Source organism: Primulina tabacum, chromosome 9, assembly GCF_025594145.1.
Source record: "Primulina tabacum isolate GXHZ01 chromosome 9, ASM2559414v2, whole genome shotgun sequence".
Lineage (NCBI taxonomy): Eukaryota > Viridiplantae > Streptophyta > Magnoliopsida > Lamiales > Gesneriaceae > Primulina > Primulina tabacum.
In genome coordinates, this window is record NC_134558.1 from 11935163 (window position 1) to 12079341 (window position 144179).

At 41.1% G+C, this 144179-nt stretch overlaps 2 protein-coding genes across 2 annotated transcripts; one reads left to right on the forward strand and one right to left on the reverse strand.

Moving 5' to 3' along the window:
* The first annotated feature begins 18004 nt into the window (after positions 1 to 18004).
* Positions 18005 to 22659, forward strand: LOC142556926 (uncharacterized). The gene is given in 7 exon segments (XM_075668413.1): positions 18005 to 19577; positions 19580 to 19710; positions 20137 to 20387; positions 20712 to 21353; positions 21486 to 22258; positions 22406 to 22537; positions 22595 to 22659. Coding segments are annotated over 7 exon segments (3408 nt in total). The 5' UTR covers positions 18005 to 18163.
* Positions 22660 to 43824: 21165 nt separating this feature from the next.
* On the reverse strand, positions 43825 to 98196 carry LOC142556927 (uncharacterized). The gene is given in 9 exon segments (XM_075668414.1): positions 43825 to 43883; positions 62900 to 63371; positions 63743 to 64240; positions 64413 to 66048; positions 86699 to 87174; positions 87547 to 88044; positions 88217 to 89521; positions 89523 to 89853; positions 98129 to 98196. Coding segments are annotated over 9 exon segments (5343 nt in total).
* Between the last annotated feature and the right edge of the window lie 45983 nt (positions 98197 to 144179).

Here is a 144179-nt window from a genome sequence, read left to right on the forward strand (position 1 = left end):
GCTGAAATGAAAGAATTGAAAGATCAAATTCAAGAATTGCTAGACAAAGGTTTTATTCGCCCTAGTTACTCTCCCTGGGGCGCACCGGTTTTGTTTGTGAAAAAGAACGATGGTAGTATGCGTCTTTGCATCGATTATCGAGAGCTCAATAGGGTCACTATAAAAAATAAGTATCCACTGCCAAGAATTGAGGATTTATTTGACCAGTTGCAAGGAGCTTCGATATTTTCTAAAATTGATCTGCGATCTGGATACCATCAGTTGAAAGTCAAGGAGTCTGACGTGCACAAGACAGCATTTCGCACAAGATATGGGCACTATGAGTTTATGGTCATGCCATTCGGGTTGACCAATGCGCCAGCGATCTTCATGGATCTCATGAATCGCGTATTTCAGCCGTATCTGGATCAATTTATTATTGTCTTCATTGATGACATATTGATCTATTCCAAGAGCTGAGAGGAGCATAGTCGCCATTTGAGGACAGCACTGCAAGTTTTACAAGACAGAAAGCTTTATGCAAAATTCAGCAAGTGCGAGTTTTGGCTTGATAGAGTGGCGTTCTTAGGCCACATCATTTCTAGGGATGGCGTGGAAGTTGATCCGAGTAAAGTTGAGGCAGTAAAAGAGTGGCCAGTACCGAAGAGTGTCACCGAGATTCGCAGTTTCTTGGGACTAGCTGGCTATTATCGCAAATTCATCAAGGGGTTCTCATCTATTGCAGTGCCTTTGACATCTTTGACGAAGAAAAATGCTAAGTTTATTTGGGGATCCGAGTGTCAAGACAGTTTTGACAAGTTGAAGCAAGCTTTGATATCAGCACCAGTGTTATCCATGCCATCAGGGCAAGGGGAGTATGTTCTTTATACCGACGCTTCTAAGCTAGGTTTAGGTGCAGTTCTGATGCAAAACGACCGAGTTATCGCCTATGCATCAAGACAGTTGAAAATTCATGAAAAGAACTACCATACTCATGATCTTGAGCTTGCAGCAGTAGTCTTTGCATTAAAGATTTGGAGACACTACCTTTATGGGGAGAAGTGCAAAATATTCACTGATCATAAAAGCTTGAAATACTTCTTCACCCAAAAGGAGTTGAATATGAGACAGCGCAGATGGCTTGAATTGGTAAAGGACTATGATTGTGACATTAGCTACCATCCGGGGAAAGCTAATGTAGTGGCAGACGCATTGAGTAGAAAGGCAGCGGTTATCACTCAATTATCACTCCAAAGACCGTTGCAGTCCGAGATACAGCGGTTTGATCTTGCCGTGTATGCTAGGGGCGAGGCCCCTAATCTTGCCACATTATCAGTGCAGTCGACTTTGAGAGACAGAATTCGGGATGCACAGCCTACTGATGAGCAGTTGCAAAAGTGGAGAGCAAGAGATGAAGCCAAGGGCCGGAATTTATATTCAGTAGTGGATGGCTTAGTCCGTTATCGAGACCGTCTATGGGTTCCTAGTGACGATTCTTTGAGAGATCTTATTATGAAGGAAGCCCACGACACACCATATTCCATTCATCCGGGCAGTACAAAGATGTATAGAGATTTGCAGCTGTTATATTGGTGGCCAGGCATGAAGAGAGACATCTTGAGATATGTATCCGAGTGTTTGACTTGTCAGGAAGTCAAAGCAGAGCATCAGAGACCAGCGGGAAAATTGAAGCCACTCCCTATTCCCGAGTGAAAATGGGAAAATATCACCATGGACTTTGTTGTGGGATTGCCAAAGACAGTTAAAGGATTTAATGCCATTTGGGTGATAGTGGATCGTCTTACGAAATCAGCGCATTTTCTACCTATTAAGACGACATTCACCATGATTCAGTATGCCGACTTGTATATTCGGGAGATAGTTCGGCTGCATGGGATTCCTGTATCCATCGTTTCTGACCGGGATCCGAGGTTCACGTCGTCTTTTTGGAAAAGTCTGCATGCAGCGATGGGGACCAAGTTATTGTTCAGTACAGCGTTCCACCCTCAAACCGATGGTCAGTCAGAAAGGGTTATTCAGATTTTGGAAGATCTACTGCGAGCATGCGTCATTGATTTCCAAGGCAGTTGGGAACAAAAATTACCTCTAGTGGAGTTCACTTACAATAACAGCTATCAATCATCAATAGGAATGGCTCCTTTTGAGGCACTCTATGGAAGAAAATGTAGATCTCCTATTCATTGGGACGAGGTTGGGGAAAGAAGAGACATTGGTCCAGATGTGATTGAAGAAACAGCTGAGCTTGTAGTCAAGATTCGTGATAGAATGAAGACTGCACAAAGCCGACAAAAGAGTTATGCGGACAAAAGACGAAGGGACTTGGAGTTTGCAGTAGGCGACCACGTGTTTGTGAAGATAGCACCCATGAAGGGTGTTATGCGTTTTGGCAAGAAGGGCAAGCTTGGTCCTAGATTTATTGGCTCATTCGAGATTTTGGAGAGGATTGGGACACTAGCTTATAGAGTGGCATTGCCACCCGCACTTTCTGGAGTTCACAATGTGTTCCATATTTCGATGCTGTGGAAGTACATGTCTAATCCGTCGCATGTGCTTAATTATGAACCTCTTCAACTAACTCCAAATTTGTCGTATGAAGATAGACCTGTCCAGATTCTGGCTAGACAAGAAAGACGATTGCGTAACAAAGTAATTCCAATGGTCAAGGTCAAGTGGCTGAATCACTCGGAAGAGGAAGCTACTTGGGAAACTGAGAGGGACTTGAAGAGTCGCTATCCGGATCAATTCGGTAAGTTCTAATTTCGAGGACGAAATTTTATTTAAGGGGGGAGGAATTGTAAGGTCCAAAATTAAGACGACGTAATCCAACTGCATGCGAATCTAGGAAATTATGAAAAATTGAGTAATTAATTGATTTTAGCTGCTAATTAATTATGTGACGTACTTGTTTATATGCTAAATGAGATTTATTTGTCATCATGCATAAAAAAAAATGTATTTTTAGGAATATTCAAGTGACGATCGAGGAACGGGGACCGAGGGCTGAAGAAAACGTAAAATATTTATATTAAATAATTATTTTTAATTATTTAAAATATGGTCGATGCTTTTTAGTATTTTTATGAAATTAAGGGTTTTGAGGTGATTTTATACGCCGGGGCGTAAATTTTATCGGTGTTGGTTTTTCAACTAAAATACGAGCTTTTTGGCAACCCGGCTAATAAATTCACAAATTTATTTAAACAAAAACCTTGTTAATATTTTATTTAATTCTAATTAAAGGCTAATGGGCTTAATTGTTGGCTTAATGGGCCTAAAGCCATGTTAGCAAATAATTAGTATATAATACATGATTTAGTCTCCCCAAAACCCTACACTTTTTGCATCAAGGGATCGGCCACACACTTTTTAAAATCTGAAAACACTCCCATACACACACGGCACTCACCACACCAAGCTAGAAGAGGTTTTCGAAGGCATCAAGCCAAGAGCAAGCCATCGTCGCGTCCCGTTCTTCGTCGTCAACGGTTTTTCGTGCGTATAAAACGCAAAGGCACACCTTAATCTCCCTTTTCTCATCCATTACATCATATTATTGTTTAAAGTATGTGTGCATGAAAAGCTTGAAGTCATACATGTATATATTCAGAATTTTCGAAAAAAAAGGAGACCATCTTGTACATGCATTGGATTTGTGATTATATGCAATTTGTTTGATGCCATGAATCACGTTTTTTTTATACTAAGGGGCTGCCATGATGTCTAGGCATGGATAGGTAAGTATTACACGGGTTTTGGAGTCCCACACACCACACATGAATCGACTAAAACCAAGAAAGAGAGACGAAACCAGAACTCGTGCAGGAACCGGTTGTTGCTGTCAAGTTTGGGGTTCGGTTTTGTTGTGCAGGGACGGAGGGCTTGGTTGGCTCGTTCCAGGGGCTAGCCAGGGTCATGAGAGAGTCAGGAAGGGAGTCCTAGCCACGCTAGGACTCGCGCACTAAGGCAGGGAAGGAGTCCTAGCAAGCTAGGACTCCCACCCGAGAATCAAGGGGATCGCGTGCAGGGTTCTGTGCTTCGCACAAGCTTGGGCGCGCGGTTCACGGGGTCTGGGCTGGGTCAGGTCTAGTCCTTAGGGTCCTTAGGGGGTGAAAATCAGGTTGGTTTGGTGGCTGGGTTCGTGGTTAGGGGCTAGGCAGTGCGTGCAAGAGACCTTGTCCAACAAGGTTTCTCGGCCAGCTTTTGTTCAGGAATTAGAGGGCTCGTTTTTGGCATTAGAAGGGTTTCCTTGATAAAGATAGGGTACAGTAAGTTAATTTATTATGTTGGGCACCTTTTGGCTCGACATAGTTTGGGGGTAACTCGTGAAAATCGAGAGTTGGCTCGGGAGTGAAATTTAGGTGTCAAATAGGGTTTTAAGTAAAGAAAAATTGGAAAACGGCTCACGGGGGTCGAGTCGGGGTCCATAAGGGCTAAAATAATATAAAAAGACTAAATTTAGAATTTAAGAATTTTATATTAAAGTTTGGTATTTTTCGGGATTAAAACACTGTTAAAACAATTAAGAAAAGATAATTGAAAAAGTCTAACATTTAAGCCAAATAAAGTTATGGAAAAAAATTCACGTAAGCTTAAATAATTATTTGGGACATGTTAGAGTCGTGAAATCAAGGAAAAAGTCGAAAACGTAAAATGTTGAGTCCAGGGGTAAAACGGTCTTTTTACACCTAGAAATTAGTTAAGGTCATGGCAGTGCCCTAAATGCTATTTTATGAAAATATAATTATTTTTAAATGTTTATGAATTGTTCATGATTGAATGATGATTTTTAAATGTCTATTTGATTTTTATGATTGAGGGAAGACATTTAAAATACATGTTGCATGTTTGGTTTCAAAAATGAAAAACGTAATGATATTCATGATTTTTCTAAAGTGATGTGAATGAAAAATGTTGAAGGATGTGAAATAATTGTGACTAATTCGTTAATGTTGGCGACGTCGTGAGGGTTATGGTCCCAGTGGGAGCCCGACGATCGTGTTTCCATCATTGCGAATATGTGGTAACGGATATGTGGTAACGGATATGTGGTAACGGTTTTGTGGTAACGGAAGAATGGGAATATCGTGAGGGGAAAAGGCCCCAGAGGGAGCCCATTTATGGGAAAAGGCCCCAGAGGGAGCCCCGACGAGCGTATTTCTATTCGAATCATGATAGGCCAGGGCCCAGTTGACCGGTGAGAGTGTTGCTGGTGTCCCCCGCCGCCCAGTACTCTGGTTTTATGTAGATGGATCCATCGACCCTCATGAGCATGATCAGGAAAGTCACAATTAACGATCTGAATTCAACAAAAGGAAAAGGAAAAATGTTTATGATAATGAAAAATGTTTTATGTCATGTCATGTTGAGGAAAAAGGGAAAAGGTTAAGGTTTATGGTTGCATGTCATGAAAAAGTATTTTATGAAAATTTTTATGTTTAAAGTTTATGCATCATGAAAATATTTATGAAAATGTTTATGTTTATGCATCTTCATGAAAACGATATTTTAAGTACACATATTTTTCACCGTTATATGTTGACTGTATTACGTATTACTCGTTATCAAGATTATGGTGTGTTGAGTCTTTAGACTCACTAGGTGTGATGGATGCAGGTGGTATTGAGGGAGGACTTGATGAGTGATTTGACTGGACTGAAGGCGCACACAACCCGAGGACCAGCGCTTCTACTTTTTCCGCATTATGACTTTTGACTCATGCTTTATGATTAAAGATTTTTAAGATTACTTATGTATGCTTTTGAGAGATTTTTGAGAGGTTTAGTATGGGCTTTACTTTTCAAATTATTGCTTTTTAGGTTTAGTAAAATGTTTGACGATTTTATGCTTTAAAATATTTTTCTTTGGATTTTTAAATAGCAGTTGGATGTTTATTTTTAAAATGATGTCAAAAATATTTTATGGTTCGGCCGATGCTAAGTGAGGAAAAAAAAAAATTTCTAGTACTTTTAAAGCAATAAAAAGAGCAGGACGTCTCACCTACAATCTACACTCATACGCCATGAGTCATCTTTCTTAGGAACTAATAGAACAGGTACAGCACAAGGATACATGGACTCACGCACAAAACCCCTATCTAACAACTCACTTACCTGCCGTTGAAGCTCCTTGGTCTCCTCCGGATTGCTCCTATAAGCTGGACGATTTGGCAATGCACTTTCGGGTACCAAATCAATTTGGTGCTCAATCCCCCTCAATGGTGGTAGCCCTTGAGGTAGTTCCTCCGGAAATACATCTTCAAATTCCTGCAAGAGTGAAACAACAATGCTCGGAAGGGACCAAGCTATATCACTTGTGTTAAGGAGGATCTCCTTGTAAAGAATCAACACAAGTGGTTCATGTGTGTGCATCAATTGCTTCAACTCACCTTTTTGGGCCATATAGGATTTCTTTTTGGCCTCTTTTCTCTCATTTTCTTTCCTCTCAATTTCTTTCCTCTCATTTTTCTTTTGTATGGCTATCTCACTCTTTTGATCACTCTTTGTTTCAGCCATTTCATTTTTATTTTCTAAGGCCGTCTCACTTTTTAATTCACTCTTTTTTTCGGCCTCATCTCTCTTCTTTTTTTCAATTGGTCCTCCAACACTTGCTTTGGGGACAAAGGAAGTAATACAATGGTTTCCTTCTTCAATACAAAGGACTACTTATTCTTGTATCCATCATGTGCCACCCTCCTATCATATTGCCAAGGTCTACCCAACAAGATATGACATGCATGCATGGGTACCACATCACACAAAACCTCATCCACATACTTCCCTATAGAAAAAGGCACTAGCACTTGTTTTGTTACCTTCACTTTCGCACAATCATTCAACCATTGAAGCCTATATGGTCGAGGGTGTTTTAGTGTAGACAAACCCAATTTCTCCACCATTTCAACACTAGCCACATTTAGTACAACTCCCCCCCCCCCCCCCCCCCCCCCCCCATCTATGATTAAGTTGTAAACCCTTTGATTCACAAAACACCTAGTATGGAACAAGTTCTCTGTTTGGTTAGTCTCCTCCTCCTTGACTTGGGCACTCATGATACGCCTAGTCACTAGTGCTTCGCCTACAACTGCCTCATACCCCTCATCAGGATCCTCTAACGCAGGCATCTCATCATCGTCACACTCACTTTGAGACTCATATTCACCATAGTCATTTAAAATAATCACCCTTTTATTAGGACATTCACTAGAAATATGCCCTAACCCTTGACACCTAAAACATTTAACATCTCTAGATCGATTAGAAGGAGTTTCGGATTTACCTTGTACTCCTTGCTTAGGCACCTCTTGTTTGGTCTCAAATTTGGGCTTGGTCACCACCTTATTCTCCTCACGCTTCACCGCATTTGATCTCCAAGAAGATGATGAACCCCCAGTTTGATTGGTGCGGCCAACTCCACGCCTTTTGAGTTGTTGCTCCACTTTTTTGGCCATTTGCACCATCTCGTCTAGATCCAAGTAGTGCCTAAGCTCCACTTGATCTTGAATTTCCCTGTTTAATCCACAAAGAAAACGTGCCATGGTCGCCTCACTATCCTCCTCAATGTTTGCCCTAATCATGACTACTTCCATCTCCTTATAGTAGTCCTCAACACTCTTCACCCCTTGCCTTAAAGTTTGTAACCTCTTAAACATCTCCCTATAGTAGTGATTGGGCACAAACCTTTTTCTCATCACTCTTTTCATCTCATCCCAAGACTCAATAGGTCTCTCATTATACCTCCTTCTAGTGGTCACTAATTGATCCCACCAAATAAGAGCATAGTCTAAGAATTCCACCACTGCCAACCTCACCTTCTTTTGTTCGGAGTAGTGGTGACATTCAAACACAAACTCTACCCTCTTTTCCCACTCTAAATACGCCTCCGGGTCAGATTTCCCATGGAACGATGGAATTTTCATCTTAATGCTACCCATGCTACCATCTTCCCTATCCCCATCATATCTACCCCTTACGGCTTCTCTTTTTCCTCTACCGTATCCTCTACCTCTTCCATTCCTACCCCAATTTTCATTTTGACTCTCCTCGTCTCCTCCCAACTCGTACTCCTGATCCTCTCTACTCAAATCCTTAGGTTTAGACTTACTCCCACTAGCACCAACCTCAAGCTTATCCAACCTTTCATGTAACGACTCCATTTGGGTCGACATCATCCTACTAAAATGCCCAAACAACGCCTCCATTTGAACCTTAGACAACCCCGGGTTCGAACTATCTCCTACCTCCCTCTCCATCTAATTTTCAAATTTGTACCTGCAAGAAAACGTTAGTAGAAACAAAATAATCCTCACCCAAATGCTCACGGTCACTCAAAAAAAAAAATTCACTCGTCTTTTCTCTCAATTTTTTTTTTTTTTGCTCACAACAAATACTCACTAGCCACTCCAAAGAAATAACACCTACACTAAAATGTTTCCACTCGAATTTGATGCTTCTCTCGAAGGTGTGCTCAAGCTTTGTATTTGAGTATATCAAACAATCAAGTTCCAACTTGTGAACAAATGCGACCGACTCACTTGGACTGTGTAGACAAGAAATTCGAATATATGAAATATATATATATGTATATATATATATATATATATATATATTTTGTGACTGTGAGAGGCAATTGAATACGAATCTCTAAAGAAAATAGAACAAGATATCAAAAAGAAATAATGGTGAATTTCGGAATTTTTTTTTTTTTTTTTTGGCCGAGTACTACTCGAAAATCCCTAAAAAAAAAAGACACCAACAAATTTCGAGAATCACATATTCACGAAAAATACGAAGAACGATAGAACAAGCAGATCTGAAAGCAGAATTAAAGGATAATTAGATCTGCTAATAGAATGAATGATAAACTTACTTGAATTCAATTAACCTAAGCTCTGATACCAAATGATGTGAATCTTTGTACGACGAATAGCAAACACGATTAAAATCAAATCGCGCCCTCAATTCAATAACGAACAAAGAATCGTTGTTGTCCCGATCTTTTGAATCAAGTGTGTGTGTTGTGATTTTCACCTCTAAACTATGAAAAGTCTAGCAACAAATAATCACGAGATAAACAACCGAGATTATAACGAACCTTCGAAGAACAAGTCGACGACAATCCGCACAAGCACGATCGACAAACGCCCCAAAGTTAAAAACTTTGATAAGTTTGATTTTTGTTTGACAAAGCAAAAGCTTTAATTGTTTGAGAGAAAACTCAAGAACAATGATAAAATATCAATGATAATCTGAATTGTGTGTAAAATTTCGTCCAAAACATATTTATATGTCAAAAAGATATCAAAAATCTAGTCTCCAAAATAATTAAAACTCTAGAAAGGAAAATATTATCGCGCAGCCGTCTCAGACACGGGTCCCGTGTAGATCTCCGTGTACGGGTCCGTGTACTCTCGGAAAAATCATCTTCAGCTGGAAACAAGGGGCACGGACCCCGTGTCCTCCTCCGTGTAAGGATCCGTGTACACTCGGTCTTCGCAAATGTCATAGGACACGGACCCCGTGTGCTGGTCCGTGCTCGGGTCCGTGTAGGCACTGGAATTCTTCATCCTCGGCTGTAAAGGACACGGACCCCGTGTGCAGGTCCGTGTGCACATCCGTGTAGACTCGGCCGGCTCCAACAATGCTTGAATCACATTCCACTGGCCTCCAAACGTGCTCCCATGCATCACGACCCCTTCATGCTTGCTCATGACTCCTTGTAGTGCCTCCTTGAACTTCTTTAGGCATCCCCTCGTGATTGGTCCCTCCGGCAACTGTAAAGGATCCCATGCCTTCCTTGGCGCTTGACCACCCGTGTTCGCATCAATATTCAAGCAAGTGGTGGAGTTCAACAAATAATATATATACCGAAGAACCTATAACGAGGAGATGTAGCAAGAAGTTTAAAGAAGCACTTCAAGGACTCATGATGAGCTACAAAGAAAGTTCTACAAATGGGGGGTGTCTAATTTAAAGGAGTTTGGGAAACATGGACACAACAATGAAAGTCTTTGGAATGTTATTCAAGTGCAATTGCCGAAGGTCCAGCGCACCCGCGCTAAAGCAGGGACCGCACCCACGGTCCATGATAATCAAATTTAAGAAAATTTCACGAAGCTGCACCGCACCCGCGGTCAAATCATTAGCGCACCCGCGGTTTGTTGCCGAAGCTACACCGCACCCGCGGTCAAACAAGCACCGCACCCGCGGTCTTTTGGCGCACTTCCGTGTCAAAGTTGCTAGTTATCTTATTTAAGCCTTTTCACACAACTTTTCTTATTTTTATTGTTTATATAATGTATTGTAAGGTGGATGAACGAAAATCATTTGAAGAAGTTTAAACATTATTGGAGATTTTCTCTCAATATTCAAGGCTATTTTAGCTTTGGTTCATAACAAAATCAAACTTATCAAAGATTGCATCTTTGTGGCGTTTGTCGATTATTTTTCGCTCGGATTGTCAAAACAAGTTCTTTGAAGGTTCGTTTGAAATTCAATTGTTTTATCGTTGATATTTGTTGCTAAGTTATAATCGCTTAGAGGTGAATATCACAAAATCGTTACTTGTTTCAAAAGATCGGGACAACATAATCGTTCCTTGTTTGTTATTGAATTGAGGGTGCGATTTCTATATTCGTGCTTGCCTTTCATTCGTACGAGGATTCGCATCAGTCCGTGTCCTTCATATTTTGGGAAAATTATGGTATGCTTTGAGGTTTGAGGTCAAGGTTTAGTACAATGATTTACAAAGTCGAGTCATGAGAATTTTAGAACGTCCTAAGGAATTGATTGAACTTGTAAGTAAGTATGATTGATACGTCTAAACTATGCAAGTTAAGTATGCAGTTTCATGTTAGTATGTGCAGCAGCAACGGCCCCAATCGATTAGCGCAGCGGAAGCGTGGAATATTGGGATTCTAGAATTAAGAGTCTAAACTTTTTGTTTATCGAGGATAGGCGAATTTCGGGGACGAAATTCAATTTAAGGGGGAAAGGCTGTAGCGTCCCGAAAAAGCGGAAAGTCCACGTGAACCACATGCATGCAAATTATTAAATTTCTTTGGTATTTTATTAAATTGTTTTAAAGCATTAAATGTATTTTTATTTCATAAATTATGTGTTTAATTATTTTTATGCATTTTATACATAATTCATGCATGATAGAATTTATTTTACGAAATATTTTTCGGGTATATGTTTGGATTTAATGGGCTTACTTTTAAGCTTATTGTGCTTAAATATTTTTTAAGCTTCTAATTAAACAATTAGAGTCCATTATCTACTAATTAATCATTTAATTATTGTACTAGAGCTACCCTACATATATTATATACAACAACCGACACTTTCCTCTCCCACCACCTTTCATTCTCGGCTTCATCATTTCCAGCTGCATTCTCTCTTCGGTTTGATAGCTAGAAATTCAAGAAGGCTTCGGCCACTTCTTTTCATGCAAGGGAAAATTCTTCCGGGTCTTCATCGCATTGTTCTTTCTCTTTAATCATCAAGGCACGCATGTACCATTATTTCTGCATCATACATGCTAGTTATTTTCGGATTTGGATGTTTGTTTGCATAGAAGTATCGATCCAGCTATGCACAGGAAAGCTTTTCAATTTTACTTACATTCTTGCATCTTTTAATCATTACTCACGTTTTCCTTGTGTGATGTGCCAAGGGCTGCTACATTCAAGTGTTAAAGGGGCTGTGCGAAAGGGGTTTAAGTGCTGTCATGGTTGCTGAGGCCGCGATCTATCCTTGTTGATGAGAAGGGTCGGCGGCTTTGAGGTTTAGGTGGTGTCCTTGGTGGCCGAGAGTGAGGGGTGGGGTTGGTTCGAAGGCTGTCGAGCAAGGGCTGCGGCAGTGCATGGGCTCGAACCTAGCCATGTCTCAGCCTTTGTTATGTCTGGTAGGATGCTAAGAGTGTACCTTAGGCGCTTGGACGAGGAACAAAATCGGATCTTGGAGATGGAGCTCGATAGAAGAGAGGTGCGATAGCTTGCTCGGTTCTCTTCTTCCTTGTGCATGATTCGCACAACAGCTTCGTTTCGCCTAGTTTAAGTGATTCCTTACGGCTTTAAGAATGGGAATTAAAGATAGGACAAGTGGTTATGGAGGAGTGGACAGAGATGTTGGAGAGGAGTTGTAGTGGTGCAGGACATGTGTTTGGTTTTGAAATTAATGGGGGAGGCCGGGAGTTGATGTAGTGGGGTAGGTGTTGGCCGATAATTTGAGAGCTTAAATTAGGTACCAAATGGCCTAGGATGAGTGGTTTAAATTATGGTGCGAGTTGGAGCAAAATCGAGTGTGTTTCGGGTTGATTCGGGTTAAAACCGGGACTCCGGTCTAAGTTTTAAAACGAATAGATCACGTCTTGTTTTGGGCTCGAGTTTATGTCTAGGGATGTTTTTAAATATATTTTGGGATATTTTTAGGAGTTTGGTAAGCTTCGGATCAAAATAATGAGTTTTGGAATTATCCGGGATTTAGTCACCGCACGAAACGTTAATTAAAGGATTAATTGAAACGCCTAGATTTAAGCTTAATAAATGATGGGAAATTATATTTAAGCTCAAATAATTATTAGAAGTCTAAGTTTTTAAATTGGGAATTTTATGCTAAGGTTTGGTTTAATTCGGGATTAAAACGCATTAATAGGTTATATTTAAAGATTAATTTAAAAGTCATAGATTTAAGCCAAATAAAAATTTGAGAAAGTTCATATAGGCTTAAATAATTATTTGGGACATGTTAGAGTCAATGGAATTAAGAAAATGTCAAAAACGTGAAATTTTACGTCTAGGGGCAAAACGGTCATTTTGTGTTTTTCACGGGCAAAATGGTCATTTTGCACCCCGGGTGAGATTTTGGTCCTGGCAGCGCCTTGAGCACAAATTCATGATATTTTAAATGTTCATGCATCATGTTTACGATTTTTACGCAATTATGATAAATACGGTGCATGCTTGGTTTAAATGAAAAATTATGTATATGCATGATTTTATTAAGTGATGATGAATATGATGACACGTTTTGAAGGAAGTGATTTAGTTGTGACTAACACGATGATATGATTGGAGATATCGTGAGGGAAAAGGCCCCAAAGGGAGCCCGTTTACGGGAGAAGGCCCCAGAGGGAGCCCGACGATCGTATTTCCATTGACATGATATGATAGGCCCGGGCTCAGTGGGCGGGTAATGCCGTCGCTGATGACCCTCGCCGCCGGGTACCGAGGTTACACGTAGATGGATCCATCGACTGACATGATGACATGATGATACGAAAGTCACAGCTAATGAACGAAATTCAAATTAAGATTTTAACACGTATATGCTGATACGATGATATATGCTATTACCATGTTTTGACATGTCACAGTTACGCATACGATATGATAACATGATGATACATTTTTTGACACGTTACGATTTGACACGACATGATTTTACACGAGATGTTTACGTTATGCTTTTAAAGTTCATGAAAGATATGTTGAGTATGATATTTTTCACTGCTGTGTGCTAGGTATATGTACTTGTTATTAACGGTGCAGGTGTGTTGAGTCTTTAGACTCACTAGGCGTGTGTGATGCAGGTGAGCTTAATGGTGAGGAGACTGGAGGTGCCGAACTCTGAGTAGGCAGACCTGGTGCGGTGACACGACCCGAGGACCACATGTTTTTCGCATTACGATTTATGAGATTGAGAGGAGATGAATATTTTAATACGTTGATGATTTTAAGATTTTTATACGTTTAAGTTTACGTATGAAAAAAAAAAAATATTTCTGCACTTTTAAAATTAGTAGACGTTTCAGTTGGTATCAGAGCAAGGGTCCTGTATAGGGTTGTGCCACCGCCAGCTTCTGCCGCTCAGTCTTCAAAGCCTCGAGTTCGTAAGCTTTTATGATTTAAATGTTTTAAATTTTTTTTATGCTATCATCTGCATGTTTACATGATGTATGCTCACAATACATGTTTATCCGTCGCTATGTTTTGAGATTTAATGTTTTAAAATTTTTATGCATGTTACGACATGAAATGAGAAATTATATAATTTTCATGCATACTAGTTTGTGGTGGAATTGGACTTGATAAGAATTTTGCTATTGGGCATTAGGAAATGTTGGAAATTATTTGACTATATTAATTTTTGAGTTAGTAGTACTATTGTCTACTTATGGGTCATAAGTTAATATTAAAGATTATGAATGCTTTTGAGACTTGTAGATTTTCTAAGAAATTATTGATGGTTCTTGACTAGTTGTTGAATTAAATTTTTAGGATTTAATGTAAGGAATGATGATTCGAAGACTACGACGATCTTTGGAATTAAAAAAAAACGTAAGATTTATTTAGGATGCATGCTCTACCTAGTGGAATCTAAGGATTTAATTGTATGGATTGAGAATTTTAAGGACCTAACTGTATTAACCAATAATTTGAAGACCTAAGTGCAACAATAAAATTCTAAGGGACTATTTTTGAATTTACCAAACTTTGGGATTAAATTTTGAGTTTCGAGGATTTTAAGGTTTAATAAGGGTAAGTCGAAAATTTTATGGGGACAAAAATGCAAATTTCGAAGAGTTGTAAGGCCATAAATGTGATTTTCGAGAACTTTAAGGGCCAAATTGTAAATTTCGAAAATTTTGAGGATTTAATTCGAACTTTGAGGAACACTTGGGTTAAATCAGTAATTTTCGAAGTTATGAGAATTGATTTTGGGTCTAATAAGCTTAAAATTATTGAACCTTATGTTACGAGGAACCTATAAAATGGAATTAGGAACGTCAAGAAATTATGGGTACTTGAGGAATTTTCGAAATTAAGGACATATTGAATAAATTTCGAGGAAATTAAGAATTTATTTTGTAATTTTTAAGAAGTTTGGGGACATGTTTAGCAGTAAGTGAGAATTGAATGGTTTAAATGACCAGAATTTTTGACGATTTAGATTTAAAGGGATATTTGGAACCTTGAGATATCTGGATTATAATGTTATAAGAAATGGTAATCAAGGACATTGTAGGATGAATCAATCTTGGGCTTGAAAATTTTAGTGTTAATGAAATAATATTGTGGTATATTAAGAATTAAAAGTGATAACAGTTTAAGGTAAAGCTGATTGATTAGTTAAGTTATAAGAGTAGACAGGGAGCTAACAAAATTTAGGGAAATTAAGTTTTATGTATCATAATTTTTAATCATGATCTTAAGAGTTAAATTTATACCTTTGTTGAAATTTAAATTTTCTAGAAAATTAGGTATGATTGATGGTTAGGTTACTCGATAGACGCATGTAAGAAATTGAGGTAGACACTTTGTCTTGAGAAAATTTTTGTAAGTCATTAAGAAACTTGAGAATAAGTAAATATATATGTTGGAATTATATTATCTAATACTATTTGAGTTGCATAAGTTTGAATTTTAATTTTATGAAATAGGTGTTCGTACGGAAAATTTTGGGTGAAAAAAAATAATAAAATAAAAATAAATAAATAAATAAATAAAAGAGAATTAGTGGTGTTCAACAAAGGTTACCAGTGAACGAATATTAAGATTTTTTTTTACCGAGTAAGAAATCTAAAATCTTGATATGGGAGTTTTAGAATTCTATGGGTTATAAGTGAAGTTGATTTATTAAAGTTAGTATAATGCTACCATGGGATAACTTATTAAGTTTTATATGCTAATATTAATTAAGCATTAAGGATACGTAAAAATGCGACATTTGTTCCAATGATGAAATTTCAGAGTCTTAGGCCTCAACTATATTGTAATTGGGAATAGAATAGTTTAAGCATGTAGTTGATATTAGAAAGGGTTTTATTATTAAGTAGAAGATCGATATTGTATATTTTGGGATTTATGAGTTAACGTTACTCGAGGATTAAGATTTGCAACAATTTTATAATTGGGATGTACTTGTAAATAGTAAGTTACGTAAGTTTGGTACCGTAAGATAAAGACTCGATTCAAGGATAGGATTTTAGGCTAATATTATTATGGAGTTGAGATAAGGTTTAACTTTTAAGTGTATTACCAATGATAGAAGTTGATCAGTAAATTTTGATACTAAGATTTCTTAAGTCGAAGAGCATAAAAGACAATGTAATAGGTTGATGAACATTACAGGTATATTATAAGAAAGTAAGATGCAATAAAAATCGGACTGCCATTTCTAATATTGGGAAGTTTAAGAAAAGTTGAAATTCAAGGTTATAGAAAAATGAAACTAAGTCACCATGATTCGTTATAAGTTGAGTTTCGCAAATGAAGATTTAGAAGGTAGAGTTTATTAGGATTGAAAAGACATAAGGACATTTTAAGATTTATTATTTTATCAGAGTAGCGCAGCGGAAGCATGGAATATTGGGATTCTAGAATTAAGAGGCTAAACTTTTTGTTTATCGAGGATAAGCGAATTTCGGGGACGAAATTCAATTTAAGGGGGAAACACTGTAACGTCCTGAAAAGCGGAAAGTCCACGTGAACCACATGCATGCAAATTATTAAATTTCTTTGGTATTTTATTAAATTGTTTTAAAGCATTAAATGTATTTTTATTTCATAAATTATGTGTTTAATTATTTTTATGCATTTTATACATAATTCATGCATGATAGAATTTATTTTACGAAATATTTTTTAGGAATATGTTTGGATTTAATGGGCTTATTTTTAAGCTTATTGTGCTTAAATATTTTTTTAAGCTTCTAATTAAACAATTAGGGTCCATTATCTACTAATTAATCATTTAATTATTGTACTAGAGCTACCCTACATATATTATATACAACAACCGACACTTTCCTCTCCCACCACCTTTCATTCTCGGCTTCATCATTTCCAGCTGCATTCTCTCTTCGGTTTGATAGCAGGAAATTCAAGAAGGCTTCGGTGATGCGAACACGGAAGGACAAGTCCCAAGGAAAGCGTGGGATCCTTTAGAGTTGCCGGAGGGACCAGTCACGAGGGGACGACTAAAGAAGTTCAAGGAGGCACTACAAGGAGTCATGAGCAAGCATGAAGGGGTCGTGATGCATGGGAGTACGTGGGGAGGCCAAAGGAATATCATTCAAGCATTGTTGGAGACGGCCGAGACTACACGAACGTGTACACGGACCTGCGCACGGGGTCCGTGTCCTTTACAGCCGAGGATGAGGAATTCCAGAGTCTACACGGACCCGAGCACGGACCAGTACACGGGGTCCGTGTCCTATGACATTTGCGAAGACCGAGTGTACACGGACCCTTACACGGAGGTGGACACGGGGTCCGTGCCCCTTGTTTCCAGCTGAAGGTGATTTCCCGAGAGTACACGGACCCGTACACGGATGTCTACACGGGGTCCGTGTCTGAGACGGCTGAGCGATAATATTTTTCTTTCTAGAGTTTTAATTATTTTGGAGTCTAGATTTGTGATATCTTTTTTTATTATTAAAACATGTTTGGACGAAAATTTGATAACACAATACACATTATTATTGAGTTTTATACAAAATTTTGAGATTTTCTCTAAAGCTTTCAAAGCTTTTTGCTTTGTCATCAAAAATCAAACTTATCAAGGTTTTTAACTTTGTGGCGTTTGTCGATCGTTTTTGTGCGGATTGTCAAGGGCTTCTTCTTTGAAGGTTCGTTATAATTTCGGTTGTTTATTCTCGTGAATATTTATTGCTAAGTTTTTTGTTGGGATTTTCGAGTTTTTACTCAGCCTTAGAGTAAAAAAAAAAAAATAATACCAAAAATCCGAAAATTCACCATTATTTCTTTTTGTCATTTTGTTCTATTCCTTCTTGTGGGTCATATACAAGTGTCTCACACAATCAAAAAAAAAAATAAAAAATAAAAAAATATATTTATCTTCAAATTGCTTGTCTACGCAGTCCAAGTGAGTCGATCACGTTTGTTCACAAGTTGAACTTGATTGTTTGATATACGAATACAAAGCTTGAGCACACTTTCGAGAGAAACATCAAATTCGAGTGGAAACATTTGAGTGTGAGTGTTATTTTTTTTGGAGTGACTAGTGAGTATTTGTTGTGAGGAAACAAAATAAGAGGGAAAAGACGAGTGAATTTCTTTGGAGTGACCGTGAGCTTTTGGGTGAGGAATATATCTTGTTTTCTACTAACGTTTTCTTGCAGGTACTAAACTGAAATTTAAATGGAGAGGGAGGTAGGAGATAGTTCAAACCCGGGGTTGTCTAAGGTTCAAATGGAGGCGTTGTTTGGGCATTTTAGTAGGATGATGAGAAATGAATTAGAGCCCTTACATGAGAGGTTGGATAAACTTGATGTTAGTACTAGCGGGAGTAAATCTAAACCTAAGGATGTGGGTAGAGGAGAAGAAGAGGAAGAATATGATTTGGGAGGAGATGAGGAAAGTCAAAATGAGAATTGTGGTAGGAATGGAAGAGGTAGAGGATTTGGGAGAGGAAAAAGAGAAGCCGTACGGGGTAGATATGATGGGAATAGGGAAGATGGAAACATGAGTAGCATTAAGATGAAAATTCCTTCATTCCATGGGAAATCCGACCTGGAGGCATACTTAGAGTGGGAAAAGAGGGTAGAGTTCGTATTTGAGTGCCACCACTACTCCGAACAAAAAAAGGTTAGGTTGGCGGTGGTTGAATTCCTAGACTATGCTCTCATTTTGTGGGATCAATTAGTGACCACTAGGAGAAGGTATAATGAGAGACCCATTGAGTCTTGGGATGAGATGAAGAGGGTCATGAGGAAGAGGTTTGTGCCTAATCACTATTATAGGGAGATGTTCAAGAGGTTACAAACTTTGAGGGAAGGGTTAAAGAGTGTTGAGGACTACTATAAGGAGATGGAAGTAGTCATGATTAGGGCTAATATTGAGGAAGATAATGAGGCGACCATGGCACGATTTCTTTGTGGTTTGAACAGGGAAATCCAAGATCAAGTGGAGCTATGGCACTACTTGGATCTAGATGAGATGGTGCAAATGGCCATAAAAGTGGAGCAACAACTCAAAAGGCGTGGAGTTGGCCGCACCAATCAAACTGGGGGTTCATCATCTTCTTGGAGATCAAGTACGGTGAAGCGTGAGGAGAACAAAGTTGTGACCAAGCCCAAATTTGAGGCCAAACAAGAGGCGCCTAAACAAGGAGTGCAAGGTAAATTTGAAACTCCTTCTAATCGATCTAGGGATGTTAAATGTTTTAGGTGCCAAGGGTTGGGCCATATTTCTAGTGAGTGTCCTAATAAGAGGGTAATGATCTTAAATGACCATGTTGAGTATGAGTCTCATAGTGAGGGTGATGATGATAATGAGATGCCTGCGTTAGAGGACCATGATGAGGGATATGAGGCGGTTGTAGGTGAAACACTAGTGACTAGGCGAATCATGAGTGCCCAAGTCAAGGAGGAAGAGACTAACCAACGAGAGAACTTGTTCCATACTAGGTGTTTTGTAAATCAAAAAGTTTGCAATCTAATCATAGACGGGGGAAGTTGTACTAATGTGGCTAGCGTTGAGATGGTGGAGAAATTGGGTTTACCTACATTGAAGCATCCTCAACCATATAGGCTTCAATGGTTGAATGATTGTGCGGACTGAAGGTGATAAAACAAGTGCTAGTGCCTTTTTCTATTGGGAAGTATGTGGATGAGGTTTTGTGTGATGTAGTACCCATGCATGCATGTCATATATTGTTGGGTAGGCCTTGGCAATACGATAGGAAGGTGACCTATGATGGTTTCAAGAATAGGTACTCATTTGTGTTGAAAAAGGAGTCCATTGTTTTACTTCCTTTGTCCCCAAAGCAAGTGTTGGAGGACCAATTGAAAAAAAAAGAAGAGAGATGAGGCCGAAAAAAGAGTGAATTAAAGAGTGAGGTGGCCTTTAAAAGTAAAACTGAAATGGCTGAAAAAAAGAGTGATCAAAAGAGTGAGATAGCCATGCAAAAGAAAAAAGAGAGAAAGGAAAATGAGAGGAAAGAAAATGAGGGGAAAGAGGCCAAAAAGAAAACATATATGGCCCAAAAAGGTGAGTTGAAACAATTGATGCACACACATGAACCACTTGTGTTAATTCTTTACAAGGAGATTCTCCTTAACACAAGTGATATAGCCGGGTCCCTTCCGAGCATTGTTGTTTCACTTTTGCAGGAATTTGAAGACGTGTTTCCGGAGGAGTTACCTCAAGGCTTACCACCATTGAGGGGAATCGAGCACCAAATCGATTTAGTGCCGGGGAGTGCATTGCCAAATCGTCCAGCCTATAGGAGCAATCCGGAGGAGACTAAGGAGCTTCAACGGCAGGTAAGTGAGTTGTTATATAGAGGGTTTGTACGTGAGTCTATGTCACCTTGTGCTGTACATGTTCTATTAGTTCCTAAGAAAGATGGCTCATGGCGTATGTGTGTAGATTGTAGGGCAATCAATAACATAACCATTAAGTATAGGCATCCCATACCTAGACTAGATGATATGTTAGATGAATTGCATGGTGCATGTGTCTTTATTAAAATTGACTTGAAAAGTGGATATTACCAAATTAGGATGAGGGAAGGTGATAAGTGGAAAACTGCTTTTAAAACCAAGTATGGGTTATATGAGTGGATGGTCATGCCTTTTGGCTTAACTAACGCTCCTAGCACCTTTATGAGGTTAATGAATCATGTCTTGCGTGCACACATAGGAAAATTTGTTGTGGTTTACTTTGATGACATCCTTGTGTATAGTAAGAATGGTTTTGTGGTAAGTTCACAGGGTATACAAGTGGATGAAGACAAGGTAAGTGCTATTCGAGATTGGCCAACGCCTACTACTGTTGGTCAAGTCCGAAGCTTTCATGGACTTGCAAGCTTCTATAGGAGGTTTGTAAAGGATTTTAGCACATTGGCAGCACCGATGACGGCGGAAATCAAGAAGAACGTTTCATTCCATTGGGGCGAGGAGCAAGAGGAGTCTTTTAATCTTATTAAGCAAAAATTAATTAATGCTCCTTTACTTGTTTTACCTGATTTTGCTAATACTTTTGAAATTGAATGTGATGCATCAGGTGTAGGTATTGGTGGAGTGTTGATGCAAGGAGGGCGGCCGGTGGCATACTTTAGTGAGAAGCTCAATGGAGCAGCGCTTAACTATCCCACGTATGATAAGGAGTTCTACGCACTTGTGAGGACCCTAGGAACGTGGCAGCACTACTTGAGGCCTAAGGAGTTTGTGATTCATACGGATCACGAGTCTCTAAAGCACCTTAAGGTGCAACAGGATTTGAACAAGCGGCATGCCAAATGGGTGGCATTCATTGAAACATTCCCCTACGTCATCAAATACAGACAAGGTAAGGAAAATATCGTAGCCGACACACTATCACGGAGGTACGTACTAATCTCTACCTTGGAATCTAAAATTTTGGGGTTTGAGCATGTGAAATAATTGTATGTGCTAGATGAGGACTTTAAGAGTTTGTTTGAAACTTGTATGCATGGTCCACATGATAAATTTTATTTGCATCATGGTTTCTTGTTTAGAGAGGATAGGTTGTGCATCCCTAAATCATCAATTCGTGAGTTACTTGTTAGGGAGGCACATGGGGGTGGTTTGATGGGACACTTTGGTGTGGCGAAGACTTTGAATGCTTTGCATGAACATTTTTATTGGCCACATATGAAGCGTGATGTTGAACGTGTTTGTGATAAGTGCACAACTTGTAAGCAAGCTAAATCTAGAACACAACCACATGGTTTGTATACACCACTTCCTGTCCCTAGTGAACCTTGGATTGACATATCTATGGACTTTGTTTTGGAGTTGCCTAAGAGTAAGAAGGGGAGGGATTCAATATTTGTTGTTGTTGATAGATTTTCAAAGATGGCGCATTTTATTGCTTGTCACAAGACTGATGATGCATCTAACATTGCGGATTTGTTCTTTAGAGAGGTCGTTAGGTTGCATGGCATGCCTAGGACTATTGTTTCTGATCGTGATGTTAAATTCTTAAGTTACTTTTGGAAGACGTTATGGGCTAAACTTGGCACAAAATTGTTGTTTTCTACTACTTGTCATCCTCAAACGGATGGACAAACTGAAGTCATTAATAGAACTTTAGGAACATTGTTGCATGCCATTCTTAAAAAGAACTTAAAGAATTGGGAGAACTATTTGCCATTTGTTGAATTTGCTTATAATCGTTGCGTGCATCGTACTACAAATTATTCGCCATTTGAAATTGTTTATGGTTTTAATCCTTTGACTCCGTTGGATTTGATGTCTTTACCTGTGAGTGAAAGGTTGAACATGGACGGCAAAAAGAAGGCTGAATTTGTTAGGGCGTTGCATGAAAAGGTCAAGGCCAACATTGAGAAGAAAAATGAGCAGTATGCCAAGCAAGCCAACAAAGGGAATGAGAAGGTGATATTTGAGAAGGGAGATTGGGTGTGGCTAACCTTGAGGAAGGAAAGGTTCCCGGAGAAGCGACGTTCAAAGCTACTACCTAGGGGCGATGGACCGTTTAAAGTCCTTGAAAGGATCAATGACAATGCCTACAAACTCGACTTACCAGGTGAGTATAACGTGAGTTCTACTTTTAACGTTAGTGACTTGTCGTTGTTTGATTTAGGTGACGAACTAGATTTGAGGACAAATCATTTTCAAGAAGGGGAGGATGATGCGAACACGGAATGACAAGTCCCAAGGAAAGCGTGGGATCCTTTAGAGTTGCCGGAGGGACCAGTCACGAGGGGACGACTAAAGAAGTTCAAGGAGGCACTACAAGGAGTCATGAGCAAGCATGAAGGGGTCGTGATGCATGGGAGTACGTGGGGAGGCCAAAGGAATATCATTCAAGCATTGTTGGAGACGGCCGAGACTACACGAACGTGTACACGGACCTGCACACGGGGTCCGTGTCCTTTACAGCCGAGGATGAGGAATTCCAGAGTCTACACGAACCGGAGCACGGACCAGTACACGGGGTCAGTGTCCTATGACAATTGCGAAGACCTAGTGTACACGGACCCTTACACGGAGGTGGACACGGGGTCCGTGCCCCTTGTTTCCAGCTGAAGGTGATTTCCCGAGAGTACACGGACCCGTACACGGATGTCTACACGGGGTCCGTGTCTGAGACGGCTGAGCGAGAATATTTTCCTTTCTAGAGTTTTAATTATTTTGGAGTCTAGATTTGTGATATTTTTTTTATTATTAAAACATGTTTGGACGAAAATTTGAGAACACAATACACATTATTATTGAGTTTTATACAAAATTTTGAGATTTTCTCTCAAGCTTTCAAAGCTTTTTGCTTTGTCATCAAAAATCAAACTTATCAAAGTTTTTAACTTTGTGGCGTTTGTCGATCGTTCTTGTGCGGATTGTCAAGGGCTTGTTCTTTGAAGGTTCGTTATAATTTCGGTTGTTTATTCTCGTGAATATTTATTGCTAAGTTTTTATAATTTAAAGGTGAATATCACACATTCAAACTTGATTCAAAAGATCGGGACAACAACGATTCTTTGTTCGACATTAAATTGAGGGCGCGATTCGATTTTAATCGTGTTTGCTTTTATTCGTACAAAGATTCACATCATTCGGCCACTTCTTTTCATGCAAGGGAAAATTCTTCCGGGTCTTCATTGCATCGTTCTTGCTCTTTAATCATCATGGCACGCATGTACCATTATTTCTGCATCATACATGCTAGTTATTTTCGGATTTGGGTGTTTGTTTGCATAGAAGTATCGATCCAGCTATGCACAGGAAAGCTTTTCAATTTTACTTACATTCTTGCATCTTTTAATCATTACTCACGTTTTCCTTGTGTGACGTGCCAAGGGCTGCTACATTCAAGTGTTAAAGGGGCTGTGCGAAAGGGGTTTAAGTGCTGTCATGGTTGCTGAGGCCGCGATCTATCCTTGTTGATGAGAAGGGTCGGCGGCTTTGAGGTTTAGGTGGTGTCCTTGGTGGCCGAGAGTGAGGGGTGGGGTTGGTTCGAAGGCTGTCGAGCAAGGGCTGCGGCAGTGCATGGGCTCGAACCTAGCCATGTCTCAGCCTTTGTTATGTCTGGTAGGATGCTAAGAGTGTACCTTAGGCGCTTGGACGAGGAACAAAATCGGATCTTGGAGATGGAGCTCGATAGAAGAGAGGTGCGATAGCTTGCTCGGTTCTCTTCTTCCTTGTGCATGATTCGCACAACAGCTTCGTTTCGCCTAGTTTAAGTGATTCCTTACGGCTTTAAGAATGGGAATTAAAGATAGGACAAGTGGTTATGGAGGAGTGGACCGAGATGTTGGAGAGGAGTTGTAGTGGTGCAGGACATGTGTTTGGTTTTGAAATTAATGGGGGAGGCCGGGAGTTGATGTAGTGGGGTAGGTATTGGCCGATAATTTGAGGGCTTAAATTAGGTACCAAATGGCCTAGGATGAGTGGTTTAAATTATGGTGCAAGTTTGAGCAAAATCGAGTGTGTTTCGGGTCGATTCGGGTTAAAACCGGGACCTCGGTCTAAGTTTTAAAACGAATAGATCACGTCTTGTTTTGGGCTCGAGTTTATGTATAGGGATGTTTTTAAATATGTTTTGGGATATTTTTAGGAGTTTGGTAAGCTTCGGATCAAAATAAAGAGTTTTGGAATTATCCGGGATTTAGTCACCGCACGAAACGTTAATTAAAGGATTAATTGAAACGCCTAGATTTAAGCTTAATAAATGATGGGAAATTATATTTAAGCTCAAATAATTATTAGAAGTCTAAGTTTTTAAATTGAGAATTTTATGCTAAGGTTTGGTTTAATTCGGGATTAAAACGCATTAATATGTTATATTTAAATATTAATTTAAAAGTCATAGATTTAAGCCAAATAAAAATATGAGAAAGTTCATATATGCTTAAATAATTATTTGGGACATGTTAGAGTCAATGGAATTAAGAAAATGTCAAAAACGTGAAATTTTACGTCTAGGGGCAAAACGGTCATTTTGGGTTTTCAGGGGCAAAATGGTCATTTTGCACCCCGGGTGAGATTTTGGTCCTGGCAGCGCCCTGAGCACAAATTCATGATATTTTAAATGTTCATGCAACATGTTTACGATTTTTACGCAATTATGATAAATACGGTGCATGCTTGGTTTAAATGAAAAATTATGTATATGCATGCTTTTATTAAGTGATGATGAATATGATGACACGTTTTGAAGGAAGTGATTTAGTTGTGACTAACACGATGATATGATTGGAGATATCGTGAGGGAAAAGGCCGCAGAGGGAGCCCGTTTACGGGAGAAGGCCCCAGAGGGAGCCCACAATCGTATTTCCATTGACATGATATGATAGGCCCGGGCTCAGTGGGCGGGTAATGCCGTCGCTGATGACCCTCGCCGCCGGATACCGCGGTTACACGTAGATGGATCCATCGACTGACATGATGATACGAAAGTCACAGCTAATGAACGGAATTCAAATTAAGATTTTAACACGTATATGCTGATACGATGATATATGCTATTACCATGTTTTGACAGGTCACAGTTACGCATACGATATGATAACATGATGAGGCATGTTTTGACATGTTACGATTTGACACGACATGATTTTACACGAGATGTTTACGTTATGCTTTTAAAGTTCATGAAAGATATGTTGAGTATGATATTTTTCACTGCTGTGTGCTAGGTATATGTACTTGTTATTAACGGTGCAGGTGTGTTGAGTCTTTAGACTCACTAGGCGTGTGTGATGCAGGTGAGCTTAATGGTGAGGAGACTGGAGGTGCCGAACTCTGAGTAGGCAGACCTGGTGCGGTGACACGACCGGAGGACCACATGTTTTTCGCATTACGATTTATGAGATTGAGAGGAGATGAATATTTTAATACGTTGATGATTTTAAGATTTTTATACGTTTATGTTTACGTATGAAAAAAATATATATATATTTCTGCACTTTTAAAATTAGTAGACGTTTCAGGATACGTCCCTGTCAGCCCAGTACTGTGGTTTGTCTGATCAGGCGTTTATTATGTATGAGTCACTTGCTTTGAAACATCCTCTACGCAAAATGAAGTCATGTATGTTTAAGCATGATCAAGTATGTAAGCATGTTTATGAAAGCTTTTAAGTTATGGCACGTCTATGTATGTATGCAAGTTCAAGCTCATTTCAAATCCAAGCTTCAAGTATGTACGTTCTATTTTAAAGTTGCATGCGATTTGATCGATGCAGGTGAGGATGATCATGATGAGACGAGGGGTGGGGACCAAGGAGCCGGCTTGGACTGAGTAGAAGGCTAGACCCGAGGACCGCCCACGCTATATTTAAGATTTTAAGCATGAAAATATTGATACTCTGATTTTATGTTTTGATGCGAGATGTTCTGACAAGCTTTTCCTTAAACAAGATTTTTATATTGGTGAATGGATGATGTAGTGACGACCGTATTGATTATATTTTCGTATTCAAGAAATTTTTTAATTATTCCGCAAATTTTAAGTAATAAAGATTACGGTACGTTACATAAACGGCATAAAATCATCAGAATATCTCTGAATACAGGATTCATCAACCCATAATCAGAACTTAAGTATTTTACAGAGAAACACACAATCAGATGTAACTTTCGGTCAGTAAATCTTCTAACTGATATTTCAATTCTTTCAAATCAATCAGTATCATTCTGTACGGACTTCTAAAATAAAACCAGTACTTGGTATCAAATTAAGGCGGAAATCACTCTCTGATGCGAATCCTCGTACGAATGAAAGGCAAGCACGAATATAGAAATCGCACCCTCAATTCAATAACAAACAAGGAACGATTATGTTGTCCCAATCTTTCAGGATGCGTCCCTGTCAGCTCAGTACTGTGGTTTGTCTGATCAGGCGTTTATTATGTATGGGTCACTTGCTTTGAAACATCCTCTACGCAAAATGAAGTCATGTATGTTTAAGTATGATCAAGTAGTACGTTCTATTTTAAAGTTGCATGCGATTTTATTATGTAATAATTGCTATTCTCAGTTTATACGTGTTGAGCCTTTAGGCTCACTAGACTTGATCGATGCAGGTGAGGATGATCATGATGAGACGAGGGGTGGGGACCAAGGAGCCGGCTTGGACTGAGCAGAAGGCTAGACCCGAGGACCGCCCACGCAATATTTAAGATTTTAAGCATGAAAATATTGATACTCTGATTTTATGTTTTGATGCGAGATGTTCTGAGCAAGCTTTTCCTTAAACAAGATTTTTATATTGGTGAATGGATGATGTAGTGACGACCGTATTGATTTTATTTTCGTATTCAAGAAATTTTTTAATTATTCCGCAAATTTTAAGTAGTAAAGAGTACGGTACGTTACATAAACGGCATAAAATCATCAGAATATCTCTGAATACAGGATTCATCAACCCATAATCAGAACTTAAGTATTTTACAGAGAAACACACAATCAGATGTAACTTTCGGTCAGTAAATCTTCTAACTGATATTTTAATTCTTTCAAATCAATCAGTATCATTCTGTACGGACTTCTAAAATAAAACCAGTACTTGGTATCAAATTAAGGCGGAAATCACTCTCTGATGCGAATCCTCGTACGAATGAAAGGCAAGCACGAATATAGAAATCGCACCCTCAATTCAATAACAAACAAGGAACGATTATGTTGTCCCAATCTTTTGAAACAAGTAACGATTTTGTGATATTCACCTCTAAGCGATTATAACTTAGCAACAAATATCAACGATAAAACAATTGAATTTCAAACGAACCTTCAAAGAACTTGTTTTGACAATCCGTGCGAAAAACAATCGACAAACGTCACAAAGATGCAATCTTTGATAAGTTTGATTTTTATAAACACAAAGCACAAGCCTTGCAAATTGAGAGAAATCTCCAATAATTTGATATCAATCTTCAATGATTTCGTTCATCCCCCTTACAATACATTATATAAACAATAAAAATAAGAAAAATTGTGTGAAAAGGCTTAAATAAGATAACTAGCAACTTTGACACGGAAGTGCGCCAAAAGACCGCGGGTGCGGTGCTTGTTTGACCGCGGGTGCGGTGTAGCTTCGGCAAAAGACCGCGGGTGCGCTAATGATTTGACCGCGGGATGCGGTGCAGCTTCGAGAAATTTTCTTAAATTTGATTATCATGGACCGCGGGTGCGGTCCCTGCTTTAGCGCGGGTGCGCTGAACCTTCGGCAATTGCACTTGAATTACATTCCAAACACTTCCATCGTTGTAACCATGTTCCTCAAGCTCCTCTAATTTATACACCCCATTTATTGAACTTCCTGGTAGTTCACCATGAATCCTTGAAGTGCTTCTTTAAACCTCTTGCTACGTCCCCTCTTTATAGGTCCTTCGTTATATTCTTTGTTGAACTCCATCACTTGCTTGAATATGCTTGATTCATCATCTTTAATCATAATCAAGCTAGAAATTCCAAAACAACAACTACACTTAAATCTTCCCCCAAACATTTGCACACAGTGCCTAGCCAGATTCATATCATACTCCCCTTCTTCAAAAAGATTTGTCCTCAAATCTTGTCTACCTACGCAAAAACGAAGCAAGTTAGTAACAACAAAATTTATATGACCAACATGCTTACCTTCAGGTTCAAGTTTGTAGATGCTATTATTTGCTCGCTCTTTTTGCACTGGAAATCCCAACATCCCCGTTGCCTTTCCTATAAACTCATCAACTTTACCACATACCAAATAATAAATGACACCAAATGATAAAATACCATTAAGTATCACAAAAATAAGGTTTCTCCCATTCTTAGACCTAGTTAACACACAAATGAAATCCATACACGTGTACGACCATAGCTCACTAGGAATAAGACATAGTTCATGCACGATATAAGAATCAATCTTAGATGCCCTTTCCCCATATCCAATGCACCCTTCACTACACCTCTTAACATACCTCTTCTGATATGAATCTGGCTAGGCACTGTGTGCAAATGTTTGGGGGAAGATTTAAGTGGCATTGTTGTTTTGGACTTTCAAGCTTGATTGTGATAAAAGATGTTGAATCAAGCATATTCAAGCAAGTGGTGGAGTTCAACAAAGAATATACCGAAGGACCTATAACGAGGGGACGTATCAAGAAGTTTAACGAAGTACTTCAAGAATTCATGGTGAATTATCAAGGAAGTTCAACAAATGGGGTGTCTAAATTAGAGGAGTTTGGGGAAAATGGACACAACAATGGAAGTGTTTGGAATGTTATTCAAGTGTTAAAAGCCCATGAGGACAGCAGCAAGCGTGCACCCGCGCCAGAAGCGGTGCAGCCGCGCGCACGAACCAGGAACAGGCGCGCCACCGCGCGTACCCATGAGCGCGCCACCGCGCGGAAACCCGCGCCACCGCGCGCATTGGCCGAACTTCGCGCGCCCCCGCGCGTGATCTCGTGCTATCGCGCGACCTTCCGTGTATAATTTGTTTACAACTTCCTTTATGACTTTTTACACTACTTTTTGCATATGTTATTGGTTATATAATGATTGTAATAGACATGAACGAAATAATTGAGATTGATAAAAATATTTTGAGGAGTTTCTCTCAAATTTTCAAGGCTTTTAGCTTTGTTCTTCACAAGAAGAAAACCAAATCAAACTTATCAAAGATTTTCATCTTTGTGGCGTTTGTCGATTGTTTATCTCTCGGATTGTCAAAACAAGATCTTTGAGGGTTCGTTTGAAATTCAATTGTTTTATCGTTGATATTTGTTGCTAAGTTTTAATAATTTAGAGGTGAATATCACAAACCGTTACTTGTTTCAAAAGATCGGGACAACAAATCGATCCTAGTTTGTTATTGAGTCGAGGGTGCGATTTCGATAATCGTGTTTGCTTCTCATTCGTACGAGGATTCGCATCATTTGGTATCAGAGCTTTGGCTCATTGAATTCAAGTAAGTTATTGTTGTTGTTATTTTTAGATCTGTCTAAAAATAAAAAAAAATATCCGTTCTGTTATCAGATCTTTGTTATCCTTTTGTTTCTATTTTCAGATCTGTTTAAAATCCGTTCTGTTCTTAGATCTTTGTTATCCTTTCGTTTCTATTGTCAAATCTTTCTATATAAGAAAAGAAAAACATAAATTTCGTTCTGTTATCAGATCTGTGTTATTCCTTCGTTTCTGTTATCAGATCTTTGTTATCCTTTGTTCTGTTTTCAAATCTGTGTTATTCTATCGTTCTTTGTTTTGTGCAGTCCAAGTGAGACAGTTGCGAGTGTCACGAGTTGAGTCTGATTGGTTTGATATACAAGTATAAAGCTTGAGTACATATTAGAGAGAACTATCAAATTCGAGTGAAAACACTTGAGTGCGAGCGTTATTTCTTTGGACTGACCGGTGAGTATTTTTTAGTAAAAAAAAAAGAGAGACGAGTGAATTTCCATTGGAGTGATTAGTGAGGATTCGTGGTGAGGAAACTTATCTTTTATTGTTTTATACTAACCTTTTCTTGCAGGTATAATGGTTGACAATCGTCAATTTCAAACAATGTTAGAAGGGTTGGATAAAATATGAGAGAAGGAGTTTAAGCCTCTACGTGAGAGGTATAGGCGGAGTGAAGAAGAGGAAATACATGATAGGCAATATGATGAGGATAGGCGACGTAGAAGATTTGGAGGGAATAGATCATTGTATTTGGATCGGGATGATGATAAGCAACATGATGAGGATAGGCGACGTGGAAGATTTGGAGGGAATAGATCATTGTATTTGGATCGGGATGATGATAGGCAACATGATGAGGATAGGCGACGTAGAAGATTTGGAGGGAATAGATCATTGTATTTGCATCGAGATGATGATAGGGGATGTGAGGAGAGTAGTGGGTATAGCAACCGGGGAGAGAAAATCAGTGCTAGGCCAAAGAAGTAGTCGAGATGTGAAGCTAGCAAATATGAATATCAAGGTACATTTAAAAACTCAAATTCTAGTACTTGTGATATTATATGTTGTTGGTGTTTAGCCGTTGGGCATGATATTAGCCAATGTCCACGTGAGGAGGTGACCGTAGTAAAATCACCAGTTGAGCTTAAATCTCAAATGGAGGTTGGCGTTGAAGTTGCGGTTGTAGAAGAACATGAATTTGAGGTGGTGATTAATAGAGTTGAAGATGATGTTATGCCACTAGTTAGTGAGATGAATGTTGTTGAACAATATACAGTGAGGACTGAATCATTAGGTGGGGAAAAAGAAATGTGTGATTTGTCTATTAAGGAGGAGGAGAGAAGGCAAGAAGAAAATTTGTTGCTCAAAACATTTGAAGAAAAAAATATTTCATGTGTTCAATTGAATCCAAATGTTGTTCTTGAGAATCAATTTAAATTCCTTGAAATGAGTGAAAAAAAATGTGATATGGTCAAAAGAATGAGTGAACAAATGAGTGAGATGACCATAGAAAGAAAAAAAAAAGAGAATGATGAAATAAAAGAAAAAAAAAAAGAAAAAGAGGCCAAAGAAAAAGAAAAAAAAATGAATTAAAGGCCCAAAAGAATCAAAAGAGTGAGGTTGAGAGTTGCTTGTTCTTGCATAAACCATTTCATGTACCTATGTACAAGTTGGTTTATTCTCATTGTGATGATATAGCCGGTTCAATCCCGAGCATTATTATTTCTCCTTTGCAGGATTTCGATGAAGACATGATGAGAAGACGAGCAAATGAGGAAGGTGTAAAAATGCAATGGGATGATCCATTTGATGTTGAGAACACTCACCGTGAGGTAAGGATAGTTGCCAACGCAACAACCATGAGGTATGACTTTCGTCCTTATCTTACTTCGTTGTTGTGTTGTATTCAAGCGTTTGGTGAGAGAGTTGAGAGTGAGATGTCCAAAGGGTCTAACTGTGAATTAACCTTTGTGCCTAGAAGTCATAGATTTGAGAATGATGACATATTGAATAGATCAAATTTAAATGTTAGTGATTGTGATTTTTCAAGAGTTGTCAAATTGATGAATTTTAGTCATGACAATGAATTGTATGCAATATGTTCAAATCTTTGTGAAGAAATAAATGTTTACATGGATAGTAAATTTAGCATGTTCTATTGGCAAGATTATTATTTGTTTGGTGATATTAGGGAAAAGAGTATGAATGAATGTAACAATTTCTATGTTCATGATGAATGTATTTTTAAGGAGAATAAAATGTTCATGTTATATTCATTGAATGAATTATATAATGGTGAAGAATATTGTAGTGGTTTGATAAATAACATATTGCATGAGTTGTTACTTGATAATAAGGCACATAACATTTGTTTGATTGGTAGCTATGACGTAACTAGAACAATAGATATAATGCATGATTATATGTATTGGTTGCATACGAAGCTATATGTTGAGGGTGCTTGGGATACATACATTGCATGCAAGAAAAAGACATGTCGAGTGTATTCATATGTCGTGAATAAGTTACATCATATTCTTAGTGAGATATGGTCTAACACGTGTATGAAATTCGTTATGTTGCTAACTAGGTCTAAGAAGGGGAGGAATCTGATATTTGTGATCCTTAGTGATATTTTATCATTTGGTGTGATTTGTTATTTGATGTTTGGTGAGGTTGATGAATACATAGGGAAGGCGACCGTGAAATTGGGGTTTCGAGTGCTAATGGAGCAAATAAATGATAGCGTCTACAATCTTGAGCTTAAAGGTAAGCATGTTGATAATATACTTCTTGTTATTACTAACTTGCTTCGTTTTTGTGTAGGTAGACAAGATTTGAGGACAAATCTTTTTGAAGAAGGGAAGTATGATATGAATCTGGCTAGGCACCGTGTGCAAATGTTTGGGGGAAGATTTAAGTGGCATTGTTGTTTTGGACTTTCAAGCTTGATTGTGATAAAAGATGATGAATCAAGCATATTCAAGCAAGTGGTGGAGTTCAAAAAAGAATATACCGAAAGACCTATAACGAGGGGACGTATCAAGAAGTTTAACGAAGCACTTCAAGGATTCATGGTGAATTATCAAGGAAGTTCAACAAATGGGGTGTCTAAATTAGAGTATTTTGGGGAACATGGACACAACAATGGAAGTGTTTGGAATGTTATTCAAGTGTTAAAAGACCATGAGGACAGCAGCAAGCGCGCACCCGCGCCAGAAGCGGCGCAGCCGCGCGCACAAACCAGGAACAGGCGCGCCACCGCGCCACAAGTGGCGCCACCGCGCGTACCCATGAGCGCACCGCCGCGCGGAAACCCGCGCCACCGCGAGCATTGGCCGAACTTCACGCGCCCCCGTGCGTGATCTCGTGCTATCGCGCGACCTTCCGTGTATAATTTGTTTACAACTTCCTTTATGACTTTTTATACTACTTTTTGCATATTTTATTGGTTATATAATGATTGTAATAGACATGAACGAAATAATTGAGATTGATAAAAATATTTTGAGGAGTTTCTCTCAAATTTTCAAGGCTTTTAGCTTTGTTCTTCACAAGAAGAAAACCAAATCAAACTTATCAAAGATTTTCATCTTTGTGGCGTTTGTCGATTGTTTATCTCTCGGATTGTCAAAACAAGATTTTTGAAGGTTCGTTTGAAATTCAATTGTTTTATCGTTGATATTTGTTGCTAAGTTTTAATAACTTAGAGGTGAATATCACAAACCATTACTTGTTTCCAAAGATCGGGACAACAAGTCGATCCTAGTTTGTTATTGAGTCGAGGGTGCGATTTCGATAATCGTGTTTGCTTCTCATTCGTACGAGGATTCGCATCATCTTCATATGCAACAAACACATATAATTATGCATTTTATCAAAGATAAAGACAGCACTATATGCATCACCAGCGCGTAACTCATGCAATGAATTTAGAATAAACAATTTATCCTCCTTAAAATTGTATTCATTATGATCATAAAAACTCTTACGTGCAATGCATGTTTCACAATTCCACTCAATATACCTCCTCATATGCAACCATAGTAAAAATTCATGCATCATATCTATGGCTCTAGTTACTTCATGGCTATCAATTAAACACATGTCATGTGCCTCATTATCAAGCAACAACTCATGCAATGGATGTAGGATGAAAATTTTATTTTCTTTAAATATGCATTCATCATGAACAAAGAAATAATCATGTTCATCCTTACACCTCTCAAAACCTTCATCAAACCAACATAAATCATGCAAATAGAATACACTAAATGTATTATCCATGTAATCTTCACAACCATCACCAATCAAATATAAATCACGGAAATATGACACACTATATGTACTATCCATGCAATCATTTAATTCATCACAAGAATTTAGGTCTAATGCAAGTGAACTCTTGTAGCAAACAAATCCTACTAACTTAGTAACTCGTGGAAAATCAAAGTTCATAAAAAGTACATGCATTTATCAATAGTCTCACATCCATAACAACCAAGGAATAAAGACAAACTGAAACCCGGTCCTCTAACCACCAAACTTGCAACCCGTTCTACAAATTCTTGAAAACAAAGCAATACAACTTTAAAGTAAGGAAGAAAGTCATACCTCATAGTTGTTGTGTTGGCAACTAAACTTACCTCATCGCGATGGTACTTGTATCAAAATGATATTTTGTATTTTGATGCAACACTTATTTGATCATGTATATACTTTTGATTGTATATATTGAAAATGTGTTTATGTCAAGAAAATTTTAAATCCTTCCTCCTTTCAAATAAATTTTAGAAAAAAATTCCGCTGTTATTTTATGAAATCGGTCAGAGGTGTTACATTTAGTGGTATCAAAGCTACGTTCTTCGGACCAATGCATATGACTTCGTCTACTTTCAACAATCCGGGTATGTCTTCTTCTACATCTATTTATTGTTAGTGGTTGATATGTATTATGTGAGCACATTGTAGGATTTAATGCTTCCTAAGAGAAAGGCTTCAGAGGGTGAGGATAGCTCCTCATCGAGAGTTGTCGACGAGTTCGGAAAATTACTGAAAGAGCAAGCCAAGGTTCACAGTGAACATGATGCGATCATGGTAGCATTGCAGGGACTTATGATCAATCAAGGAGGGCTCACGGGCAAGGAGCAAAGTGCCGAAAGGTTCGTGATGCATGGGAGTGAGTTCGGAAGCCAAAGGATTATCATTCAAGCATTGTTAGAGACGGCCGAGACTACACAGACGTGTACACGGACCTGCACACGGGGTCTGTGCCCTTTTCAGCCGAAGACGGAGAATTTGCGTGACTACACGGACGCAAGCATGGAGGTGGACACGGGGTCCGTGCCCCTTGTTTCAAGCTGAAGGTGATTTCCCGAGAGTACACGGACCCGTACACGGATGTCTACACGGGGTCCGTGTCTGAGACGGCTGAGCGAGAATATTTTCCTTTCTAGAGTTTTAATTATTTTGGAGTCTAGATTTGTGATATCTTTTTATTATTAAAACATGTTTGGACGAAAATTTGAGAACACAATACACATTATTATTGAGTTTTATACAAACTTTTGAGATTTTCTCTCAAGCTTTCAAAGCTTTTTGCTTTGTCATCAAAAATCAAACTTATCAAAGTTTTTAACTTTGTGCCGTTTGTCGATCGTTCTTGTGCGGATTGTCAAGGGCTTGTTCTTTGAAGGTTCGTTATAATTTCGGTTGTTTATTCTCGTGAATATTTATTGCCAAGTTTTTATAATTTAGAGGTGAATATCACACATTCAAACTTGATTCAAAAGATCGGGACAACAACGATTCTTTGTTCGACATTAAATTGAGGGCGCGATTCGATTTTAATCGTGTTTGCTTTTATTCGTACAAAGATTCACATCATTTGGTATCAGAGATTAGGTTCATTGAATTTAAGTAAGTTTATCTTGTTCTTAAATCTTCAGATCTGTGTTAAGTTTTCGTCCTTTTTCGGATCTGTTTTTGTTCTACCATTCTTCATCAGTTTCTGAAATTTTGGTGATATTTTTTGTTGGGATTTTCGAGTTTTTACTCGGCCTTAGAGTAAAAAAAAAAGAATACCAAAAATCCGAAAATTCACCATTATTTCTTTTTGACATTTTTTTCTATTCCTTCTTGTGAGTCATATACAAGTTTCTCACACAGTCAAAAAAAAAAATATTTATCTTCAAATTGCTTGTCTACGCAGTCCAAGTGAGTCGATCACGTTTCTTCACAAGTTGAACTTGATTGTTTGATATACGAATACAAAGCTTGAGCACACTTTCGAGAGAAACATCAAATTCGAGTGGAAACATTTGAGTGTGAGTGTTATTTTTTTTTTTGAGTGACTAGTGAGTATTTGTTGTGAGCAAACAAAATAAGAGGGAAAAGACGAGTGAATTTCTTTGGAGTGACCGTGAGCTTTTGGGTGAGGAATATATCTTGTTTTCTACTAACATTTTCTTGCAGGTACTAAACTGAAATTTAAATGGAGAGGGAGGTAGGAGATAGTTCAAACCCGGGGTTGTCTAAAGTCCAAATGGAGGCGTTGTTTGGACATTTTAGTAAGATGATGAGGAATGAATTAGAGACCCTACATGAGAGGTTGGATAAAATTGAGGTTAGTACTAGTGGGAGTAAATCTAAGCATAAAGACTTGCGTAGAGGAGAAGAAGAGGACGAGTATTATTTGGGAGGAGACGAGGAGAGTCAAAATGAGAATTGGGGTAGGAATGGAAGAGGTAGAGGATTCGGGAGAGGAAAAAGAGAAGCCGTGCGGGGTAGATATGATGGGAATAGGGAAGATGGAAACATGGGTAGCATTAAGATAAAAATTCCTTCATTCCATGGGAAATCCGACCCGGAGGCGTACTTAGAGTGGGAAAAGAGGGTAGAGTTCGTATTTGAGTGCCACCACTACTCCGAACAAAAAAAGGTTAGGTTGGCTGATGCAAACGTGGTTGATCAAGCACCAAAGAACGCATGGGAGTCGTTGGAGTTGCCTGAAGGTCCTATAACGAGGGGACGAAGTAAGAAATTTAAAGATGCACTTCAAGGACTCATGATGAGCTATCAAGGAAGTCCTACAAGTTGGATGTCTAAATTAGAGGAGGTTGGGAATCATGAGAATAATATTGGAGGTTTTTGGAATGTTATTCAAGTGCAATTGCCGAAGGTGGAGCGCACCCGCGCCAGTTCACGGACTGCACTCGCGGTCCATGATAATCAAATTTAAGAGAATATTGCCGAAGCTATACCGCACCCGCGGTCAAGCAAGGATCGCACCCGCGGACGGCAAGCGCACCCGCGCTCCTACAATGACCGCACCCGCGGTCCTTTTATTCGAACTTAGCCGAAGCTACACCGCACCCGCGGTCCAGTATGCAGCGCACCCACGGTCTATTCTCAACTTCCGTGTCAAAGTTGCTAGTTATCTTCTTTAATGCTTTCTACACTACTTTTTATGGGTTTTATTAATTATATAATGCATTGTAATGACCAAAAACGAGAATTATTGAAGATTGATATCAAATACATTGAGTTCTCTCAATTTTCAAAGCTTTTAGCTTTGTTCTTCACAAGAAGAAAACCAAATCAAACTTATCAAAGATTTTCATCTTTGTGGCGTTTGTCGATTGTTCTTCACACGGATTGTCAAAACAAGTTCTTTGAAGGTTCGTTTGAAATTCAATTGTTTTATCGTTGATATTTGTTGCTAAGTTATAATCGCTTAGAGGTGAATATCACAAAATCGTTACTTGTTTCAAAAGATCGGGACAAAATAATCGTTCCTTGTTTGTTATTGAATTGAGGGTGCGATTTATATATTCGTGCTTGCCTTTCATTCGTACGAGGATTCGTATCATTTGGTATCAGAGCTTTGGCTCATTGAATTCAAGTAAGTATCGTTGTTGTTATTTTTCAGATCTGTCTCAAATTTCATTCTGTTTTCAGATATGTGGTATCCTTTTGTTTCTATTGTCATATCTACCAAAAAAAAAAATTTGTTCTGTTTCAAGTTTTGTGTTATCCTTTGTTCTATTTTAAGATCTGTGTTATTTCTATCATCTTTTGATAATCCAGAATTCCCGAAAAATTTGTTCTGTGTTATTCTGTCGTTCTTGTTTTTGTGCAATCCATGTGAAACAGATGCAACTTGTTCACAAGTTGAATCTTGTTAGTTTGATAAAAAAAAAATAATATATATATAAAGATTGAGCACACCTTTGAGAGAGCTATCAAATTCTAGTGAAAAAAAATTATTTGAGTGCGAGTGTTATTTCTTTGGAGTGATCGTGAGAATTTGGGTGAGGAAAATCTTTTATTTCTACTAACATTTTATTGCAGGTACAAAATCTGAAATTAAAATGGTGAGGGAGATGATGGAGAGGATGAAGATGAGATGCCTGCATTAGAGGATCCTGATGAGGGATATGAAGCAGTTGTGGGTGAGGCATTAATGACTAGGCGTATCATGAGTGCCCAAGTCAAAGAAGAGGAGACGAATCAGCGGGAAAACTTGTTCCATACTAGATGTTTTGTCAGTGGCGAAGTTTGCAACGTTATTATAGATGGAGGAAGTTGTAGTACCAATGTTGCTAGTCTTGAGATGGTTGAAAAATTGAGCTTGCCTACTTTGAAAGATCCTCAACCATATAGACTACAATTGTTGAACGACTGTGCTGAAGTGAAGGTGAACAAACAAGTTTTGGTTGCATTTTCGATTGAGAAGTATGTTGATGAGGTATTGTGTGATGTGGTACCAATGCATGCTTGTCATATTTTGTTAGGAAGACCATGACAATATGATAGGCAAGTGACACATGATGGGTTTAGAAAAAAATATTCTTTTGTACTCAAGAAAGAACCCATTGTTTTACTTCCTTTTGTCCCCCAAAACAAGTGTTGGATGACCAATTGAAGAAAAAGAAGAGAGATGAGGCCGAAAGAAAGAGTGAATTAAAAAGTGAGATGACCTTTGAAAAGAAAAATGAAATGGCTAAAAATAAAAGTGATAAAAAAATTGAGATAGCCATACAAAAGAAAAATGAGGAAAATGAAAATGAGAGGAAAGAGACCAAAAAAAAAATATATATGGTCCAAAAGAGTCACATGAAACAATTGCTGCACACACATGATACACTTGTGTTGATTCTTTACAAAGAGATTCTCTTTAACACAAGTGATATAGCCGGAAATCTTCCGAGCATTGTTGTTTCCCTTTTGCAGGAGTTTGATGATATATTTACGGAGGAGCTACCTCAAGGAATACCACCATTGAGGGGAATTGAGCACCAAATTGATTTTGTGCCCGGAAGTGCATTACCAAATCGTCCAGCGTATAGAAGCAATCCGGAGGAGACCAAAGAGCTTCAACGGCAGGTAAGTGAATTATTAGATAGGGGTTTCGTGCGTGAGTCCATGTCTCCTTGTGCTGTACCTGTTCTATTAGTTCCTAAGAAAGATGGATCATGGCGTATGTGTGTAGATTGTAGGGCAATCAATAATATAACCATCAAATATAGGCATCCCATACCTAGACTAGATGATATGTTAGATGAATTGCATGGTGCTTGTATTTTTAGCAAGATTGACTTGAAAAGTGGTTATCACCAAATTAGAATGAGGGAAGGTGATGAGTGAAAAACGGCTTTTAAAACCAAGTACGGGTTATATGAGTGAATGGTCATGCCTTTTGGCTTAACTAACGCTCCTAGCACTTTTATGAGGTTAATGAACCATGTCTTGCGTGCATACATAGGAAAATTTGTTGTTGTTTACTTTGATGATATCCTAGTTTATAGCAAAGACTTGGATGAGCATGTTAATCACTTGAGACTTGTGCTAATCACACTAAGGGCTGAAAATTTATATGCTAATTTAAAGAAATGTTATTTTTGTACAAGCAAACTTGTCTTCCTTGGTTTTGTGGTAAGTTCGCAGGAGACACAAGTGGATGAGGACAAGGTAAGTGCTATTCGAGATTGGCCAACGCCTGCTTCTGTTGGTCTAGTTCGAAGCTTTCATGGTCTTGCAAGCTTCTATAGGAGGTTTGTAAAAGATTTTAGCACCCTGGCGGCACCGATGACGGCGGTGATTAAGAAGAACGTTCCATTCCATTGGGGCGAAGAGCAAGAGAAGTCTTTTAATATTATTAAACAAAAGTTAATTAATGCGCCTTTACTTGTTTTGCCTGATTTTTCTAATACTTTTGAAATTGAATGTGATGCTTCAGGTGTAGGTATTGGTGGTGTTTTGATGCAAGGAGGACGACCAGTGGCGTATTTTAGTGAGAAACTCAATGGAGCAGCTCTGAACTATCCAACGTATGACAAGGAGTTGTACGCGCTTGTGAGGACTTTGGAAGTGTGGCAACACTACTTGAGGACTAAAGAGTTTGCGATTCACACGGATCATGAGTCTCTTAAGCACCTTAAGGGGCAGCAGAAGTTGAACAAGCGGCATGCCAAGTGGGTTGCATTCATAGGTACATTTCCCTACATCATCAAATACAAACAAGGTAAGGAAAATGTAGTGGCTGACGCATTATCACGGAGGTATGTACTAATCTCTACTTTGGAGTCTAAAGTTTTGGGGTTTGAGCATGTGAAGGAATTATATGTGTTAGATGAGGATTTTAAGAATGTATTTGAAACATGTATGCATGGTCCACATGACAAATTTTATTTGCATCATGGTTTCTTGTTTAAAGAAGATAGGTTGTGCGTCCCTAAATCATCCATTCGTGAATTACTTGTTAGGGAGGCACATGGGGGTGGCTTAAAGGGGCATTTTGGTGTGGCTAAAACTTTAAGTGCATTGCATGAACATTTCTATTGGCCACACATGAAACGTGACGTTGAGCGTGTTTGTGATGAGTGCATTACTTGTAGACAAGCTAAATCTAAAACACAACCACATGGCTTGTATACACTACTTCCCGTCCCTAGTGAACCTTGGGTTGATATTTCTATGGACTTTGTTTTGGGGTTGCCTAGGACAAAGAAGGGGAGAGATTCTATATTTGTTGTTGTGGATAGATTTTCTAAGATGGCACATTTTATTGCCTTGTCACAAAACTGATGATGCATATCACATTGCGGATCTATTCTTTAGAGAAGTCGTTAGGTTGCATGGCATGCCTAGGACTATTGTTTCGGACCGTGATGTTAAATTCTTGAGTTATTTTTGGAAAACGTTATGGACTAAACTTGGCACAAAATTGTTGTTTTCTACTACATGTCATCTTTAAATGGATGGACAAACTGAAGTTGTTAATAGAACTCTAGGAACGCTTTTGCGTGCTATACTCAAGAAGAACTTAAAGAATTGGGAGGATTGTTTACCCTTTGTTGAGTTTGCTTATAATCGTTGCGTGCATTCTACTACAAATTATTCGCCATTTGAAATTGTATATGGTTTTAATCCTTTGACTCCGTTGGATTTGATGTCTTTACCTGTGAGTGAAAGGTTGAACATGGATGGAAAGAAAAAAGCTGAATTCGTTAGAAGTTTGCATGAGAAGGTCAAGGATAACATCGAGAAGAAGAATTTACAATACACGAAGCAAGCCAACAAGGGAAGGAAAAAGATGGTTTTTGAAAAGGGAGATTGGGTGTGGTTGCACTTAAGGAAGGAAAGATTTCCAGAAAAGCGACGTTCAAAACTCTTACCTAGGGGTGATGGACCATTTCAAGTGCTTGAAAAGATAACCGACAATGCCTATAAATTAGACCTACCAGGTGAGTATAATGTCAGTTCTACTTTTAATGTTAGTGATCTTTCGTTGTTTGATGTAGGAGATGATCAAGATTTGAGGACAAATCCTTTTCAAGAAGGGGAGAATGATGCAAACGTGGTTGATCAAGCACCAAAGAAAGCATGGGAGTCGTTGGAATTGCCCGAAGGACCTATAACGAGGGGACGAAGTAAGAAGTTTAAAGATGCACTTCAAGGACTCATGATGAGCTATCAAGGAAGTCCTACAAGTTGGATGTCTAAATTAGAGAAGGTTGGGAATCATGGGAATAATATTGGAGGTTTTTTGAATGTTATTCAAGTGCAATTGCCGAAGGTGGAGCGCACTCGCGCCAGTTCAGGGACTGCACTCGCGGTCCATGATAATCAAATTTAAGAGAATATTGCCGAAGCTATACCGCACCCGTGGACGGCAAGCGCACCCGCGCTCGTACAATGACCGCACCCGCGGTCCTTTTATTCGAACTTAGCCGAAGCTACACCGCACCCGCGGTCCAGTATGCAGCGCACCCGCGGTCTATTGTCAACTTCCGTGTCAAAGTTGCTAGTTATCTTCTTTAATGCTTTCTACACTACTTTTTATGGGTTTTATTAATTATATAATGCATTGTAATGACCAAAAACGAGAATTATTGAAGATTGATATCAAATACATTGAGTTCTCTCAATTTTCAAAGCTTTTAGCTTTGTTCTTCACAAGAAGAAAACCAAATCAAACTTATCAAAGATTTTCATCTTTGTGGCGTTTGTCGATTGTTCTTCGCACGGATTGTCAAAACAAGTTTTCTGAAGGTTCGTTTGAAATTCAATTGTTTTATCGTTGATATTTGTTGCTAAGTTATAATCGCTTAGAGGTGAATATCACAAAATCGTTACTTGTTTCAAAAGATCGGGACAAAATAATCGTTCCTTGTTTGTTATTGAATTGAGGGTGCGATTTATATATTCGTGCTTGCCTTTCATTCGTACGAGGATTCGTATCATTGGGTGGTTGAATTCTTAGACTATGCTCTCATTTGGTGGGGTCAACTAGTGACCACTAGGAGGAGGTACAATGAGAGACCCATATAAACTTGGGATGAGATGAAGAGAGTGATGAGAAAGAGGTTTGTGCCCAATCACTATTATAGGGAGATGTTTAAGAGGCTACAAACTTTGAGGCAAGGGTTGAAGAGTGTTGAGGACTACTATAAGGAGATGGAAGTAGTCATGATTAGGGCTAATATTGAGGAAGATAATGAGGCGTCCATGGCACGATTTCTTTGTGGTTTGAACAGGGAAATCCAAGATCAAGTGGAGCTACGGCACTACTTGGATCTAGTTGAGATGGTGCAAATGGACATAAAAGTGGAGCAACAACTCAAAAGGCGTGGAGTTGGCCGCACCAATCAAACTGGGGGTTCATCATCTTCTTGGAGATCAAATGCGGTGAAGCGTGAGGAGAACAAAGTGGTGACCAAGCCCAAATTTGAGGCCAAACAAGAGGCGCCTAAACAAGGAGTGCAAGGTAAATCTGAAACTCCTTCTAATCGATCTAGGGATGTTAAATGTTTTAGGTGCCAAGGGTTGGGTCATATTTCTAGTGAGTGTCCTAATAAGAGGGTGATGATTTTGAATGACAATGGTGAATATGAGTCTCAAAGTGAGGATGATGATGAGATGCCTGCATTGGAGGATCCTGTTGAGGGATATGAGGCGGTTGTAGGTGAGGCTTTGTTGACTAGGCGTATAATGAGTGCCCCAAGTCAAGGAGGAGGAGAACAATCAGAGGGGGAGCTTGTTTCATACTAGATGCTTTGTAAACGAAAAGGTTTGCAATGTCATTATAGATGGAGGGAGTTGTACCAATGTAGTAAGTTGCGAGATGGTGGAGAAGCTGAAGTTGCCCACTTTAAAACATCCTCAACCATATAGACTTCAATGGTTGAATGATTGTGCGGAGGTGAAAGTGAACAAGCAAGTTTTGGTGCCTTTTTCTATTGGTAAATATGTTGATGAGGTATTGTGTGATGTGGTGCCAATGCATGCTTGTCATATCTTGTTGGATAGACCTTGGCAGTATGATAGGAAAGTGACACATGACGGTTTCAAGAATAGATACTCTTTTGTCCTAAACAAAGAACCGATTGTATTACTTCCCTTATCCCCAAAACAAATATTTGAGGATCAATTAAAGAAAAGAAAAAGAGATGAGGCCAAAAAAATGAGTGTTCAAAAAAGTGAAATGGCCTTAGAAAAAGAAATAGATATGGTCAAAAAAAAGAATGAACAAAATGGTGAGATGACCAAAGAAAAGAAAAATGTGGAATGCCTGAAAATCCTTGCTTTGAAAATTTGCGGAAAATTAAAAATTTTCTTTTTAAAAGAACTTAAATGGTCTCATTCATAAAATCACTGGTGAATTAAGTTCAATATGTCAAAATATTGCAGCGGAAGAAAATAAAATTTGCCAAAAATCACAATTTAAAAATATCCAACGACTGATAAAATGTTTGCGGAATAAAATAACAACTGCTGCTCTGAGGTCCTCGGGGGCCACTACTGCCGACCCAAGCTGGCTCACTGGTCCCCGCCCTCGGCCCTGGCCTCATCAGTACCTACAACAATCAAGTCTAGTGAGCCTAAAGACTCAGCATGCATATATCGCAGGTAACGAGTAAAAATCTGAATTAAAATATGCATGAGATAACATATTCTGTCCTAAAGCATGCTGAAAATAATCTGTACTGAGCAATTATAATACGTGCATAACTGAACTGATAATCACAGTAAAAAAAAATGTTTGCTCCTTGGAGCCTGTACTGAAATAACTGGTAAAATTTTCTGTGGAGATTATGTTTTACGCCTGTGGCCACTGCACTAAGCTGAACTGATCGGTAACTGGCTACCGGGGAGTCTGAAACTGAACTGAGCTGGCCGGTCACTGGCGATCGGGTGGTAGCAAACTGAACTGAGCGGTCACTGGCGACCATACAAAATAATACTCCCACATAGTGAATGAACCACAAGCCATATCGCATAAATCTAAAAAATAATCATTTTCTATTTAATGCACGTAAAATAATTAACTGGCATAATGAAAATGTCCCGTAATTTTACCAACTGGATTGGATTGGATCGTCCCCAGGCTCGCTGCAACCTAACTGTGCCATGAAAAATATGCAATAGCTTAAACTTGACCAACTATGCAATTTAGTTCAAAAGATGCGACTATGACGCCTAATGACTGCGCATTTAATCATGACTCCGAGCCAACCTGAACCGACACCGAATCGACGTATAGTCATGATTAAAATACGTTGAAAAATCATAAAATAATGCTCCTAAAATGATAGGGTCGAAATCTAGGTGGAATGGAGGCCAAAACACGAAACGCTCTTTCGAGAGTCAATTTGGCACATCGCACCGTAAATTCTCGTACGACCTCAAAAATGATCCGAATCACGAACGGTAAAAAACATGACCTTCCCAACTCAAAGGGGCACTGTCTAGTCCAAGGCCATAGGCTAAAAGCCAACCGAGAACTCGAACGAGCCACCGAACCGACACTGCAACTTGCTGTAAAATTCCAGCAACTGTACCATTGCGTAACTTGTGTTGTTTTCGAGACTACCGGCCATGGGAGGTGTGAACCACCGATCAGAGACTCTTACCAACATCCCAAGGAGTGATTTGAACCATGGCTAAGGGCCCTAGGCCAGCCACAATCCACGTCACACCATAACTCAACTGAAACTCCAACCGAGAACCAATGTGCATGCGTGTGTAGTGTTTTGCTTTGATCGATGTCTTGCGTCGTTCCAGTGGCCATTTGATTGACCATGGCACGATCTAGACATCTAAGAGCATGGTATGAACCGTGGCTATGGGCCATAGGCCAACCAAGATCCATACCAAGCAACCCAAAACCGAAATGCATATGCTGAAATTTGAAGGGGCCGAAGGGACATGGGGCTGTTGTGATGTTTTTATTAAAACCGATGAGCCATGGACCAAGCCACCAAAAGGGCGACTTAGTCACGTCTTAGACATGCTAGGGGAGTGATCTAACCATGGCTATAGGCCCTTGGGGCAGCCAAGATCAGATCCTTCCTCCTTGCCATCAAAACTGAATTTCGAAACTCATAATGGACCAAATGAGAGGTTGCTGTCCATTTCTGAATTTCCAGCAACCAGGGGCTTGAACGAACGGACAAATCTGATCCTAATGCATCCTATTACGTGTATAGATGTCGCCTTGGGAGCGTGGAATCGAACCAATCACCTGAAACAACAAAACTCAGAAAAACGTGAAGCTAGTCAAAGGGCCGAAATCTGCATGCATTATTTTCTGAAAATTCTATGATGTATTTCGGTTTTTGCATGATAAAACATGATCATGTACTGAAAAATAATTGATAATATGACTTGATTGAGGTTTGAAAGAAATCTAGACATGCCTGGTTATCGTTTGAAATAGAAACGAGCGAAACCACAAGGACGCGGCACGGAGGAGGTGGAGCGCTACTCTTGTTCTTTCTAGTTCTCGATTTTTCTCCCTTTCTCCCTAGCTATTACTCACGTTTTTTCAACTGAAAAGGGGTCTGATTTCGGTGGTGAGGGAGTGTGATGGAGTGGTTATGAGGGGTGAGGAGGATGGTGCAAGATATTAAGACCAAGTCTTCATGCATTTGAATTTTGAATTTGAATTGCTATCAAATGATCTCTTGGGTGATTCTAGAGTATAGTGGCCGATTTCTCTCTTGTTTCTAGACTAGGATATGTCCACTAATTAATTACATGGTGCTCCCAAAAATCCTAGATTTATCCTACTAATTACATGCAAAGAAATGGTCAAAGTTGATGAGTTGGCAATTGAATCCTCTAGTAACCAAGGGGTGGCCGAAATCTACTAATAAAATGAATGTGGAGTGTTGTTTATTTACTAGATTAATAACTCTAAAAAGCCTCACTAATCCCTTAATTAATTTATTGAATAAATCCTTAATTAAGTAACTCAAATGAGCTTATTTTCTACTCACCTCAAGTTGCATAAATAAATCCCCAAATCTCCTTATTAACTTAAATTAACTTACTTGCTAGCTAAATTAACTTCTGGAAATATTTCTCAAATCCTAAATTCTATCTCAAAACTCCAAATCCAGTCCGGCCTCACTGAATTAACTGAAATGATAAAAATCAAACTACTGCATAAAATAATCAACTTAAGGAAAAGCATTTAAATATTCATGAAATAAAATCATTTTAATTTAAAATACTAGAATTATGCATGGCTTATACGTAGACTGATTTACAGGTTCTACAATCCTCCCCCCTTAAAAGGAATTTCGTCCTCGAAATTAGAACTCACCGAATAATTTTGGGTACCGACTCCTCATTTCTGGTTCAAACTCCCATGTAGCTTCCTCCTCAGAATGGTTGAGCCATTTGATTTTGACTCGCTTAACCAACTTGTTCCGAAGCTTCTTCTCCTGTCTGTCTAGGATCTGCACCGGTCTCTTCTCATAAGACAAGTTCGGAGTAAGCTGCAACGGCTCGAAATTCAGCACATGAGAAGGATTTGCCATATATTTCCTCAGCATGGAGACGTGGAACACATTGTGTACTCCGGCCAGATTCGGCGGAAGAGCCACACGATAAGCTAGCGTCCCAACTCTGTCGAGGATCTCAAATGGTCCAATGAATCTCGGACTGAGCTTCCCTTTCTTGCCAAATCTCATGACACCCTTCATAGGTGCCACTTTCACAAATACATGATCGCCCACTGCAAACTCTAAATCTCTCCTCCGCTGATCGGCATAACTCTTCTGTCGGCTCTGAGCAGTCCTCATCCTATCACGGATCTTGACTATTACATCTGCTGCCTGCTGAACAATCTCTGGACCCAACTCTGCTCTCTCTCCTACTTCATCCCAATGGACAGGAGATCTGCACTTGCGGCCATACAGTGATTCATACGGAGGCATACCAATAGAAGACTGGAAGCTGTTGTTATAGGTGAACTCAACCAATGGCAAGTTCGACTCCCAACTCCCTGAGAAATCAATGACGCAAGCGCGAAGAAGATCCTCCAAAATCTGAATAACTCGCTCCGACTGCCCATCTGTCTGCGGATGGAAAGCTGTGTTAAACAGCAACTTTGTACCCATATTCGAATGCAAACTCTTCCAAAACGAGGAAGTAAATCTGGGATCTCTGTCAGATACGATAGAAACTGGAATACCATGGAGTCGGACTATCTCTCGGATATACAGCTCTGCATACTGAACCATGGTGAAAGTCGTCTTAATAGGCAAGAAGTGCGCTGATTTGGTAAGACGATCTACAATCACCCAGATAACATTCGATCCTCTGGCTGACCTCGGCAATCCGGTCACAAAGTCCATGGTAACATTCTCCCACTTCCACTCGGGAATAGGTAGAGGCTTGAGCAAACCTGCTGGTCTCTGATGCTCGGCCTTCACTAACTGGCAGGTCAGACACTCGGACACAAATCGTCTGATGTCCTTCTTCATACCAGGCCACCAATACAATAGCTGCAGATCTTTGTACATCTTCGTACTCCCAGGGTGAATGGAGTACGGGGACATATGGGCCTCTGACAAGATGTCTGCTCGGATAGAATCACTTCTAGGAACCCATATCCTGTCTTGGTATCTCACAATACCATCACTGACTGAATACAAGACACTGCCCTTGGCTTCATCTCTCTTCTTCCACTGTGCCAATTGCTCATCTGCTGACTGACCACTGCGAATACGGGTCCATAAGGGAAGACTGAATGGTCAAGGTAGATAGACGAGGAACTCTATCTCGAGGATAAGTCTCGAGATCAAACCTCTGTATCTCAAACTGAAGAGGTTTCTGAATCGTCAAATGAGCGACTTTTCTGCTCAATGCATCTGCAACTACATTAGCTTTACCCGGGTGGTAGCTAATGTCACAATCGTAGTCTTTCACAAGCTCCAACCAGCGCCTCTGACGCATGTTCAGCTCCCTCTGCGTAAAGAAATACTTGAGGCTCTTGTGGTCGGTAAAGATCTGGCATTTCTCTCCATACAGATAGTGCCTCCAAATCTTCAAGGCAAAAACTACGGCCGCCAATTCTAGATCATGGGTAGGGTAGTTCTTCTCGTGGATTTTCAGCTGTCGAGAAGCATACGCTATCACTCTCCCATGCTGCATCAAAACTGCACCTAAACCAAGCTTCGAAGCATCCGTATAAAGGACAAACTCGCCGGGCCCTGATAGCATGGCTAAAACTGGTGCTGAGATGAGAGCTTGCTTCAAAGTATCGAAGCTCTTCTGACACTCATCGCTCCACACGAATTTAGCATTTTTCTTGGTCAGTGATGTGAGTGGAACGGCAATAGAGGAGAATCCCTGAATGAACTTCCGGTAATATCCTGCTAGCCCAAGAAAACTGCGGATCTCTGATGCATTCTGAGGCACAACCCAATCTCTGACTGCTGCAACTTTTGCTGGGTCTACCTCAATACCATTGCTAGAAACGATGTGGCCTAAGAAAGCCACCTTCTCTAACCAGAATTCGCATTTACTGGACTTTGCAAATAATTTGTGCTTCTGCAATGTCTGCAACACTGTGGCCAGATGTCTGCTGTGATCCTCCTGATAATTGGAGTAGACGAGAATGTCTTCTATGAATACTATCACGAACTGGTCAAGATAAGGCTGAAATACGCGATTCATGAGATCCATGAAGATCACTGGCGCATTCGTCAGACCGAACGGCATCACTAGGAACTCGTAGTGACCATAACGAGTCCGGAAAGCTGTCTTCGAGACATCAGCATCTCTCACCCTCAACTGGTGATAACCGGAACGCAGATCTATCTTGGAGAAAATCGAAGCTCCCTGCAACTGGTCAAACAGATCCTCAATCCTCGGCAGTGGGTATTTATTCTTCACTGTAACCCTGTTCAACTCCCGGTAGTCAATGCAAAGCCTCATCGAGCCATCCTTCTTTTTCACAAATAAGACCGGCGCGCCCCATGGAGAAAAGCTCGGGCCAATGAACTCCTTGTCGAGAAGTTCCTGAATCTGCTTCTTAAGCTCTGCCATCTCTGTCGGTGCTAGTCGGTACGGCGCTTTGGATATCGGAGCCGTACCTGGCATAAGCTTAATGGAAAACTCCACCTCTCTCTCGGGTGGCATACCAGAGACGTCTTCGGGAAAAACGTCTAAGAAATCTCTGACAATCGAAACATCTGAGGCTGACTGGCTGGGTTCCTCGGGGACAGATAAAAAGGTCGCTAGAAATGCCCGACACCCTCTATGCACGAGTTTCCTAGCCTGAACATAAGGAATAATGCGCGGTAAAGGAAAGTACATGTCCGGCTCAAATAAGAACTGCTCCATTCCAGGCGGTCGGACAAGAACAGATCTCCGCTGGAAGTCTATCAACACTCTGTTCCTCAATAGCCAGTCCATCCCTAGGATGATGTCAAATTCTGGCATCGGTAGCACAATCAGATCCGCGTAAACAAGTTTACCGTGCAACTCAAGGTCTATATCTCGGATAACGTTGGTAGCTGCCATCTCCTCGCCTGACGGCAACACTACTGAAAAGGCTGTATCTAGCCCAATGGTCTGGATCTTGAGAAAGTTTGCAAAGGACCTACGAAATAAACGAGTGAGTGGCCCCTGAATCTATCAAGGCCTTGGTAGCGGAACCAGATATAAAAATTCTCCGTGAAAGAGCGGAGCTCTAAGTTGAATCCAGTAGTTACAAGAACTAAACTTATAGACAAGCAATGGTCAAAGTTCTTCTAACTTAAATCTCCAAAATACTACTAAGTAGAGCATGCAATCCTATCACAGTTCTAAGTTCAATCTTAATCCTTATTCCCAAAGCACGGAAATTAAAATAATAACTTAAAGTTTAAAGGTACCTGTTAACAACATAGTCTCAGGGTTGGTTTCCGCGGCATGGAGAGCAAAAACCCTGCCATGAGTAGGCATATTCCTCTGAGGGCACTGCAGCAACATGTGATCTGGACTGCCGCACTTAAAACACTTTCCTGAGCCTGCCATGCATGCTAAAGGATGGCGACGTGAGCACCTGGGGCAGACGGGGTGCCCCTGAGTCCTCGGGGCTGGGCGTCCCCGCTGCTGCTGCTGCTGCTGCTGGCCTCGGTTCCTGGGCGGTCCATGAAAAGGCCTCTTATTCTGCTGCTGATGCTGATGAGGAGGAGGGCGGTGCGGTGCCTGGACTGGGCGCTTGCCCTGGCGATCCCTCTCGATATCCCACAGATCCTGCTCTGCGGCTAAGGCCTTGGAGACGACAATCTCATAAGTAGCAGGGTCAGATACCCTAACATCCCGGCGCAAGATTGGCCGTAAACCCACCAGGAAGTGCATCAGCTTGGCTCTAGCATCATTCGCGATCAGGGGCACAAAGTGACAGCCCCTCTCGAACTTACGGATGAACTCCGTAACCGTCATATTTCCCTGCCTCAGACTCATGAACTCGGTGGTCAGCCTGGTGCGAACCTCCTCAGCAAAATACTTGGAGTAGAAAACTTCCGTAAAGCGGGTCCATGAAAGTGTAGCCAAATTCAAGGCTACCGAAGCTCCTTCCCACCATAAGCGGGCATCTCCAGTGAACAGGTAGGTGGCACATCGGACTCGGTCTGCGTCTCCCAGCTCCATAAACTCGAAGATAACCTCGAGGGATTTGATCCATCCCTCGGCAACCATGGGGTCAGATGTCCCAGAGAATTCCTTCGGGCGCATCTTCATGAATCGCTCATAAACAGCCTCGGGCCCTGTCGGCCTAGTCACCACCGCATTGTTCCCCGCAAACTGTGCGAAGAACTGTGTCATCCCAGCTAGCATCTGGGCACTCATGTCAGGTGGGGGCGGTGGTGGAGGTGGAGGAGGAGGAGGTGTCTGCCTCTCTTGTCTCTGATCGTCATCGTCCTCGCGACGGTGCTCGCCACTACCTCTCGGGCGTCTTACTTGACGTCTAGGGGGCATACTGTTCCAACATAACCCATACGTAACTAACATGCATAATTCCATAATTTATTTTAAATGAACACTGAAATGCTGAAAATCTGGTCGAAATTATTTCATGGAAGCATGCTGCCAAATAATTCATGCTATAAATAAAATTCTGAACTGTAAAACTTACAGACCGAAGGCGTGGCTTCGCGAGCTTCTCGTGGTCAGTAGTAGTGTAACCCTATACAGAACCACCGCTCTGATACCAACTGTGGAAGGCCCGACAATCCTTGCTTTGAAAATTTGCGGAAAATTAAAAATTTTCTTTTTAAAAGAACTTAAATGGCCTCATTCATAAAATCACTGGTGAATCAAGTTCAATATGTCAAAATATTGCAGCGGAAGAAAATAAAGTTTGCCAAAAATTACAATTTAAAAATATCCAACGACTGATAAAATGTTTGCGGAATAAAATAACAACTGCTGCTCTGAGGTCCTCGGGTGCCACTACTGCCGACCCAAGCTGGCTCACTGGTCCCCGCCCTCGGCCCTGGCCTCATCAGTACCTACAACAATCAAGTCTAGTGAGCCTAAAGACTCAGCATGCATATATCGCAGGTAACGAGTAAAAATCTGAATTAAAATATGCATGAGATAACGTATCCTGTCCTGAGGCATGCTGAAAATAATCTGTACTGAGCAATTATAATACGTGCATAACTGAACTGATAATCACAGTAAAAAAAAATGTTTGCTCCTTGGAGCCTGTACTGAAATAACTGGTAAAATTTTCTGTGGAGATTATGTTTTACGCCTGTGGCCACTGCACTAAGCTGAACTGATCGGTAACTGGCTAGCGGGGAGTCTGAAACTGAACTGAGCTGGCCGGTCACTGGCGATCGGGTGGTAGCAAACTGAACTGAGCGGTCACTGGCGACCATACAAAATAATACTCCCACATAGTGAATGAACCACAAGCCATATCGCATAAATCTAAAAAATAATCATTTACTATTTAATGCACGTAAAATAATTAACTGGCATAATTAAAATGTCCCGTAATTTTACCAACTGGATTGGATTGGATCGTCCCCAGGCTCGCTGCAACCTAACTGTGCAATGAAAAATATGCAATAGCTTAAACTTGACCAACTATGCAATTTAGTTCAAAAGATGCGACTATGACGCCTAATGACTTCGCATTTAATCATGACTCCGAGCCAACCTGAACCGACACCAAACCGACGTATAGTCATGATTAAAATACGCTGAAAAATCATAAAATAATGCTCCTAAAATGATAGGGTCGAAATCTAGGTGGAATGGAGGCCAAAACACGAAACGCTCTTTCGAGAGTCAATTTGGCACATCGCACCGTAAATTCTCGTACGACCTCAAAAATGATCCGAATCACGAACGGTCAAAAACATGACCTTCCCAACTCAAAGGGGCACTATCCAGTCCAAGGCCATAGGCTAAAAGCCAACCGAGAACTCGAACAAGCCACCGAACCGACACAGCAACTTGCTGCAAAATTCCAGCAATTGTACCATTGCGTAACTTGTGTTGTTTTCGAGACTACCGGCCATGGGAGGTTTGAACCACCGATCAGAGACTCTTACCAACATCTCAAGGAGTGATTTGAACCATGGCTAAGGGCCCTAGGCCAGCCACAATCCACGTCACACCTTAACTCAACTGAAACTCCAACCGAGAACCAATGTGCATGCGTGTGTAGTGTTTTGCTTTGATCGATGTCTTGCGTCGTTCCAGTGGCCATTTGATTGACCATGGCACGATCTAGACATCTAAGAGCATGGTATGAACCGTGGCTATGGGTCATAGGCCAACCAAGATCCATACCAAGCAACCCAAAACCGAAATGCATATGCTGAAATTTGAAGGGGCCGAAGGGACATGGGGCTGTTGTGATGTTTTTATTAAAACCGATGAGCCATGGACCAAGCCACCAAAAGGGCGACTTAGTCACGTCTTAGACATGCTAGGGGAGTGATCTAACCATGGCTATAGGCCCTTGGGGCAGCCAAGATCAGATCCTTCCTCCTTGCCATCAAAACTGAATTTCGAAACTCATAATGGACCAAATGAGAGGTTGCTGTCCATTTCTGAATTTCCAGCAACCAGGGGCTTGAACGAACGGACAAATCTGATCCTAATGCATCCTATTACGTGTATAGATGTCGCCTTGGGAGCGTGGAATCGAACCAATCACCTGAAACAACAAAACTCAGAAAAACGTGAAGCTAGTCAAAGGGCCGAAATCTGCATGCATTATTTTCTGAAAATTCTATGATGTATTTCGGTTTTTGCATGATAAAACATGATCATGTACTGAAAAATAATTGATAATATGACTTGATTGAGGTTTGAAAGAAATCTAGACATGCCTGGTTATCGTTTGAAATAGAAACGAGCGAAACCACAAGGACGCGGCACGGAGGAGGTGGAGCGCTACTCTTGTTCTTTCTAGTTCTCGATTTTTCTCCCTTTCTCCCTAGCTATTACTCACGTTTTTTCAACTGAAAAGGGGTCTGATTTCGGTGGTGAGGGAGTGTGATGGAGTGGTTATGAGGGGTGAGGAGGATGGTGCAAGATATTAAGACCAAGTCTTCATGCATTTGAATTTTGAATTTGAATTGCTATCAAATGATCTCTTGGGTGATTCTAGAGTATAGTGGCCGATTTCTCTCTTGTTTCTAGACTAGGATATGTCCACTAATTAATTACATGGTGCTCCCAAAAATCCTAGATTTATCCTACTAATTACATGCAAAGAAATGGTCAAAGTTGATGAGTTGGCAATTGAATCCTCTAGTAACCAAGGGGTGGCCGAAATCTACTAATAAAATGAATGTGGAGTGTTGTTTATTTACTAGATTAATAACTCTAAAAAGCCTCACTAATCCCTTAATTAATTTATTGAATAAATCCTTAATTAAGTAACTCAAATGAGCTTATTTTCTACTCACCTCAAGTTGCATAAATAAATCCCCAAATCTCCTTATTAACTTAAATTAACTTACTTGCTAGCTAAATTAACTTCTGGAAATATTTCTCAAATCCTAAATTCTATCTCAAAACTCCAAATCCAGTCCGGCCTCACTGAATTAACTGAAATGATAAAAATCAAACTACTGCATAAAATAATCAACTTAAGGAAAAGCATTTAAATATTCATGAAATAAAATCATTTTAATTTAAAATACTAGAATTATGCATGGCTTATACGTAGACTGATTTACAGGTTCTACAATCCTCCCCCCTTAAAAGGAATTTCGTCCTCGAAATTAGAACTCACCGAATAATTTTGGGTACCGACTCCTCATTTCTGGTTCAAACTCCCATGTAGCTTCCTCCTCAGAATGGTTGAGCCATTTGATTTTGACTCGCTTAACCAACTTGTTCCGAAGCTTCTTCTCCTGTCTGTCTAGGATCTGCACCGGTCTCTTCTCATAAGACAAGTTCGGAGTAAGCTGCAACGGCTCGAAATTCAGCACATGAGAAGGATTTGCCATATATTTCCTCAGCATGGAGACGTGGAACACATTGTGTACTCCGGCCAGATTCGGCGGAAGAGCCACACGATAAGCTAGCGTCCCAACTCTGTCGAGGATCTCAAATGGTCCAATGAATCTCGGACTGAGCTTCCCTTTCTTGCCAAATCTCATGACACCCTTCATAGGTGCCACTTTCACAAATACATGATCGCCCACTGCAAACTCTAAATCTCTCCTCCGCTGATCGGCATAACTCTTCTGTCGGCTCTGAGCAGTCCTCATCCTATCACGGATCTTGACTATTACATCTGCTGCCTGCTGAACAATCTCTGGACCCAACTCTGCTCTCTCTCCTACTTCATCCCAATGGACAGGAGATCTGCACTTGCGGCCATACTAGTGATTCATACGGAGGCATACCAATAGAAGACTGGAAGCTGTTGTTATAGGTGAACTCAACCAATGGCAAGTTCGACTCCCAACTCCCTGAGAAATCAATGACGCAAGCGCGAAGAAGATCCTCCAAAATCTGAATAACTCGCTCCGACTGCCCATCTGTCTGCGGATGGAAAGCTGTGTTAAACAGCAACTTTGTACCCATATTCGAATGCAAACTCTTCCAAAACGAGGAAGTAAATCTGGGATCTCTGTCAGATACGATAGAAACTGGAATACCATGGAGTCGGACTATCTCTCGGATATACAGCTCTGCATACTGAACCATGGTGAAAGTCGTCTTAATAGGCAAGAAGTGCGCTGATTTGGTAAGACGATCTACAATCACCCAGATAACATTCGATCCTCTGGCTGACCTCGGCAATCCGGTCACAAAGTCCATGGTAACATTCTCCCACTTCCACTCGGGAATAGGTAGAGGCTTGAGCAAACCTGCTGGTCTCTGATGCTCGGCCTTCACTAACTGGCAGGTCAGACACTCGGACACAAATCGTCTGATGTCCTTCTTCATACCAGGCCACCAATACAATAGCTGCAGATCTTTGTACATCTTCGTACTCCCAGGGTGAATGGAGTACGGGGACATATGGGCCTCTGACAAGATGTCTGCTCGGATAGAATCACTTCTAGGAACCCATATCCTGTCTTGGTATCTCACAATACCATCACTGACTGAATACAAGACACTGCCCTTGGCTTCATCTCTCTTCTTCCACTGTGCCAATTGCTCATCTGCTGACTGACCACTGCGAATACGGGTCCATAAGGGAAGACTGAATGGTCAAGGTAGATAGACGAGGAACTCTATCTCGAGGATAAGTCTCGAGATCAAACCTCTGTATCTCAAACTGAAGAGGTTTCTGAATCGTCAAATGAGCGACTTTTCTGCTCAATGCATCTGCAACTACATTAGCTTTACCCGGGTGGTAGCTAATGTCACAATCGTAGTCTTTCACAAGCTCCAACCAGCGCCTCTGACGCATGTTCAGCTCCCTCTGCGTAAAGAAATACTTGAGGCTCTTGTGGTCGGTAAAGATCTGGCATTTCTCTCCATACAGATAGTGCCTCCAAATCTTCAAGGCAAAAACTACGGCCGCCAATTCTAGATCATGGGTAGGGTAGTTCTTCTCGTGGATTTTCAGCTGTCGAGAAGCATACGCTATCACTCTCCCATGCTGCATCAAAACTGCACCTAAACCAAGCTTCGAAGCATCCGTATAAAGGACAAACTCGCCGGGCCCTGATAGCATGGCTAAAACTGGTGCTGAGATGAGAGCTTGCTTCAAAGTATCGAAGCTCTTCTGACACTCATCGCTCCACACGAATTTAGCATTTTTCTTGGTCAGTGATGTGAGTGGAACGGCAATAGAGGAGAATCCCTGAATGAACTTCCGGTAATATCCTGCTAGCCCAAGAAAACTGCGGATCTCTGATGCATTCTGAGGCACAACCCAATCTCTGACTGCTGCAACTTTTGCTGGGTCTACCTCAATACCATTGCTAGAAACGATGTGGCCTAAGAAAGCCACCTTCTCTAACCAGAATTCGCATTTACTGGACTTTGCAAATAATTTGTGCTTCTGCAATGTCTGCAACACTGTGGCCAGATGTCTGCTGTGATCCTCCTGATAATTGGAGTAGACGAGAATGTCTTCTATGAATACTATCACGAACTGGTCAAGATAAGGCTGAAATACGCGATTCATGAGATCCATGAAGATCACTGGCGCATTCGTCAGACCGAACGGCATCACTAGGAACTCGTAGTGACCATAACGAGTCCGGAAAGCTGTCTTCGAGACATCAGCATCTCTCACCCTCAACTGGTGATAACCGGAACGCAGATCTATCTTGGAGAAAATCGAAGCTCCCTGCAACTGGTCAAACAGATCCTCAATCCTCGGCAGTGGGTATTTATTCTTCACTGTAACCCTGTTCAACTCCCGGTAGTCAATGCAAAGCCTCATCGAGCCATCCTTCTTTTTCACAAATAAGACCGGCGCGCCCCATGGAGAAAAGCTCGGGCCAATGAACTCCTTGTCGAGAAGTTCCTGAATCTGCTTCTTAAGCTCTGCCATCTCTGTCGGTGCTAGTCGGTACGGCGCTTTGGATATCGGAGCCGTACCTGGCATAAGCTCAATGGAAAACTCCACCTCTCTCTCGGGTGGCATACCAGAGACGTCTTCGGGAAAAACGTCTAAGAAATCTCTGACAATCGGAACATCTGAGGCTGACTGGCTGGGTTCCTCGGGGACAGATAAAAAGGTCGCTAGAAATGCCCGACACCCTCTATGCACGAGTTTCCTAGCCTGAACATAAGGAATAATGCGCGGTAAAGGAAAGTACATGTCCGGCTCAAATAAGAACTGCTCCATTCCAGGCGGTCGGACAAGAACAGATCTCCGCTGGAAGTCTATCAACACTCTGTTCCTCAATAGCCAGTCCATCCCTAGGATGATGTCAAATTCTGGCATCGGTAGCACAATCAGATCCGCGTAAACAAGTTTACCGTGCAACTCAAGGTCTATATCTCGGATAACGTTGGTAGCTGCCATCTCCTCGCCTGACGGCAACACTACTGAAAAGGCTGTATCTAGCCCAATGGTCTGGATCTTGAGAAAGTTTGCAAAGACCTACGAAATAAACGAGTGAGTGGCCCCTGAATCTATCAAGGCCTTGGTAGCGGAACCAGATATAAAAATTCTCCGTGAAAGAGCGGAGCTCTAAGTTGAATCCAGTAGTTACAAGAACTAAACTTATAGACAAGCAATGGTCAAAGTTCTTCTAACTTAAATCTCCAAAATACTACTAAGTAGAGCATGCAATCCTATCACAGTTCTAAGTTCAATCTTAATCCTTATTCCCAAAGCACGGAAATTAAAATAATAACTTAAAGTTTAAAGGTACCTGTTAACAACATAGTCTCAGGGTTGGTTTCCGCGGCATGGAGAGCAAAAACCCTGCCCTGAGTAGGCATATTCCTCTGAGGGCACTGCAGCAACATGTGATCTGGACTGCCGCACTTAAAACACTTTCCTGAGCCTGCCATGCATGCTTCAGGATGGCGACGTGAGCACCTGGGGCAGACGGGGTGCCCCTGAGTCCTCGGGGCTGGGCGTCCCCGCTGCTGCTGCTGCTGCTGCTGGCCTCGGTTCCTGGGCGGTCCATGAAAAGGCCTCTTATTCTGCTGCTGATGCTGATGAGGAGGAGGGCGGTGCGGTGCCTGGACTGGGCGCTTGCCCTGGCGATCCCTCTCGATATCCCACAGATCCTGCTCTGCGGCTAAGGCCTTGGAGACGACAATCTCATAAGTAGCAGGGTCAGATACCCTAACATCCCGGCGCAAGATTGGCCGTAAACCCACCAGGAAGTGCATCAGCTTGGCTCTAGCATCATTCGCGATCAGGGGCACAAAGTGACAGCCCCTCTCGAACTTACGGATGAACTCCGTAACCGTCATATTTCCCTGCCTCAGACTCATGAACTCGGTGGTCAGCCTGGTGCGAACCTCCTCAGCAAAATACTTGGAGTAGAAAACTTCCGTAAAGCGGGTCCATGAAAGTGTAGCCAAATTCAAGGCTACCGAAGCTCCTTCCCAACCATAAGCGGGCATCTCCAGTGAACAGGTAGGTGCACATCGGACTCGGTCTGCGTCTCCCAGCTCCATAAACTCGAAGATAACCTCGAGGGATTTGATCCATCCCTCGGCAACCATGGGGTCAGATGTCCCAGAGAATTCCTTCGGGCGCATCTTCATGAATCGCTCATAAACAGCCTCGGGCCCTGTCGGCCTAGTCACCACCGCATTGTTCCCCGCAAACTGTGCGAAGAACTGTGTCATCCCAGCTAGCATCTGGGCACTCATGTCAGGTGGGGGCGGTGTGTGGAGGTGGAGGAGGAGGAGGTGTCTGCCTCTCTTGTCTCTGATCGTCATCGTCCTCGCGACGGTGCTCGCCACTACCTCTCGGGCGTCTTACTTGACGTCTAGGGGGCATACTGTTCCAACATAACCCATACGTAACTAACATGCATAATTCCATAATTTATTTTAAATGAACACTGAAATGCTGAAAATCTGGTCGAAATTATTTCATGGAAGCATGCTGCCAAATAATTCATGCTATAAATAAAATTCTGAACTGTAAAACTTACAGACCGAAGGCGTGGCTTCGCGAGCTTCTCGTGGTCAGTAGTAGTGTAACCCTATACAGAACCACCGCTCTGATACAAACTGTGGAAGGCCCGACAATCCTTGCTTTGAAAATTTGCGGAAAATTAAAAATTTTCTTTTTAAAAGAACTTAAATGGCCTCATTCATAAAATCACTGGTGAATCAAGTTCAATATGTCAAAATATTGCAGCGGAAGAAAATAAAGTTTGCCAAAAATCACAATTTAAAAATATCCAACGACTGATAAAATGTTTGCGGAATAAAATAACAACTGCTGCTCTGAGGTCCTCGGGTGCCACTACTACTGCCGACCCAAGCTGGCTCACTGGTCCCCGCCCTCGGCCCTGGCCTCATCAGTACCTACAACAATCAAGTCTAGTGAGCCTAAAGACTCAGCATGCATATATCGCAGGTAACGAGTAAAAATCTGAATTAAAATATGCATGAGATAACATATCCTGTCCTGAGGCATGCTGAAAATAATCTGTACTGAGCAATTATAATACGTGCATAACTGAACTGATAATCACAGTAAAAAAAAATGTTTGCTCCTTGGAGCCTGTACTGAAATAACTGGTAAAATTTTCTGTGGAGATTATGTTTTACGCCTGTGGCCACTGCACTAAGCTGAACTGATCGGTAACTGGCTAGCGGGGAGTCTGAAACTGAACTGAGCTGGCCGGTCACTGGCGATCGGGTGGTAGCAAACTGAACTGAGCGGTCACTGGCGACCATACAAAATAATACTCCCACATAGTGAATGAACCACAAGCCATATCGCATAAATCTAAAAAATAATCATTTACTATTTAATGCACGTAAAATAATTAACTGGCATAATTAAAATGTCCCGTAATTTTACCAACTGGATTGGATTGGATCGTCCCCAGGCTCGCTGCAACCTAACTGTGCAATGAAAAATATGCAATAGCTTAAACTTGACCAACTATGCAATTTAGTTCAAAAGATGCGACTATGACGCCTAATGACTTCGCATTTAATCATGACTCCGAGCCAACCTGAACCGACACCAACCGACGTATAGTCATGATTAAAATACGCTGAAAATCATAAAATAATGCTCCTAAAATGATAGGGTCGAAATCTAGGTGGAATGGAGGCCAAAACACGAAACGCTCTTTCGAGAGTCAATTTGGCACATCGCACCGTAAATTCTCGTACGACCTCAAAAATGATCCGAATCACGAACGGTCAAAAACATGACCTTCCCAACTCAAAGGGGCACTAGTCCTAGTCCAAGGCCATAGGCTAAAAGCCAACCGAGAACTCGAACGAGCCACCGAACCGACACTGCAACTTGCTGCAAAATTCCAGCAATTGTACCATTGCGTAACTTGTGTTGTTTTCGAGACTACCGGCCATGGGAGGTGTGAACCACCGATCAGAGACTCTTACCAACATCCCAAGGAGTGATTTGAACCATGGCTAAGGGCCCTAGGCCAGCCACAATCCACGTCACACCATTAACTCAACTGAAACTCCAACCGAGAACCAATGTGCATGCGTGTGTAGTGTTTTGCTTTGATCGATGTCTTGCGTCGTTCCAGTGGCCATTTGATTGACCATGGCACGATCTAGACATCTAAGAGCATGGTATGAACCGTGGCTATGGGTCATAGGCCAACCAAGATCCATACCAAGCAACCCAAAACCGAAATGCATATGCTGAAATTTGAAGGGGCCGAAGGGACATGGGGCTGTTGTGATGTTTTTATTAAAACCGATGAGCCATGGACCAAGCCACCAAAAGGGCGACTTAGTCACGTCTTAGACATGCTAGGGGAGTGATCTAACCATGGCTATAGGCCCTTGGGGCAGCCAAGATCAGATCCTTCCTCCTTGCCATCAAAACTGAATTTCGAAACTCATAATGGACCAAATGAGAGGTTGCTGTCCATTTCTGAATTTCCAGCAACCAGGGGCTTGAACGAACGGACAAATCTGATCCTAATGCATCCTATTACGTGTATAGATGTCGCCTTGGGAGCGTGGAATCGAACCAATCACCTGAAACAACAAAACTCAGAAAAACGTGAAGCTAGTCAAAGGGCCGAAATCTGCATGCATTATTTTCTGAAAATTCTATGATGTATTTCGGTTTTTGCATGATAAAACATGATCATGTACTGAAAAATAATTGATAATATGACTTGATTGAGGTTTGAAAGAAATCTAGACATGCCTGGTTATCGTTTGAAATAGAAACGAGCGAAACCACAAGGACGCGGCACGGAGGAGGTGGAGCGCTACTCTTGTTCTTTCTAGTTCTCGATTTTTCTCCCTTTCTCCCTAGCTATTACTCACGTTTTTTCAACTGAAAAGGGGTCTGATTTCGGTGGTGAGGGAGTGTGATGGAGTGGTTATGAGGGGTGAGGAGGATGGTGCAAGATATTAAGACCAAGTCTTCATGCATTTGAATTTTGAATTTGAATTGCTATCAAATGATCTCTTGGGTGATTCTAGAGTATAGTGGCCGATTTCTCTCTTGTTTCTAGACTAGGATATGTCCACTAATTAATTACATGGTGCTCCCAAAAATCCTAGATTTATCCTACTAATTACATGCAAAGAAATGGTCAAAGTTGATGAGTTGGCAATTGAATCCTCTAGTAACCAAGGGGTGGCCGAAATCTACTAATAAAATGAATGTGGAGTGTTGTTTATTTACTAGATTAATAACTCTAAAAAGCCTCACTAATCCCTTAATTAATTTATTGAATAAATCCTTAATTAAGTAACTCAAATGAGCTTATTTTCTACTCACCTCAAGTTGCATAAATAAATCCCCAAATCTCCTTATTAACTTAAATTAACTTACTTGCTAGCTAAATTAACTTCTGGAAATATTTCTCAAATCCTAAATTCTATCTCAAAACTCCAAATCCAGTCCGGCCTCACTGAATTAACTGAAATGATAAAAATCAAACTACTGCATAAAATAATCAACTTAAGGAAAAGCATTTAAATATTCATGAAATAAAATCATTTTAATTTAAAATACTAGAATTATGCATGGCTTATACGTAGACTGATTTACAGGTTCTACAATCCTCCCCCCTTAAAAGGAATTCGTCCTCGAAATTAGAACTCACCGAATAATTTTGGGTACCGACTCCTCATTTCTGGTTCAAACTCCCATGTAGCTTCCTCCTCAGAATGGTTGAGCCATTTGATTTTGACTCGCTTAACCAACTTGTTCCGAAGCTTCTTCTCCTGTCTGTCTAGGATCTGCACCGGTCTCTTCTCATAAGACAAGTTCGGAGTAAGCTGCAACGGCTCGAAATTCAGCACATGAGAAGGATTTGCCATATATTTCCTCAGCATGGAGACGTGGAACACATTGTGTACTCCGGCCAGATTCGGCGGAAGAGCCACACGATAAGCTAGCGTCCCAACTCTGTCGAGGATCTCAAATGGTCCAATGAATCTCGGACTGAGCTTCCCTTTCTTGCCAAATCTCATGACACCCTTCATAGGTGCCACTTTCACAAATACATGATCGCCCACTGCAAACTCTAAATCTCTCCTCCGCTGATCGGCATAACTCTTCTGTCGGCTCTGAGCAGTCCTCATCCTATCACGGATCTTGACTATTACATCTGCTGCCTGCTGAACAATCTCTGGACCCAACTCTGCTCTCTCTCCTACTTCATCCCAATGGACAGGAGATCTGCACTTGCGGCCATACAGTGATTCATACGGAGGCATACCAATAGAAGACTGGAAGCTGTTGTTATAGGTGAACTCAACCAATGGCAAGTTCGACTCCAACTCCCTGAGAAATCAATGACGCAAGCGCGAAGAAGATCCTCCAAAATCTGAATAACTCGCTCCGACTGCCCATCTGTCTGCGGATGGAAAGCTGTGTTAAACAGCAACTTTGTACCCATATTCGAATGCAAACTCTTCCAAAACGAGGAAGTAAATCTGGGATCTCTGTCAGATACGATAGAAACTGGAATACCATGGAGTCGGACTATCTCTCGGATATACAGCTCTGCATACTGAACCATGGTGAAAGTCGTCTTAATAGGCAAGAAGTGCGCTGATTTGGTAAGACGATCTACAATCACCCAGATAACATTCGATCCTCTGGCTGACCTCGGCAATCCGGTCACAAAGTCCATGGTAACATTCTCCCACTTCCACTCGGGAATAGGTAGAGGCTTGAGCAAACCTGCTGGTCTCTGATGCTCGGCCTTCACTAACTGGCAGGTCAGACACTCGGACACAAATCGTCTGATGTCCTTCTTCATACCAGGCCACCAATACAATAGCTGCAGATCTTTGTACATCTTCGTACTCCCAGGGTGAATGGAGTACGGGGACATATGGGCCTCTGACAAGATGTCTGCTCGGATAGAATCACTTCTAGGAACCCATATCCTGTCTTGGTATCTCACAATACCATCACTGACTGAATACAAGACACTGCCCTTGGCTTCATCTCTCTTCTTCCACTGTGCCAATTGCTCATCTGCTGACTGACCACTGCGAATACGGGTCCATAAGGGAAGACTGAATGGTCAAGGTAGATAGACGAGGAACTCTATCTCGAGGATAAGTCTCGAGATCAAACCTCTGTATCTCAAACTGAAGAGGTTTCTGAATCGTCAAATGAGCGACTTTTCTGCTCAATGCATCTGCAACTACATTAGCTTTACCCGGGTGGTAGCTAATGTCACAATCGTAGTCTTTCACAAGCTCCAACCAGCGCCTCTGACGCATGTTCAGCTCCCTCTGCGTAAAGAAATACTTGAGGCTCTTGTGGTCGGTAAAGATCTGGCATTTCTCTCCATACAGATAGTGCCTCCAAATCTTCAAGGCAAAAACTACGGCCGCCAATTCTAGATCATGGGTAGGGTAGTTCTTCTCGTGGATTTTCAGCTGTCGAGAAGCATACGCTATCACTCTCCCATGCTGCATCAAAACTGCACCTAAACCAAGCTTCGAAGCATCCGTATAAAGGACAAACTCGCCGGGCCCTGATAGCATGGCTAAAACTGGTGCTGAGATGAGAGCTTGCTTCAAAGTATCGAAGCTCTTCTGACACTCATCGCTCCACACGAATTTAGCATTTTTCTTGGTCAGTGATGTGAGTGGAACGGCAATAGAGGAGAATCCCTGAATGAACTTCCGGTAATATCCTGCTAGCCCAAGAAAACTGCGGATCTCTGATGCATTCTGAGGCACAACCCAATCTCTGACTGCTGCAACTTTTGCTGGGTCTACCTCAATACCATTGCTAGAAACGATGTGGCCTAAGAAAGCCACCTTCTCTAACCAGAATTCGCATTTACTGGACTTTGCAAATAATTTGTGCTTCTGCAATGTCTGCAACACTGTGGCCAGATGTCTGCTGTGATCCTCCTGATAATTGGAGTAGACGAGAATGTCTTCTATGAATACTATCACGAACTGGTCAAGATAAGGCTGAAATACGCGATTCATGAGATCCATGAAGATCACTGGCGCATTCGTCAGACCGAACGGCATCACTAGGAACTCGTAGTGACCATAACGAGTCCGGAAAGCTGTCTTCGAGACATCAGCATCTCTCACCCTCAACTGGTGATAACCGGAACGCAGATCTATCTTGGAGAAAATCGAAGCTCCCTGCAACTGGTCAAACAGATCCTCAATCCTCGGCAGTGGGTATTTATTCTTCACTGTAACCCTGTTCAACTCCCGGTAGTCAATGCAAAGCCTCATCGAGCCATCCTTCTTTTTCACAAATAAGACCGGCGCGCCCCATGGAGAAAAGCTCGGGCCAATGAACTCCTTGTCGAGAAGTTCCTGAATCTGCTTCTTAAGCTCTGCCATCTCTGTCGGTGCTAGTCGGTACGGCGCTTTGGATATCGGAGCCGTACCTGGCATAAGCTCAATGGAAAACTCCACCTCTCTCTCGGGTGGCATACCAGAGACGTCTTCGGGAAAAACGTCTAAGAAATCTCTGACAATCGGAACATCTGAGGCTGACTGGCTGGGTTCCTCGGGGACAGATAAAAAGGTCGCTAGAAATGCCCGACACCCTCTATGCACGAGTTTCCTAGCCTGAACATAAGGAATAATGCGCGGTAAAGGAAAGTACATGTCCGGCTCAAATAAGAACTGCTCCATTCCAGGCGGTCGGACAAGAACAGATCTCCGCTGGAAGTCTATCAACACTCTGTTCCTCAATAGCCAGTCCATCCCTAGGATGATGTCAAATTCTGGCATCGGTAGCACAATCAGATCCGCGGTAAACAAGTTTACCGTGCAACTCAAGGTCTATATCTCGGATAACGTTGGTAGCTGCCATCTCCTCGCCTGACGGCAACACTACTGAAAAGGCTGTATCTAGCCCAATGGTCTGGATCTTGAGAAAGTTTGCAAAGACCTACGAAATAAACGAGTGAGTGGCCCCTGAATCTATCAAGGCCTTGGTAGCGGAACCAGATATAAAAATTCTCCGTGAAAGAGCGGAGCTCTAAGTTGAATCCAGTAGTTACAAGAACTAAACTTATAGACAAGCAATGGTCAAAGTTCTTCTAACTTAAATCTCCAAAATACTACTAAGTAGAGCATGCAATCCTATCACAGTTCTAAGTTCAATCTTAATCCTTATTCCCAAAGCACGGAAATTAAAATAATAACTTAAAGTTTAAAGGTACCTGTTAACAACATAGTCTCAGGGTTGGTTTCCGCGGCATGGAGAGCAAAAACCCTGCCCTGAGTAGGCATATTCCTCTGAGGGCACTGCAGCAACATGTGATCTGGACTGCCGCACTTAAAACACTTTCCTGAGCCTGCCATGCATGCTTCAGGATGGCGACGTGAGCACCTGGGGCAGACGGGGTGCCCCTGAGTCCTCGGGGCTGGGCGTCCCCGCTGCTGCTGCTGCTGCTGCTGGCCTCGGTTCCTGGGCGGTCCATGAAAAGGCCTCTTATTCTGCTGCTGATGCTGATGAGGAGGAGGGCGGTGCGGTGCCTGGACTGGGCGCTTGCCCTGGCGATCCCTCTCGATATCCCACAGATCCTGCTCTGCGGCTAAGGCCTTGGAGACGACAATCTCATAAGTAGCAGGGTCAGATACCCTAACATCCCGGCGCAAGATTGGCCGTAAACCCACCAGGAAGTGCATCAGCTTGGCTCTAGCATCATTCGCGATCAGGGGCACAAAGTGACAGCCCCTCTCGAACTTACGGATGAACTCCGTAACCGTCATATTTCCCTGCCTCAGACTCATGAACTCGGTGGTCAGCCTGGTGCGAACCTCCTCAGCAAAATACTTGGAGTAGAAAACTTCCGTAAAGCGGGTCCATGAAAGTGTAGCCAAATTCAAGGCTACCGAAGCTCCTTCCCACCATAAGCGGGCATCTCCAGTGAACAGGTAGGTGGCACATCGGACTCGGTCTGCGTCTCCCAGCTCCATAAACTCGAAGATAACCTCGAGGGATTTGATCCATCCCTCGGCAACCATGGGGTCAGATGTCCCAGAGAATTCCTTCGGGCGCATCTTCATGAATCGCTCATAAACAGCCTCGGGCCCTGTCGGCCTAGTCACCACCGCATTGTTCCCCGCAAACTGTGCGAAGAACTGTGTCATCCCAGCTAGCATCTGGGCACTCATGTCAGGTGGGGGCGGTGGTGGAGGTGGAGGAGGAGGAGGTGTCTGCCTCTCTTGTCTCTGATCGTCATCGTCCTCGCGACGGTGCTCGCCACTACCTCTCGGGCGTCTTACTTGACGTCTAGGGGGCATACTGTTCCAACATAACCCATACGTAACTAACATGCATAATTCCATAATTTATTTTAAATGAACACTGAAATGCTGAAAATCTGGTCGAAATTATTTCATGGAAGCATGCTGCCAAATAATTCATGCTATAAATAAAATTCTGAACTGTAAAACTTACAGACCGAAGGCGTGGCTTCGCGAGCTTCTCGTGGTCAGTAGTAGTGTAACCCTATACAGAACCACCGCTCTGATACCAACTGTGGAAGGCCCGACAATCCTTGCTTTGAAAATTTGCGGAAAATTAAAAATTTTCTTTTTAAAAGAACTTAAATGGCCTCATTCATAAAATCACTGGTGAATCAAGTTCATATGTCAAAATATTGCAGCGGAAGAAAATAAAGTTTGCCAAAAATCACAATTTAAAAATATCCAACGACTGATAAAATGTTTGCGGAATAAAATAACAACTGCTGCTCTGAGGTCCTCGGGTGCCACTACTGCCGACCCAAGCTGGCTCACTGGTCCCCGCCCTCGGCCCTGGCCTCATCAGTACCTACAACAATCAAGTCTAGTGAGCCTAAAGACTCAGCATGCATATATCGCAGGTAACGAGTAAAATCTGAATTAAAATATGCATGAGATAACATATCCTGTCCTGAGGCATGCTGAAAATAATCTGTACTGAGCAATTATAATACGTGCATAACTGAACTGATAATCACAGTAAAAAAAAATGTTTGCTCCTTGGAGCCTGTACTGAAATAACTGGTAAAATTTTCTGTGGAGATTATGTTTTACGCCTGTGGCCACTGCACTAAGCTGAACTGATCGGTAACTGGCTAGCGGGGAGTCTGAAACTGAACTGAGCTGGCCGGTCACTGGCGATCGGGTGGTAGCAAACTGAACTGAGCGGTCACTGGCGACCATACAAAATAATACTCCCACATAGTGAATGAACCACAAGCCATATCGCATAAATCTAAAAAATAATCATTTACTATTTAATGCACGTAAAATAATTAACTGGCATAATTAAAATGTCCCGTAATTTTACCAACTGGATTGGATTGGATCGTCCCCAGGCTCGCTGCAACCTAACTGTGCAATGAAAAATATGCAATAGCTTAAACTTGACCAACTATGCAATTTAGTTCAAAAGATGCGACTATGACGCCTAATGACTTCGCATTTAATCATGACTCCGAGCCAACCTGAACCGACACCAAACCGACGTATAGTCATGATTAAAATACACTGAAAAATCATAAAATAATGCTCCTAAAATGATAGGGTCGAAATCTAGGTGGAATGGAGGCCAAAACACGAAACGCTCTTTCGAGAGTCAATTTGGCACATCGCACCGTAAATTCTCGTACGACCTCAAAATGATCCGAATCACGAACGGTAAAAAACATGACCTTCCCAACTCAAAGGGGCACTATCCTAGTCCAAGGCCATAGGCTAAAAGCCAACCGAGAACTCGAACAAGCCACCGAACCGACACAGCAACTTGCTGCAAAATTCCAGCAATTGTACCATTGCGTAACTTGTGTTGTTTTCGAGACTACCGGCCATGGGAGGTTTGAACCACCGATCAGAGACTCTTACCAACATCTCAAGGAGTGATTTGAACCATGGCTAAGGGCCCTAGGCCAGCCACAATCCACGTCACACCTTAACTCAACTGAAACTCCAACCGAGAACCAATGTGCATGCGTGTGTAGTGTTTTGCTTTGATCGATGTCTTGCGTCGTTCCAGTGGCCATTTGATTGACCATGGCACGATCTAGACATCTAAGAGCATGGTATGAACCGTGGCTATGGGTCATAGGCCAACCAAGATCCATACCAAGCAACCCAAAACCGAAATGCATATGCTGAAATTTGAAGGGGCCGAAGGGACATGGGGCTGTTGTGATGTTTTTATTAAAACCGATGAGCCATGGACCAAGCCACCAAAAGGGCGACTTAGTCACGTCTTAGACATGCTAGGGGAGTGATCTAACCATGGCTATAGGCCCTTGGGGCAGCCAAGATCAGATCCTTCCTCCTTGCCATCAAAACTGAATTTCGAAACTCATAATGGACCAAATGAGAGGTTGCTGTCCATTTCTGAATTTCCAGCAACCAGGGGCTTGAACGAACGGACAAATCTGATCCTAATGCATCCTATTACGTGTATAGATGTCGCCTTGGGAGCGTGGAATCGAACCAATCACCTGAAACAACAAAACTCAGAAAAACGTGAAGCTAGTCAAAGGGCCGAAATCTGCATGCATTATTTTCTGAAAATTCTATGATGTATTTCGGTTTTTGCATGATAAAACATGATCATGTACTGAAAAATAATTGATAATATGACTTGATTGAGGTTTGAAAGAAATCTAGACATGCCTGGTTATCGTTTGAAATAGAAACGAGCGAAACCACAAGGACGCGGCACGGAGGAGGTGGAGCGCTACTCTTGTTCTTTCTAGTTCTCGATTTTTCTCCCTTTCTCCCTAGCTATTACTCACGTTTTTTCAACTGAAAAGGGGTCTGATTTCGGTGGTGAGGGAGTGTGATGGAGTGGTTATGAGGGGTGAGGAGGATGGTGCAAGATATTAAGACCAAGTCTTCATGCATTTGAATTTTGAATTTGAATTGCTATCAAATGATCTCTTGGGTGATTCTAGAGTATAGTGGCCGATTTCTCTCTTGTTTCTAGACTAGGATATGTCCACTAATTAATTACATGGTGCTCCCAAAAATCCTAGATTTATCCTACTAATTACATGCAAAGAAATGGTCAAAGTTGATGAGTTGGCAATTGAATCCTCTAGTAACCAAGGGGTGGCCGAAATCTACTAATAAAATGAATGTGGAGTGTTGTTTATTTACTAGATTAATAACTCTAAAAAGCCTCACTAATCCCTTAATTAATTTATTGAATAAATCCTTAATTAAGTAACTCAAATGAGCTTATTTTCTACTCACCTCAAGTTGCATAAATAAATCCCCAAATCTCCTTATTAACTTAAATTAACTTACTTGCTAGCTAAATTAACTTCTGGAAATATTTCTCAAATCCTAAATTCTATCTCAAAACTCCAAATCCAGTCCGGCCTCACTGAATTAACTGAAATGATAAAAATCAAACTACTGCATAAAATAATCAACTTAAGGAAAAGCATTTAAATATTCATGAAATAAAATCATTTTAATTTAAAATACTAGAATTATGCATGGCTTATACGTAGACTGATTTACAGGTTCTACAATCCTCCCCCCTTAAAAGGAATTTCGTCCTCGAAATTAGAACTCACCGAATAATTTTGGGTACCGACTCCTCATTTCTGGTTCAAACTCCCATGTAGCTTCCTCCTCAGAATGGTTGAGCCATTTGATTTTGACTCGCTTAACCAACTTGTTCCGAAGCTTCTTCTCCTGTCTGTCTAGGATCTGCACCGGTCTCTTCTCATAAGACAAGTTCGGAGTAAGCTGCAACGGCTCGAAATTCAGCACATGAGAAGGATTTGCCATATATTTCCTCAGCATGGAGACGTGGAACACATTGTGTACTCCGGCCAGATTCGGCGGAAGAGCCACACGATAAGCTAGCGTCCCAACTCTGTCGAGGATCTCAAATGGTCCAATGAATCTCGGACTGAGCTTCCCTTTCTTGCCAAATCTCATGACACCCTTCATAGGTGCCACTTTCACAAATACATGATCGCCCACTGCAAACTCTAAATCTCTCCTCCGCTGATCGGCATAACTCTTCTGTCGGCTCTGAGCAGTCCTCATCCTATCACGGATCTTGACTATTACATCTGCTGCCTGCTGAACAATCTCTGGACCCAACTCTGCTCTCTCTCCTACTTCATCCCAATGGACAGGAGATCTGCACTTGCGGCCATACAGTGATTCATACGGAGGCATACCAATAGAAGACTGGAAGCTGTTGTTATAGGTGAACTCAACCAATGGCAAGTTCGACTCCCAACTCCCTGAGAAATCAATGACGCAAGCGCGAAGAAGATCCTCCAAAATCTGAATAACTCGCTCCGACTGCCCATCTGTCTGCGGATGGAAAGCTGTGTTAAACAGCAACTTTGTACCCATATTCGAATGCAAACTCTTCCAAAACGAGGAAGTAAATCTGGGATCTCTGTCAGATACGATAGAAACTGGAATACCATGGAGTCGGACTATCTCTCGGATATACAGCTCTGCATACTGAACCATGGTGAAAGTCGTCTTAATAGGCAAGAAGTGCGCTGATTTGGTAAGACGATCTACAATCACCCAGATAACATTCGATCCTCTGGCTGACCTCGGCAATCCGGTCACAAAGTCCATGGTAACATTCTCCCACTTCCACTCGGGAATAGGTAGAGGCTTGAGCAAACCTGCTGGTCTCTGATGCTCGGCCTTCACTAACTGGCAGGTCAGACACTCGGACACAAATCGTCTGATGTCCTTCTTCATACCAGGCCACCAATACAATAGCTGCAGATCTTTGTACATCTTCGTACTCCCAGGGTGAATGGAGTACGGGGACATATGGGCCTCTGACAAGATGTCTGCTCGGATAGAATCACTTCTAGGAACCCATATCCTGTCTTGGTATCTCACAATACCATCACTGACTGAATACAAGACACTGCCCTTGGCTTCATCTCTCTTCTTCCACTGTGCCAATTGCTCATCTGCTGACTGACCACTGCGAATACGGGTCCATAAGGGAAGACTGAATGGTCAAGGTAGATAGACGAGGAACTCTATCTCGAGGATAAGTCTCGAGATCAAACCTCTGTATCTCAAACTGAAGAGGTTTCTGAATCGTCAAATGAGCGACTTTTCTGCTCAATGCATCTGCAACTACATTAGCTTTACCCGGGTGGTAGCTAATGTCACAATCGTAGTCTTTCACAAGCTCCAACCAGCGCCTCTGACGCATGTTCAGCTCCCTCTGCGTAAAGAAATACTTGAGGCTCTTGTGGTCGGTAAAGATCTGGCATTTCTCTCCATACAGATAGTGCCTCCAAATCTTCAAGGCAAAAACTACGGCCGCCAATTCTAGATCATGGGTAGGGTAGTTCTTCTCGTGGATTTTCAGCTGTCGAGAAGCATACGCTATCACTCTCCCATGCTGCATCAAAACTGCACCTAAACCAAGCTTCGAAGCATCCGTATAAAGGACAAACTCGCCGGGCCCTGATAGCATGGCTAAAACTGGTGCTGAGATGAGAGCTTGCTTCAAAGTATCGAAGCTCTTCTGACACTCATCGCTCCACACGAATTTAGCATTTTTCTTGGTCAGTGATGTGAGTGGAACGGCAATAGAGGAGAATCCCTGAATGAACTTCCGGTAATATCCTGCTAGCCCAAGAAAACTGCGGATCTCTGATGCATTCTGAGGCACAACCCAATCTCTGACTGCTGCAACTTTTGCTGGGTCTACCTCAATACCATTGCTAGAAACGATGTGGCCTAAGAAAGCCACCTTCTCTAACCAGAATTCGCATTTACTGGACTTTGCAAATAATTTGTGCTTCTGCAATGTCTGCAACACTGTGGCCAGATGTCTGCTGTGATCCTCCTGATAATTGGAGTAGACGAGAATGTCTTCTATGAATACTATCACGAACTGGTCAAGATAAGGCTGAAATACGCGATTCATGAGATCCATGAAGATCACTGGCGCATTCGTCAGACCGAACGGCATCACTAGGAACTCGTAGTGACCATAACGAGTCCGGAAAGCTGTCTTCGAGACATCAGCATCTCTCACCCTCAACTGGTGATAACCGGAACGCAGATCTATCTTGGAGAAAATCGAAGCTCCCTGCAACTGGTCAAACAGATCCTCAATCCTCGGCAGTGGGTATTTATTCTTCACTGTAACCCTGTTCAACTCCCGGTAGTCAATGCAAAGCCTCATCGAGCCATCCTTCTTTTTCACAAATAAGACCGGCGCGCCCCATGGAGAAAAGCTCGGGCCAATGAACTCCTTGTCGAGAAGTTCCTGAATCTGCTTCTTAAGCTCTGCCATCTCTGTCGGTGCTAGTCGGTACGGCGCTTTGGATATCGGAGCCGTACCTGGCATAAGCTCAATGGAAAACTCCACCTCTCTCTCGGGTGGCATACCAGAGACGTCTTCGGGAAAAACGTCTAAGAAATCTCTGACAATCGGAACATCTGAGGCTGACTGGCTGGGTTCCTCGGGGACAGATAAAAAGGTCGCTAGAAATGCCCGACACCCTCTATGCACGAGTTTCCTAGCCTGAACATAAGGAATAATGCGCGGTAAAGGAAAGTACATGTCCGGCTCAAATAAGAACTGCTCCATTCCAGGCGGTCGGACAAGAACAGATCTCCGCTGGAAGTCTATCAACACTCTGTTCCTCAATAGCCAGTCCATCCCTAGGATGATGTCAAATTCTGGCATCGGTAGCACAATCAGATCCGCGTAAACAAGTTTACCGTGCAACTCAAGGTCTATATCTCGGATAACGTTGGTAGCTGCCATCTCCTCGCCTGACGGCAACACTACTGAAAAGGCTGTATCTAGCCCAATGGTCTGGATCTTGAGAAAGTTTGCAAAGACCTACGAAATAAACGAGTGAGTGGCCCCTGAATCTATCAAGGCCTTGGTAGCGGAACCAGATATAAAAATTCTCCGTGAAAGAGCGGAGCTCTAAGTTGAATCCAGTAGTTACAAGAACTAAACTTATAGACAAGCAATGGTCAAAGTTCTTCTAACTTAAATCTCCAAAATACTACTAAGTAGAGCATGCAATCCTATCACAGTTCTAAGTTCAATCTTAATCCTTATTCCCAAAGCACGGAAATTAAAATAATAACTTAAAGTTTAAAGGTACCTGTTAACAACATAGTCTCAGGGTTGGTTTCCGCGGCATGGAGAGCAAAAACCCTGCCCTGAGTAGGCATATTCCTCTGAGGGCACTGCAGCAACATGTGATCTGGACTGCCGCACTTAAAACACTTTCCTGAGCCTGCCATGCATGCTTCAGGATGGCGACGTGAGCACCTGGGGCAGACGGGGTGCCCCTGAGTCCTCGGGGCTGGGCGTCCCCGCTGCTGCTGCTGCTGCTGCTGGCCTCGGTTCCTGGGCGGTCCATGAAAAGGCCTCTTATTCTGCTGCTGATGCTGATGAGGAGGAGGGCGGTGCGGTGCCTGGACTGGGCGCTTGCCCTGGCGATCCCTCTCGATATCCCACAGATCCTGCTCTGCGGCTAAGGCCTTGGAGACGACAATCTCATAAGTAGCAGGGTCAGATACCCTAACATCCCGGCGCAAGATTGGCCGTAAACCCACCAGGAAGTGCATCAGCTTGGCTCTAGCATCATTCGCGATCAGGGGCACAAAGTGACAGCCCCTCTCGAACTTACGGATGAACTCCGTAACCGTCATATTTCCCTGCCTCAGACTCATGAACTCGGTGGTCAGCCTGGTGCGAACCTCCTCAGCAAAATACTTGGAGTAGAAAACTTCCGTAAAGCGGGTCCATGAAAGTGTAGCCAAATTCAAGGCTACCGAAGCTCCTTCCCACCATAAGCGGGCATCTCCAGTGAACAGGTAGGTGGCACATCGGACTCGGTCTGCGTCTCCCAGCTCCATAAACTCGAAGATAACCTCGAGGGATTTGATCCATCCCTCGGCAACCATGGGGTCAGATGTCCCAGAGAATTCCTTCGGGCGCATCTTCATGAATCGCTCATAAACAGCCTCGGGCCCTGTCGGCCTAGTCACCACCGCATTGTTCCCCGCAAACTGTGCGAAGAACTGTGTCATCCCAGCTAGCATCTGGGCACTCATGTCAGGTGGGGGCGGTGGTGGAGGTGGAGGAGGAGGAGGTGTCTGCCTCTCTTGTCTCTGATCGTCATCGTCCTCGCGACGGTGCTCGCCACTACCTCTCGGGCGTCTTACTTGACGTCTAGGGGGCATACTGTTCCAACATAACCCATACGTAACTAACATGCATAATTCCATAATTTATTTTAAATGAACACTGAAATGCTGAAAATCTGGTCGAAATTATTTCATGGAAGCATGCTGCCAAATAATTCATGCTATAAATAAAATTCTGAACTGTAAAACTTACAGACCGAAGGCGTGGCTTCGCGAGCTTCTCGTGGTCAGTAGTAGTGTAACCCTATACAGAACCACCGCTCTGATACCAACTGTGGAAGGCCCGACAATCCTTGCTTTGAAAATTTGCGGAAAATTAAAAATTTTCTTTTTAAAAGAACTTAAATGGCCTCATTCATAAAATCACTGGTGAATCAAGTTCAATATGTCAAAATATTGCAGCGGAAGAAAATAAAGTTTGCCAAAAATCACAATTTAAAAATATCCAACGACTGATAAAATGTTTGCGGAATAAAATAACAACTGCTGCTCTGAGGTCCTCGGGTGCCACTACTGCCGACCCAAGCTGGCTCACTGGTCCCCGCCCTCGGCCCTGGCCTCATCAGTACCTACAACAATCAAGTCTAGTGAGCCTAAAGACTCAGCATGCATATATCGCAGGTAACGAGTAAAAATCTGAATTAAAATATGCATGAGATAACATATCCTGTCCTGAGGCATGCTGAAAATAATCTGTACTGAGCAATTATAATACGTGCATAACTGAACTGATAATCACAGTAAAAAAAAATGTTTGCTCCTTGGAGCCTGTACTGAAATAACTGGTAAAATTTTCTGTGGAGATTATGTTTTACGCCTGTGGCCACTGCACTAAGCTGAACTGATCGGTAACTGGCTAGCGGGGAGTCTGAAACTGAACTGAGCTGGCCGGTCACTGGCGATCGGGTGGTAGCAAACTGAACTGAGCGGTCACTGGCGACCATACAAAATAATACTCCCACATAGTGAATGAACCACAAGCCATATCGCATAAATCTAAAAAATAATCATTTACTATTTAATGCACGTAAAATAATTAACTGGCATAATTAAAATGTCCCGTAATTTTACCAACTGGATTGGATTGGATCGTCCCCAGGCTCGCTGCAACCTAACTGTGCAATGAAAAATATGCAATAGCTTAAACTTGACCAACTATGCAATTTAGTTCAAAAGATGCGACTATGACGCCTAATGACTTCGCATTTAATCATGACTCCGAGCCAACCTGAACCGACACCAAACCGACGTATAGTCATGATTAAAATACGCTGAAAAATCATAAAATAATGCTCCTAAAATGATAGGGTCGAAATCTAGGTGGAATGGAGGCCAAAACACGAAACGCTCTTTCGAGAGTCAATTTGGCACATCGCACCGTAAATTCTCGTACGACCTCAAAAATGATCCGAATCACGAACGGTCAAAAACATGACCTTCCCAACTCAAAGGGGCACTATCCAGTCCAAGGCCATAGGCTAAAAGCCAACCGAGAACTCGAACAAGCCACCGAACCGACACAGCAACTTGCTGCAAAATTCCAGCAATTGTACCATTGCGTAACTTGTGTTGTTTTCGAGACTACCGGCCATGGGAGGTTTGAACCACCGATCAGAGACTCTTACCAACATCTCAAGGAGTGATTTGAACCATGGCTAAGGGCCCTAGGCCAGCCACAATCCACGTCACACCTTAACTCAACTGAAACTCCAACCGAGAACCAATGTGCATGCGTGTGTAGTGTTTTGCTTTGATCGATGTCTTGCGTCGTTCCAGTGGCCATTTGATTGACCATGGCACGATCTAGACATCTAAGAGCATGGTATGAACCGTGGCTATGGGTCATAGGCCAACCAAGATCCATACCAAGCAACCCAAAACCGAAATGCATATGCTGAAATTTGAAGGGGCCGAAGGGACATGGGGCTGTTGTGATGTTTTTATTAAAACCGATGAGCCATGGACCAAGCCACCAAAAGGGCGACTTAGTCACGTCTTAGACATGCTAGGGGAGTGATCTAACCATGGCTATAGGCCCTTGGGGCAGCCAAGATCAGATCCTTCCTCCTTGCCATCAAAACTGAATTTCGAAACTCATAATGGACCAAATGAGAGGTTGCTGTCCATTTCTGAATTTCCAGCAACCAGGGGCTTGAACGAACGGACAAATCTGATCCTAATGCATCCTATTACGTGTATAGATGTCGCCTTGGGAGCGTGGAATCGAACCAATCACCTGAAACAACAAAACTCAGAAAAACGTGAAGCTAGTCAAAGGGCCGAAATCTGCATGCATTATTTTCTGAAAATTCTATGATGTATTTCGGTTTTTGCATGATAAAACATGATCATGTACTGAAAAATAATTGATAATATGACTTGATTGAGGTTTGAAAGAAATCTAGACATGCCTGGTTATCGTTTGAAATAGAAACGAGCGAAACCACAAGGACGCGGCACGGAGGAGGTGGAGCGCTACTCTTGTTCTTTCTAGTTCTCGATTTTTCTCCCTTTCTCCCTAGCTATTACTCACGTTTTTTCAACTGAAAAGGGGTCTGATTTCGGTGGTGAGGGAGTGTGATGGAGTGGTTATGAGGGGTGAGGAGGATGGTGCAAGATATTAAGACCAAGTCTTCATGCATTTGAATTTTGAATTTGAATTGCTATCAAATGATCTCTTGGGTGATTCTAGAGTATAGTGGCCGATTTCTCTCTTGTTTCTAGACTAGGATATGTCCACTAATTAATTACATGGTGCTCCCAAAAATCCTAGATTTATCCTACTAATTACATGCAAAGAAATGGTCAAAGTTGATGAGTTGGCAATTGAATCCTCTAGTAACCAAGGGGTGGCCGAAATCTACTAATAAAATGAATGTGGAGTGTTGTTTATTTACTAGATTAATAACTCTAAAAAGCCTCACTAATCCCTTAATTAATTTATTGAATAAATCCTTAATTAAGTAACTCAAATGAGCTTATTTTCTACTCACCTCAAGTTGCATAAATAAATCCCCAAATCTCCTTATTAACTTAAATTAACTTACTTGCTAGCTAAATTAACTTCTGGAAATATTTCTCAAATCCTAAATTCTATCTCAAAACTCCAAATCCAGTCCGGCCTCACTGAATTAACTGAAATGATAAAAATCAAACTACTGCATAAAATAATCAACTTAAGGAAAAGCATTTAAATATTCATGAAATAAAATCATTTTAATTTAAAATACTAGAATTATGCATGGCTTATACGTAGACTGATTTACAGGTTCTACAATCCTCCCCCCTTAAAAGGAATTTCGTCCTCGAAATTAGAACTCACCGAATAATTTTGGGTACCGACTCCTCATTTCTGGTTCAAACTCCCATGTAGCTTCCTCCTCAGAATGGTTGAGCCATTTGATTTTGACTCGCTTAACCAACTTGTTCCGAAGCTTCTTCTCCTGTCTGTCTAGGATCTGCACCGGTCTCTTCTCATAAGACAAGTTCGGAGTAAGCTGCAACGGCTCGAAATTCAGCACATGAGAAGGATTTGCCATATATTTCCTCAGCATGGAGACGTGGAACACATTGTGTACTCCGGCCAGATTCGGCGGAAGAGCCACACGATAAGCTAGCGTCCCAACTCTGTCGAGGATCTCAAATGGTCCAATGAATCTCGGACTGAGCTTCCCTTTCTTGCCAAATCTCATGACACCCTTCATAGGTGCCACTTTCACAAATACATGATCGCCCACTGCAAACTCTAAATCTCTCCTCCGCTGATCGGCATAACTCTTCTGTCGGCTCTGAGCAGTCCTCATCCTATCACGGATCTTGACTATTACATCTGCTGCCTGCTGAACAATCTCTGGACCCAACTCTGCTCTCTCTCCTACTTCATCCCAATGGACAGGAGATCTGCACTTGCGGCCATACAGTGATTCATACGGAGGCATACCAATAGAAGACTGGAAGCTGTTGTTATAGGTGAACTCAACCAATGGCAAGTTCGACTCCCAACTCCCTGAGAAATCAATGACGCAAGCGCGAAGAAGATCCTCCAAAATCTGAATAACTCGCTCCGACTGCCCATCTGTCTGCGGATGGAAAGCTGTGTTAAACAGCAACTTTGTACCCATATTCGAATGCAAACTCTTCCAAAACGAGGAAGTAAATCTGGGATCTCTGTCAGATACGATAGAAACTGGAATACCATGGAGTCGGACTATCTCTCGGATATACAGCTCTGCATACTGAACCATGGTGAAAGTCGTCTTAATAGGCAAGAAGTGCGCTGATTTGGTAAGACGATCTACAATCACCCAGATAACATTCGATCCTCTGGCTGACCTCGGCAATCCGGTCACAAAGTCCATGGTAACATTCTCCCACTTCCACTCGGGAATAGGTAGAGGCTTGAGCAAACCTGCTGGTCTCTGATGCTCGGCCTTCACTAACTGGCAGGTCAGACACTCGGACACAAATCGTCTGATGTCCTTCTTCATACCAGGCCACCAATACAATAGCTGCAGATCTTTGTACATCTTCGTACTCCCAGGGTGAATGGAGTACGGGGACATATGGGCCTCTGACAAGATGTCTGCTCGGATAGAATCACTTCTAGGAACCCATATCCTGTCTTGGTATCTCACAATACCATCACTGACTGAATACAAGACACTGCCCTTGGCTTCATCTCTCTTCTTCCACTGTGCCAATTGCTCATCTGCTGACTGACCACTGCGAATACGGGTCCATAAGGGAAGACTGAATGGTCAAGGTAGATAGACGAGGAACTCTATCTCGAGGATAAGTCTCGAGATCAAACCTCTGTATCTCAAACTGAAGAGGTTTCTGAATCGTCAAATGAGCGACTTTTCTGCTCAATGCATCTGCAACTACATTAGCTTTACCCGGGTGGTAGCTAATGTCACAATCGTAGTCTTTCACAAGCTCCAACCAGCGCCTCTGACGCATGTTCAGCTCCCTCTGCGTAAAGAAATACTTGAGGCTCTTGTGGTCGGTAAAGATCTGGCATTTCTCTCCATACAGATAGTGCCTCCAAATCTTCAAGGCAAAAACTACGGCCGCCAATTCTAGATCATGGGTAGGGTAGTTCTTCTCGTGGATTTTCAGCTGTCGAGAAGCATACGCTATCACTCTCCCATGCTGCATCAAAACTGCACCTAAACCAAGCTTCGAAGCATCCGTATAAAGGACAAACTCGCCGGGCCCTGATAGCATGGCTAAAACTGGTGCTGAGATGAGAGCTTGCTTCAAAGTATCGAAGCTCTTCTGACACTCATCGCTCCACACGAATTTAGCATTTTTCTTGGTCAGTGATGTGAGTGGAACGGCAATAGAGGAGAATCCCTGAATGAACTTCCGGTAATATCCTGCTAGCCCAAGAAAACTGCGGATCTCTGATGCATTCTGAGGCACAACCCAATCTCTGACTGCTGCAACTTTTGCTGGGTCTACCTCAATACCATTGCTAGAAACGATGTGGCCTAAGAAAGCCACCTTCTCTAACCAGAATTCGCATTTACTGGACTTTGCAAATAATTTGTGCTTCTGCAATGTCTGCAACACTGTGGCCAGATGTCTGCTGTGATCCTCCTGATAATTGGAGTAGACGAGAATGTCTTCTATGAATACTATCACGAACTGGTCAAGATAAGGCTGAAATACGCGATTCATGAGATCCATGAAGATCACTGGCGCATTCGTCAGACCGAACGGCATCACTAGGAACTCGTAGTGACCATAACGAGTCCGGAAAGCTGTCTTCGAGACATCAGCATCTCTCACCCTCAACTGGTGATAACCGGAACGCAGATCTATCTTGGAGAAAATCGAAGCTCCCTGCAACTGGTCAAACAGATCCTCAATCCTCGGCAGTGGGTATTTATTCTTCACTGTAACCCTGTTCAACTCCCGGTAGTCAATGCAAAGCCTCATCGAGCCATCCTTCTTTTTCACAAATAAGACCGGCGCGCCCCATGGAGAAAAGCTCGGGCCAATGAACTCCTTGTCGAGAAGTTCCTGAATCTGCTTCTTAAGCTCTGCCATCTCTGTCGGTGCTAGTCGGTACGGCGCTTTGGATATCGGAGCCGTACCTGGCATAAGCTCAATGGAAAACTCCACCTCTCTCTCGGGTGGCATACCAGAGACGTCTTCGGGAAAAACGTCTAAGAAATCTCTGACAATCGGAACATCTGAGGCTGACTGGCTGGGTTCCTCGGGGACAGATAAAAAGGTCGCTAGAAATGCCCGACACCCTCTATGCACGAGTTTCCTAGCCTGAACATAAGGAATAATGCGCGGTAAAGGAAAGTACATGTCCGGCTCAAATAAGAACTGCTCCATTCCAGGCGGTCGGACAAGAACAGATCTCCGCTGGAAGTCTATCAACACTCTGTTCCTCAATAGCCAGTCCATCCCTAGGATGATGTCAAATTCTGGCATCGGTAGCACAATCAGATCCGCGTAAACAAGTTTACCGTGCAACTCAAGGTCTATATCTCGGATAACGTTGGTAGCTGCCATCTCCTCGCCTGACGGCAACACTACTGAAAAGGCTGTATCTAGCCCAATGGTCTGGATCTTGAGAAAGTTTGCAAAGACCTACGAAATAAACGAGTGAGTGGCCCCTGAATCTATCAAGGCCTTGGTAGCGGAACCAGATATAAAAATTCTCCGTGAAAGAGCGGAGCTCTAAGTTGAATCCAGTAGTTACAAGAACTAAACTTATAGACAAGCAATGGTCAAAGTTCTTCTAACTTAAATCTCCAAAATACTACTAAGTAGAGCATGCAATCCTATCACAGTTCTAAGTTCAATCTTAATCCTTATTCCCAAAGCACGGAAATTAAAATAATAACTTAAAGTTTAAAGGTACCTGTTAACAACATAGTCTCAGGGTTGGTTTCCGCGGCATGGAGAGCAAAAACCCTGCCCTGAGTAGGCATATTCCTCTGAGGGCACTGCAGCAACATGTGATCTGGACTGCCGCACTTAAAACACTTTCCTGAGCCTGCCATGCATGCTTCAGGATGGCGACGTGAGCACCTAGGGCAGACGGGGTGCCCCTGAGTCCTCGGGGCTGGGCGTCCCCGCTGCTGCTGCTGCTGCTGCTGGCCTCGGTTCCTGGGCGGTCCATGAAAAGGCCTCTTATTCTGCTGCTGATGCTGATGAGGAGGAGGGCGGTGCGGTGCCTGGACTGGGCGCTTGCCCTGGCGATCCCTCTCGATATCCCACAGATCCTGCTCTGCGGCTAAGGCCTTGGAGACGACAATCTCATAAGTAGCAGGGTCAGATACCCTAACATCCCGGCGCAAGATTGGCCGTAAACCCACCAGGAAGTGCATCAGCTTGGCTCTAGCATCATTCGCGATCAGGGGCACAAAGTGACAGCCCCTCTCGAACTTACGGATGAACTCCGTAACCGTCATATTTCCCTGCCTCAGACTCATGAACTCGGTGGTCAGCCTGGTGCGAACCTCCTCAGCAAAATACTTGGAGTAGAAAACTTCCGTAAAGCGGGTCCATGAAAGTGTAGCCAAATTCAAGGCTACCGAAGCTCCTTCCCACCATAAGCGGGCATCTCCAGTGAACAGGTAGGTGGCACATCGGACTCGGTCTGCGTCTCCCAGCTCCATAAACTCGAAGATAACCTCGAGGGATTTGATCCATCCCTCGGCAACCATGGGGTCAGATGTCCCAGAGAATTCCTTCGGGCGCATCTTCATGAATCGCTCATAAACAGCCTCGGGCCCTGTCGGCCTAGTCACCACCGCATTGTTCCCCGCAAACTGTGCGAAGAACTGTGTCATCCCAGCTAGCATCTGGGCACTCATGTCAGGTGGGGGCGGTGGTGGAGGTGGAGGAGGAGGAGGTGTCTGCCTCTCTTGTCTCTGATCGTCATCGTCCTCGCGACGGTGCTCGCCACTACCTCTCGGGCGTCTTACTTGACGTCTAGGGGGCATACTGTTCCAACATAACCCATACGTAACTAACATGCATAATTCCATAATTTATTTTAAATGAACACTGAAATGCTGAAAATCTGGTCGAAATTATTTCATGGAAGCATGCTGCCAAATAATTCATGCTATAAATAAAATTCTGAACTGTAAAACTTACAGACCGAAGGCGTGGCTTCGCGAGCTTCTCGTGGTCAGTAGTAGTGTAACCCTATACAGAACCACCGCTCTGATACCAACTGTGGAAGGCCCGACAATCCTTGCTTTGAAAATTTGCGGAAAATTAAAAATTTTCTTTTTAAAAGAACTTAAATGGCCTCATTCATAAAATCACTGGTGAATCAAGTTCAATATGTCAAAATATTGCAGCGGAAGAAAATAAAGTTTGCCAAAAATCACAATTTAAAAATATCCAACGACTGATAAAATGTTTGCGGAATAAAATAACAACTGCTGCTCTGAGGTCCTCGGGTGCCACTACTGCCGACCCAAGCTGGCTCACTGGTCCCCGCCCTCGGCCCTGGCCTCATCAGTACCTACAACAATCAAGTCTAGTGAGCCTAAAGACTCAGCATGCATATATCGCAGGTAACGAGTAAAAATCTGAATTAAAATATGCATGAGATAACATATCCTGTCCTGAGGCATGCTGAAAATAATCTGTACTGAGCAATTATAATACGTGCATAACTGAACTGATAATCACAGTAAAAAAAAATGTTTGCTCCTTGGAGCCTGTACTGAAATAACTGGTAAAATTTTCTGTGGAGATTATGTTTTACGCCTGTGGCCACTGCACTAAGCTGAACTGATCGGTAACTGGCTAGCGGGGAGTCTGAAACTGAACTGAGCTGGCCGGTCACTGGCGATCGGGTGGTAGCAAACTGAACTGAGCGGTCACTGGCGACCATACAAAATAATACTCCCACATAGTGAATGAACCACAAGCCATATCGCATAAATCTAAAAAATAATCATTTACTATTTAATGCACGTAAAATAATTAACTGGCATAATTAAAATGTCCCGTAATTTTACCAACTGGATTGGATTGGATCGTCCCCAGGCTCGCTGCAACCTAACTGTGCAATGAAAAATATGCAATAGCTTAAACTTGACCAACTATGCAATTTAGTTCAAAAGATGCGACTATGACGCCTAATGACTTCGCATTTAATCATGACTCCGAGCCAACCTGAACCGACACCAAACCGACGTATAGTCATGATTAAAATACGCTGAAAAATCATAAAATAATGCTCCTAAAATGATAGGGTCGAAATCTAGGTGGAATGGAGGCCAAAACACGAAACGCTCTTTCGAGAGTCAATTTGGCACATCGCACCGTAAATTCTCGTACGACCTCAAAAATGATCCGAATCACGAACGGTCAAAAACATGACCTTCCCAACTCAAAGGGGCACTATCCAGTCCAAGGCCATAGGCTAAAAGCCAACCGAGAACTCGAACAAGCCACCGAACCGACACAGCAACTTGCTGCAAAATTCCAGCAATTGTACCATTGCGTAACTTGTGTTGTTTTCGAGACTACCGGCCATGGGAGGTTTGAACCACCGATCAGAGACTCTTACCAACATCTCAAGGAGTGATTTGAACCATGGCTAAGGGCCCTAGGCCAGCCACAATCCACGTCACACCTTAACTCAACTGAAACTCCAACCGAGAACCAATGTGCATGCGTGTGTAGTGTTTTGCTTTGATCGATGTCTTGCGTCGTTCCAGTGGCCATTTGATTGACCATGGCACGATCTAGACATCTAAGAGCATGGTATGAACCGTGGCTATGGGTCATAGGCCAACCAAGATCCATACCAAGCAACCCAAAACCGAAATGCATATGCTGAAATTTGAAGGGGCCGAAGGGACATGGGGCTGTTGTGATGTTTTTATTAAAACCGATGAGCCATGGACCAAGCCACCAAAAGGGCGACTTAGTCACGTCTTAGACATGCTAGGGGAGTGATCTAACCATGGCTATAGGCCCTTGGGGCAGCCAAGATCAGATCCTTCCTCCTTGCCATCAAAACTGAATTTCGAAACTCATAATGGACCAAATGAGAGGTTGCTGTCCATTTCTGAATTTCCAGCAAACAAGGGCTTGAACGAACGGACAAATCTGATCCTAATGCATCCTATTACGTGTATAGATGTCGCCTTGGGAGCCTGGAATCGAACCAATCACCTGAAACAACAAAACTCAGAAAAACGTGAAGCTTGTCATGAAAGGGTCGAAATCTGCATGCATTATTTTCTGAAAATTCTATGATGTATTTCGGTTTTTGCATGATAAAACATGATCATGTACTGAAAAATAATTGATAATATGACTTGATTGAGGTTTGAAAGAAATCTAGACATGCCTGGTTATCGTTTGAAATAGAAACGAGCGAAACCACAACTACGCGGCACGGAGGAGGTGGAGCGCTACTCTTGTTCTTTCTAGTTCTCGATCTTTCTCCCTTTCTCCCTAGCTATTACTCACGTTTTTTCTACTGAAAAGGGGTCTGATTTCGGTGGGGAGGGAGTGTGATGGAGTGGTTATGAGGGGTGAGGAGGATGGTGCAAGATATCAAGACCAAGTCTTCATGCATTTGAATTTTGAATTTGAATTGCTATCAAATGATCTCTTGGGTGATTCTAGAGTATAGTGGCCGATTTCTCTCTTGTTTCTAGACTAGGATATGTCCACTAATTAATTACATGGTGCTCCCAAAAATCCTAGATTTATCCTACTAATTACATGCAAAGAAATGGTCAAAGTTGATGAGTTGGCAATTGAATCCTCTAGTAACCAAGGGGTGGCCGAAATCTACTAATAAAATGAATGTGGAGTGTTGTTTATTTACTAGATTAATAACTCTAAAAAGCCTCACTAATCCCTTAATTAATTTATTGAATAAATCCTTAATTAAGTAACTCAAATGAGCTTATTTTCTACTCACCTCAAGTTGCATAAATAAATCCCCAAATCTCCTTATTAACTTAAATTAACTTACTTGCTAGCTAAATTAACTTCTGGAAATATTTCTCAAATCCTAAATTCTATCTCAAAACTCCAAATCCAGTCCGGCCTCACTGAATTAACTGAAATGATAAAAATCAAACTACTGCATAAAATAATCAACTTAAGGAAAAGCATTTAAATATTCATGAAATAAAATCATTTTAATTTAAAATACTAGAATTATGCATGGCTTATACGTAGACTGATTTACAGGTTCTACAATCCTCCCCCCTTAAAAGGAATTTCGTCCTCGAAATTAGAACTCACCGAATAATTTTGGGTACCGACTCCTCATTTCTGGTTCAAACTCCCATGTAGCTTCCTCCTCAGAATGGTTGAGCCATTTGATTTTGACTCGCTTAACCAACTTGTTCCGAAGCTTCTTCTCCTGTCTGTCTAGGATCTGCACCGGTCTCTTCTCATAAGACAAGTTCGGAGTAAGCTGCAACGGCTCGAAATTCAGCACATGAGAAGGATTTGCCATATATTTCCTCAGCATGGAGACGTGGAACACATTGTGTACTCCGGCCAGATTCGGCGGAAGAGCCACACGATAAGCTAGCGTCCCAACTCTGTCGAGGATCTCAAATGGTCCAATGAATCTCGGACTGAGCTTCCCTTTCTTGCCAAATCTCATGACACCCTTCATAGGTGCCACTTTCACAAATACATGATCGCCCACTGCAAACTCTAAATCTCTCCTCCGCTGATCGGCATAACTCTTCTGTCGGCTCTGAGCAGTCCTCATCCTATCACGGATCTTGACTATTACATCTGCTGCCTGCTGAACAATCTCTGGACCCAACTCTGCTCTCTCTCCTACTTCATCCCAATGGACAGGAGATCTGTACTTGCGGCCATATAGTGATTCATACGGAGGCATACCAATAGAAGACTGGAAGCTGTTGTTATAGGTGAACTCAACCAATGGCAAGTTCGACTCCCAACTCCCTGAGAAATCAATGACGCAAGCGCGAAGAAGATCCTCCAAAATCTGAATAACTCGCTCCGACTGCCCATCTGTCTGCGGATGGAAAGCTGTGTTAAACAGCAACTTTGTACCCATATTCGAATGCAAACTCTTCCAAAACGAGGAAGTAAATCTGGGATCTCTGTCAGATACGATAGAAACTGGAATACCATGGAGTCGGACTATCTCTCGGATATACAGCTCTGCATACTGAACCATGGTGAAAGTCGTCTTAATAGGCAAGAAGTGCGCTGATTTGGTAAGACGATCTACAATCACCCAGATAACATTCGATCCTCTGGCTGACCTCGGCAATCCGGTCACAAAGTCCATGGTAACATTCTCCCACTTCCACTCGGGAATAGGTAGAGGCTTGAGCAAACCTGCTGGTCTCTGATGCTCGGCCTTCACTAACTGGCAGGTCAGACACTCGGACACAAATCGTCTGATGTCCTTCTTCATACCAGGCCACCAATACAATAGCTGCAGATCTTTGTACATCTTCGTACTCCCAGGGTGAATGGAGTACGGGGACATATGGGCCTCTGACAAGATGTCTGCTCGGATAGAATCACTTCTAGGAACCCATATCCTGTCTTGGTATCTCACAATACCATCACTGACTGAATACAAGACACTGCCCTTGGCTTCATCTCTCTTCTTCCACTGTGCCAATTGCTCATCTGCTGACTGACCACTGCGAATACGGGTCCATAAGGGAAGACTGAATGGTCAAGGTAGATAGACGAGGAACTCTATCTCGAGGATAAGTCTCGAGATCAAACCTCTGTATCTCAAACTGAAGAGGTTTCTGAATCGTCAAATGAGCGACTTTTCTGCTCAATGCATCTGCAACTACATTAGCTTTACCCGGGTGGTAGCTAATGTCACAATCGTAGTCTTTCACAAGCTCCAACCAGCGCCTCTGACGTATGTTCAGCTCCCTCTGCGTAAAGAAATACTTGAGGCTCTTGTGGTCGGTAAAGATCTGGCATTTCTCTCCATACAGATAGTGCCTCCAAATCTTCAAGGCAAAAACTACGGCCGCCAATTCTAGATCATGGGTAGGGTAGTTCTTCTCGTGGATTTTCAGCTGTCGAGAAGCATACGCTATCACTCTCCCATGCTGCATCAAAACTGCACCTAAACCAAGCTTCGAAGCATCCGTATAAAGGACAAACTCGCCGGGCCCTGATAGCATGGCTAAAACTGGTGCTGAGATGAGAGCTTGCTTCAAAGTATCGAAGCTCTTCTGACACTCATCGCTCCACACGAATTTAGCATTTTTCTTGGTCAGTGATGTGAGTGGAACGGCAATAGAGGAGAATCCCTGAATGAACTTCCGGTAATATCCTGCTAGCCCAAGAAAACTGCGGATCTCTGATGCATTCTGAGGCACAACCCAATCTCTGACTGCTGCAACTTTTGCTGGGTCTACCTCAATACCATTGCTAGAAACGATGTGGCCTAAGAAAGCCACCTTCTCTAACCAGAATTCGCATTTACTGGACTTTGCAAATAATTTGTGCTTCTGCAATGTCTGCAACACTGTGGCCAGATGTCTGCTGTGATCCTCCTGATAATTGGAGTAGACGAGAATGTCTTCTATGAATACTATCACGAACTGGTCAAGATAAGGCTGAAATACGCGATTCATGAGATCCATGAAGATCACTGGCGCATTCGTCAGACCGAACGGCATCACTAGGAACTCGTAGTGACCATAACGAGTCCGGAAAGCTGTCTTCGAGACATCAGCATCTCTCACCCTCAACTGGTGATAACCGGAACGCAGATCTATCTTGGAGAAAATCGAAGCTCCCTGCAACTGGTCAAACAGATCCTCAATCCTCGGCAGTGGGTATTTATTCTTCACTGTAACCCTGTTCAACTCCCGGTAGTCAATGCAAAGCCTCATCGAGCCATCCTTCTTTTTCACAAATAAGACCGGCGCGCCCCATGGAGAAAAGCTCGGGCCAATGAACTCCTTGTCGAGAAGTTCCTGAATCTGCTTCTTAAGCTCTGCCATCTCTGTCGGTGCTAGTCGGTACGGCGCTTTGGATATCGGAGCCGTACCTGGCATAAGCTCAATGGAAAACTCCACCTCTCTCTCGGGTGGCATACCAGAGACGTCTTCGGGAAAAAACGTCTAAGAAATCTCTGACAATCGGAACATCTGAGGCTGACTGGCTGGGTTCCTCGGGGACAGATAAAAAGGTCGCTAGAAATGCCCGACACCCTCTATGCACGAGTTTCCTAGCCTGAACATAAGGAATAATGCGCGGTAAAGGAAAGTACATGTCCGGCTCAAATAAGAACTGCTCCATTCCAGGCGGTCGGACAAGAACAGATCTCCGCTGGAAGTCTATCAACACTCTGTTCCTCAATAGCCAGTCCATCCCTAGGATGATGTCAAATTCTGGCATCGGTAGCACAATCAGATCCGCGGTAAACAAGTTTACCGTGCAACTCAAGGTCTATATCTCGGATAACGTTGGTAGCTGCCATCTCCTCGCCTGACGGCAACACTACTGAAAAGGCTGTATCTAGCCCAATGGTCTGGATCTTGAGAAAGTTTGCAAAGACCTACGAAATAAACGAGTGAGTGGCCCCTGAATCTATCAAGGCCTTGGTAGCGGAACCAGATATAAAAATTCTCCGTGAAAGAGCGGAGCTCTAAGTTGAATCCAGTAGTTACAAGAACTAAACTTATAGACAAGCAATGGTCAAAGTTCTTCTAACTTAAATCTCCAAAATACTACTAAGTAGAGCATGCAATCCTATCACAGTTCTAAGTTCAATCTTAATCCTTATTCCCAAAGCACGGAAATTAAAATAATAACTTAAAGTTTAAAGGTACCTGTTAACAACATAGTCTCAGGGTTGGTTTCCGCGGCATGGAGAGCAAAAACCCTGCCCTGAGTAGGCATATTCCTCTGAGGGCACTGCAGCAACATGTGATCTGGACTGCCGCACTTAAAACACTTTCCTGAGCCTGCCATGCATGCTTCAGGATGGCGACGTGAGCACCTAGGGCAGACGGGGTGCCCCTGAGTCCTCGGGGCTGGGCGTTCCCGCTGCTGCTGCTGCTGCTGCTGGCCTCGGTTCCTGGGCGGTCCATGAAAAGGCCTCTTATTCTGCTGCTGATGCTGATGAGGAGGAGGGCGGTGCGGTGCCTGGACTGGGCGCTTGCCCTGGCGATCCCTCTCGATATCCCACAGATCCTGCTCTGCGGCTAAGGCCTTGGAGACGACAATCTCATAAGTAGCAGGGTCAGATACCCTAACATCCCGGCGCAAGATTGGCCGTAAACCCACCAGGAAGTGCATCAGCTTGGCTATAGCATCATTCGCGATCAGGGGCACAAAGTGACAGCCCCTCTCGAACTTACGGATGAACTCCGTAACCGTCATATTTCCCTGCCTCAGACTCATGAACTCGGTGGTCAGCCTGGTGCGAACCTCCTCAGCAAAATACTTGGAGTAGAAAACTTCCGTAAAGCGGGTCCATGAAAGTGTAGCCAAATTCAAGGCTACCGAAGCTCCTTCCCACCATAAGCGGGCATCTCCAGTGAACAGGTAGGTGGCACATCGGACTCGGTCTGCGTCTCCCAGCTCCATAAACTCGAAGATAACCTCGAGGGATTTGATCCATCCCTCGGCAACCATGGGGTCAGATGTCCCAGAGAATTCCTTCGGGCGCATCTTCATGAATCGCTCATAAACAGCCTCGGGCCCTGTCGGCCTAGTCACCACCGCATTGTTCCCCGCAAACTGTGCGAAGAACTGTGTCATCCCAGCTAGCATCTGGGCACTCATGTCAGGTGGGGGCGGTGGTGGAGGTGGAGGAGGAGGAGGTGTCTGCCTCTCTTGTCTCTGATCGTCATCGTCCTCGCGACGGTGCTCGCCACTACCTCTCGGGCGTCTTACTTGACGTCTAGGGGGCATACTGTTCCAACATAACCCATACGTAACTAACATGCATAATTCCATAATTTATTTTAAATGAACACTGAAATGCTGAAAATCTGGTCGAAATTATTTCATGGAAGCATGCTGCCAAATAATTCATGCTATAAATAAAATTCTGAACTGTAAAACTTACAGACCGAAGGCGTGGCTTCGCGAGCTTCTCGTGGTCAGTAGTAGTGTAACCCTATACAGAACCACCGCTCTGATACCAACTGTGGAAGGCCCGACAATCCTTGCTTTGAAAATTTGCGGAAAATTAAAAATTTTCTTTTTAAAAGAACTTAAATGGCCTCATTCATAAAATCACTGGTGAATCAAGTTCAATATGTCAAAATATTGCAGCGGAAGAAAATAAAGTTTGCCAAAAATCACAATTTAAAAATATCCAACGACTGATAAAATGTTTGCGGAATAAAATAACAACTGCTGCTCTGAGGTCCTCGGGTGCCACTACTGCCGACCCAAGCTGGCTCACTGGTCCCCGCCCTCGGCCCTGGCCTCATCAGTACCTACAACAATCAAGTCTAGTGAGCCTAAAGACTCAGCATGCATATATCGCAGGTAACGAGTAAAAATCTGAATTAAAATATGCATGAGATAACATATCCTGTCCTGAGGCATGCTGAAAATAATCTGTACTGAGCAATTATAATACGTGCATAACTGAACTGATAATCACAGTAAAAAAAAATGTTTGCTCCTTGGAGCCTGTACTGAAATAACTGGTAAAATTTTCTGTGGAGATTATGTTTTACGCCTGTGGCCACTGCACTAAGCTGAACTGATCGGTAACTGGCTAGCGGGGAGTCTGAAACTGAACTGAGCTGGCCGGTCACTGGCGATCGGGTGGTAGCAAACTGAACTGAGCGGTCACTGGCGACCATACAAAATAATACTCCCACATAGTGAATGAACCACAAGCCATATCGCATAAATCTAAAAAATAATCATTTACTATTTAATGCACGTAAAATAATTAACTGGCATAATTAAAATGTCCCGTAATTTTACCAACTGGATTGGATTGGATCGTCCCCAGGCTCGCTGCAACCTAACTGTGCAATGAAAAATATGCAATAGCTTAAACTTGACCAACTATGCAATTTAGTTCAAAAGATGCGACTATGACGCCTAATGACTTCGCATTTAATCATGACTCCGAGCCAACCTGAACCGACACCAAACCGACGTATAGTCATGATTAAAATACACTGAAAAATCATAAAATAATGCTCCTAAAATGATAGGGTCGAAATCTAGGTGGAATGGAGGCCAAAACACGAAACGCTCTTTCGAGAGTCAATTTGGCACATCGCACCGTAAATTCTCGTACGACCTCAAAAATGATCCGAATCACGAACGGTCAAAAACATGACCTTCCCAACTCAAAGGGGCACTATCCAGTCCAAGGCCATAGGCTAAAAGCCAACCGAGAACTCGAACAAGCCACCGAACCGACACAGCAACTTGCTGCAAAATTCCAGCAATTGTACCATTGCGTAACTTGTGTTGTTTTCGAGACTACCGGCCATGGGAGGTTTGAACCACCGATCAGAGACTCTTACCAACATCTCAAGGAGTGATTTGAACCATGGCTAAGGGCCCTAGGCCAGCCACAATCCACGTCACACCTTAACTCAACTGAAACTCCAACCGAGAACCAATGTGCATGCGTGTGTAGTGTTTTGCTTTGATCGATGTCTTGCGTCGTTCCAGTGGCCATTTGATTGACCATGGCACGATCTAGACATCTAAGAGCATGGTATGAACCGTGGCTATGGGTCATAGGCCAACCAAGATCCATACCAAGCAACCCAAAACCGAAATGCATATGCTGAAATTTGAAGGGGCCGAAGGGACATGGGGCTGTTGTGATGTTTTTATTAAAACCGATGAGCCATGGACCAAGCCACCAAAAGGGCGACTTAGTCACGTCTTAGACATGCTAGGGGAGTGATCTAACCATGGCTATAGGCCCTTGGGGCAGCCAAGATCAGATCCTTCCTCCTTGCCATCAAAACTGAATTTCGAAACTCATAATGGACCAAATGAGAGGTTGCTGTCCATTTCTGAATTTCCAGCAAACAAGGGCTTGAACGAACGGACAAATCTGATCCTAATGCATCCTATTACGTGTATAGATGTCGCCTTGGGAGCCTGGAATCGAACCAATCACCTGAAACAACAAAACTCAGAAAAACGTGAAGCTTGTCATGAAAGGGTCGAAATCTGCATGCATTATTTTCTGAAAATTCTATGATGTATTTCGGTTTTTGCATGATAAAACATGATCATGTACTGAAAAATAATTGATAATATGACTTGATTGAGGTTTGAAAGAAATCTAGACATGCCTGGTTATCGTTTGAAATAGAAACGAGCGAAACCACAACTACGCGGCACGGAGGAGGTGGAGCGCTACTCTTGTTCTTTCTAGTTCTCGATCTTTCTCCCTTTCTCCCTAGCTATTACTCACGTTTTTTCTACTGAAAAGGGGTCTGATTTCGGTGGGGAGGGAGTGTGATGGAGTGGTTATGAGGGGTGAGGAGGATGGTGCAAGATATCAAGACCAAGTCTTCATGCATTTGAATTTTGAATTTGAATTGCTATCAAATGATCTCTTGGGTGATTCTAGAGTATAGTGGCCGATTTCTCTCTTGTTTCTAGACTAGGATATGTCCACTAATTAATTACATGGTGCTCCCAAAAATCCTAGATTTATCCTACTAATTACATGCAAAGAAATGGTCAAAGTTGATGAGTTGGCAATTGAATCCTCTAGTAACCAAGGGGTGGCCGAAATCTACTAATAAAATGAATGTGGAGTGTTGTTTATTTACTAGATTAATAACTCTAAAAAGCCTCACTAATCCCTTAATTAATTTATTGAATAAATCCTTAATTAAGTAACTCAAATGAGCTTATTTTCTACTCACCTCAAGTTGCATAAATAAATCCCCAAATCTCCTTATTAACTTAAATTAACTTACTTGCTAGCTAAATTAACTTCTGGAAATATTTCTCAAATCCTAAATTCTATCTCAAAACTCCAAATCTAGTCCGGCCTCACTGAATTAACTGAAATGATAAAAATCAAACTACTGCATAAAATAATCAACTTAAGGAAAAGCATTTAAATATTCATGAAATAAAATCATTTTAATTTAAAATACTAGAATTATGCATGGGTTATACGTAGACTGATTTACGGGTTCTACAAAAAAAGAGAGAGGAAAAGAGGCCAAAGAAAAATAAAAAGAAAAGAAAAACAATTTGAAGGCCCAAAAGAGTGAAAAGAGTGAGGTTGAGAGTTGTTTATTCTTGCATAACCCATTTCATGTACCTTTGTACAAGGTGGTTTATTCTTATTGTGATGAAATAGCCGGTTCAATCCCGAGCATTGCTATTTCTTATTTGCAGGATTTTGGAGTTGTCATGCCAAGAAGACGAGTTAGTCTTGTAGAAGGGAGAACCCAAAGGTCTGAGTCTCGAGGATACAAGTACCATCGCGATGAGGTAAGGTTAGTTGGCCACACGACAACTATGAGGTATGACTTTCTTCCTTACCTTAAAGTTGTGTTGCTTTGTTTTCAAGAATTTGTAGAATGGGGTGCAAGTTTGGTGGTTAGGGAACCGGGTGTCATTTTGTCTTTATTCCTTGGTTGTTATGGGTGTGAGACTGTTGATGAAATGCATGTACTTGTTATGAATTTTGATTTTCCACGAGTTACTAAGTTAGTAGGATTTGGCTGCTACAAGAGTTCACTTGCATTAGGCTTAAGTTCTTGTGATGAATTAAATGATTGCATGGATAGTACATGTAGTGTGTCCTATTTGCATGAGTTATGGTTTGGTTGGTGAGTTTGAAAGAAGCATGATAGAATATGATAATTCCTCCATTCATGATGGATATATGTTTAAAGAGAGTAAATTCTTTATTCTATATTCATTGCATGAGGTACATTTTATTCCTAGTGAACTGTGGACGTACACTTGTATTGATTTTATTGTTGTGTTAACTAGGTCGAAGAAGGGGAGGAATCTGATATTTTTGATAGTTAATGATATTTTATCATTTGATGTCATTTGTTATTTGATGTATGTTGAGGTTGAGGAAGTGATAGTGAAGGCCACCACGGATTTAGGATTCAAAGCACGTGGACGATAGCACCTACAAACTTGAGTTTAAAGGTAAGCATATTAGTCATACAATTCTTGTTATTACTAACTTGCTTCGTTTTTGTGTAGTTATCAAAGATTTGAGGACAAATCCTTTTCAAGAAGGGGAGGATGATGCGATCATGGTAGCATTGCAGGGACTTATGATCAATCAAGGAGGGCTCACGGGCAAGAAGCAAAGTGCCGAAAGGTTCGTGATGCATGGGAGTGAGTTCGGAAGCCAAAGGATTATCATTCAAGCATTGTTAGAGACGGCCGAGACTACACTGACATGTACACGGACCTGCACACGGGGTCCGTTCCCTTTTCAGCCGAAGACGGAGAATTTGCGTGACTACACGGACCCAAGCATGGAGGTGGACACGAGGTCCGTGCCCCTTGTTTCCAGCTGAAGGTGATTTCCCGAGAGTACACGGACCCGTACACGGATGTCTACAAGGGGTCCGTGTCTGAGACGGCTGAGCGAGAATATTTTCCTTTCTAGAGTTTTAATTATTTTGGAGTCTAGATTTGTGATATCTTTTTATTATTAAAACATGTTTGGACGAAAATTTGAGAACACAATACACATTATTATTGAGTTTTATACAAACTTTTGAGATTTTCTTCTCAAGCTTTCAAAGTTTTTTGCTTTGTCATCAAAAATCAAACTTATCAAAGTTTTTAACTTTGTGGCGTTTGTCGATCGTTCTTATGCGGATTGTCAAGGGCTTGTTATTTGAAGGTTCGTTATAATTTCGGTTGTTTATTCTCGTGAATATTTATTGCTAAGTTTTTATAATTTAGAGGTGAATATCACACATTCAAACTTGATTCAAAAGATCGGGACAACAACGATTCTTTGTTCGACATTAAATTGAGGGCGCGATTCGATTTTACTCGTGTTTGCTTTTATTCGTACAAAGATTCACATCAGAACAGATTCAACAGTTGCTCCGTTTGCAAGGTTCAGGTCAAGGTAGAGGCCAAGGGAGAGGCCAAGTGGTTCAAGCAGTTGGAACTGATGGGATCTTTACTGCTTTTAAGAGGATGGATCCGCCTGAGTTTGCAGGAAGCACTGATCCATTGGTGGCTGTAGAGTGGATTAAAGCACTTGAGGCGATATTTGATCATCTCAACTATGAAGACAAAGACAGAGTTGGTTGTGTAGTATTCATTCTAGTCAAAGCTGCACGTATTTGGTGGAATGCTACCAAGATAGGTGTTGATGTTCCGGCATTGAAGTGGCAAGATTTCACTGATCTTTTCTACGACAAGTATTTTCCGGAAGTACTTCGAGCACGGAAGGTGACTGAATTTTAGAGCTACGTCAGGGAAGTATGAATGTTGACGAGTACATTTTGAAGTTTGAGGAGGGATGTTTGTTTGCCCCATATATTGCCTCAAATGACAAAGATAAGAGTGCTCATTTCATTAGAGGACTTCGAGCAGAGATCAGGAGGGACATCAATATGTCTAAGGCGGTGACATTTAAAAAGATTGTGGCTAAAGCATTGTTAGCCGAGCAAGATGAGAAGGACATTGCTAGAGAGAGACAGGCGAGGCAACAGGCTATTGCTCAAAGAGGTCAAGGTTCGAGCCAAAGAGGGAAAGGCAATTTCAAGGGGAAAGGTAAGATAGAGCCGAGTTCTAAAGCACCGACAGTTCCATTTGATCCTGAGAAGCCGTTGTGTCCCAAGTGCAGTAGGCATCATAGGAGTGAGTGCAGATTTGGTACTCACACTTGCTACCGATGTGGCACTGCAGGCCATATTGCCAAGGACTGTCCGAGATGATCGAGTAAAGAGAAGGTGCAGGGTCGCATCTTCACCATGACGAAGGAAGGTATAAACCATGATTCTTCTGTGATCTCTAGCACTATTTTAATTTCAGGCAGAGTAGCAACGACATTGATTGATACAAGTGCTACTCATTCTGATGCGATCCCGCCAACGAGATCTTTGATTTGTCCCGATCTTTGAAACAAGTAATTGATAGGTGTGATAATCGCCTCTAGATCACGCGGTCTAGCAACAATTCATCAACGATAGAAACAATCTCGTTCAAGAGAACCTCCAAAGAACCCGTCCTTGGCAACCCTCGTGATATTCGATTGACAACGCCACAAAAGATGAATCTTTTGATAAGTTTGATTTGATACAATGCAAAAGTTATAACGAAACTTAAGCTTGTTTTTGAGAGAATTCTCAAAGAAAAGTTTTATATAAAACTCAATTAATGACTCAAAAGTTTTTTTTACAATGATAAAATTCGTCTATATATTGATACCAAATCCAAAGATAACAAAAAGATAACTAGGTAACAAAATCTGCACCAAATCTTCGCAAATATTCGCAGCTAATCATAGGACACGGACCCCGTGTAGGCCTCCGGGTACGGGTCCGTGTAAACTCGGCCAAAAATATTCTCCAGCATACAAAGGACACGGACCCCGTGTACAGGTCCGTGTAGACTCTGGAATTCTTCATCCTCGGCTGTAAAGGACACGGACCCCATGTGCAGGTCCGTGTACACGTCCGTGTAGTCTCGACCGTCTCTAACAATGCTTGAATGATAATCCTTTGGCTTCGAACTCACTCCCATGCATCACGAACCTTTCGGCACTTTGCTCCTTGCCCGTGAGCCCTCCTTGATTGATCATAAGTCCCTGCAACGCTACCATGATCGCATCACATTCTTTTATGTCTGAACTATTTTTGAGATCTTTGGGTTTAGTTCCTTCTGTTCTTCCCCTCCAGTTTAATGTTGTATTGCCTTCTGGAGGTGTGTTATGCCCGACGTCGATTGTGTATGCGTGTTCTGTTCAAATTAATGAGCGAGTGGTTTATGCCGATTTGATTGTTATTCCGATGGTTGCGTTTGATATTATACTTGGCATGGATTAGCTATCAACTTACCGTGCAGTGATTGATTGTGTTGCCAAGACTGTGAAATTTGCAGATGATGGAAATAAGGAAGGCATGCTCGCTAGTGCAGGTACTTCGCTGGTCCTTCCTTTTATTTCTTGTCTTGAGACTAAGAGGTTGTTGTGTAGAGGTTGTGATGGATTTTTGGCTTCGATTGTGGATATGGATAGAGTTGTGAAGTTGAATATTGATGATATTAATGTTTGAGAGAGTTCCCTGATGTATTTGAGTACAAGTCCTGTACAGCATACATTCAATACACACGAAAGTTCAACAACTAGCTATCAAGTGTTCAAACCCTATCTACAGCAACGTCAAAGTCCGTGGTCTCCACTCTATTCATGATCTCTCGTCATCTGCTCAACCCTGATCCTGTCCCACCTGTTGTCATGCACACATACAAACACGACAACAGTTGGATAATTTCGGTGAGAATATAATCCCATTATAAATCAACGAACATGCAATCATATGATAAACATAAAAGCATGGACAGATAACAGCAATATGTATCAAAATCTGAAACATATTCAATATAAAACTGTCGACAATGCTCGTGACTCCACGACTCAGACTAGACTCAATCCTAGTCTAGGGATCCCGATTTCCAGACGTTGGTATTCCTATATCGACCAATAGTAATAGAAGAACTCCGATTCTATCCACGTCGATAAAACAAAACATCCAGTGTCTTGACCTATCCGTCACAGACTATGGCACTATCGCCAATACACTATCTTGTGACATCGTGCAATGTGCCTGTGGCGATCCCACCACTATCAGGCACTTCTGTCACAAGATCACTCGACTAATACCTGCTTTCTATACATCCATAGAACAAGCATATCAAGTCAAAGCAATGAACATAATAATAAGAAGTATGTGATTTAGGAAAACTCAAGTATATCCTACTTGAGTCGATCTCCCAGTACCACATTGACTTATACATTTCGTTCGTAGTCTCGGTCTGAAGCAATATCAGTTCTGAACTCAAGACTGTCTCTGTAAATCTGAAACGACATGTTGAGAATCATAATATCAATCTTCCATTCTCAATTCAATAGTGAATTTGATTAATCTGAATTTAATTCAAATCATCGGCATAACGTCACAATCTCAATATCCCCGTAAATACTATATCAACAAATATCAATTACAAATCATAACCCCCATCCGATACAATCTGTAATCAATCAATAATCTAAATCTGTCCGGTTTTCAGTCCATATAATCAGAAATTCATAACAATTCCATAATCAATCTGTTCTTCGATCCGACTTCGATTATGCAATGTCTAGTATTCCCAGAACACATCATAATGATCAAATAATAATTCTCCCAATACATAAATTTCAAACCATATCAGAAAGTAATGAAACTTACGTTCTTGTGTAGTAGGTGACGAGAGGAGCACAGAACCGTGTTCGGATAGAAATTCTGATGGCCGAATCATGCACAAATAGATTTCTAAGATCATAAGGAATTTGAGCACTTCTCTGGAGCTGTTCTTGATTTTCTTTGCTGGAGAATGAATTGGAGATTGTGATATATGTATTAACTTGTATGGCGGTGACAAGTGTCCCAATCAATCCAATATTACACTTTAGCCCCTGAATTCTTCACTATTTGCAATTTGATCCTCAAAACTCTTTTTAATTACATTTCAATCCTAATTAATTACAAAAATCGTGGAATTTAATTCATCATTCCAAAATTCGTAAATTAAATAATCTCGGATTAAAATGATATAATCTCGGGCCTTACAAATCTAGAGTTTGCCGTTGGCGACCATGTCTTTGTGAAGATAGCACCTATGAAAGGTGTCATGCGATTTGGGAAGAAAGGGAAGCTCAGTCCGAGATTCATTGGACCATTTGAGATCCTCGACAGAGTTGGGACGCTAGCTTATCGTGTTGCTCTTCCGCCAAATCTGGCCGGGGGACACAATGTGTTCCACGTCTCTATGCTGAGGAAGTACATGGTGAATCCTTCACATGTCTTGAACTTTGAACCGTTGCAGCTTACTCCAAACCTGTCTTATGAGGAGAGACCAGTGCAGATCTTAGACAGACAGGAGAAGAAGCTTCGGAACAAGCTGGTTAAGCGAGTCAAAGTCAAATGGCTTAACCATTCAGAGGAGGAAGCTACGTGGGAGTCTGAGCCCGAGATGAGGAGTCGTTATCCTGAGTTATTCGGTGAGTTCTAATTTCGAGGACTAAATTTCTTTTAAGGGGGGAGGGTTGTAGAACCTGTAAATTAGACTACGTATAAGCCATGCATAATTCTAGTATTTAAATTAAAATGATTTTTATTGCATGAGTATTTAATTACTTTTCTTTGAATCTAATTATTTTAGGCAGTAGTTTAGTTGCTATCTTTTCAGTTAATTAAGTGAGGCCGGACTGGAGTTGGAGTTTGGAGATAAAATTTAATATTAAGAAAACATTCCTAGAATTTATTTAAGATAAATAACAAGTTAAATTAATGTGAAAGAAGGTTTAAGGAATTATTCGAATAATTTGAGATAAGTAGTAAATAAAGTTCAATAATTAATTTCTTAGTTCACTAAAATATTTCCGCTCCATTTTTAATTGCAATTTTCGGCCCCCTCCTTATTTGGTTTAAAAATATTTGACAACCCATTTATTTGATATCTTTCCCTATCCACTTCATGATAGATAATTCCCAAAATTTTTTTCAACACTAATTAATATTTAAGCAATATTTGTACCATGTTTATCCAGCAATATCCCTCTTCCTTTTATTGACAAAAATCGGCCATTCACCTTTGGTAGATTTAAATAATTAACAACTTATTTCCTTGATTCATTTCCTTATCCATTTTCTTGGGAGACAATTCTATCACACTAAATCTTCAATAATTAATGATTAAGCAATATTCTTACCTCTTGTGATCATCAAATTTCGGCCCCTTCATTTAGAAGATTTAAATTATTTTGACAAATCATTTCCTTATTATCTTTCCTTAACATTTTCTAGGTAGATAATCCCTCAACTTTTAAATCACCAAAAATTAAATAATTAAGCACTTTTCTACCTTATTTTGATTAATATTTTCGGCCATTGTCACAAATTCAAGGATAGGAAAAATTATTCTCTTCCATTTATCTTGCAACTTCCCATCCTCTTCTCTAGACATTTTTCCTCTCCCCTTCTTCGAAATTTCAGAGACAAGCTGAGGGAAAAATCGTGTGAGGTTGAGAGAAAAACAAGATAGAAAATCGAGTAGAAACAAAGAAAGTGAAGAGCACTCCGTCTCCTCCGTGCCGCGTCGTCATATTCGTTCGTTTTCTTTTCAAAATGAAACCAAGGCATGTTTATATTTCCCTTTACTCTTCAATCAAGCCATATTAGTATTTTAAAACATCACACTCATGATTTATTTAAGCACAAAACCGAAATACATGACCACTTTTTCAAAAAAATGAAGTGCAGATTTTCGACCACTCCTTTCATGCTTCACGGTTCGCTTGTTTTTGTGAGTACAGGTGGTTGGTTCGATTCCAGGCTCCCAAGGCTGCATAGACATGTACTAGGACATGTTAGGATCATATTGGTCCATTCGTTCAAGCCCCATACCCGCTGGAAATTTAGAAACGACAGCAACACGTCCCTATTGCCACTTGTGTTCGATATAGCCATGGTTAGAACATCTCCTTATTATGTCTAAGACGTGACCAAGTCAGCCTTTTGAGGCTTGGTCCACGGTGGAATCAGTTTTCAATTAAAAGAAACAAGAACAGCCCCCTTCGACCCCTTTTAAAATTCTGCACATGTCCCTTCGGTTTGGTGGTTTGGGGAGGACCTTGGTTGACCTCTGGCCCTTAGCCTTGGTTCACACCATACCTCTGGATGTCTAGATTGTGCCATGGTCAATCAAATGGCCACTGGAATGGTCCGTGACAGCAAGAACGATCGCAACAGCCCACGCACAGGTTTGGCGCTCGGTGGGAAGTTTCTGTTGATTCATGGTGTGATTCGGATTGTGGCTGGCCTAGGGCCCTTAGCCATGGTTCAAACCATACCCTAGGATGTTGGTAAGAGGCTCTGGTCGGTGGTGCAAGCCCCAATGGCTAGTAGTCGCGAAAACAACGCAAGGAAACGAATGCGCTGCTGCTGTATTTTGTTGACAGCAAGTGGTGCTTCGGTTCAGAGGCTTGTTTGAGTTCTTAGTTGGATTTTAGCCTACGGCCTTAGACTGGACAGTACCTCATTGAGTTAGGAAGGTCATGTTTTTGGCCATTTGTGATTTGGATCAGTTTAGAGGTCGTACGAGAATTTACGGTGCAATATGCCAAAGTGACTCTCGAAAGAGCGTTTCATGTTTTGGCCTCCATTCACCAAAATTTCGAGTACTGTAATTTTAGGAGAATTATTTCATCATTTTAGGTGTATTTTAATCATTACTAAATGATGGTTCGGTGTTGGTTTGGGTTGGCACGGAGTCAATTAAATACTAAGTCATTGGGCGTAATTGTCTTGTTTTTGAAGTCAATTACAAAGTTTGGTCAAGTTAAACCATTTGCATATTTTTCATGTGAGATTTAGGTTGCAGCGAGCCTGGGAACGATCCAACCCATATGGTAAAATTATTACAGGATATTTAATTATGTGATTAATTATTTTACGTGCATAAAAATATATAAAATATTCATTTTTGAGATTTATGCGATATTGCTTGTGGCCACTTCACTGTCATGGGATTATTACTTCACCCGATGATCACTTACCGGTTCAGTTCAGTGCAGTTCATGGGGCCACTTGCGTAGGACATAATTTCAACAGCAAAACTACGACATGTTATTTTATGTAGGGCTCTACGGAGCAAACATTTTTACTTATGAGTTTTAGTTCAGTTATGCACGTATTATAATTATTCATGACACGATATTTTACGTTATACCTCTCGACATGATATTTTCACTTTGCATGCGACTTTACTATTTATTTACTTGTTATGTACGATATATGCATTCTGAGTCTTTAGACTCACTAGACTTGATTGTTGTAGGTACAGATGATATCGGGGCCGAGGGCGGGATCGAGTGAGCTAGCTTGGCTCAGGCAGTAGTGGAACCCGAGGACCTCATTTTCAGCATTTATCATTTTATGATCAAACATTTTTATCGTTGTTGGATTATTTCAAATTGTTATTTTGAAAAACAATAATTTTTTCCGCTGCTATTTCAAACATTAAACTCTATTTATCAGTTTCTCTTATGAACGAGACATTTTAATTATTTAAAAAGAAAATTTTTAATTTTTCCGCAAATTTTAAAACACGAAATTAGAGGCCTTTATAGATCATATGCTGAAGCACTGGCCGTAGTGGAGGCAGTCGACCTAGGGGAGAGCGTTCGCCATGCAGGCAGAGGAGACAAACCCAGACACGACCCTGTTGACTGGTAACTTATTTAATTCAGCACCGTATTATTTTTGCCATGCATGTTTCGAATCTGATTTGGGATTATTATTGTGTTGTTCTGTATTTTTTGTGACTTGGAATAGAAATTTTCAACTATGCATGGGGTTAAGATTAGTATTTGGGATATAAATTTTTGTGTGTTGTGCTAACGTCTCTCAGGAAATATCTTTATAAAGAGAGTAGCCACGAAGGTCTTGATAGATTCTGGGGCCACACACTCTTTTATCTCAGAGAAGTTCGCTAATAATTTGGATGTCAAGTCTATTGGACTCGATGTGAACTACTCAGTGACAGTCCATCAGGGGAAGAGTTATCAGCTACTAGCGTGGTCAGAGATATTGATCTTGAACTACAGGGCCACCTAGTGTATGCCGATCTAATTGTGTTGCCGATGCCAGAGTTTGAAATTATCTTGGGAATGGACTGGCTAATGAAGAACATAGTTCTTATTGACTTTCAAAAAAGATCAGTGTTGGTAAGACCGTTGGGCATGGAGCAATTCTCTTTGAGCCGGATAGATGGAGGAGTTTCCCTCACATGATCTCTTGCATGCAGGTACGGAGAATTATTGATAAGGGGTGTCAAGCTTTCTTGGCAAATATTATTTCCGCACCTGACTCACCCACTTCGTCGATATCTGATGTACCATTAGTCAGAGATTTTCCTGACGTTTTTCCTGATGACGTCACAGGCCTTCCACCAGAGAGAGAGGTGGAAGTTCGCCATTGACCTTGTGACAGGCACCGTGCCAATCTCTAAGACACCGTACCGTTTGGCTCCAACTGATATGTTAGAGCTCAAACAGCAAATCCAGGAGCTCCTAGACAAAGAATTTATCCGCCCTAGTTTCTCACCATGGGGCGCACCAGTGCTCTTCGTAAAGAAGAAATATGGGAGCATGAGGTTGTGTATCTATTATCGAGAACAAAACAAGGTAACGATCAATAATAAATTACTACTACCAAGGATTTAGGATTTGTTCGATCAGTTGCAGGGAGCTACAGTATTCTCTAAGATAGATCTATGATCTGGGTATCATCAATTGAAGGCAAAAGATGCAGATGTTCATAAGACAGCCTTCAGAACCAGATATGGGCACTACGAGTTCTTAGTGATGCCATTTAGACTGATGAATGCTCCAGTGATTTTTATAAACCTCATGAATCGAGTATTTCAGCCCTACCTAGATCAGTTCATCATAGTGTTCATTGACGACATTGTTATCTACTCGAAGAGCCATGAGGAGCACAGTCAGCATTTGAGTACAATATGCAGGTCTTGCAGAGTCGCAGGTTGTTGGCAAAATTCAGTAAGTGTGAATTCTGGTTGAAGAAAGTAGCATTATTGGGTCATATAATATCTAGTAGTGGCATTGAGGTGGATCCAGCTAAGGTGACAACAGTAAAGGAATGGGTTGAGCCGTAGAATGTGTCAGAGATCCACAGTTTCCTAGGCTTGATAGGCTACTACAAGAAATTTATTAAGGGGTTTTCTCGATTGCAGTGCCACTCTCTTCATTGACTAAGAAGAATGCTAAATTTCTATGGAGTGAAAGATGTCAGAAGAGCTTTGATACTTTGAAGCAAGCTCTTATCATAGCGTCATTGTTAGCCATGCCAGCAGGGCAAGGCAATTTTGTGCTATACACCGATGCTTCTAAGATCGGGTTAGGCCCAGTATTGATGCAGCACGGTCGGGTTATAGCTTACGCCTCCAGACAGTTGAAAGTCCATGAGAAGAACTACCCGAATCATGATCTCAAGTTAGCTGTCGTTGTATTTGCGTTGAAGATATGGAGACAGTATTTGTACGGCGAGAAATGCCAGATATTCACTGATCACAAGAGTCTCAAGTATTTCTTCACGCAGAAATAACTTAACATGAGACAAAGACGGTAATTAGAGTTAGTAAAAGACTACGATTGTGAAACTAGCTACCATACAGGGAAATCTAATGTTGTGGCAGATGCATTGAGCAGAAAAGTTGCAGTCGTAGCACAACTGTCAGCACAAAGATCTCTTCAGTCAGAGATTCAGAGGTTTGGCCTGAAAGTTTATCCTAAGGACAGAGCTCCTAAATTGTCTAATATGATAGTCCAGTCTTCTTTGCTAGACCGAATCCATAGAGGTCATCTTTCGGATTAGCAGTTACAGAAATGGAGACTGAAGGATGAGACCAAGGGCAGTGTACTCTACATAGTGTCCGATGGTATTGTGAAGTACAGAGGAAGGATGTGGGTGCCTAGTGTTGATTCGATCAAAGAAGATATTGTAACGTACCGTAATTTTTGAACTACTTGAAATTTGCGGAAAAATAAAAATTTTCTTACAACAGAAATAAACTCTCAAATTTCGATTTGAAATAAACTGTTCATCCAAAAATAATTGCAATAAAAAGAGTGTGAATGAAGATTGCTATAAACACTTTTTTAAACATCGTAACTCAAAACATGAAATCAGAGTAGTTTAATCATTGAATAAAAACTAAAAAGAAACATGGGCGGTCCTCGGGTTTAGCCTCCCTCTCAGTCCAAGCCAGCTCACTAGTCCTCACCTCTCGTCTCCTCAAAGTCATCCTCACCTGCATCGATCAAGTCTAGTGAGTCTAAAGACTCAACATGTATAAACTGGGCATAACAAGTATTACGTAGTAAAACCACATGGAATCTTTAAGATAGAGCGTACATACTTGAAACTTGAACATGCATGTAAAAGCTTGAACTCACATACATAACATAGACGTGCCATAAGGTAAAACTTTTCTGAAACATGCTTGCAACATACATACTTGAACATACATGAACTTCATCATTTTACGTAGAGATATGTTTCAAAGCAAGTGACCCATACATAAAACGCCTTATCAGACTAAACCACAGTACTAGGCTGGAAGGGAAAGTCCACTAGCACATACATGAGATCCCCGTTCATGCTTTAACGGGTGGATTGGTGTAACGTACCGTACTTTTTACAACTTAAAATTTGCGGAAAAAATTTAATATTTTCTTAAGAAGAAGGTGAACCTTCGAAATTAGATAAAATAACCTGCTCATTCCAACATTGTTGCAACAAAAGATCTAAAAATAAATTTTGACAAAAGTGCTTGTTTAAAATCTCAACACCAACATCGTGAAATAAGAGTAATAAAATTTTCGTGCATCAAATCTTAAAACATGGCCGGTCCTCAGGTATAGTCTCCTGCTCAAATTTTCGTGCATCAAATTTTCATGCATCAAATTTTCGTGCATCAAATCTACTCCTGAGTAACATCGATATAAACCAAATATCCAGTGACTTGGCACCTCTGCCAAAGACATGGCACATCTTCCATAGACTCAATATATGCTTTGCTATAAATCAATAGACAAGCATATCAATCTCATGAATTGCAAACATCAATGCAATTACAATAAAGTATGTAGTTTTGGGAAACTCAAGCTATCTCTGACTCGAGTCGTATCTTCACGGTTTATAATTGATTTATACCTTTCTTTTCTCGGGGTTTTGCTTTGTCCTGTCTTTGAAATCTTCAATACCAATCTGGAATGACATTCGAGAGTTACAACATCAATATTCAACTCAAATCAATACTGGATATGATCAGAACTCAATCAAATTCTGTTTCAACGGCATAACAGCACAATCTCGATATACCCAGCAATACAATATCAATAGATACCAATCTCAACAACTCATAATCAATCGATAAACACAATTCCAATACCAAATCTGTATATTCTCAATCAATTCAAATCTGGAAAATTATAACAATTTCATACTGTGGGGACCCGAACCTAATCCATCTTCTTAATCATTATTAGGATCATTTAATTAATCTGGGTCTAAATTTTTTTTTTAAAATACAATGCGGAAACGTAAAGTAATCAATCTGATATAAACCTCAACATAAAGTACAAATCATGTACAACATATGTTTATTCAAACTAGAGTTCAGCCACTACATCAAGTATTGAAATTCACTCTACTCTAAGTCCGGATCTCCACGCTAATCTGGAATCTCTCATTCTCTTCGTGACCCTGATCCTGTCCCACCTGTTGTCATGCACACATACAAACAAGACAACAGCCGGATAACTCCTGTAAAGACCCGTATTTCGTATTCATAATTTTTTTTTGCGGAATTATTAAAATTTTTCTAAATAAATAAATAATTTGCCCAATTTATAAAATAAACATGTAAATAATTTTAACTTTAAAATAACAGCGGAAGCAAATATTGTTTTCAACCAAACAGTTTAAAATTAATCCAACGTAAACATCAACTTAAAATAATCCAACGTATTAAAATTGAGTTTGAATAATAAAAGGTTCATAAACTAAATCATGAGGTCCTCGGGTTTACTACTGTTGTCCCAAGATCGCTCACTGGTCTTCGCCCGCAGTCTCGACCTCATCATTACCTATAACAATCAAGTCTAGTGAGTCTAAAGACTCAACATGTATATATCGTGTATAACAAGTAAATATATATAATAAAATCCCATGCAACGTAAAAATATGGTATCATAAAGCGTACGGTGAAATTCGTATCATGAATAATTATAACTACGTGCATATCTGAAAATCATACGTAAAAGCTTTGCTCAATAGAGCTCTGACATGTCATATCATAATTTTCTGGTAGAGATAATGTTTCTAAGCAAGTGGCGCATAACATAACTTAAGCGCCTGATCAGACTAAACCACAGTATACTGGGCGGTAGAGATCAATCACAGCCCTTGGACTGGATGTCCGTACCCATACATAATCATAAATCGGTTGTAAGTCACCGGGCGGAGAGGTCCTCGGTTGCGCCTACCGACTTCCAAACCCATAAGCATAAGGTGGCCACAAGACATATAGCATATATCTCAAAAATAAACATTTTATATTTTTATGCACGTAATATAATTATAACCTTATTTTTACCGGATGAGTTGGATCGTTCCCAGGCTTGCTGCGACTTACTACTAATATGTGACACATGCAATAAATCTTAACTTGACAAAATTTTAACAATAGAACCAAAAACGAGACGATTCGGACCAACAATTTGATTTTTAACCATGGCTTCGTACCAACCCGAACCAACATTAAACCGACGTTTAACCATGATTAAAAATACCCCAAACATATTGAAAAATATGCATACTAACTGTAAAACACGAAAATAGGTGAAAGGAATCCAAAAACATAAAACACTCTTTCGAGAGTCATTTTGGCACCTTTCACTGTAAATTCTCGTACGACCTCTAAACTCGACCAAATCACGAACGGCCAAAAACATGACTTTCCTAACTCATTAAGGTATTGTCCTGTCCAAGGCCATGGGCTAAAAGCCAACCAAGAACTCAAACCGACCTCAAAACCGAAGATGAAAGTTGCTGTCAAAAAAAAACCAGCAGTGGCAACTTGTGCGTTTGTGGTGTAAATTCTGAAATTTATTGACCAAGGGCTTGAACCATCTCCCAAGGACTCTTACCAACATCCTAAGGCATGGCTTGGACCATGGCTAAGGGCTAAAAGCCAACCACAATCCAAACCACACCCCAAAACCGAAGACATAGTAATACAGGAAATGGAAAATTCGAACTATGCACTTGTGTTGTTGTTCTAAAAATTTTGAGGGAACCATGAACCAAACCTTGAAAGGACACCTTGGTCCCTTCCTAGACATGATAAGGGATGATTCTAACCATGGCTACAGTCCCTAAGACAGCCAAGATTCGAACTCCCACTTTAAACACCCAATGACAGAAACTTTGACACAAAACTGTAACTCATGGAAATGTTGCTGTAAATTCTTTGTTATGCTTGTATGGACTTGAACCATTGACCCAAAAACATCCTAACACATTATAATTTATTCCTAAATGCATCCTTGTGTGCCTGGAAAACGAGAAAACCTCCTGAAGCACCAAACAATTCAAAACCGTGAGTCACAAAGAGTAAGCCGAAAAATCTGTGCAGAAACTTTTGTGTTGTTGCTGTCAAAATTTCGTTTTTACCTCATGAATCCTGAACATATAATGCTTAAAAATATTTTTAGGACTTGATTGAAGAGCAAAGAAACAACATATACATGCCTGGAATTTGTTTTGACACAAAAACAAATCAATACGACGAATGCTAGCGGCGGAGCCGGAGTTGTGTTTTCTTTGTTTCCTATTTTATTTCTGCTGCTATGCACGATTTTCAGCTGTGTTTCTTCTGATAATTTCGAGCATATTAGTGTAGATGATGTTAGGGATGAAGGTGAATGATATAGGAGGTGTTAAGGGGTCATAATATGCATTTAGGTGGGGAGTTACAAGTGCAAGAAGTTGAATAATTTGAAATTCTCCTCCATTGTTGCCGATGGATTCTTGCATTTGTTTTTGTTGTATTACACGTGAGTTTGCTTGTAACTTGTTGAGGAAGGATTAAGGTTAATTATGGTGTTTGAATTACCCATAACTATGGAGCTTAAAGGTAGAAAGTGAATGCACCATAAAACCATTTAGTGTTAACTTTGAATGAGGTCAACTACAATTTTTTGAATTGTCTTGACCAATATTATTAATACTTCTTGCATGGTATAATAGTGTTTTAAATCTTGCATTTTAAATTCTTAAGGTTTAATACACTTATTATATATATTTTTAATGAATTACAATTTAATTTGGAATAGAACATTGCATGGCATGCTTGACTTAAAATTTATGTATTTAAATGTTATGTTTAAATTTCTTGACTATTTTATACCTAGCTTAATTCATCCTCCATTTATTTGCATATTTTTTTTATTTAAGCTTTAATTAAATATTAACCAAAAGAACTTATTTACCAACTTAACTCTAATTAATTTATTAAATCCCAAGGACATTTTTGTTTCGTTAAATTAAGTTATTCTTTGAATTAACTTAAATTTAGGAATGTCTTTCTTATTATTAATCTTATCTCTAATCTCCAAACTCCGGTCCGGCCTCGTGTATTTATCCTGTAAAAATAAATCTAAACATCTACTTTTAAAATAAATGATCATGACTTAAAATTATTAAAATAAATCAAACACTTCATATATTTATAAAAATTCATTTTTTATTTAAATAGTAGCAATTATGCATGGCTTCTACGTAATCTGATTTTCGGGTTCTACAACTCTCCCCCCCTAAAGGAATTTCGTCCCCGAAATTACAACTTACCGAATAATTCAGGATAACGACTCCTCATCTCCGGCTCAGATTCCCACGTAGCTTCCTCCTCCGAATGATTGAGCCACTTGACTTTCACTAGCTTGACCATTTTGTTCCGAAGCCTTTTCTCTTGTCTATCTAGGATTTGCACTGGTCTTTCCTCATAAAACAAGTTCGGAGTGAGCTGCAATGGTTCAAAGTTCAGGACATGCGATGGATTCGCCATATACTTCCTCAACATAGAGACATGAAACACGTTGTGTACTCCGGCCAGATTCAGCGGAAGGGCAACACGATAAGCTAATGTCCCAACTCTGTCGAGAATCTCAAATGGTCCAATGAATCTCGGACTGAGCTTTCCTTTCTTTCCGAACCGCGTGACACCTTTCATCGGTGCAATCTTCACGGAAACATGGTCACCAACAGCAAACTCTAAATCTCTCCTCCTCTGATCCGCATAACTCTTCTGTCTACTCTGAGCAGTCCTCATCCTATCACGAATCTTGACTACTACATCAGCAGCCTGCTGCACAATCTCCGGACCCAACTCTGATCTCTCCTCCACTTCATCCCAATGAATAGGAGATCTACACTTGCGACCGTACAGTGCTTCATATGGAGCCATACCTATAGACGACTGAAAACTGTTGTTATAGGTAAACTCCACCAACGATAGCTTTGATTCCCAACTCCCGGAGAAATCAAGAACACATGCACGAAGAAGATCCTCCAAAATCTGGATAACTCTCTCGGACTGACCATCTGTCTGTGGATGGAAAGCTGTGCTAAACAACAACTTTGTGCCCATAGCTGAATGTAGACTCTTCCAAAATGAGGAAGTGAATCTAGGATCTCGGTCAGACACTATAGAAACGGGAATACCATGAAGTCTAACGATCTCCCGGATATATAACTCTGCATACTGGATCATGGAGAAAGTAGCCTTAATAGGCAAGAAATGAGCTGATTTCGTAAGACGATCAACAATCACCCATATAGCATTCGACCCTCTGACTGACTTCGGCAAACCGACAACGAAGTCCATGGTGACATTCTCCCACTTCCACTCGGGAATAGGAAGAGGCTTGTGCAACCCTGCTGGTCTCTAATGTTCCGCTTTCACTAGCTGACACGTCAGACACTCGGATACAAAACGTCTGATATCCCTCTTCATTCCTGGCCACCAATATAATAACTGCAGATCTTTGTACATCTTCGTACTCCATAGATGTAAAGAGTACGGCGACATATGGGCCTCAGATAAGATATCTGCTCGAATAGAATCGCTGCTAGGAACCCATAAACCCATATTCTGTCTCGATATCTGACAATACCGTCTCTAACTGCTTACAGGATACGGCCCTTGGCTTTATCTCTCTGTCTCCACTTAGCCAACTGCTCGTCTACTAACTGTCCACTGCGAATACGGTCTAGAAGAGAAGACTGAATCGTCAAAGTAGATAGACGAGGAACTCTACCTCGAGGATATGTCTCTAGATCAAACCTCTGCATCTCAGACTGAAGAGGTCTCGAAACCACCAAATGAGCCATCCCTGCGACTTTCCTGCTTAACGCTGCAACTACATTAGCTTTTGCCACGATGATAGCTAATGTCACAGTCGTAGTCCTTAACTAGCTCCAACCAACGCCTCTGTCGCATATTCAACTCTTTCTGTGTAAAGAAGTATTTGAGACTTTTGTGGTCGGTAAAGATCTGACACTTCTCTCCGTACAAATAGTGCCTCCAAATCTTCAATGCAAACATTACGGCTGCCAACTCTATAGGTCATGTGTAGGATAATTCTTCTCATGAATCTTCAACTGCCGAGAAGCATATGCTATCACCTTCCCATGCTGCATCAATACCGCGCCTAACCCGAGTTTTGAAGCATCGGTATACAGAACAAAGTCTCCGGGTCCTGAAGGCATGGCCAACACTGGTGCTGAAATAAGAGCTTGCTTCAATGTATCGAAGCTCTTCTGACATTCCTCGCTCCACACATACTTAACATTCTTCTTCGTCAATGATGTGAGTGGAACTGCGATGGAGGAAAATCCCCGAATAAACTTCCGATAGTATCCTGCTAGTCGAAGGAAACTACGGATCTCTGATGCATTTTGCGGCACAACCCAATCTCTGACTACTGCAACTTTCGTCGGGTCTGCCTCGATACCACTGCTAGAAATGACGTGTCCTAAGAACGCCACTTTCTCTAACCAGAACTCGCATTTGCTGAACTTCGCGAATAGTTTGTGCTTTTGTAAGGTCTGCAATACTGTGGTCAGATGTCTGTTGTGATCCTCTTGATTCTTTGAGTAGATGAGAATATCATCTATGAATACTATCACGAACTGATCAAGATACGGCTCGAATACGCAATTCATGAGATCCATGAAGATCGCTGGCCCATTCGTCAAACCGAACGACATCACCAGAAACTCGAAGTGGCCATAACGAGTCCTAAAAGCAGTCTTGAGAACGTCGACGTCTTTCACTCTCAACTGATGATAACCAGAACGCAAATCAATCTTGGAGAATATCGAAGCTCCCTACAACTGATCAAATAAATCCTCTATTCTCGGGAGTGGATATTTGTTCTTCACTTTAACATTGTTCAATCCCAGTAATCAATGCAGAGCCTCATCGAACCATCCTTTTTCTTCACGAATAAGACTGGTGTGCCCCATGGCGAAAAGCTCGGGCGAATGAACTCCTTGTCAAGAAGTTCCTGAATCTGTTTCTTGAGTTCTGCCATCTCCGTCGGTGCTAATCTGTACGGCGCCTTTTAGATCGGTGCCGTACCAGGCATAAACTCAATAGAAAATTCCACCTCTCGCACAGGTGGTAATCCAGAGACGTCATCAGGAAAAACGTCTAGAAAATCCCGGACAATTGGAACATCGGATGTTGACTGTTTGGGCGTCTCGGGAACGGATACAAGAGTAGCTAAAAATGCTCGGCACCCTCTACGAATGAGCTTCCTAGCCTGGAAACATGATATCATACGCGATAAATTAAAATACCTGTCTGGCTCGAATAAGAATTGTTCCATCCAAGGCGGTCGGACGAGAACTGATCTCTGCTAGAAGTCAATCAAAACTCGGTTCCTCAGTAGCCAGTCCATCCTAGAATGATATCAAATTCTGGCATCGGCAGAACGATCAGATCCGCATACACAAGATTACCATGAATGTGGGGACCCGGAAGCTAATCATTTTCTTAATAATCTTTGGGATTTAATTATCAATTCAGATAAACAGAGTCTAAAAATTTTTCTTTTTTTTAAAATGCAAGTGCGGAACGTAATGGAATTTACTAATATACATCTCAGTATAGAAGTACAATAATGTACAATAATCATGAAACTAGACTAAGGTTCAACTACTAGATTCCAAGTGTTAAAATCATATCTACAATAAGTCCGGAATCACCACTCTAATCTGTCTCCTCTCATCGTCTTCTTGACCCCGATCCTGTCCCACCTGTTGTAATGCACACATACAAATAAGACAACAGCCGGATAACTCCGGTGAGAATAAATCCCAGTATAAATAATGTATACATGCAATTAACTGAATTAACATAAAAGCATGCATTATATCTCTGCACATGTATCAAAATCGAACATGTATCAATATAAATCTGTAAATAACACATGAATCGTAATCTACGAAATATAAATCAATACAGGTCTGTAAATCAATTCTAGTCTCAATATCTAAGACTCGATTCATCTCTCATTCTGATCTAGGGATCCCGGTGAATAGGAATATAACAAATCTCCCACCTATCTCTTACGAACGTTCGCGGTGGTTGTAATTGCTACGTTCCTATTTACGGACTTGGCCCTCGCTATATCGAATATCTATGATAAGAGCGGCTCTACTCATAATCACATCGATATGACCAAACGTCCGGTGTTTTGGAGTATCTACCAAGACTATGCCTATTCTGACAATGTGCAATGGGTCAGTGACGGCTCTGTCATAGTCTGGCCCTTCTGTCAGTGACTCTTATTCAATAGCTCTCTGCTTTCTACTTTCTAGGTCAATAGAATAAACATAATCAGTAAAACATAAAGGTATAAATACAATACCATACAAGTATGTGGTTTAGGGAAACTCGAGTAGAATCTAACTCAAGTCGATCTCCCAATAAACATCAATTTATACCTTTGTCTTCTCGGTCTGATGAAGACGAAGTCTCGTATCCCAATCTGTCCATATCCAAATCTGATAATGACAATCATATAAACTCAAATCGGTATATAATCTGATCCATATCTGAACAAGGTACAATCTAATTCATATCAATGACATCACGATACATTCGAAATCATTACTGAATCTGATCAATATCAATCTACTGATGTTTCGACGACATAACAATACAGTCACGATAACCCCATCTATTTCAACATCACAGAGATACTACCAGAATTCATAATCAGTATCAATACAATTCATAATCTCAATATCGGTACACTTAACATCAGTAACAACACTACTCTGATATCAAATCTCAATCAATATCTTTCGAAAATCATAACAATTGCATACACAGTCTGTTCTGCGATCTGACTTCAATTATGCGATGCCTACTATATCAGAGACACCATATCCGGTCCATATTCAATTCGAACAATATCATGTTTCCAAATCATCTCAAAACTTAATAAAACTTACGTCCTTGTATAGCTCGTAGCGAGAGGAGTACGATACTGCGTTCGGATTCGACTTCTGATACACGGATATCTCAAAATCACTATTTGAAGATATGAAAAGCTTTAAGAAATTTGTTGAAGGAAAACCCACGATTTCTTCTGCTGAAATCGTGAGAATCAATACATATATATATATCTCAATTGCATGTCAAACAAATGGCTAAACCTTCATACTGCACGTCGCACCGCGGGTGCGCTCCATGTATTGATACGCATCAAGTTTCCCCGAAGCTTGGACCGCGGGTGCGCTCTGTCTTTTAACGCGGGTGCGCTGACCCTACTGGTACAACATCGCGGTTGCGGTCTGTCTAGCACCGCGGTTGCGCTCAATCTCCAGTAGCACTTTCATACCCTACTGGCCATGCACCGCGGGTGCGGTACTTCTTCACCGCGGGTGCGGTGTCACTTCTGTAAATAATTTCCAACTCTCTGTCCATCAACCGCGGGTGCGGTATTATTCGTAGCGCGGGTGCGGTCTAGTCCTTATGCAACCCTTCATAATCTCATTCAGTGCCTCTCATTACATGTCATGCATACTCATATCTTCCGAATATCACATCAATGAAGACTAATAAATCTCGAGCCTTACATTTCTCCCCCTTTTAGATCTGAGTTCGTCCTCGAACTCGCAAGTAATCAATTCAGACATATCAGAAGGAATGTATACATAGTTTAAATCAAAAACTCATCTCAATAAATCTATTCTGAAATTTTAATCTCATATCAGATTCTGTCTTTCAAGGAATATTTCTAATACTTCGTCAAATTTACTGTATATGCAACAGTAGAATATTCTTCGTTCTAAATTTTCTTCTTTTCACGGATCTCTGATTTCAAACCGGAATAGTCATTCAAGAAGCATAAAATCATAATACCACTCGAAATCATTTTAATCGAATCAATCGCAAAATACTGGCTATACAATATCCGTATATACCAATCAACAGCTCATACCAAATTAATATCATTACCTGTTATCAACTCTGTTTATCCCAGTTAAGGATATACTAAATCTTAGGCCCCAAATACCAATCGTCCTCATCCGACGTTGGTGTATTAAGTCTGTTTGGTCTGAGCTATCTTTATTCTCTTCTGAATTAGCTACATTTTCTTTGTCATATCTCTGACCGTATCCAAATGGTTATCCAACTGGTTATCTGCTAACTATTATCGTACAATAATTCACACCGCGACAATATGTCATCTCAACTGGTGCTAGCATCCAGCACTGCAGTTCTCTGGATATCTCTCAATATCCGGATAGTACGCTCTGGCTATCTGTCAGTCGGTGGATAATATATGAATGAGTTCATGGTACGTTCTGCCACAATTACAAACTCAATCAAAATCACAATCTGATATAGTCTAGTTCTACATTCTGATCAATCTGACCATTTCTTTGACATCGATCTGTGTCATTTGGTCATGTTTGTACGTTATCTGGTACAAACTAATAGATATAGATTGGACAATTTGTCAATCACAATCATATTACATCACAATCTGGAAAGTATTGCAGTGGTCTTATTACGAAATTCATCGAAATATACTCCCCATGTCTAGTCAGAAATATACCAATTCTGTCATAACTCTTCTGATTTCTATCTTTCTATCTTCATTTATTGGCGATTCAGACATTTCAGTACAAATTCTGCAAACATTTCAGTACAAATTCTGTCACAACTGATTTAATCTGTCTATATCAAAATTATCTGTTCGAATTATCATATACTTTCTGTTACCTGAACGACTACTGAATCCATTTCTGTGCGCTTCGACCCTATCTGTCATTTTCAATTCGAACTATTTGGTATAAACAATCAGTTAATAATATAAATTAAAGAAAAAATACCTACCTGGTATTCGCTTCTGATTATCGATATCAAATTCTGTTGTACAATTCTGAAACATTTGACATCACAAGATAATCCTTCTCATACCGTAAAATCACATATCTGTCACTCTGATCGATGCTCTGTTCTGATTATTAAAATTAAGTTCTGAACATTCTGATTATATTTCTGATCTACTGAAATTCTCGAATTCAACTCTGATTCGGATTGAACTGTATATAATCTCAATGGTTCACATTGATCTGTATCAAATACGGCTGTAGAAATATAACAATATTCAGGCAGACGCAAACACAACAATCGTATACGAAAATCTGGCAATTCAGACCCAAAATAAATTTCTGACAATTCTGACATTTATGAAATTTCTGATATTTCTGATATGTCCGATATCGGTATCATTCTCAGTCACTGATTCTGATATCAACTGTGTCAAAATCAATCGGTATACTAACTTCAGATATCGCATATTCTGAATACAATCTGTTTCAAGCAGGATTCATATCTGAATAATTTCTGTATACAATAATCACAGTTCTCAGAGTATCCAATTCAATCTTTAGATATTCGATTCAATCAATCAGATGCTGCAAATATATCAAAATATCATAGATACAACCAGCATGAAATCAACAGAATATCTCTAAACATACTGAAACATGCCATAAAGAAACACTAAATCAGATGTAACTCCTGGTCGGTACTCTTCTACTGATCTTTTAATTCTTTCAATTCATTCTGTATCATTCTGTACATTCAATATCCTTCTGTATTGAATTCTAAACAACAACAGTACCTGATATGAATTCAATTCTGAAATCTGTCATTCTGATATAAAGCAAATCTGAAATCTTATCTGGCAATTATCAGCCAACTCGTACATCACTGGCAATCTGCCAATGCTAGGCTCGATTTCAGTAGATCTACTGAATACATAAGGATACCATCTGCTCCTTTCTGTATCAATCGAGTCTTAGACAATACAGATATCAAAGGAATTCTAAATCTAGAATCCTTACCGTGAAATCTTTACTCATCAGCCATATCTGGTCTGAATTTTATACTCTCCTGAAAGAAATCTATAATAGTTTTGTACTTGTTCAGCATATTAATATCAATAATGCGGTCAAATCAGAAAACACAAGTACCTCATAATCTAACTCAATCTTATTCTCATCTTACTGTTGTAGTATACGGTATTTCACAGAAATTTCCAATATCAATCTTTCTTTCCCAAAAATAAGGGAATCAATACTACAGTAAATACAGACCCAACAGGTACAGCATATATCAATGCAACTCAGTCAAAGATAATCGTAGAAAATGCATTAGTATATATATCAATACATAAGCCACATAATCGTAAAAGATCAGTACCTGTTACTATATCATCAAGTGTGCCCTGGGTCTGTTCCTTGATCACCACACCCAGATGATCCAGCTCCCTGAAATTTGCGGGAAACTCTCTGTGGACAGACTCTTGCAAAATGTCCTGACTGTCGACAGATATGTCAACTACCAGTCACTCCCTGGCATTGCTCCGTGGGATGTCTTCCTCCGCACATTCTGCAGTAAACTCCAGTATAACTCGAGCTCGAACATTTGGAACTAGAGGAACCACTCCCTAACTTCTTGAATGGCTTCTTTCGAGCTTTCAGCAAATCTTGCTTTCCACTCGTGCTGCCGCGATCAAATCGGAGAGGGGATTATTGTGTCTGGGGTTGCATCGCACACACCCTTTTTAGTTGTCTAATCAGACTCGCCTCCGCTCTCTTCGCTCTACTCAAGGCATCAACAAAATGGTAAGGTCGCTGCATATTCATCAATGCAACTATCTCCGAGTTCAATCCTCTGATGAACTGATCCCCTACAGCTTCATCATTCCCAACTACATGAGGAGCAAAACGCAGTAGAGTAGAGAATTTAGCAACATATCCTTCAATATTAAGTTGACCTTGTCTCAAATTCTCAAACTCTGCTTTCTTGTCCTCCCGGTACGAAACTGAGAAAAATCTTCGATAAAATTCAGTTCTGAATATTTCCCACGAAATCACTGTACCTCTCTGTTCTAACATTCTTTTACTTGTAATCCACCAACTTCTGGCAGTCTCTCGTAACTGGTGGAATATCAGTTTAATTCTCTGCTCATCTGAATAATCAAGTAAATCAAACAGTATTTCTATGTCATCACACCAGTTCTCACAATCTTCAGACGTCTCGACACCACTCAGAATCGGCGGCTGAAATAACTGAAATTCTTCCAACTGTATTTCCATCTGAGTTTCTGATACATCTATCTGTTCAGTCAAAGTACTACCCCTTTCTGGAATTCTCCGTGGAGGTATATCTGCTTATCAAAACATTAGTACCCAAATACTACAAATCGGTTCCAAGCTTTCTCTGATCATCTTACTGCTGATCATGAATCGGATCTGATTCATACTCAATAATACATAATACCAACTCAAATCAGATAATAAGGTAACCATGTATTTCAAAGCAGTAAAACATAATCTCATGCTAGCATACGCAATGTCGTTCAACATTAAAATAATTCTCATGCTAACAATCAAATGCAAGGAAAGAAAACTCAATCTACCCCGCTCCTTCTCTTCTATCTCAGTCTAAAGGATCTATCGCTCTGATACCACCTGTTGTGGGGACCCGGACGCTAATCATTTTCTTAACAATCTTTGGGATTTAATTATCAATTCAGATAAACAGGGTCTAAAAATTTTTCTTTTTTTTAAAATGCAAGTTCGGAACGTAATGGAATTTACTAATATACATCTCAGTATAGAAGTACAATAATGTACAATAATCATGAAACTAGACTAAGGTTCAACTACTAGATTCCAAGTGTTAAAATCATATCTACAATAAGTCCGGAATCACCACTCTAATCTGTCTCCTCTCATCGTCTTCTTGACCCTGATCCTGTCCCACCTGTTGTCATGCGGACACATACAAACAAGACAACAGCCGGATAACTCCGGTGAGAATAAATACCAGTATAAATAATGTATACATGCAATTAACTGAATTAACATAAAAGCATGCATTATATCTCTGCACATGTATCGAAATCGAACATGTATCAATATAAATCTGTAAATAACACATGAATCGCAATCTACGAAACATAAATCAGTACAGGTCTGTAAATCAATTCTAGTCTCAATATCTAAGACTCGATTCATCTCTCATTCTGATCTAGGGATCCCGATGAATAGGAATGTAAAAAATCTCCCACCTATCTCTTACGTTCGCGGTGGTTGTAATTGCTACGTTCCTATTTACGGACTTGACCCTCGCTATATCGAATATCTATGATAAGAGCAGCTCTACTCATAATCACATCGATATGACCAAACGTCCGGTGTCTTGGAGTATCTACCAAGACTATGCCTATTCTGACAATGTGCAATGGGTCAGTGACGGCTCTGTCATAGTCTGGCCCCTCTGTCAGTGACTCTTATTCAATAACTCTCTGCTTTCTACTTTCTAGGTCAATAGAATAAACATAATCGGTAAAACATAAAGGTATAAATACAATACCATACAAGTATGTGGTTTAGGGAAACTCGAGTAGAATCTAACTCAAGTCGATCTCCCAATAAACATCAATTTATACCTTTGTCTTCTCGGTCTGATGAAGATGAAGTCTCGTATCCCAATCTGTCCATATACAAATCTGATAATGACAATCGTATAAATACCATATCAGTATAAAACTCAATTCAAGACCTGTTCTGATCAATACTCAAATCGGAATATAATCTGATCCATATCTGAACAAGGTACAATCTAATTCATATCAATGACATCACGATACAATCGAAATCAATACTGAATCTGATCAATATCAATCTACTGATGTTTCGACGGCATAACAATACAGTCACGATAACCCCATCTATTTCAACATCACAGAGATACTACCAGAATTCATAATCAGTATCAATACAATTCATAATCTCAATATCGGTACACTTAACATCAGTAACAACACTACTCTGATATCAAATCTCAATCAATATCTTTCGAAAATCATAACAATTGCATACACAGTCTGTTCTGCGATCTGACTTCAATTATGCGATGCCTACTATATCAGAGACACCATATCCGGTCCATATTCAATTAGAACAATATCATGTTTCCAAATCATCTCAAAACTTAATAAAACTTACGTCCTTGTATAGCTCGTAGCGAGAGGAGTACGATACTGCGTTCAGATTCGACTTCTGATACACGGATATCTCAAAATCACTATTTGAAGATATGAAAAGTTTTAAGAAATTTGTTGAAGGAAAACCCACGATTTCTTCTGCTGAAATCGTGAGAATCAATACATATATATATATATCTCAATTGCATGTCAAACAAATGGCTAAACCTTCATACTGCACGTCGCACCGCGGGTGCGCTCACTTTTGCACCGCGGGTGCGCTCCTTGTATTGATATGCATCAACTTTCCCTGAAGCTTAGACCGCGGGTGCGCTCTGTCTTTTAACGCGGGTGCGCTGACCCTACTGGTACAACACCGCGGGTGCGGTCCGTCTAGCACCGCGGTAGCGCTCAATCTCCATCAGCACTTTCATACCCTACTGGCCATGCACCGCGATGCGATACTTCTTCACCGCGGGTGTGGTGTCACTTCTGTAAATAATTTCCAACTCTCTGTCCATCAACCGCGGGTGCGGTATTATTTGTAGCGCGGGTGCGGTCTAGTCCTTATGCAACCCTTCATAATCTCATTCAGTGCCTCTTATTACATGTCATGCATACTCATATCTTCCGAATATCACATCAATGAAGACTAATAAATCTCGAGCCTTACAATGAAGTTCCAGGTCTTTATCTCGGATCACATTAGTAGCTGTCATCTCCTCTCCAGAAGGCAATGCTACTGAATACGCTATGTCTAGCCCAATTGATTTGATCATGAGAGAATTTGCAAAGGTTTCTGAAATGAAGGAATGGGTAGCCTCTGAATCTATCAAGGCTTTCGTAGCTGAACCGGCTATAATGATTCTCCCTAAATGATTGGAATATTATGCTAAACCCAATAGTTTTTACAAGAACTATGCTTATAGACATGCAAAGATCAAAGTTCTTCTAACCTAAATTCCCGTAAATAACCCTTTACAAGATCATAGGCTCTGATACCAACTGTAAATGCCCGAATTTCGTATTCATAATTTTTTTTTTGCGGAATTATTAAAATTTTTCTAAATAAATAAATAATTTGCCCAATTTATAAAATAAACATGTAAATAATTTTAACTTTAAAATAACAGCGGAAGCAAATATTGTTTTCAAACAAACAGTTTAAAATTAATCCAACGTAAACATCAACTTAAAATAATCCAACGTATAAAAATTGAGTTTGAATAATAAAAGGTTCATAAACTAAATCATGAGGTCCTCGGGTTTACTACTGCTGTCCCAAGATCGCTCACTGGTCTCCGCCCGCAGTCTCGACCTCATCAATACCTACAACAATCAAGTCTAGTGAGTCTAAAGACTCAACATGTATATATCGTGTATAACAAGTAAATATATATAATAAAATCCCATGCAACGTAAAAATATGGTATCGTAAAGCGTACGGTGAAAATCGTATCATGAATAATTATAACCACGTGCATATCTGAAAATCATACGTAAAAGCTTTGCCCAATAGAGCTCTGACATGTCATATCATAATTTTCTGGTAGAGATAATGTTTTTAAGCAAGTGGCCCATAACATAACGTAAGCGCCTGATCAGACTAAACCACGGTATACTGGACGGTAGAGATCAATCACAGCCCTTGGACTGGATGTCCGTACCCATACATAATCATAAACCGGTCGTAAGTCACCGGGCAGAGAGGTCCTCGGTTGCGCCTACCGACTTTCAAACCCATAAGCATAAGGTGGCCACAAGACATATAGCATATATCTCAAAAATAAACATTTTATATTTTTATGCACGTAATATAATTATAACCTTATTTTTACCGGATGAGTTGGATCGTTCCCAGGCTTGCTGCGACTTACTACTAATATGTGACACATGCAATAAATCTTAACTTGACAAAATTTTAACAATAGAACCAAAAACGAGACGATTCGGACCAACAACTTGATTTTTAACCATGGCTTCGTACCAACCCGAACCAACATTAAACCGACATTTAACCATGATTAAAAATACCCCAAACATACTGAAAAATATGCATACTAACTGTAACACACGAAAATAGGTGAAAGGAATCCAAAAACATAAAACACTCTTTCGAGAGTCATTTTGGCACCTTTCACCGTAAATTCTCGTACGACCTCTAAACTCGACCAAATCACAAACGGCCAAAAACATGACTTTCCTAGCTCATTAAGGTATTGTCCAGTCCAAGGCCATGGGCTAAAAGCCAACCAAGAACTCAAACCAGCCTCAAAACCGAAGATGAAAGTTGCTGTAAAAAAAAAACCAGCAGTGGCAACTTGTGCGTTTGTGGTGTAAACTCTGAAATTTATTGACCAAGGGCTTGAACCACCTCCCAAGGACTATTACAACCATCCTAAGGCATGGCTTTGACCATGGCTAAGGGCTAAAAGCCAACCACAATCCAAACCACACCCCAAAACCGAAGACACACTAATACAGGAAATGGAAAATTCGAACTATGCACTTGTGTTGTTGTTCTAAAAATTTTGAGGGAACCATGAACCAAACCTTGAAAGGACACCTTGGTCACGTCCTAGACATGATAAGGGATGATTCTAATCATGGCTACAGTCCCTAAGATAGCCAAGATTCGAACTCCCACTTTAAACACCCAATGACAGAAACTTTGACACAAAACTGTAACTCATGGAAATGTTGCTGTAAATTCTTTGTTATGCTTGTATGGACTTGAACCATTGACCCAAAAACATCCTAACACATTCTAATTTAATCCTAAATGCAGCCTTGTGTGCCTGGAAAATGAGACAACCTCCTGAAGCACCAAACAATTCAAAACCGTGAGTCACAAAGAGTAAGCCGAAAAATCTGTGCAGAAACTTTTGTGTTGTTGCTGTCAAAATTTCGTTTTTACCTCATGAATCCTGAACATATAATGCTTAAAAATATTTATAGGACTTGATTGAAGAGCAAAGAAACAACATATACATGCCTGAAATTTGTTTTGACACAAAAACAAATCAATACGACGAATGCGAGCGGCGGAGCCGGAGTTGTGTTTGCTTTGTTTCCTATTTATTTCTGCTGCTATGCACGACTTTCAGCTGTGTTTCTTCTAATAATTTCGAGCATATTAGTGTAGATGATGTTAGGGATGAAGGTGAATGATATAGGAGGTGTTAAGGGGTCATAATATGCATTTAGGTAAAAAGTTACAAGTGCAAGAAGTTGAATAATTTGAAATTCTCCTCCTTCCTTGTTGCCGATGGATTCTTGCATTTATTTTTGTTGTATTACACGTGAGTTTGCTTGTAACTTGTTGAGGAAGAATTAAGGTTAATTATGGTGTTTGAATTACCCATAACTATGGACCTTAAAGGGTAGAAAGTGAATGCATTATAAAACCATTTAGTGTTAACTTTGAATGAGGTCAACTACAATTTTTTGAATTGTCTTGACCAATATTATTAATACTTCTTGCATGGTATAATAGTGTTTTAAATCTTGCATTTTAAATTCTTAAGGTTTAATACACTTATTATATATTTTTAATGAATTACAATTTAATTTAGATTAGAACATTGCATGGCATGCTTGACTTAAAATTTATGTATTTAAATGTTATGTTTAAATTTCTTGACTATTTTATACCTAGCCTAATTCATCCTCCATTTATTTGCATATTTTTTTTATTTAAGCTTTAATTAAATATTAACCAAAAGAACTTATTTACCAACTTAACTCTAATTAATTTATTAAATCCCCAGGACATTTTTTTTCTTTAAATTAAGTTATTCTTTGAATTAACTTAAATTTAGGAATGTCTTTCTTATTATTAATCTTATCTCAAATCTCCAAACTCCGGTCCGACCTCGTGTATTTATCCTGGAAAGATAAATCTAAACATCTACTTTTAAAATAAATGATCATGTCTTAAAATTATTAAAATAAATCAAACACTTCATATATTTATAAAAATTAATTTTTTATTTAAATAGTAGCAATTATGCATGGCTTCTACGTAATCTGATTTTCGGGTTCTACAACTCCGGTGTGAAATATATCCCAGTATAAACAATGTAAACATGCAGTCATATAAAAGCATATATAAAAGCATGAAACATATATCAACATCATGTATCAACTCAGAAGAAATATATCGATATGAGGCTGTAAATAAAGCTCTAGACTCGTCATCTCAGACTCGACTCATTTCTAATATAGGGATCTCGGTTCCTGGATATGGGCACCTGTGGGGACCCGGACGCTAATCATTTTCTTAATCATCTTTGGGATTTAATTATCAATTAAGATAAACAGGGTCTAAATTTTTTTTTTTTAAATGTAAGTGCGGAACGTAATGGAATCTAACTAATATACATCTCAGTATAAAAGTACAATAATGTACAACAATTATTCAAACTAGTCTAAGGTTCAACTACTAAATTTCAAGTATTAAACCAAGTCTACAATAAGTCCGAAATCACCACTCTAACTCATCTTCTCTCATCATCTTCTTGACCCCGATCCTGTCCCACCTGTTGTCATGTACACATACAAAACAAGACAACAGCCGGATATTCCGGTGAGAATAAATCCCAGTATAAAACATGTATACATGCATATACACAATATAAATCATAAAGCATATTATCATGCATAAAATTCATAACAATAGGTTTCATAGTCTAGGAAACCAAATCAAAATAAGCATGCAGTAACAATGGATTCCATAATCTCTGAAATCAAAATAAAATAAGCATGCAACTCAATTCAATTCATATCTTGACTCGACTCGATTCTAACTCTAGGGATCCCGGTGTGAATAAGACGTCACTGTCTGTCACCTACCCTCCCAATCGGGATAACTGTACGTCTTATTCCTAGACTTCGGTCCTGTTTGTATCGAATGTCTACAATCGGATTGAATCTGATCCGAAGCGTCGATACCACCGAACGTCTAGTTTAGCAAGTCTGCCAATGACTCTCCTATTTCAATGCTTGAATATAAATCTATAAACAAGATTTAATCATAATCAAATATAAATAATAAATCTAGTATGTGATTTAGGGAAAACTCCAACCATGTCTGATTCGAGTCGTATCTCCCGAATTCACATGAATTATACCTTTCGTCGCACAATCTCTGTCGATGTCGAAGTCTCGATGTCAAAGTCGCCAATACAAATCTGAAATGGCATCATCAATGTACATTCTATCAAGCTCTAGTACACCTCAATACACATAGGAATCAATATTTCATTTCAATGCATTTCGACGGCATAACGACGGATTCTCGATATACCGATCAACTCAAACAATAAGAATTTCAACATATATCAACAACCATAATCCTCAATTCATAACCAACATAATATACTCGTTAGCATCTCAAAATCTGCAGAAATTGGAATATGTATATGCTGGAAATTGAGAACAATCATATACGATATCATTTCTTCAATCCGTTTACGTTTCTACGATGTAAAAAATCTCAAGAACATATATCTCTACTCAAATCATCATTCCTCCAACATATAGATTTCAAAACATGCTGGAAATGAACAATACTTACATCTCTTTGTAGCACTTGATGAGAGGAGCAATAATCTATGTTTGGATTGAAGTTGGGATGGTTAAATCTTGCACAAGCTAGCTTTGTGGATGAAAGAGCCTTCCCTTTTCTCTCTCTCTCTCCCTCGATTCTTGACTGATGGAACTGCTGAAAATGAAGACTCATCACAATTCTATATATATATATGCCATGTGTCATCATAAGAAACAAAGGTGGATTTCTCGCATTCAGCACCGCGGGTGCGGTCACTCTTCACCACGGGTACGCTGTGCCCACGGCATGCCTTTCATTTTCTGAAATTCGACGACCGCGGGTGCGGTCCCTCCTTGACCGCGGGTGCGGTCTTGCTTCGAATAAAATTTCCTACCCTACTGGACATCAACCGCGGGTGCACTCTCCCTGGACCGCGGGTGCGGTGACCCTACGGTAAAATGGCCATCTTTCTGTCCATGCACTGCGGGTGCGGTGCTTCTCTAGGCGCGGGTGCGCTCATGCTACTGTAATTCTTCCACAATTCATGAGCTCAACCGCGAGTGCGGTCCTTTCCTTACCGCGGGTGCGGTCTATATCTCATGCAACACTTCATAATCTCATTTAGTGCTTCTCATTACATGTCATGCATACTCATATCTTCCGAATATCACATCAATAAAGACTAATAAATCTCAAGCCTTACATTTCTCCCCCTCTTAGATTTGAGTTCTTCCTCGAACTCACAGTAATCAATACAGACCTATCAGAAGGAATGTATACAGAGTTTAAATCAAAACTCATGTCAATGAATCCATTCTGAAATCTTAATCTCATATCAGATTCTGTCTTTCAAGGAATATTTCTAATGCTCCGTCGACTTTACTGTATATGCAACAGTAGAATATTCTTCGTTCTAAATTTTCCTCCTTTCACGGATCTCTGATTCCAGACTGGAGCAGTCATTCAAGAAGCATAAAATCATAATACCACTCGAAATCATTTTAATCGAATCAATCGTAAAATACTGGCTATACAATATCCGTATATACCAATCAACAGCTCATACCAAATCAATATCATTAGCTGATATCAGATCTGTTTATCCCAGTCAAGGATATATTAAATCTTCGGCCCTAAATACCAATCGTCACCATCCGACGTTGGCATTTTAAGTCTGTCTGGTCTGAGCTATCTTCATTCTCTTCTGAATTAGCTACATTTTCTTTGTCATATCTCTGACTGTATCAAATCTTATCTCAGGTATCTACAAGATATTATTCTTATACCAAAGAAATCTGCAGTACTCACTGTACAATGTATCGTCTGTAACTATTTCATTATCCAACTGGTTATCTGCTAACTATTATCGTACAATAATTCACAACGCGACAATATGTCATCTCAACTGGTGCTAGCATCCAGCACTGCAGCTCTCTGGATATCTCTCAATATCCGGATAGTACGCTCTGGCTATCTGTCAGTCGTGGATAATATATGAATGAGTTCATGGTACGTTCTGCCACAATTACAAACTCAATCAAAATCACAATCTGATATAGTCTAGTTCTACATTCTGATCAATCTGACTATTTCTTTGACATCAATCTTTGTCATCTAGTCATGTTTGTACGTCATCTTGTACAAATTAATAGATATAGATTGAACAATCTGTCAATTACAATCATATTATATCACAATCTGGAAAGTATTATAGTGATCTCATTACGAAATTCATCGAATTATACTCCCCATGTCTAGTCAGAAATATACAAATTCTGTAATAAATCTTCTGATCTCTATCTTTCTATCTTCATTTATTGGCGATTCAGACATTTCAGTACAAATTCTGCCAACATTTCAGTACAAATTCTGTCACAACTGGCTTAATCTGTCTAGGTCAAAACTATCTGTTCGAATATCATACATTCTCAGTCACCAAAATGAAAACTGAATCCACTACGGTGCGTTTCTGACCCTATCTGTCATTTCAGATTCGAACTATTTGGTACAAACAAATCAGTTAATAATATAAATTAAAGAAAAATACCTACCTGATATTCGGTTCTGACTATCGATATCAAATTCTGTTGTACAATTCTGAAACATTTGGCATCACAAGATAATCATTCTCATACAGTAACAAAATCACATATCTGCCACTCTGATCGATGTTCTGCTCTGATTATCGAATTTAAGTTCCGAACATTCTGATTAAATCTCTGAACTGCCGTAATTCTCGAATTCAGCTCTAATTCGGTTTGAATAATCTGTATCACATACTGACTCAGAATAACGGTACTATCAAATCAGATTCGAAATATCAATAATCTATACTGATCTAGTGAGTTTAGTAAACTCATAAAACGGCAATTCCTGGCAATATTGTCAATTCTAACTAATCAATCACGTCTTCATGTCGTTCTGATCAACTGCTATATATCATCTGCAAATATAATATGCCCTCAAACAATATAAGCTGTCTCAAATATTGTTTTAGAACAATAACAATACTCAAGTAGATACAAAATAACAATCGTATAAGATAATCTGCCAACTAAGACCAAAAATAAATTTTTGACATTCTGAAATTTCTGATCTTTCTGATATCGATATCGTTCTCAGTCACTGATCACAATCTCAACTGTATCAAAATCAATCAGTATACTAACTCCAGATATCGCATATTCTGAATACAATCTGTTTCAAGCAGAATTCATATCTGAATAATTTCTGTATACAATAATTATAGTTTTCAGAGTATTCAATACAATCTTCAGATATTCGATTCAGTCAATCAGATACTGCAAGTATATCAAAATATCATAGATACAACCAGCATAAAATCAACAGAATATCTATAAACATACTGAAACATGCCATAGAGAAACACTAAATCATATGTAACTCCTGGTCGGTACTCTTCTACTGATCTTTTAATTCTTTCAATTCATTCTGTATCATTCTGTACATTCAATATCATTCTGTACTGAATTCTAAAGCACAGCCAGTACCTGATCTCATTTCAATTCTGAAGTCTATCTTCCTAATACAAAACAATTCTGGAATCTTATCTGGCAGACATCAGCCAACTCGTACTTTATTGGCAAATCTGCCAATTCTAGGCTCGATTTCGGTGCGTCTACTGAATACATAAGGATGCCATCTGCTCCTTTCTGTAATAATCGAGTCATAGACAATCTAAATATCAAAGGAATTCTGAATCTAGAATCCTTACCGTAGAATTTCTACTTACCAGCCTTATCTGGTCTGAATCTTATATTTTCCTGAAAGAAATCTATAACAGTTCGGTACTTGTTCAGCATATTAATATCAATAATGCAGTCAAATCAGAAATACAAGTACATCATAATCTAACTCGACCTCATTCTTATCTTACTGTAGTATACAATATTTCACAGAAATCTCTAATATCAATCTTTCTTTCCCAACAAGTAAGGGAATCAATACTACAGTACAATCAGACTCAACAGATACAGCATATCTCAATGCAACTCAGTCAAAGATAATCGTAGGGAATGCATTAGTATATATCAATACCTATGCAATATAATCATAAAAAAAGTACCTACCACTATATCATCAGGTGTGTCCTGTGTCTGTTCCTCGGTCTTCTGTTCCTAAAATCTTCGGGAACTTCTCTGAGGACAAACTCTAGCAAGGTGTTCCGGCTGTCTACAAATATGGCAACTACCAGTCACTCCCTGGCATTGCTCTGTGGAATGTCTCCCTCCGCAAGTTCTGCAATATACTCCAGTACAACTCGGGCTGGAACCACTGGAGCTAGATGAACCACTCAGTCCGTTCCCTAACTTCTTGAATGGCTTCTTTCGAGCTTTCAGCAAATCTTGCTTTCCACTCGTATTGCCGCGATCAAATCGGAGAGGGGATTGCTGTACCTGGGGTTGCATCGCACACACCCTTTTTAGTTGTCTAATCAGACTCGCCTCCGCTCTCTTCGCTCTACTCAAGGCATCAACAAAATGGTAAGGTCGCTGCATATTCATCAATGCAACTATCTCCGAGTTCAATCCTCTGATGAACTGATCCCCTACAGCTTCATCATTCCCAACTACATGAGGAGCAAAACGCAGTAGAGTAGAGAATTTAGCAACATATCCTTCAATATTAAGTTGACCTTGTCTCAAATTCTCAAACTCTGCTTTCTTGTCCTCCCGGTACGAAACTGAGAAAAATCTTCGATAAAATTCAGTTCTTAATATTTCCTATGAAATCATTGTACCTCTCTGTTCTAACATTTTTTACTTGTAATCCACCAACTTCTGGCAGTCTCTCGTAACTGGTGGAATATCAGTTTAATTCTCTGCTCATCTGAATAATCAAGTAAATCAAACAGTATTTCTATGTCATCACACCAGTTCTCACAATCTTCAGACGTCTCGACACCACTCAGAATCGGCGGCTGAAATAACTGAAATTCTTCCAAATGTATTTCCATCTGAGTTTCTGATACATCTATCTGTTCAGTCGAAGTACTACCCCTTTCTGGAATTCTCCGTGGAGGTATATCTGCTTATCAAACAGATTAGTACACAATCTATACAATCTGTCTCAGCCCTCCTCTGATCATATATCTCTGATCCAGAATCGGTTCTGATTCAATCTTGATCAATACATGCTGTAATCAACTCAGATAGCAATACAACATGTAATAAGGAAAGCAATAACTCATGCTAGCACACAGAATGTAAGTCAACATTAAAATAAATCTCATGCTAGCAATCACATGCAAGGAAAGAAAACTCATTCTACCCCGCTCATTCTCTTCTATCTCATTCTAAAGGATCTATCGCTCTGATACCACCTGTTGTGGGGACCCGGACGCTAATCATTTTCTTAATCATCTTTGGGATTTAATTATCAATTAAGATAAACAGGGTCTAAATTTTTTTTTTTTAAAATGTAAGTGCGGAACGTAATGGAATCTAACTAATATACATCTCAGTATAAAAGTACAATAATGTAGAACAATTATTCAAACTAGTCTAAGGTTCAACTACTAAATTTCAAGTATTAAAACAAGTTTACAATAAGTCCGAAATCACCACTCTAACTCATCTTCTCTCATCATCTTCTTGACTCCGATCCTGTCCCTCCTATTGTCATGCACACATACAAAACAAGACAACAGCCGGATATTCCGGTGAAAATAAATCCCAGTATAAAACATGTATACATGCATATACACAATATAAATCATAAAGCATATTATCATGCATAAAATTCATAACAATAGGTTTCATAGTCTAGGAAACCAAATCAAAATAAGCATGCAGTAACAATGGATTCCATAATCTCTGAAATCAAAATAAAATAAGCATGCAACTCAATTCAATTCATATCTTGACTCGACTCGACTCTAACTCTAGGGATCCCGGTGTGAATAAGACGTCACTGTCATTCACCTACCCTCCCAATCGGGGTAACTGTACGTCTTATTCCTAGACTTCGGTCCTGTCTGTATCGAATGTCTACAATCGGATTGAATCTGATCCGAAGCGTCGATACCACCGAACGTCTAGTTTAGCAAGTCTGCCAATGACTCTCCTATTTCAATGCTTGAATACAAATCTATAAACAAGATTTAATCATAATCAAATATAAATAATAAATCTAGTATGTGATTTAGGGAAAACTCCAACCAAGTCTGATTCGAGTCGTATCTCCCGAATTCACATGAATTATACCTTTCGTCGCACAATCTCTGTCGATGTCGAAGTCTCGATGTCAAAGTCGCCAATACAAATCTGAAATGGCATCATCAATGTACATTCTATCAAGCTCTAGTACACCTCAATACACATAGGAATCAATATTTCATTTCAATGCATTTCGACGGCATAACGGCGGATTCTCGATATACCGATCAACTCAAACAATAAGAATTTTAACATATATCAACAACCATAATCCTCAATTCATAACCAACATAATATACTCGTTAGCATATCAAAATCTGCAGAAATCGGAATATGTATATGCTGGAAATTGAGAACAATCATATACGATATCATTTCTTCAATCCGTTTACGTTTCTACGATGTAAAAAATCTCAAGAACATATATCTCTACTCAAATCATCATTCCTCCAACATATAGATTTCAAAACATGCTGGAAATGAACAATACTTACATCTCTTTGTAGCACTTGATGAGAGGAGCAATAATCTATGTTTGGATTGAAGTTGGGATGGTTAAATCTTGCACAAGCTAGCTTTGTGGATGAAAGAGCCTTCCCTTTTCTCTCTCTCTCTCCCTCGATTCTTGACTGATGGAACTGCTGAAAATGAAGACTCATCACAATTCTATATATATATATGCCATGTGTCATCATAAGAAACAAAGGTGGATTTCTCGCATTCAGCACCGCGGGTGCGGTCACTCTTCACCACGGGTACGCTGTGCCCACGGCATGCCTTTCATTTTCTGAAATTCGACGACCGCGGGTGCGGTCCCTCCTTGACCGCGGGTGCGGTCTTGCTTCGAATAAAATTTCCTACCCTACTGGACATCAACCGCGGGTGCACTCTCCCTGGACCGCGGGTGCGGTGACCCTACGGTAAAATGGCCATCTTTCTGTCCATGCACCGCAGGTGCGGTGCTTCTCTAGGCGCGGGTGCGCTCATGCTACTGTAATTCTTCCATAATTCATGAGCTCAACCGCGGGTGCGGTCTATATCTCATGCAACACTTCATAATCTCATTTAGTGCTTCTCATTACATGTCATGCATACTCATATCTTTCGAATATCACATCATTGAAGACTAATAAATCTCAAGCCTTACAGAACCTATATCGAATTTCAGCGATAGGAATGAATCAACTCCTAAGCGACATCGATATAAACCAATCATCCAGTGTCTTGGCGAATCAGCCAAAGACTTGGCACATCAGCCAATGACTAGGCACATCAGCCCATGACTCGACACCTGCTCTGCTATAAAGCAATAGACTAAGTAAATCAATCTCAAGAATTGCAAATATCAATGCAATATAATTCAGAATGTGATTTTGGGAAACTCGAGTTGAATCAAACTCGAGTTGTGCAATCCCGAGTCAACATTGATTTATACCTTTCTTTCTGTCTATCTGACTCTGTCGAAGCCTCGGATTCAAAGCCTGTTAATATCAATCTGGCAATAACAATATCGAGGGTATCGTATCACTATACAACTCAAATCAATACTGGATATAATTAGAACTGAATCAAATTCTGTTTCAACAGCATAACTGCACAATCTCGATATACCCAGCAATATAGTCTCAATCGGATATCAATCCCAACATCTCATAATCAATAACGATACAAATCTGATATCATATCTCAATCAATCCGACTCAGAAAATCATAACAATTCTATACGGTATCTGTTCTTCAATCCGGTTTCGATTATACGATGTCTAACGCATCAGAAACACCATATATGAATCATATCCGATTCTAGCAATATTATAATTTAAAATGATAACAAAACGTAACAAAACTTACGACCAGTTAAAGCTCTCGTCGGTAGGAACACAGTACTGAAGTCGGATTCAAAATCTAACGGACGGATCGAAATATAAAGGCGTAAGGATTTTTGCGAAGTTTTCTCGTCCCTTTCTTTCTGAAAATTCTGAAGAACAATGCAAAACTTATATGTATATATATATATACACGTTGCATGATAAGGGACGTGTGGCCTCTTGTATGTACTGCACGTCTCGCGCATATGCGCGACCTCAACCGGCGCATATGCGCGAGACCTACTGGTCTCCGCGATAAGCTTCTCGGCAGCTCGCGCATATGCGCGCCCAATCTCCGCGCATATGCGCGAGGTTCTCTGGAATTGTACTCGGCTTCCCATATGACTCGCGCATATGCGCGCACTCACATCGCGCATATGCGCGAGATCTTCTGCCCATTTCGCGCAGGTGCGCGCATCGTGTCGTGCATGTGCGTCAATGGTACTGTCCTCGCACACATTTCATATATTTTCTCGTCTTTCCCGGTCCGATTCTTTCGGTCCATAATTACAGCAATTTATAAATCAATAATCACAATTTATCAAATAAGATTCTGGGCATTACACATACGGTATCCGTTCTTCAATATGATTTCGATTATACGATTATCACAATCTCAGGAATAGATAATATCAATCATATCATACTTTCTTCAACATCAAACTTTTGAATCATACAAGAACATAATAAAACTTACGTCCTCACAGAACTCAACTCGGATTGAAATTCTGACGATTGGATCTTGTATAACACTCAACAATTCAAAATTTAAAAAAATTTCAAGCCTTTTCCCTGGAGTCTCGGTCTCTTCCTTGCTGCCGGTGAAGGAAATGAAGAATTGTACTCCTATTTATTGCATGGCAAGGACAAGTGTCTTATTCTCTTTGTTGCACGTCTCGCGCATATGCGTGACCATCATCGGCGCATATGCGCGAGACCTACTGTCTCGTCGCATAACACTTCAACTGCTCGTGCATATGCGCGCCCTGTCTTCGCGCATATGCGCGAGACCTACTGTCTCGGCACTTCTTCTCTTCACATGCTCGCGCATATGCGCGCCTTGTCTCGCGCATATGCGCGAGGTCTTCTGCCTCGACATTTGCTACTCGCGCATATGCGTGCCTCGTCTCCGCACATGTGCGCGATACCTACTGGATTTCACACATGCAATCTACATGCTTTCCCAAATCTGGTCTCGGAGTGATCCTTCTATAATCACATCAATTTATAAATAAATAATCTCAGATTAACAGGACAAAAGGCATTACAATTCTCCCCTTGTAAGATCTGATTTCGTCCCCGAAATCACTGGTAATCAAATCACATAAAGGAAGAATATATAATAGAAGTTGAATAAGAAAACTCACATTAGTGAAATAACTCTGGAAACTTCTGTCTCATATCTGATTCAGTTTCCCAAGTATCTTCTTCAATGTCATGACGACTCCACTGAACTTTCACAAGCGGAATAGTCTTTGTTCTGAGCTACTTTTCTTTACGATCTAGAATCTGGATCGGTTTCTCGAAATAACTCAGAGTTTCATCAAGTTCTGCCTCGTCTGGCTGAAGAACATGAGAAGCATCAGGAAAATATTTCCTCAACATAGACACATGAAAGACGTCATGTATCCCAGATAGAGAAGGAGGAATAGCGAGTCGTTAGGCACGAGTACCTATATTCTCTAGAATCTCATATGGCCCAATATAACGAGGAGATAATTTCCCTTTCTTGCCAAATCTGACAATGCCTCTGAAAGGAGAAATCTTCAGAAATACTCTGTCTCCTTATTCAAATTCTAACGGTCTACGTCGAATATTCGCATATTTGGCCTGTATATCTGTAAAGGGCCTAAAACTCCTTTCTTGAAATTTGCGGAAAATTAAAAATTTTCTTTTTAAAAGAACTTAAATAGCCTCATTCATAAAATCACTGGTGAATCAAGTTCAATGTTTAAAATAATAGCAGCGGAAGAAAATAAAGTTTGCCAAAAATCACAATTTAAAAATATCCAACGACTGATAAAATGTTTGCGGAATTTTATAACAACTGCTGCACTGAGGTCCTCGGGTGCCACTACTGCCGACCCAAGCTGGCTCACTGGTCCCCGCCCTCGGCCCTGGCCTCATCAGTACCTACAACAATCAAGTCTAGTGAGCCTAAAGACTCAGCATGCATATATCGCAGGTAACGAGTAAAAATCTGAATTTAAAATATGCATGAGTTAACATATCCTGTCCTGAGGCATACTGAAAATAATCTGTACTGAGCAATTATAATACGTGCATAACTGAACTGATAATCATAGTAAAAATGTTTGCTTCTTGGAGCCTGTACTGAAATAACTGATAAAATTTTCTGTTGAGATTATGTTTTACGCCTGTGGCCATTGCACTAAGCTGAACTGATCGGTAACTGGCTACCGGGGAGGCTGAAACTGAACTGAGCTGGCCGGTCACTGGCGACCGGGTGGTACCATACTGAATTGATCGGTCATTGGCGATCGTATAAAATAACACTCCCACATAGTGAATGAACCACAAGCCATATCGCATAAATCTAAAAAATAATCATTTTCTATTTAATGCACGTAAAATAATTAACTGGCGTAATGAAAATTCCTGTAATTTTACCAACTGGATTGGATTGGATCGTCCCCAGGCTCGCTGCAACTTAACTGTGCCATGAAAAACATGCAAATGCTAAAACTTGACCAACTATGAAATTTACGTTCAAAAGATGCGACTATGACGCCTAATGACTTCGCATTATTTAATCATGACTCCGAGCTAACCTGAACCGACACCGAACCGACGCATAGTCATGATTAAAATACGCTGAAAAATCATAAAATAATGCTCCTAAAATGATAGGGTCGAAATCTAGGTGGAATGGAGGCCAAAACACGAAACGCTCTTTCGAGAGTCAATTTGGCACATCGCACCGTAAATTCTCGTACGACCTCAAAAATGATCCGAATCACAAACGGTCAAAAACATGACCTTCCCAACTCAATGAAGCACTGTCCAGTCCAAGTCCATGGGCTAAAAGCCAAACAAGAACTCAAACGAGCCTTCTAAACGACACAGAAACTTGCTGTAATTTCCAGCAGCTGCGCAACTACAAGACTTGCGTTGGTTTCGAGACTATCGGTCATTAGGGGCGTGAACCACCGACCAGAGACTCTTACCAACATCCCAAGGAATGATTTGAACCATGGCTAAGGGCCCTAGTCCAGCCACAATCCGCATCACACCATAACTAAACCGAAGGGTCCCACCGAGAGCCAACGTGCATGCGTGTGTAGTGTTTTGCTTAGATCGATGTCTTGCGTCGTTCCAGTGGCCATTTGATTGACCATGGCACGATCTAGACATCTAGGAGCATGATATGAACCGTGGCTAAGGGCCCTAGGCCAATCAAGATCCACACCAAGCAACCACAAACCGAAACCATATGCTGAACAAAGGAAGAAGCCGAATGGGGAAAGGGGCTGTTCTTGTTGATTATTTAAAAACCGATGAGCCATGGACCAAGCCACCAAAAGGGTGACTTAGTCACATCTTAGACTTACTAGGGGAGTGATCCAACCATGGCTATAGGCCCTTGGGGCAGCCAAGATCAGATCCTTCCTCCATGACAACAAACTGAATTTTTTTTTTCGAACAAGATTCTGCACTAATGGGGAGGTTGCTAGTCATGTGCTCGTTCCAGCATGTATGGAACTGAAACTCACGGTCTATCATGGCCCTAACATGTCCTAGTACATGTCTATATGTAGCCTCGAGCCCCTGGAACGATCCATCCCTGAAATCAAAAGGAACATACCCAAACGTGAAGCATGAAAGTCGATAAAATCTGTGCAAAATTTTCTTTCTTGTTTTGCTGAAAATTTCGGTTTTTGAAATGATAAAATCTAATCATGTACTGAAAAATAATTAATAATATGACTTGATTGAGGTTTGAAAGAGATCTAGACATGCCTGGTTTCGTTTCGAAAGAAAACGAATGAAACGACGATGACGCGGCACGGAGGAGGTGGAGCGCTTCTCTTGTTCTTTCTAGTTCTCGATTTTTCTCCCTTTCTCCCTAGGCTGTTATTCACGTTTTTTCTACTGAAAATGGGTCTGATTTTGGTGGGGAGGGAGTGTGATGGAGTGGTTATGAGGGGTGAGGAGGATGGTGCAAGATATAAGGATCATATCAAGACCAAGTCTTCATGCATTTGAATTTTGAATTTTGAATTGCTATCAAATGATCTCTTTGGTGATTCTAGAGTATAGTGGCCGATTTTATCATGCCAAACAAGGGTTAGGATAGTGGTCTAGTATTAATTAATTAAGGTGGAAAAATAGCTAAAAGAATTAGCATGCTAATCAACCAAGAATGGGTCAAAGGTGAGTTGGCAAGTCCTAGTTTGTTCTTCTAGGGGTGTGGCCGAAAATGCATGATAAATGGTAGGGAAAAATTGATTATCTAGTAATTTAATAACCCTTAAAAGCCTTACTAATCCTTTAATTAATTTAGTGAACTAACCCCTTAATTAAGTAACTTAAATGAGCTTATTTCTTAATCACCTCAAATAATTAAATTAAATCCTCAAACCTCCCTTACTAACTTAAATGAACTTAGTTGCTAGCTAAATTAACTTCTGAAAATATTTCTCGAATCTTAAATTCTATCTCAAAACTCCAACTCCGGTCCGGCCTCATTGAAATAACTGAAATGCTAAAAATCAAACTACTGAACTGAAATAATAAAATAATTAACTTGAAATAAATGCATTTAAAATAATTATGCAATGAAGTCAATTAAATTTAGAAATCTAGAATTATGCATGGCTTATACGTCTACTGATTTACGGGTTCTACAATCCTTCCCCCCTTAAAATAAATTTCGTCCTCGAAATTAGAACTCACCGAATAACTCGGGGTATCGATCTCTCATCTCCGGCTCAGACTCCCACGTAGCTTCCTCCTCAGAATGGTTGAGCCATTTGACTTTGATTCGCTTAACAAGCTTGTTCCGAAGTTTCTTCTTCTGTCTGTCTAGGATCTGCACGGGTCTCTCCTCATAAGATAAGTTCGGAGTAAGCTGCAACGGCTCGAAATTCAGCACATGCGAAGGATTTGCAATATACTTCCTCAGCATGGAGACGTGAAAGACATTGTGTACTCCGGCTAGATTCGGCGGAAGAGCCACACGATAAGCAAGCGTCCCAACTCTGTCAAGGATCTCAAACGGTCCAATGAATCTCGGACTGAGCTTCCCTTTCTTCCCAAATCTCATGACACCCTTCATAGGTGCCACTTTCACGAAGACATGATCGCCCACTGCAAACTCTAAGTCTCTCCTCTGCTGATCGGCATAACTCTTCTGTCGGCTCTGAGCAGTCCTCATCCTATCACGGATCTTGACTACTACATCTGCTGCCTGCTGAACAATCTCTGGACCCAACTCTGCTCTCTCTCCTACTTCATCCCAATGAACAGGAGATCTACACTTGCGGCCATACAGTGATTCATACGGAGCCATACCTATAGACGACTGGAAACTGTTGTTATAGGTGAACTCTACCAATGGTAAGTTCGACTCCCAACTCCCTGAGAAATCAATGACGCAAGCGCGAAGAAGATCCTCCAAAATCTGAATAACTCGCTCCGACTGTCCATCTGTCTGCGGATGGAAAGCTGTGCTAAACAGCAGCTTCGTACCCAAAGTCGAATGCAAGCTCTTCCAAAATGAGGAAGTGAATCTGGGATCTCTGTCAGATACGATCGAAACTGGAATACCATGAAGTCGGACTATCTCCTGGTTATACAACTCTGCATACTGAACCATGGTGAAAGTCGTCTTAATAGGCAAGAAGTGCGCTGATTTGGTAAGACGATCTACAATCACCCAGATGGCATTCGATCCTCTGGCTGACTTCGGCAAACCGGTCACAAAATCCATGGTAATGTTCTCCCACTTCCACTCGGGAATAGGAAGAGGCTTGAGCAAACCTGCTGGTCTCTGATGCTCGGCCTTCAATAACTGGCAAGTGAGGCACTCGGATACAAAACGCCTGATGTCCTTCTTCATCCCTGGCCACCAATACAATAGCTGCAGATCTTTGTACATCTTCGTACTCCCAGGGTGAATAGAGTACGGGGACATGTGGGCCTCTGATAGAATATCTGCTCGGATAGAACCACTGCTAGGAACCCACATCCTGTCTCGGTATCTCACAATACCGTCGCTGACTGTATACAAGACACTGCCCTTGGCTTCATCTCTCTTCTTCCACTGTGCCAACTGCTCATCTGCTGCCTGACCACTGCGAATACGGTCAATAAGAGAGGACTGGATAGTCAAGGTAGATAAACGAGGAACTCTACCTCGAGGATAAGTCTCAAGATCAAACCTCTGCATCTCAATCTGAAGAGGTTTCTGCATCGTCAAATGAGCCATCACTGCGACTTTCCTGCTCAAAGCATCCGCAACTACATTAGCTTTACCCGGGTGGTAGCTAATGTCACAATCGTAGTCTTTCACAAGCTCCAACCAACGCCTCTGTCGCATATTCAGCTCCTTCTGCGTAAAGAAATACTTGAGGCTCTTGTGGTCGGTAAAGATCTGGCATTTCTCTCCATACAGATAGTGCCTCCAAATCTTCAAAGCAAAAACTACGGCCGCTAACTCTAGATCATGGGTAGGGTAATTCTTCTCATGGATCTTCAGCTGTCGAGAAGCATATGCTATCACTCTCCCATGTTGCATCAAAACTGCACCTAAACCAAGCTTCGAAGCGTCGGTATAAAGGACAAACTCGCCTGGCCCTGATGGCATGGCCAAAACTGGTGCTGAAATAAGAGCTTGCTTCAAAGTATTGAAGCTCTTCTGACACTCTTTGCTCCACACAAATTTCACATTTTTCTTGGTCAGTGCTGTGTGAGTGGAACGGCAATGGAGGAGAATCCCTGAATGAACTTCCTGTAATATCCTGCCAGCCCAAGAAAACTGCGGATCTCGGATACATTCTGAGGCACAACCCAATCTCTGACTGCTGCAACTTTTGCTGGGTCTACCTCAATGCCACTGCTGGAAACAATGTGGCCCAAGAACACCACCTTCTCTAGCCAGAATTCGCACTTACTGAACTTTGCGAATAATTTGTGCTTCTGCAATGTCTGCAACACTGTGGTCAGATGCCTGCTGTGCTCCTCCCGACTCTTGGAGTAGACGAGAATGTCATCTATGAACACTATCACAAACTGATCGAGGTACGGCTGAAATACGCGATTCATGAGATCCATGAAGATCGCTGGCGCATACGTCAGACCGAACGGCATCACTAGAACTTGTAGTGACCATAACGAGTCCTGAAAGCTGTCTTCGAAACATCAGCATCTCTCACCCTCAACTGGTGATAACCGGAACGCAGATCTATCTTGGAGAAAATCGAAGCTCCCTGCAACTGGTCAAACAGATCCTCAATCCTCGGTAATGGGTATTTATTCTTCACTGTAACCCTGTTCAGCTCCCTGTAGTCAATACAAAGCCTCATCGAGCCATCCTTCTTCTTCACAAATAAGACCGGCGCGCCCCATGGACAAAGGCTCGGGCGAATAAACTCCTTGTCGAGAAGTTCCTAAATCTGCTTCTTAAGCTCTGCCATCTCTGTCGGTGCTAGTCGGTACGGCGCTTTGTATATCGGAGCCGTACCTGGCATAAGCTCAATGGAGAACTCCACCTCTCTCTCGGGTGGCATAAGCTCAATGGAGAACTCCACCTCTCTCTCGGGAAAAACGTCTAAGAAATCTCTGACAATCGGAACATCTGAGGCTGACTGGCTGGGTTCCTCGGGGACAGATAAAAAGGTCGCTAGAAATGCCCGACACCCTCTATGCACGAGTTTCCTAGCCTGAACATAAGGAATAATGCGCGGTAAAGGAAAGTACCTGTCCGGCTCAAATAAGAACTGCTCCATTCAAGGCGGTCGGACAAGGACAGATCTCCGCTGGAAGTCTATCAACACCCTGTTCTTCAATAGCCAGTCCATCCCTAGGATAATGTCAAATTCCGGCATCGGTAGCACAATCAGATCCGCATAAACAAGATTACCGTGCAGCTTAAGGTCTATATCTCGGATAACATTGGTAGTTGCCATCTCCTCGCCTGACGGCAACACTACTGAAAAGGCTATGTCTAGCCCAATGGTCTTGATCTTGAGAAAGTTTGCAAAGACCTCCGAAATAAACGAGTGTGTGGTCCCTGAATCTATCAAGGCCTTGGTAGCTGAGCCGGCTATGAAAATTCTCCCTGTCAACAACATATTCTCCGGGTTTGTTTCCGCTGCATGGAGAGCAAAAACTCTGCCTTGAGTAGGCAGATGTCTCTGAGGGCACTGCAGCAACATGTGGTCTGGACTGCCACACTTAAAACACTTTCCTGAGCAAGCCATACATGCTCCAGGATGGCGACGTGAGCACCTGGGACAGACTGGGTGCTCAAAAGTCCTCGGGGCTAAGCGCCCCTGATGCTGCTGCGGCTGCTGGCCTCTGATTCTGGGCTGCCCATGAAATGGCCTCTTGTTTTGCTGCTGATGCTGATGAGGAGGAGGGCGGTGTGGTACCTAGGCTGGGCGCTTGCCCTGGCGATCCCTCTCGATATCCCGCAGATCCTGCTCTGCGGCTAGGGCTTTGGAGACCGCAATCTCATAAGTAGCAGGGTCAAACACCCTAACATCCCGGCGCAAGATCGGCCGTAGGCCCACCAGGAAATGCATCAACTTAGCTCTGGCATCATTCGCTATCAGGGGCACAAAGTGACAGCCCCTCTCGAACTTACGGATAAACTCCGTAACCGTCATATCTCCTTGCCTCAGACTCATAAACTCGGTGGTCAACCTGGTGCGAACTTCCTCCGCAAAATACTTGGAGTAGAAAACCTCCGTAAAGCGTGTCCATGAAAGTATAGCCAAGGTCAGGGCTACCGACGCTCCTTCCCACCATAAGCGGACGTCTCCAGTGAACAGATAGGTGGCACATCGGACTCGGTCTGCGTCTCCCAGCACCATAAACTCGAAGATGACCTCGAGGGATTTGATCCATCCCTCGGCAATCATGGGGTCAGACGTCCCAGAAAACTCCTTTGGACGCATCTTCATGAATCGCTCGTAAACAGCCTCTGGCCCTGTCGGACTGGCTGCGGCTGCGGCTACGTCTGCGGCATTGTCCCCCGCAAACTGTGCGAAGAACTGTGCCATCCCAGCTAACATCTGGGCACTCATG